Here is a 144,179-nt window from a genome sequence, read left to right on the forward strand (position 1 = left end):
CAAAAAAAAAATAAATAAAAACACTTTTTTAAAGTAGACATTTTATTCCTCAAATTCTGAAGCCCCAAATTCTCATTACATATGACTGCTGTAGGAGGGATCAAGGATAAGTCAGGAATACAAGTGATATAATTGTGCCAAGAATCAATTTATTCTGTCCTGGGGCAGAAAGGAAAGTCAAATGAGTATTTAAACTTCATGGTGCTGAACATAGTGCAGAAGCTGTGGCACCCTTTGCCTCAAAGGAACAAGGACAAGGCTTTTAAAGAAAGGGCACCAACTTGAATCATCTATAACCCAAGATAGCAGGACAACCAGCTCCTTCTCTGCTCCTTCAAAAGTAAGAGGAAATGGGGAGACTAAATTCACCCCAGCTCCTGTCTAGAGCTGACTGGAGGAGCTCAACTACAAAATTTTCCCTTCTGTGTTCTCCAGGATCTACCTTACTCTTGCTGGGTTATCCCATGTTCCAGGCACTGTCACCTCCTTGCAATGTATGTACTTGACCACTGATTGATAGGGTTTACTTCACATCAGTAGTTGGTGAGTTTAACTGGGCATGATGGCATAAGCCTTTAATCCCAGCACTTGGGCAGCAGAGGTAGGAGAATCACTGTGCATTTGAGGCCATCCTGAGACTAAATAGTCTATTCCAGGACTGGCTGGCTGGCATGAAACCGTAACTAAGTGGGGGGGGGGGGGATAATTGGTGAGTTTGGGGAAATCAATCAAGGAGGAAGTCTCACTACAGGGTAGAGAAACACGGAGGTGGGGAATATTCAGGAACAGTGGATATGTGGGCTGAGTGATTGTTGTTTTTCTAACCAGTCATAGTTGCTGATATAGTTTTACTAGAAACTACAAAAGATCCCTTTGATGTTTATAAATTCAATGCTATGCAAGTAAAGCCAATATTTATTTCTTCACAATTCTCTCTCTAAAATAAATAAATCATTTCTATCTGCTTTTAGTGAGGAAATTGGATTATAGAATCCAAAATTGCCTTGGAGGTTTTGTGATTCTAATTCCCCTCTTCACTCCCCATCACAAATATTCAAACATCTATTACTGCTCTTCTTGCCTTACCCTGTTCAGTTTCATTTAGCTTCTATTGGTACCCAGACACTTAGTTCTTATTTTGTAAAGGAGGATGGAGCTACCGGTAGGTATAAGGGGATGCCAACATGCCCTGTGTCTCCTTCCACTTCTAGATTGAACTATGCTATACTTACTTCAATCCTTGTTGTAATCCTGAACTTGGGAGGTGTGTGTGGAAGCAAAAAAGAATGTAGGGTTATGACCTATAGCAAAGAACATACCCACATTGTCCATGTCTGTTCCTTCTCCATCTGGTTAATACGAAGGGAACAAAAAACTTCTTCCCAACTTCCAAGCAACCACACATCCACCATCAACATAATCATATGCATCTACTCTTCTCTTAATTGATGTTCATGTTATTCATAGAATCAACTGAGTTTACTTAAAGGTCATTGGGTTGTGAATGAATTTCCTCTAACTGTAAGCAGTTGCTACATTTATCTACAAAATTGACCAATAAATCCCAGACTGAATATCCTATCCTGGTTACACACCCTCTAAGTCCTCTTTTTAATTTTTTTTTTTTTTTGCTTTTTCCTTCCCATTGGCCAACTACATGAGTGACATTGATCTTTCACCTTTCAAACTTCCTCACAAATCCTCATGCAATGAAAAGTGAATGTTTGAACACAAATGAAGAGGAAGGTCCACCACAATGGGGGTCAAACTCTACCTCTCATGTTCCAAGCCTCCTAGAGAAGAGATTGGCTGATAATCATTGGGTGATGGACAAAGATTTACATATTTCTTCACAATCAAAGCATCTTCAAATAGAAAAATAATTCCATTGAAGTCTAAGAAAAAAACAATGTAACCCAGAAATATGCATGTGAATATATTAGAATTGTGGAAATTTTTTTTCTGAAAGTAAAAGAGGCACTAAGGCTTCAGTGCCCCCTCACCTCCTTCCCCAGCATGGTGAACTTGCATTTATCAATTTGCATTCCACCCCACCATATGATACATGATCACACAGACTTCTATGGTAGAAGAAGCACTCTTTCTTAAATTCTGCCTCAGAAAATCAGAGCAATATCTCTTTATATCCATGTCGCTTGTCCTGGCCACTGACAATATCTCCAGTATGAGTGTTGGTAACTGAATACAACTCCGGTAGAGTTGTCCCCAAGTGTCCTTCTAGGTTCCTTTTGTGATTCATTTATGGATAAGACAATGAAATGACAAAAGAAATCCCTTAAAAACAAGTACTGCTAGAACCCTACATTCTGATCTCTATGACAGATAGAACATCACACTAAAGGAGAAAAGAAGTAAAAAGTGTGGGACGGGGGAAAGAAGAAGGGGAGGTGTAAATGGAAAAAGAGGAAACCCTCACAGCTACAGATACACAATAAGTACTGAGCTGGTGACATTCCACCCCTTCTTCCACTGCATTGAGTAAAATGTACTTCCCAACATCCTCTCCTCCTGCCCCATGGAAATTTGGAGAACATGCAGGTAATATTTCTCTTTAGGAAGAAAATATTTCCTCTAGATCAGTTGTTCCCAGAAGGAATATACTGTCTGACCAAAAAAAATCCTTTTAACTTTCTTTAAAGGGTACATAAGAAGTATCAAACTTAATGTGAAATTCATTTTATTAATGTGTATTTCATTTAGCTCAGTATATCCAAACTATTAGTAGCACATGTGATTTTTTATACATTTTCACATAAAATCTCTGAAATATGTTTTGTATTTTACACTTCCAAATTCCATGACTTGAATGTTATGCCGGTACAGTTCCTCTGTTGATGTCATTACCTACAGACTTCAGAAAGTGGGCGATGGAGAAGTGTGAGTAGTTAAGATGTAGCCATGCTGGAATGGAGTGGGATCCAACACCAGATGACTGTGGTCCTCTGAAAAAGTGAAATTTGGATGTAGAGATGTAGGTATAGGGAGAGACCATGTGAATACCTGAGTTATGCTGCCCATGTGAAGGAATGTCCAGACTCCAAATGGGGGTCCGGAACAGCTATTTAAAATCTCTAGGTTAGTGGATTAGGCACTTGCTTGCAAAGCCAAAGGACCCAGTTTTGGTTCCCCAGGATCTGCACAAGCCAGATACACAAAGTGGTACATGCATCTAGAGATCATTTTCAGTGGCTGATGGTCCTAGCATGCCTGTTCTACCTGCCCTTTACTTCTCTCTCCCCCTTCCTATCTCAAATTAATAAAATGAAATATTTATAAAGGTATTAATCATTCAACAAAGTTCAGACTTCCAGCCTCCAGAGCTAGAAAACACTGGTTTCTGTTTTTTACATAACTCTGCATATAGTTTTTATTACATCAGCTATAGGAAACTCATAAAGCACATCTCAATTGAGCTCAGAAACACATGTAGCTGATAAGTATTACAGGCAAGTATCCTGGATTTTGAGAATATAATATTCTAGCTTCATATGGAGATACCAGCTTTTCTTATGGTACTTTTGAAATGTATCTTAAGTTCTATGTGGGAGTGTTTGAGTATTCTGTCACTTTATTCCAGTTTAAAGGAAAATAATTTCTACTTCATGCTTGGTAAAGTAAGATGCTATGCTTGTTACCATTTTGGCAGGAGTGAACATGTGGTCTCATTGCAGCCATTCTGGAAGAAAGGAAAACATTCTACGGACAGAGACCTGTATCATTTCTCTTGGGTATCAGACTATTTTTTTTTTGCTTGTTTTTTTTTTATTTTTTATTTTTATTTAATTTTTTTAATTAGTTTTCTATTCAGCAAATACAGGCAGTTTGGTACCATTATTAGGCTCATCCATGACCTACCCCCTCCCCAATGGCCCCTCCTTGTTGAGGTATATGGGTCATGCCTTGTGGAGTTAGCTCACAGTTATTGGTATGATAAATGCTACATCTCTTTTGTTCTGTCACCTTCTCCACACAGCCAAACTCTATATTCTGGGGCTACTGGGGTATATATTATTTTTAGCAGTCTCATGAATGCCAGAAACTGAGGCTGCTAGCTCATTTTGAGACACATGTTTGAATGTTAAAATGTTCTCCAAGTTCTGAGCACCAGTGCATACTTGCTATCTCAGCACCAAGTTCTCAAACTAAAATCACAAGTGGGGACTAGTGATGGCTTAGTGAACAAAGCACTCTCTGCTCCAGCCTGAGAACCTGAGTTCAGATAACCACCATCCACATAAATCCTCAGTAGGCTTGGCAGAGCCTGCCTGTAATGTCAGCACTTGGGTAGCTAGCTAGCAGAAGCAGAGGATCCCAGGACAAACTGGCTACCAGTGACGTCTATTCTAGTGAGAAATCCCTCCATGGCTAACAAAGAAAAGAACAATCCAGGAAGACAGCCAATAACAATATCTGGTTTCCGCATGCACCTACACACAGTAGTGCCCAGACTTGTGAAGTGCATATACTCAATGCATGCACACACAACACACACACGTATGTATGCAAACACTGATAAAAGGAAATAAAGAAAGACTCTAAGATGTTGTTCTTCACTTTGGCCTAATACTCATCCTGACAACTTGATTATCAAAGTGATTAAAACATCCTACTGCTATGTGAATATCATAAACAAGATTCCAAGAGCTGTGACCTCAGGGTCAACTTCTAGCAAATACCAAAATAAATTCTTTGTAGATGAAATGGCTACATGAACAAATTGAAACAATAACAAGGCAGGACTCTCAGCTTCTATGTGATAAGTTAGTGATATATATATATATATATATATATATATATATATATATATGTATATTTGAATTCACACTTGTACAAAAAGCATTTTTATCACATGTGAATAGCTTTTATGATTTCTGACAATAAGCCATGTGAGCCACAGATACAGTGTTGGGTGAGGGGTATATATTAAAAACCGTACAAGGGAGTCCTCCTCCATCAGTTCGTTCCATGCAAAATGGAAGGAGTCTTTCCAGGGCCTCTCAAGCATACCCACTGCCATCGAAGCATGATGCTATTATTCATGGATCAGAGTTTCTACATTTAAGCATTCCCTTTGTGAATCTTGATAGTCTCAGGAAGATCCTGAGTAAAAAGTGTCTCATGCCTATATACTTTTAAAAGATATGACTTTCTTCAATCAGAGAAAAGAAATGTCATTTAGACAAAGTGAAGTAATCATGTAAATGCAATGATGACATCACACTATTTCTTTCTAATCTATTCCACAACTATACTTAAAATTTTCCCATTATGCCTTGCAATGGCTTTGGTATATTGACATTGACATTTTGTAAGTTGTAGTTCTCAGATACCTCATGCAAAAAAAGACATTCTATCTCATAATGTTAGGATTAGGCAGAGAAATCTATGGTGTGATATCCATTGTATAGTTTAATATCTAAAGAAATGGTGTGTTTTTTTTCTTTCTGGATTTCTACGAGGAGATAAGCCTCTGCTATCCAAGCTTTGAGCCATTCATGTCCCGCAAGCATCTCACAAGTGGAGATTTCTGTTCTCGTTAAGTGTGGTCTACAACCCTGCTCAGGCTGAGCAGCTAAGGACGTTGGATCTTGGACCATCGTCAGCTCTTTGGATTAAAAGAGCAAAGCCTCGGGAGGAAACAGGGCAAGTAGAATGGCAGAAAAAATATTAAGTGCACATGTGAAGGTTAAAAGTAACTTCTCCTTAGGATCTAGAGTGCAATCCCTGCTTGCAGAAATCCACAAACTTCGGCAAAACTGATAGTCAAAATTTCCATAGAGACAGTGCATCTTGTCCTAAAGCACCTAAAACAATGACTCCAAAAACAAAGAAACCATGCTAACTCATGGCCAGACTGCTTGTAACCTTGAGTTGAAATGTCTAATTCCTAATTCCAAATAATATAGCTAATAAAATCACCTTCCCAATCCACTTGCAAATAATTACTTTTTTAAAGAATTTGTATATATGTTGGCAAGAGGGTAAGAGAGAGCAAGAGAGTCACAGTGAGAATGAGAGAGAAAAATGTGCATGGGTGCACCAAGACCTCTTGCTGATGCAAACAATTTGCAGATGCATGCACCACTTTATGCATCCCTCTTTATGTGGGTACTGAGGAATGAAACCAAGTCCACTAAGCTTCACAAACAAGCAACTATAACCAATGAGTCATCTCCTTATCCCAAAAGGGAACTCCTTAAGATAAAAAACTAAGTAGATAAAGTAGTGAATCAAATATAATTTTAAACATTTCTTAATTCTTAAGCCTCATTATAAATTGCATCATTTGAATAATGATACAAAACTACAGATAAACACATAGCCAGTATAGAACTGTAGTTATGACTTTATTGAGAAGCCCTCACCAGTGTCCTGGATATATACAGTTTTTCCTTAATCCCTTTACCACTCTCCTTCTCTTTGTCTCTTTCTCTCTCTATTTCTCTCTTTCCAGTATTAATACCTGATGTGTGCATTACAATAACTAAGAATAAGTAAGCACCATTTTGGAGGTATTTATTTGAAGATAGGGGTCCAGGATCTCCATGGAGATCCCAAGGACCTAGGAGCTGAAGGGGGAGAAGAGCAAATTCCAAGTAACAGACATTTCAAGGGAAGTCTTTTAGCTCCTAGAAAATTTCCCCTGGTTCCATGACCCATGTGAAGGAGAAATGGGAGTAAGATTGCTTTTTGCAGTCAGTTAGTGAGAGACAGAAGCCCAAAGACTGAGCAAGATGACATTCTGCCTGCCCTGGCGATATTAGAACTTTCTTCAAGGTTTGTATTAGCTATAGGTTATATATTAACTGTAGTACCTTCAAGAATGCTTAAAAAGGAGGAGGAAACCTCATTCTGGAACACTTGTTTGAAGGCCTTGTCACCCTTTATCATGTGAAACTGTTTTCAAAAATCAAAAGATCTCCTATAACTGAATAAGAGCTCCAGACTGGGGAATCAAACATAGGTTATCAGTTTTGCAATTAAAAAAAAAAAAGAATCTTTAACCAATGTGCCATATCTCCAGCCTAAAATGTATTATTTAAGATAAAACAATAAGTAAACCAAAGAAGTAGTGATTTGAATTTTTAAACTTTCCTTAATGTTATTCCTCACTATATTTATTTTCTTTTTAACAATGTCTTATATAAAGCTACAGGCTAGCTATCACTTTTCATCTTGAGAATCCCACACCCATGTGTTAGATGTATACATTTTTTCCTTTCTCCAGATTAAAAAGAAAATGATAGCATGCATTGTGTAGATTGTTAGGGATTCAGGCTGAGAAAAAATACCACTAATACTCAGTGGAGAGAAGTCAGGAGATTGAATTAAATGAAGCTCTGAGTCATCATAACACAAGATGTCAGCTCACCACCAGACCTTGTGCCTTTTTTCAAGAGCACCTTTATGTATACAAAGTAGCCCATTTAATTCACCATGGCCTGATGCCTGATAAATATCCCTAAGGATATAAGGAGTATTGTTCCATGTTGCTAAGTGGGTTTCTGTTTTGTACTGTCCCAAGCTTCCAAGCTTAGGAGCTTTCTGCTTTATTTCTAAGGAATAAAGCCTTATTTAACTTGCCTTCTGTTTTGTCTACACACATGCACACATGTGCACGCGCGCGCGCACACACACACACACACACACACACACACACACACATTTGAGGCACGCTCTTATGGACTGCCTTTTTGTTATTTTTTTTTTTTTTATTTTACAGAGAGAGAGAGAGACAGAGAGAGAGGAAGAAAAATGGCATGCCAGGGCCTCAGCCACTGAAATAGAACTCCAGTCGCTTGTGCCACCTAGTGGGCATCATGTGACCTTGTTTTGCCTTACCTTTGTGCATCTGGCTTACATGGGATCTGGAAATTCGAACATGGGTCCTTAGGCGTTGTAGGCAAACATCTTAAGTGCTAACCCATCTCTCCAGCCCTAACTTTTTAAAAATACAAGAGTGTGTGTGTGTGTGTGTGTGTGAGAGAGAGAGAGAGAGAGAGAGAGAGAGGGAGGGAGGGAGGGAGGGAGGGAGGGAGGGAGGGTGAGAGAAAATTGGTGTGACAGGGACTCTAGCCACTGAAAACTCGAAATGCATGTGCCCCCCTGTGTGCATGTGTGACCTTGTGCATTTTTGTCACTATGTGTCTGGCTTACATGGGACGTGGACAGTTGAACATAAGTCCTTAGACTTAACAGGCAAGAGCCTTAGCAGCTAAGGCATGTCTCTAGCCCTATGCCTATCAATATTTTATGGGTGGTAGGACACTGGACTTGATACAGATACTGGCATGAGGAGTTCTATAGACACCTGAGGATCTGGCACTCTAACCTCTAAATTAAACCCAAGTACAGCCAAAGAAGGCTCTGCTGCTCCCCAGACCTGCAACCCTGCCCCGTCGCTCCCAAATTATGAGCTGGCTAACCTGGCTTCAGTCACTCAGCATCATGTGCTCTTTTCCAGCCTAGTGAAGTCAGGCACGGCTCCAGCCTCACCTGAGTGGAGGTCACTAAGGGAGAAGGAAATCCTCAGGCTGCTGGCAGCAGTACTCAGGTGCATCTTCCCACTGCCCCAGACAGAAACATGCAATAGCAGGAAGTTTAGGCATAAAGAGGAATAATGGGGGTCAACAAGGTTAGGTGGCCCTGTGCAGACCTTCCTTCCATTAAATCTGTCTTTAAGGAGGAAGTTTATTAGAGTTCACTAATATCCTGGAACATCAGAAGTAGCCAAACTGAGAGAAACAGCTACTGAGAAAGACTACCTAACAAGCTGCTCCATTGTCAGGGGAAAATGCAGAGCACAGAAACCAAATAAACACTCCATGTTTCCTCCACATGCCTAGAGAATGTGGGATGGAAGAAATGGAAGAGATTTCCTGAAAGATGAGCTGAGTATCAAGAATCTCCAAAATACTTGATTTAGTACTTGTTCTAAATAGATTGTATAGAAGGAATCAGGAAGAATTTATAGTGAGACATGTATTAGTAGAATAAACGTAATGGGAATTTTGTATAATACCTGTTTTTTGTTTATTTGTTTTTTGAGGTAGGGTCTCACTCTAGCTCAAGCTGACCTGGAATTCACTATGTAGTCTCAGGGTAGCCCCGAACTCTAACTCTAGGCAATCCTCTTACCTCTGTCTCCTGAATGCTGGGATGAAAGGCATGCGCCACCATGCCCAGCTATATAACACCTATTCTGATTATTTATTTATTTGAAAGTGACAGATGGAGAAAGAGGGAGAGAGAGAGAATGGGCACGCCAGGGCCTCCAGGCACTGCAAACGAACTCCAGACGAGTATGCCCCCTTGTGCATCTGACTAACACGGGTCCTGGGGAATCAAGCATTGAACCAGGGTCCTCAGGCTTCACAGGCTTAACCACAAAGCCATCTCTCCAGCCCTATAATACCTATTCTTAAAGGGCGAAGAAGAGTGCTGCTTATAAGTAGGAAGAAAGAATTCAAAACAGTTCTGAGTTATGTTCATTCAAGACCATCCAGTCTACTGTGTAGCCACAAAGCCACACGTTGTCTTATGTCATTAAGAAGATGACTTAGCGTCCTTTCTAACTGATATGGTCACCTTGTGAGTTCTAAGGTGGATAAATAAATTTGATAAACAGAATATGAAATATTCTTTTTGAAAATTTTAGAAAATACCAAAGGAATATAATGACTTTGTTACTATGTCCCACAGGGTTTTTCATGGAATTGTTTTGAGTACAGATTTTAAAACTAGTTTTTAAAAATGACAGTAAAAAGTGCTAATCTATTGGAAATGTTCTGTTTTGTTTGGCCACAATTTTCAATGTTTTTCTTTCTTTCCATCACACCAATAACATCCTCAGTATATGGCAGAATGACATAGTAATTTACCTCAATAATAAATTCAATACAGTTCTAACCAGGAAAGGAAGTGAGTCTTCAAATATACCAAGATAGCCAGGCATGGTGGTGCATGTCTCTAATCCCAGCACTCAGGACAGGCAGAGGTAGGAAGATCACTGTGAGTTTGAAGCTACCCTGAGACTACATTGTGAAGTCCAGGTAGGCCTGAACTAGAGTGAGACCCTACCTCAAAAAGCCAAAAAACAATATATATACATATATATGTATGTATGTATATATATCAAGATATTGGTCCTTTCATTTTTAAAGAAAAGCTCACATCATTATATATTAATGTACTACATATAGGGGTGTCTATCAACATTGGACAGCACATAGGCTAGATTCATATATGTTAACAGAGGTAAAAATTCCTTTGGCTATTAAATAAAACTCATTATAATGTTGTGAACCAAATATTAACCATGTGTTTGTTCTGATGCTGGTATAAACTAAAGTGTATCATTGGTAGCCTGATAAAACTATTGCACATAGAACTTTGCAGTGAGTAAAACTCCATGGTAATAAATGACTATGTTACTCATTTATGTATTTTCCATATGGTGTTTTTCAGCAATAACTTAGTGTGTATTCCTACACAAATATTTATGTGTGTACTGTGAAATATTACATCATGCACATAAGCAATAACTATCTATACTTCATGCTTAGTGTGACCTTGTTTGCATCATATTCTTTCCTAGAGAGAGATGAAGAGTCCTTCTCCACTCTCTAAATTTCATGTTTCCTGGGATTTTTCTTCTTCCTACTTCAGTTGGCTTCAGAAATACTCTACCTCTCTTTGGTATAGCAGAAAAACAGTGGTTGGACTTTGCTTAGGACTTGGCACTTGCATAGTCCTTCTTACCCAGCACGACTCAGACTTTGCCTTCCTTCTAGTTTGGTGATCTCCCTTGATCTGTGTGGGTTCTTGTGACAGTTTTCCTGATTTCCATTTGGTGGTGGCTTTGCCTACTTCAGTCTCTTGAAGTATTTGGATTAAGGCACCATTTGGGTGACAAGCCTTGTTTGTATAACCTAAACTCTATCAGTGGCAGCCTCATGAAAATATAGCACTGGGGGGTGGAGAGGGAGGGAATTACCATGGGATATTTTTTAATAATCATGGAAAATTTTAATAAAAATTAAATAATAACAATATATTTTTAAAAGAAAATATAGCACATAGAACTTTGCAGTAAGTAAAACCTCATGATAATAAATAACTATGTTATTCCTTTATGTATTTTCCATATGGTACAATAACTTTTCAGCAATAACTTCGTATGTATTCCTACACATATATTTATGTGTCTGCTGTGAAATATTATGTCATGCAACATACGCAATAGCTATATTTTATGCTTAGTGTGACCTTGTTTGTATCATAGTCTTTCCTACCACAACACCTGCATGAGTAGTGAGCTATAATATCATGCACACTTTTGATGGAACCCACTTTAGTGTTATAGGATGGTGATGGATAGCCATTAAAATTTTCCTCAGGGTCAGTCACAGCATCCAAACTGCTTGAAACTTTTAACATTTCATTTTCCACTAAAAAGTGTAGTATAGTCACCTCATTTCTCTGTCCTGGGTCTTCCCCTCAAGGTATTAGCCTGCTGAGTTCTCACCTGAACACAGAACCTCCTTCGATATCAAGGTTAATTGGTTAAACTGACAACATTATATTTCTACACAGCTCCTCCATTTTCAAGGAAGCAATAGTGTACCTGGACACTCTCATATCTCAAGTTTATCTAATTCTATTCCTGCTCTCTGCTACTTAGAGTTCCTGGGTACCTCCATCTTACCCCTGTTCTGTGATCATAGATGGTATAGGTACTCACATTTATGATTCACATATGGTATGCTACCTGGTAACCTAATCACATCTTTAAAGGGTCATTTTGCTAAGTAATGCACCATTTTCATGTCCTACTCAGCAACTACACTGGCCTCGAGGCCCTCTGCTCTAAATTTTGTGCTGTCAACCTACCCAGTTATGCTCCCTTGTCATTTCTTTGGCATTGCCCTGCCAGATGCTTCTCCCTGCTTGCCCACCACCTGCTGCCCAGTCTCTTCAGGTATCATACAGTCTACAGACCTCTGCACCATTTCAACATTAGCATTGACTCTAACATTCATGAAAATACTTCTCAGTATCATCACTCTCATTTTGTTTCATTTCTTTTCTTTTTTAAAATCTCTTTCAATACCCCGACAAAGAGATAGCAGGCCACTGGAGAGAGGGAATCCCAATGTCCATATATGTAAGAATGAGATGCAGACTGGTTCATGGCATCTATTGAGATTAATTTTGCTTCTTTGGTAGAATTGAACCACATTTGTGTGATGTATGCATACCAGAGGGTAATTAGGCAAGGTCAGGTGTCAGGACAGCAGACACCATGGAGGTCTAAGAAGTCTACTATGCTGGGATAGACTGAGGGAATACTCGGCACCCAGAGTAACCATATCTAAATTCTGACGCTCCCTTGAAATCTGTTTGTTTTGTATGAAGCATACGATTCCTCCTCCGTAAAATGTATACAATAGTATCTACATCTAAGAAATTTGCACTGTGAAGGGAGACAATTTGTATAAGGGCTTAACTTAATGTCTGGTATATAGATAGATTACATTAAATATCAGACTTTATTGTGACAACATCATAACCTGCCTCCACTATAACAGTGTCATAACTTTCCCTTGTGACACTCTAGTAAGCAAGAATTACAGAAAACTGAGTTCCTTTGTTGGCTGATGTTGTAGTTGTCAGCAGTGATTGGCATCTCCTAGCCATTATAAAAAACTGTGTTGTTTTAAATATAAAATATGCCACTTAAGTGTTTGTAATAAAGATCATTACTTAGTCCACATTTGCAGAGTCTCTGTAAGGTGGAGTATTGCCATAGATATGTTACTAGGGTTGCACCTTCATATTGATCAGTTCAGCCAACTCAGTGTTCAGGGCTAGCTCATTGTTTGTGTTCTCTCTCTCTAAGATATATGTAGATGTAATCTGGTCCCATGATTTTTCCAACAAACAGAAACTTTCCTGGCAATTATAACCTAGAAATATACTTTTTATTTCCAAAATCTCCTTCTGGTTTGCTGTTTGCCTTGGCAGTGATAAACTCAATGCTGCAGACATGAAACACAGACTGAGATGCTGACACAGTAGATGAAACCAGAAATTCAGACTGCTGGTATATAATCCACATGTGAGGCAGTCTTCAAAAATAACTGTACATTTTATAGAAAAAAATCTCTCTCTCCTATCCTTAGAACAATTAGCATGTAATTTAATAACTTTTTCTATGAATAATTTCAGGTATTTGGCTGAAAGTCAAAAGTGTGTGTAGTGAGAAATTGTTCCACATGGGTAGAAGTCCAACAAATAACTGTCAAGTTTATAGTAACTCTCATATTTATGTAGTCATGGATGGCTACTTGATGAATATGGGAGTGAATGATTGGGGTTGGTGGCAATATGTAAATCTGGAAGGTTCTCCCAGCTTTTGATTTGTAAAGTCTGGGTAGAAACAGGTATGGGGAGTCCACAGGCAATACATGCTCAGGTGTTACCTGTGTTGAAGGATCATTCATGCATAATACCTGAATGGGTTAGGTTCTTGGATCTGGAAAGTTTATCATACAATTCATGAGAACATTCCATGTCTATGGGTCTTTATAGATGGAGGACAGTTGCTTTACATAATTTAGTTTCTCATTACTTGGAACAATATACAACCAGAAGCATCTTAAGGAAAGAAAGAACTTATAGTTAAGGGGGTAGAGTTCATTATGTCAGAGAAAGCATGGCAGAGGGAGGGAGGAATTGGGCATTACATCATCACATCTGTGGGAGGAAGTTGGTAAAGAGAATAGAGTAAGCCTACATTTTAAAACTGCAAGGACCATCTTTGTGTCATTGGAGATGAGTATAGGCACCTAATATTTTGATTAGTCAAAAAACTTCTATTATTTTACCATTCCTTTATTTTATATCTCATCTCAATCTGTTGGTTATTTGTATTGTTTATCTTGCAGTTTGTTTCTTTTTGAAAGCATTTTAATTAGCTAACAAAGCAGTAGACTTGGGTGCATGTAGAATATGGGTGTGTGTGTGTGTGTGTGTGTGTGTGTGTGTGTGTGTGTGGTGTATATATCCTAGGGATACCACAAGCAATGATCCACAGTGGTATCCTCTTGCCTTTCTTGCCTTTGGTGACAATAGCAGAACATGGACTATCCACTTACTCCTCTGGTGTCGGTCCTTATTTTTAGCTGGAGTCTCTCACTGATCATAATGATGATTATACTTTTGCAAGCTCCAGCAATTTCTGTTCTATACTCTCTGTGAGACTTGGTTATTTACTGGCCCACGTGGCTATGCCCTCATATTTGTGTGAACTCTGGAGCCCCAACCTTCAGTAGTCTCAGACCCTGTGGTAGTTTGATTCAGGAATCCCTCATAAGATTATGTACTCTGAATGCTGGGTCCCTACCTGATGGCAATTTGGAAACTAAAGCCTCCTGGAGGCAGTGTATTGTTGAGTGTTGGCTGATGGGTGTTATGCCAGCTTCCTCTTGCCTGTGTTTGGCCACACTCTCCTCTTGTCCATCTAACAGTGGTCGGAAGGTGATGTTCACCCTCCACTCATGCCATCATTTTCCCTTGCCATCATGGAGCTCCCCTTCAAGTTTGTAAGCCACAATAAACTCCTTTTTTTCCCCATAAGCTGCTCTTAGTCTGTTGTTTTTACCAGCAATGTGAACCTGACTCCAACAAGCCCTTTCAGACCTCACAGGAAATACACTTAAGTGCTGAGCCACTCTCTTCATTCTAGTATGTCTCTCTTTCTGTCTCTCTCTCTCTAATTTTTTTCTCATTGTATGCATGGGGGGGTGGATTCCATGGTATGCATATGGAGGTCAGAAGACAATCTTCAATGTCACTTAACATATTAACCCTATATTGGATCAAATATAGAAGAAAATTTGTGATAGGGAATGTTAATACTACACTTTGTGATTATTAGCTATCCAGATATATCCAAAAGGTCACAGATGATAAAATGTTGGAAGGACAAAAGTTTGGGTAAATTACTAAAGGTAATATAAAGTGTTCATGTAAGGAAGGGTGAAGAAGCATGCAAACAAAAAGGAAACAAGTATCCTAGCTACCATTAACCAAGACTGAAAAACCTAGGCCATCACATAAGATAATAGTTGTTGGACCAAAACCAAAAGGAAAACAGACTAAGTGACTGATAAAAGTATGAGGAAGAGGGACTCTTACATAGGGAGTGAATCTTATTGAAACAGGAGAAAACAGCAACTTGCTTGACCTTTGAAGAAGGAGGAGGTCAGGACCTCTGTCATGAACATGAGCCCCACAAAGAGCCCTTACAAAACTTAGAATTGGGGCCACCAACAAAAGAAATAATCTTTTTATACACTTTGAGGCAAGCTGTTCCTTCCTTCCTATTCGCACTGCTCCTTCAATCCTATTCTCCCTTTCCTTGCTGTTCTTTCCAGACCATAGTTACAAGTTTCAGAAGTTAAAGTAGAGGATTTAAGGTCCTCCTTTTGAAGAATATCATATTAAATGTGAAAATATAGAAGCCAAGGTCTATCTGTTTCTTGCCTTAGAAGAAGGGATAAACATTGCTGAAGGCCCTAATCTGTCTGGCCAAAACTTGGAGGGCATGCTTGAAAATGTACAGTCCTCCCCACCCAAATCTTCCTGGATCAAAAATTTTCAGTTTGTAGATGACTTATTACCATTTGTGAAGAGAAGATGAGATACATACTACCTCCCCAATATTTTTGCTATTTCTTTTGAGGTCAGAATTCACAAAATACAAAAAAAATGGCAAATTTAAGTTAACTATATAGGTCAAGTAGTCAGGTATCTAGGTTCAGAATGATTGCCCAAAAAAATTACTTTCTCTCTCCCTAAGACCAAAATGGAACTTAGAAAAATTTGTGATCTAATAAGATAGTGTGGACTTTGGAAAGATTCCTGTGCTACTAAAATGAAGGGACTTCAGAGTAAATTTCTGGGTGAGGAACTTAATCCTCTTTTCCAGCATGTACAGGAAATCAGGGCTGTGGCTCTTTCTGATACTGCTTACTACTAAACAGTAAATCTATTAGCTGAAAGAGGATGGACCCATCAAAGCAAAACAAAGAAGTTGCTAAGAGTACCCAGGAAGAATAGACAACAACACTGCCTCCAAAAGTCCTCTATTTTGAGGCTCAAAAAATTGTTCTTGATGTGAAAGTTACAGTGAGGGACAATACTAATTAATGTGAATAAGGTAGGCTCTCTCCTAAGTATCCAATATGATGCATGCTCAGTTATTGCATGGGAGATTTAAATAGCTTAAGATATCTCCTCGGGTCAGAGAAATATCTTTGCCACTTAGAACATAGCAGACAAAATATAAATATGATGCCTTAATAGGACCATGTATTGATTGCCTATAGCAATTGAAGAAATGTTTTGTGGACCACCCAATATCATGGGTATACTTATAAGTCAACTATCTCAGAATTTTTAAGAATATATTTTATTTGTTGATTTGAGAGGGGTTGGGAAGCACACACATGCCAGGGTTTCCAGCTTCTGCAAACAAACTCCAGATGCATGTGTCACCTTGTGCATCTGGCTTATGTGGATCCTGGGGTATTGAACCTCAGCCTTTGGTTTTGCAGGCAAATGTCTTAACCACTAAGCCATCTTTCCAGCCCAAGTATCTCAGAATTTAAAAGACCATATAAAGGGGAAAATGCAATTTATAAAGGGATATATTCCTTCACATCTTCAAGAATTACAATGCAATTCATTACTATGAAACAGATGTGGTGATTTGAATTAGTAAACTTTTTTTAAACTTCTCCCTCACTATAAATTTTATCTTTTGAACAATGTTATATATAAGGTTACAAACAGTTGCCACTTTATGGATTAAGGCAGAGAGAAAAGCTCTTATTTCAAACATAATATTAACATTTTGACCAGCCATGTCAAGAGTTACATGAGGCTCTTTGGTAGCTCTCTATATGAACTCGAGTTGGACACCCTTAGAAAATCATGGACAGCTTTAGACTTCACCTGTGGTCATCACTAGACCTGAAACTTGTTTTCCCTCTGGATAAGAGTACCTTCTCTTTATGTTGGCATTCTACTTAGTAGAAATAGAATTCTCTACCTTTTTGTTATTGTTGTTTTGTTTGTCCTTAGATCCCCACTGCATTCAGGTCTTATAGTCTGCTGGGTTTCCAGAGCAGGGGCAAGCACTGTCACCTTTAGAGTAATATTGCTTTCACCAAGGTTTAATCTGAGTGGACATGGACAGTGTCGTGCAAAAGGCCCAAGGAAAGTGATCAAAGAAATAAGAACAAACAAAACTGATAGCATTAATCATCCAAATAATATGTTTATGCAGGAATATCAACTTTCCCCTCCACTCAGATGTGTCATTAGTCTTATTGCTTGATTTCTCACTTGTTCCTCAAGTTTGTGGCCGATTAACTCAAGCAATAAATGGCTATAAAAAGTTGTCTAATTTTTAAATAAATTTTTAATTTTATTTTATTATCTTTGAGTGAGAAGGAGAGAGAAAGAAGCATCGCCTTTGTAATTTATTTTGTATAAATCAACATACAAGTATTTATTTAAATTTTATTTCATACAGAAGATAAGAGGGTTTTTTTAATTTTTTGCTTATTTTTATTTATTTATTTGAGAGCGACAGACAGAGAGAGAGAAAGAGGCAGAGAGAGAGGGAGAGAAAGAGAGAGAGAGAGAGAGAGAGAGAGAGAGAGAATGGATGCACCAGGACCTCCAGCCACTGCAAACAAACTCCAGACATGTGCGCCCTTGTGCATCAGGCTAAGATGGGTCCTGGGGAATCAAGCCTTGGACCAGGGTCCTTAGGCTTCACAGGCAAGTGCTTAACTACTAAGCCATCTCTCCAGCCCGAGAAGATAAGAGGTTTAAGGGCAATTTAAAATTTTATCATAAACTGGTTTTGCCATTTTTCTCAGCTAAACTTAATTCACATGAATGAGTTCAAAATTATCAATACTTCCTTTACCTTTTCTTTTACAAAAAATAATAAAAAGAAATTTATTAACACACTGGACACTACCTTTCCATGGTGACCTCTGAATCTGTAGGGATTTTGTTATTGTTGTTGTTATTTTTATTTATTTATTTAAATTATTTTTTATTAACAACAATGATTGTAAACAATATCCATGGTAATGCCCTTCCTCCACCTCCCCCCACACACACTTTCCCCTTGGAAACTCCATTCTCAATATCCCCTCCTCCACTCAATCAGTCTCTCTTTTATTTTGATGTCATGATCTTTTTCTCCTGTTATGGTGGTCTTGTGTATGTACTGTTGAGCACTGTGAGGTCATGGATATCCAGGCCATTTTGTGTCTGGAGGAGCATGTTGTAAGGAATCCTACCCTTCCTTTGGCTCTTACATTCTTTCCGCCACCTCTTTTTAATCTTATTCATTTATTTAATTTGTAAGCAGACAGAGAGACAGAGAGAGAGAGAGACAGAGAGAACATGGGCACACCAGGGTCTCTAGATGCTAAAAACTTCAGATACATATGACACCTTGTACATCTGTCTTTACATGGGTAGTGGGGAAGTGAACCCATGTCATTGGATTTTACAGACAAGTGCCTTACCTACTAAGCCACATCTCCAGCCTTGTAGGAATGTTTTTAATTTTCAATCTTCCATCACACTTTTTCTTCTAATAAATATCACTGGTGAAATAATCCTAGTGAATACTATGCAAATCAAAAACTGACTCATCATACCCTTCTCATATATTAGCTTTCTTGATAAGATGTCAATAATAGGGATGCATTTCTAACACAAAACACTGACTTACATCAGTTTCTCATCAACCCATCAACGACATGTAATTATGGCTATATCGGCCATGTCCACTGGTTTGCAGGAGGCTCTTCCACCAGCAGCTCCCATAGTTTCAAATTGCAACATTTTTCTTGCCAGACTTAGTTCTTTCTCAGCCTGAAGAGTCACTTCTATATGGCCACCATGAAGGTGGCCTCCTAGTTTTTTAACATCTGATTCCACTCTAAACATACCAAGCCTCTCTTTTGTAAACTGTTTTGCATATTTCCTGTATGCTGCATTTGGGGGTGGGGGATTTGATCAAGAACATCGAGGATCTCTGTGTGCAATATTCTGAGTCTTTCATGTGGAGTGTTGCTTACTGCCCATCCCACCAGCCCAGTGGTCTTCTTCAGTGCTCCCACAATGGCAGTGCCACGCAGCCGGCCTCACCTTTGTGATTTCTATTTTATATACCTTAATTATCTTCTCACCACTGAAATGTTTTTTGTAAGAACTATGGACATACTTACTATAGATACATCATGTATTGGTACCATACTTTCCGTTGTCCCTGCCCCATTCAGCTGGGGGCCCTCCTCAGTGGGGTTGCTGGTATTCCCCATGGAGAATAATTAAATAAAACAAATCTTTAAGTATATGAAAGTATAGGAAGGTATATAACTTCTAAACAGCTAATAGAAAATATGGACAGCTAATAGAGCCAATTAAGACAAAATAAGGCACTATATCTTATGCCTAACATCCATAAAGATAAGAAGGTAAAATGTATATTTAAAAGACAGTTTGAGAAAACCATTTATAGGAAGTATGTCATGTATATACCTCATATGACATACATTCAAAGGAAGCATACAGAAATATATATTTGAGGCGGGATAGTGAGACAGGGACAATTATAGGGACCTGAGAAGGGAAAGGAGCCTCTCACCCAGCATTCTGCCTGAAACCTCTTGTCAGCTAAGAATCAAGAAGCACAGCACAATTAACCTTTGCTATGAAGGTCGATGACATAGAAATAATATTTCTTTCAGATATAAATATGCTCTGTTCAAATAGCAAGGAGCCAGGCTTAAGGACCTAGGACAGATCCTATTTCTGTTCTTCAAACATTTTCTGGGCATCTCAAAAAAGCACGTTAACTTTCTGATCTTATCACTTGTAATCCTGTCCTTAAACTTTTCACTGATGTACATTGGTGTTATTTCATCTGAACCAAGACTGGAATGTCTTCATGGACACATGAAAGAAAAACTTTAATCAAATATTGGTGACAACCAAATGTAGCATAAATGGCTGGCACTGAGTGGGTCTTGAATGCCTGATCAAAGAAGGGAATTCAACAGAAGTATCCTAGGTCAATTCAACACTTCTTGAATTTCACTTTTTTTCTTCTTTATGTTTTATGTATACAAATGAAACTTGGAACACTGCAAAACTATGGGATATCAAATCATTATTCCTGAAATTCACATTTAGGCTATATGTTATGTATGTGAGACTGTGTGGGTGTGTGCGTGTGTGTGTGTGTGTGTGTGTGTGTGTGTGTGTGTGTGTGTGTGTGTGTATGAATTTGATCTCTTCTAGTAGTGATATTTAGACAAAATATAATCAAGGAAACTGGGATATGCTGCCTAAAAATGAAATTTTCAGCTATAATACCATGTTACAATTAGATTTGTTTTATGAAAATGGAATACATGGTCTGAAATTCTCTATATTCAGGTATTTACATCACTATACCATATCTCAAAACTCTGAGGGGCTCATAAGATCTGCTATACCCACATGTACCAAGAACAAAAAGGTGATTAATTACAAAATGTGCTATCACATGCCTTCAGTAGGCCAGTAAAATTCCAAGATCAGGCAGAACCAGATTACCTCTATGCAACAAAAATAGAGACACTTTTCCATAGACCTGACGAATTTGTGGATGAATGTCATTCTTTATAAATTCTACTTGTTGTAGTTCAGGGACATGTACAAGCAATTCTGCATTGCTGCATTTTTAAATAAAAGGTGCAGTTTGTGGCAGCTTCACAAGTCATTAGTATGAAATTCATATTGCAGACTAGAAACAGCCCACTGACACTACTTGCTGTTGTAAGTCAGGAGCCAGAATGTAATAAGGGATTGTGCATAATATAACAATCTTATTACTTGCTTGATTGAGAGAATGTACGGATCAATAAGTAGAACTGTTCACTGTGATGATATTAGGAAAAGCACCCTCAAAGTAGATGAGAATCCAGCCCTCTTCTTAGGACACCTTACTGAGAATCTAAGAAAATCTACTAATACTAATCCTAGTTTTTCTGAAGGAAAGATTTTATTGGGCACTGATTTTGAATCTGTCCTAGACATTTGAGAAAGAAAAAAATGAAAATTTAATATTCAGCTGGGGGTTTTCAATAGTAGGAATAAAACTTAAACTGTACAAATGTCTATGGGAGAAAGTCACAAGCATCAAAGTAATAAAGTAATTCCAATTGACTGTGTCCAAAGCATTCTGAACACAAGAGATACACAACATCAGCTTCATATCACCACATAATAATATAGGAAGTTGTGGTGTCTTTCTGAGCATTGGGTTTTTTTTTTTCAGCTCTTTGGTGGGCAATAATTCAGCAGATAGAGTGCCAGACATTCACAGTCAGGGAAAGCTTCCACTGAATTAGTGGCCTCCTGATTCTTATGAATTTTGATGAGTTAAACATGCAGACAAAAGAATAAAGTTAAGAAAATTTTTATTATAGAGTATATAGAGACAGAGCTTATAGATCTCAAGAGAAGGGAGAATACTGCATTCCTGAAGAACAGGAGCAGGTTGGCTAGAAATGGGAACACCATCTAATGACCAGACCAGGGAATCTATCGGGGACTAATCTGAGTCGGCTCAACTGGTCAGTTCAGTCCCAACACCAAGTGTCTGGGTGCTTCCTGGCTCTTAAGAAAGGTGATAATCCCTTAAATTCCTTTCTCTTCTGGGAAGGAAGAAATAAAACCACAGGAGCCTATTCCCATTTTTTGGTGAGCTTTCCAGGGGAAAAGAGATAAAGAAAAAGTTTCTCTCATAGAGACCTAAGGACATTCCTTGATTTTATTTTCAGGTACCTGTCAGCACTAAACCATTGAAAGAATGAATAAAATTTCATTTTCTTCTATCTAGAATATTTTGGAGGAATAAGATCTTTATCAATATCCATGTAGCCAATAGTAACTTTTATAATTTCACAAAAATGTGATACTAGCACTCAATGAACGTGGTTTACATTAATACATTGTACTTTAGCAGTAATTAAGATGCTTATTATTTCTATAAAATATGGTACCTTCAAATCACTAAGTGTTTTATGGTACTTTTTTAAATTTTTTATTTATTTACTTATTTTATTATTAGTTTTCTATTCTGCAAGTACAGGCAGTTTGGTACCATTATTAGGCTCATCCATGACCTACCCCCTCCCCATTGGCCCCTCCTTGTTGAGGTATATGGGTCGTGCATTGTGGGCTTAGCCCACAGTTATTGGTACAGTAAATGTCTCTGTATATCATGACCCAATATGTGGCTCTGACATCTTTCCGCCCCCTCTTCCACAAATTTTCCCTGAGCCATGTTGGGTTCATTTTTGGTCTGCTTCAGTGCTGAGGTGTTGGGGGCCTCTGCGGCTCTGGCTCTCTGATTTGGTAGGCATTGATTTTTCTCTGTGTTGGTCTCCTTGCCCCTTGTGCTGGTATCCAGTTCATCAGGAAAACAGCACCCTTGCTTGTTTTGCCAATTTTCCTTAGTTCAGCCAGGGGCCCTTTTGAGGTATGATGGGGTGGCTCTCTCCTTAGGATCTGCATCTATCAGAAAAAGAGAAACAGATTCTCCAATGGAGAGTAAGTTAGCACCAGGTCAAATGAGATAACCCTTACTTTTTTTTATATAGAGAGTTTAATAAGTGTAGGCCCTCTTGTACCCCATGATTGATGGTAACTTGATTTTGGAGAGTGGGTTTATGTTTGGATATGGTTCTGACTTGTTTCCCAGTTCCAGCTATGGGTCTCGTACCACTGAGGGGATCAGTTAGCCAGATCAAGAGCAGTTGGTTCCTCACCATGGCTGTGTGCCACTATTGCATTTGTGTGGGCATCACACCAGGTTATTTGCTGCTAAGTAGGTTGGACCATGAGTTGCTTGGACAGATATTGGTCGTTTCCCCCAGTCGCCCATGTAGCACCTTCTGGCACTAGACATGCTGTCTGGGGACTGTCTCTCTCCTGGCTTCCAGCCATGCTGTTCCATTTTATGTGTCAGCTGCATATGGTGTCTTCAGCAATAGAGTCTTACCACTAATCTTTGTTGGGTCATCAAGTACTCTGACAGAAATCTGTCATTCTATTAGGACACCTTGTAGGTTTCTCTGATCAAAAGCTCATTGTGGGTGATAGCCCCATGCTGGTAGTGGGGGTTACAGGTCAGTGCCCCCTAAGAAAATGAGGGGAAAAGGTAACTAATATACAGGAATTAGAGAGGTGAGAGAGAGAGGGAAGGAGGGAGGGAAGATGTAGAGGATTTAGGTTAGACTTGATCCTACCCTCTCCAGTGTCTTGTGGTTCAGGTGTTTCCTGTAAGGGCCTGGTGAAGGTTCAGCCATTTGGTCTACCTTGTAAGAAGTAGAATTTTATGGTACCTTTGCTGTTTGGGTCTAGATTAGTGTACATTGCAAAGTACATTGGACTTTAACAGTAATTAAGATACTTATTATTTCTATAAAATATGGTACCTTCAAATCACTAAGTGTTTTATGGTACATTTTTAGTAGATCCTAAGTATACTATGTTCATAGGCTTAAAGAAGCTCAAAATGCCTAGGTTATATGGCTATATTTGTTACTTTTCTCATTGCTAGGACAAAAATACCTTAAAAATCAGCTGTGGAAGAACAGATAATTTTGGCTTAGAGTTTGAGGTAACAGTCCATGATGGCAAGGAAGGCATGATGCCAGGAGTGTGAGGTAATGGCTTCATGCAGTTCATAATGAAGCACAGTGATGAGGGCTTGTGCCTAGCTTACTCGTTTTACAGTCTAGGCTCCCCAGCACATAGCACGGTGTCACCTGCTGTTAAGCTAGATCTTCAGATGCCGAATAACCCACCCTAGGTGTGTCCTCACTCACATGCCAGGAGATTTGATTCCATGGTGACTGTACCTCGATCAAGTTGAAAGCTTTCCTTCCAAAAAGTCTGTAAAGAATTATCAGGTCATTATAGAGATTAGGTAAATCCAAAGTATATTTACAACAAATTAAGATCATCTGCTTTATTTAAGTTTTTGAACAAAATTATTTTGCTAACATTCTTTTAGTTCTCCCACAAGAACTTTCATCTTATTTACAAATAACATTGTAATAGACTGTTCACTTTGAGTCGTTTATATTAAAAAAGAGAAAACTCAAGAGTTCCCTGTATCATAAGCTAAAGGATATGGTGTATTTTTCCACAAAAGTCTACCTTGGTAACAAATACTATGGAAGTCAAAGTTTCACCATATTGAAAAAAAAAAAAAGAATAAAAGAAAGAAAGAAAACAAGCAAGCAAGCAAGCACTGGGGACCTGGGACTACAGATCAGTAGGTAAAATGCTTCCTGTGTAAGCACGAGGAAATGATCCAATGGCCAGTAAACACTCATCTATAAAATGTCATATATTAGGGTAAGACTTTGTAGCCCATTTTACTACATAAAAATAAGATTACCCAGCTTAAAAATGTTACTCTTTTAGGGATTATATCATCTATCAGGTTTATTTTTAGAAGGAAATTTAACATAACGACGTTTTGCAAGCATACAAAAGAAAACCCTTATGTTTGATACTAGTATAATAATCTTAAAAATGGAAATACAGGGCTGGAGAGATGGCTTAGTGGTTAAGCGCTTGCCTGTGAAGCCTAAGGACCCCGGTTCAAGGCTCGGTTCCCCAGGTCCCACGTTAGCCAGATGCACAAGGGGGTGCACGCATCTGGAGTTCGTTTGCAGAGCCTGGAAGCCCTGGCATGCCCATTCTTTCTCTCTCCCTCTATCTGTCTTTCTCTCTGCGTCTGTCACTCTCAAATAAATAAATAAATAAAAATTTTAAAAAAATAGAAATACATAGAAATGTGTTTCATGAGCCAGGGACATTCACAAGCCATCTACATCACAGTTACAGTCTTGCATGCCTGTTACCAGGACACGTAGATTCATAAACATGCCAAGTCATAAGAGACGTCAGGAAACACACCAATAACAGAAAATGAATTTATTTCAAGTTTGTCCTGAATAGGGAGAGAAAGATTCATAGTTTCTCAACACCTTTTCTGCAGCAGTGCAACAACCTTACCAAAGCACAGAAAAGCAAGCCAGAAATATGCAGATGTTAGTGTAGTAGAACTGAGGGAAATCTCTTCCTACAAGTAAAAGAGGCACCTCTGAAGACTTCAGTCCCCTTCCTTCCCCACATGTGATCACTGACCTCTGACGCTACTCTTTCTTCAAACCCGTTCTCCTCCATGCAGTGCATCATCTCACAGGCATCTCTTGGTGAACTAACTCTCTTAACTTCTCACTCAGAAAACGTAACAGTCTCCCTTTCTCTTATTAATGTCTCTTCTCCCAGATACTGACACCGTTTCCAGAATGACTGCCTAGTAACTGTATCCAACTCCAGAGTAATTGTCCCCAAATTTCCTTATAAGTTCATTTTTTAATGAGTTTTATGTATAAGGCAAAGAAACCACAAAAGGAATCCCTTGGAAGTGAGAAACGCTGGAGCTCTACATTCTGATCTCTGTGACAGAGCTGATGTTGCACGAAAGGAGGGAAAAGGTAGGAGAGCACAGAAAGTTGGGCGAGCAGGAGGGGAGGTGTGAAAGGAAAAAGAGGAGCCCCTCACAGCCACTGCTACCAACTGAATAGTGAGTTGGTAAAATACCTACCACCCTTCAACTACCTTGAGTAAAATGTACTTCCCATCATCCTTTCCTCCTGCCACATGGAAACTTAAGGACCATGCAGGTAAAATGTCTCCTGAGATAGAAAATATTTCCTCTAGCTCACCGCATCCAACAGAAATATAATGTCTAACAACAAAACACTTTTAACTTTATTTAAAAGGTGCATAGAAAGTAACAAACTTAATATGAAATTCGTTTTATTAATGTGTATTTCATTTAGTTCACTATATCAAGCTATTAGCAGCACATGCTAAGTTCTCAACTGATGGAGACTTATGAATTAACATCTCCTGGAGGAAGTGTATTGTTGGGGGCAGACTTATGGGTATTATAGCCAGTTTCCTCTTGCCAGTGTTTGGCACACTCTCCTGTTTCTGTTGTCCACCTTATGTGGGCCAGGGGGTGATGTCTACCCAACTCATGCCATGGTTTTTCCCTGCCATCATGGAGCCTCCCCTCGAGACTGTAAGCCAAAATAAACCTCTTTTCCACACAAGCTGCTCTTGGTTGGGTGATTTCTAGCAGCAATATGAACCTGGCTGCAACAGTAAAGTGGTACTGAGGAGTGGCATTGCTGATAGATACCTGACTATGTGATTTTGGCCTTTTGAATCTGATTTTCAAGAATGTTGAGGATTTGAAACCTTGACCAAAGAGACACCTTGTAGGGCTGTAAGTATAGCTTGATGGACTATTCTAGTCAGAGTTGAAAGACCTAGATGCAGTAAGAACTATGGACTATGATGTTTGGTTTATGAGGATGAGAAAGAGCTTTGCTTGAACTGTGCTAGAAGTAGTTTGTGTGAGAAGTTTGCAGTTATGCCCATGTCCTGAGAAATTATGCAGGGTTACTTTGTGTAGAAATGAACTAGTGTGAGCAGAGGGATATAGCACAGAAAAAAAAAAATCTTTGGGTGAACTGCTACCCATTCAACTGCAATTGAGAGATTACATTCTTTGAGATTGGACCAGCTGACTTGCACTGGGACCACAGGAAAAAAGTAGACTCTTTTAAAGGGTCTGAGTGCTCAAGGAGTGTCCTGGTCTTCGGAGTCTGCTTGATTCTCCCCTGGATTAACAAACTGGCACCCTACCTGGTATTTTGGAGACCCAGTGGAGATACTGGAATCATGAGATGGATGCTGGGGAAAGCTGTCAGCTCTGGATGAAGTTTTCCAAGACTGTAAATAGCCTAGCTAGAGGGGTGGAATTGGAACTCCAGAGACTTGTTAGGTGTTCTGAATGCTAAGTTCTCAGCTGATGGAGATTTGGGAATGAATGCCTCCTGAAGACATTATGTTGTTGGGGGTGGGCTTATAGGTTGCTGCAGCAAGGTTCGCAGCTTGTGGGAAAAAGAGGTTTATTTTGGTTTACAGGCTCTAGGGGAAGCTCCACAATGGCAGGGGAAAATGATGGCATGAGCAGAGGGTGGACATCACCCCCTGGCCAACATAAGGTGGACAATAGCAACAGGAGAATGTACCAAACACTGGCATGAGGAAACTGGCTATAACACCCATAAGCCCACCCCCTACAATACATTCCCTCCAGGAGGCATTAATTCCCAAATCTTCATCAGCCAGAAAGCCAAAATGAACCTCTTTTTTCCACAAGCTGCAATGTGAACCTGACTGCAAAACAGTATCATATATAAGGTGCTGATTTAGAGCATATAAAGCCAGTTGGAGGACACTGCACCAGCCCTCCAGGCTGTTGCCACCAAACTGCTGTTTATTTTTTCTTTCTTTCTTTCTCTCTTTCTTTTTTTTTTTTTTTTTCTTGAGGTAGATTCTCACTCCAGTCCAGGCTGACCTGGAATTCATTATGTAGCCTCAGGGTGACCTCAAACTCATGGTGATCCTTCTACCTCTGCTTCCTGAGTGCTGGGATTAAAGACATGTGCCACCATGCCCAGTCCGAACTGTTTCTTTAAAAGATCATTCCACGGTTCTCTCAAGCTATCTGCTTCAGGGTGGTGTTGCACATGATAAGACCAGTGAATTCCATGACCATGAGCCCACTGCTATGCATTCTTGGCTGTGAAGTGAGTTCCTTATTCAGAAGCAATGCTGTGTGGAACACCATGACAATGGATAAGACATTCTATAAGCCCATGGATGGTAGGTTTGGAATAAGCACTATGTGCAGAAAAAGCAAATGCATCCCCAGAAAAAGTGTCCATTCTAATTAGAACAAACCATTCTCCTTTCCATGATGGAAGTGTACAATGTAGCCAAATTGCCACCAAGTTGCTGGCTTGTCACCCCCAGGAAAGCTACCATATCAGGTGCTCAGAGTTGGTCTCTGCTGCCAGCAGATTTGGTACTCAGCCGCAGTTTGTAGCCAGTCAGCCTTACTTAGGGGAAGTCCATGTTGTTGGGCCCATGCAGAAGCTGCATCCCTACCACTATGGCCACTTTGTTCATGGGCCCATTGGGCATTGACAGGATTGGCTAAGGAAAGATGTTGACCACTATTCACTGATGGGATCAGCTTTTCTACTTGATGATTAAAGTCATGCACTGATGAGATCACCTTCTGATGAACATTAACATGGGACACAAGTATATTCACATCCTTTGCCCTTTTAGAAAAGTCTATCCATGTATACATTTCCCCAAATATCTTTCTCACCAATTTCCAGTTGTGCTCCTGCCAAGTCCTGGACCATCCAGCCAAATAATTGGCCACAGCCCATGAATTACTGTATCACTGCACGTCTGTCCATTTTTCCTTCCAAGCAAAATGCACAATCATGTGCACTACCCAAAGTTCTACCCATTGTGAACAATTCCCTGCACTACAGTCCTTCACAGCTGTCCCAGAAAGGAGCTGTAAAGCTGCAGCTGTCCACTTCTGAGAAGTGTGTGCATACATGCTGAACCATCTATAAGCCAGGATCTAGTCCTCTCTTCCTCAGTCATTTGATCATAGGGCACACCCCATGATACCATAGGTGCATGCTTGTAGATAGAAGGCACTATAATAGGAGTCAAAATGATAGGCATTTGGGCAATGAGGTGGTTTGATTCAGGTGCCCCCATAAAATTAGGTGTACTGGACATTAGGTTCCTCAGCTGATGGCAATTGGAAATTAATGCTTCCTATGATCCAGTGCACGTCAGCTGGCCCAGTCTCAAAGGTTGTAGTCTCTCAATTGCAGCTGAATGGGTAGCAGTTCACCCAAAGATTTTTTTTTTTTTCTGTGCCATATCCCTCTGCTCACACCAGTTTATTTCTATGCAAAGTAGCCCTGCATTTTGGAAAGATTTAGATGCCTTCTCCTCAAAGTATCATTCAAGTAGTTAAACATTCGTAGGATGAGAGTCATAAAGTCTAAGTTAAGGGAAAACTTTAGTGTAGGGTCAGGACAAAATGGAGAATACATCCCTGATACTGAAAACTTAAAACAAGGGTAGTCATGAGCCCTAGGGGTGTAACATCTGCTGCTGTCTAGCTAAATGTTTACGCTATGCTTATCAAACTGCCCAGTAAGCAATTCTCTTGATGTTCATACCCTTCTATTAATTATAATATTATTATATTATATTATATTATATATAAATATGATATTATTATAATATATAATAAAATAATTAATAATATATAAAAATAAATAATAAGATATAATTATAATTATGATATTATTATATTAATATTAATGCTACTGTCACTTTTGGTAGAGAATCTTCTCTTTTCAGATGGCAGTGACCTTGCGATGACTCAGAAGGCATCATGGTGCTGGAAAGAAGTCACTGGAGCGCTCAGTACTGTAATATCTCTATCACAACTTCCAAGGCTCAGGGTCTAATGCGGAAGAGGTAGCAGAAAGAATGTCAGAGTCAAAGGAAGTGTAGGACTCCTTATAACGTGCTCCCCCCAGACACAAAATGGCCTGGATATCCATGACCTCACAGTGCTCAACAGTACATACACAAGCCCATCATAATAGGAGGAAAAGATGATGACACCAAAATAAAAGAGAGAGACTGATTGATATGGGGAGGGGATATGATGGAGAATGGAGTTTCAAAGGGGAAAGTGGGGAGGGAGGGTATTACCATTGGATACTTTTTATAATTATGGAAGTTGTTAATAAAAATTTGAAAAAAAGAATGATTAAAAAATGTGCTTATTGCCAAGCGTGGTGGCATACACCTTTAATCCCAGTACTCAGGAGGCAGCGGTAGGAGGATTGCCATGAGTTTGAGGCCACCCTGAGACTCCATAGAGAATTTCAGGTCAGCCTGGGCTAGAGTGAGACCCTACCATGAAAAACCAAAAAAAAAAAAAAAAAAAATGTGCTTATAAGGTAGTTTGGTGGGCATAAAATATGCAATTAGCCAGACTTCAGGCATTACTCCCCTGTGGCTAATGAACACGCCACCATAGTCTTCTCATGAGGTTTTCTATACTATGCATGTATTCCCTCCAGTGTATTGGGCTCCAGTCCAATTTGAGAGTGAATGATTTTCCCTGTAATAGACATGCCCCTATGGCATCAATTAGCACATTTGACCTGCCTGGCCAATCTTAAGCAGGGTCCACTGATGTTTAAAACTGTTAATAAATTCTCTCTCCCACAACACTGCACACAGCATACATAGATCTTTCCAACTCTGACAGCTAGTCAACATGAAGGAGGCTTCCAGTTCAGCTCCAGCTTGCTTTCTCCATCTACTGTAGTCCAAGCATGTGGAGTCTTCAGGAATAGCATCTTACCATCTAGTTCTGGTTAACAACTAAGAGCACTGGCAATGCCCTGTAATCTTTAGGGAATATCAGAGAACTCCACAGCTAACAACTCACTGGAAGTATCCCACTACTGGCACTGAATGTTTTACTACTAACAATTTATGTCTTCTGGGTGCACTATTATCAATGAAGTAGGTTTCTATATGGCTTCTTCAGAACTTACAAATTTTTCTAAGCTTCCTCTCACCCTTCCACTTAGACCATCTCACCTCCAGTAATCTGTGCCTCTACTTATATTTCTACAATAAGTTCCCCTTAAGCCTTCTTTTCCCTCCCTTATAGCCCCTTTCTACCTTCCTGACCTATACTACTGATTTTTACTCCAACTCACATACAAATATAAACACTTGGGCTAGGATCCACGTATGAGAGAGAACATAGAACATTTGATTTTCTGGCCTTGGGTTACCTTACCGAGTACATATATTTTTCCACATCTATCCATGTCCATATCTACCCATCCACAAAATGTTTTAGAGAATATATTTAATAGATCTCAGACATGCCATTGTAGCATTTTTAAAGAAGTTCAGAATACCTATAAAGCTATATTAATTATCTTTAAATTTGCTAGGACAAAATACCCAGAAAACTTCAGTTAAGGGAGAATGGTTTATTTTGGCTTAGAGTTTGAAGTTACAGACCAGCATGGCAAGGAAAGCATGGCACCGGGAACTTGAGCCGACTTGTCACACACAGTCCACACTGAAGAATCAGAATCAATGAATGTCTGTGCCTAGCTCCCACATTTCCATGCAGTCTGGGATGCTCAGCCCACGGAATTGTCTCTCACACTCTGGTAAGGCCTTTCCACCTCAAATAACCTTCCCTACTCACTAATAGACATGTCCACAGACTTGTTTCCAGGGTGATCGTTAACCACAAGTTAACAATCAAGTTGCAAAAGTATAGATATCAGGGCTGGAGAGATGGCTTAGCAGTTAAGCGCTTGCCTGTGAAGCCTAAGAACCCCGGTTCAAGGCTCAGTTCCCCAGGTTCCACGTTAGCCAGATGCACAAGGGGGTGCACGCGTCTGGAGTTCGTTTGCAGTGGCTGGAAGCCCTGGCGCGCCCATTCTCTCTCTGTCCCTCTGTCTTTCTCTCTGTGTCTGTCACTCTCAAATAAATAAATAAAAATTTTTTTAAAAAAAGTATAGATATCAGGTTTGTGAACATATATTTAAATTCAACCTATATTTATGACAAATTAATATCATCAGTTTTATTTTTAAAATTTATAACAAATAGTTTACTATCGCTGTACAAATTCTTCAGAATTTTCCAGAGGTAATATTTAAAAGCACGAAATCATGAACAGTGAAGATCATAAAACTCAAATATACCATTGCAGGATCTTTATTTCAGTTAAGACAAACTGAGGTAAGACTTTGAGTAATGAGGTTTCCAAGGGCCATAGAGAGAGAAGGAAGAAAAGAAGGAAGAAAGGAAGGAAGGAAGGAAGGAAGGAAGGAAGGAAGGAAGGAAGGAAGGAAGGAAGGAAACAAGGGAGGGAGGGAAGGAGGGAGGAAAGAAAAAGAAAGGGGAAAAGAATGAAGAAAGGAGGAAAGAAGGAAGGTAGAAAAAAAGAAAGAAAAGTAAGAAAAAGACAGAGGGAAGAATAATGGTGATTAAAAAAATATGAAAACATGGGCTGGAGAGATGGCTTAATGATTAAGTGCTTGACTGTGAAGCCTAAGGACCCCGGTTCGAGGCTCAATTCCCCAGGACCCACGTTAGCCAGATGCACAAGGGGGCGCATGCATCTGGAGTTCGTTTGCAGTGGCTGGAAGCCCTGGTACACCAATTCTCTCTCTCTCTCCCCCCACCTCTCTCTCTCTCTCTCTGCCGCTCTCAAATAAATAAATAAAAATAAACAAAAAAATTTTAAAAAATATATGAAAACATAAGTGGATATTCAAGTATCAATGTACCCTGCAAGGTTAAAAAACAAGTATTTTAAATTGGACTGTACATGAATGATGATTTTAGAGAAGATTAACCTTAAAAGTTAAAAACATCTAGCAGAGGCAGGCAATACAGTAATTTTGGGGTTCCTCTGCCAGTGACAACATTCCAATCACTTGAGGGTTTTCACTCGAACTTTTCTTAATGAATTTGAAGAACAAAATCCACAGACCAGAGAGTAAGGTTCAGAAATATTTTTTCTGTAGCTTAAAATTGTAAGGAAAGAGAGAGCTTTGAGATGAGAGCTTTAAGGAAAGGAGGGAAGATAAAGCACTTGCCCAAAAAAGCAAGAGGACTGAGAAACCTACCTTGAGATTCGGTTTCAGGGTTTTTTTTTTGTTGTTTTGTTTTGTTTTTTATGAGCCCCATGGAAGGTTGATTTAGTCAGTCTAGTCCTGACATCAGATGTCTGGGTTCAGGACTTCTGGGGGCAATCTCAGAATCTTAGTTCTCAGAAGGAAAGGGAAGGACTCCCTCAAGGGGAGAGATAAGAAAAGGCCAAGTATCTTTCTGACATTTCTGACCTATACTAAAGCATAACGACCTAGATTTTCACTTATGGACCCAAGGAAAATTCCTGCATGTAGCCAAGAGAAAGCTTTCTACTTTGGAGTCCTGTTACCTAAGGTGCCTAGCAAGATTCTATGTCCTACACAGGTATGTTATCCTACTAGTTAAGGAAATTGTAGTGGCAGAGTAAGTTTGGTTAGATAGAGGCTTATCTTAATTACCTGGATGTGGCAAGGCTAGGAGAGAGTTTTCAATCACAATGTGTTATATGGAGATACCTTCCGGGATTGTCACCCATGTGCCATATAGCTGCGTAAGCTTCAAGAAGCTTGGATAATTTGTCCTGTACTTACTAGAAGTACAAAGTGATCAAGTTGGCCCCAAATAGCTTTCTAAACTCAGTTATAGATAATGATTAAACTGAAGTCTAACAATTGCAAAATCTGACTGTACGATAAATAGTGAGCTCTGTGCCAAAGAAAATCTGAACTTCCCTGTCACATAACCAAACAACCAAGTGACTTATTCATGTATTCAAAATGACAGGTGGCTCAAATGTTTCTCCTTTACAAATTAGTATCACAAGATGAAAACAAAACAAAATCTGGGCTTGTAGGGTTGACAGGAAACTCCCATATCATACAGCTGAACAAAGAAGGTATGTTTCACAAAGAAGACCAGAAAACAAAAAGTCCTTTTCTTTTCTTCACTAATTCATATATGTGCATTCTTATGTAATTGATACCTAGGAGTCAGGGAGCCAGGGAAAATTTTTCAGCAGCCAAGATTTCCCCTGGAATCTGTGTTACTGAGAACACGCTCTTCCAACCCCACAGTTCCTTGTGAGGTCTGTAAAATGAATTCACATAAGAACCACAGTAGAGAAGAAGACAGCAAGAGTATGATATTGAGTTAAGTGAAGTCCTCTCAAGAGGGAGCATGGGCAATGGCCAAAGTGACCAGTGTAGAGGCAACATACTCCATGGGTGGGAGTGGTCAGCAGTCATTGTGACCCTTGTGATAACCTATGTGTTTAGGTCAGGAGTATACTTTTTCTAGTTTCTAAATCAGACAGATTTGGGGCTGGAGAGATTGTTCGGTGGTTAAGGCACTTGCCTGCGAAGTGAGCAAAAACTAAGTTTGAGTCAATATACTGACATGGATGTAAATGAAAGATAAGTAGCTTACTAAGAATTTGTATTTGGGTTTTCTCCGTGGGTTTCTGAAGCACTGGATCTTTTCTTTCTTTCTCTCTATTACCATGTTCTTCTCCTGACTCTGCACCCTCTCAAGATCCCTGCTGCCCCATCTTCTTCTTTCGACTCTTGCCCTTCCCTGCTCACTGCTTTTTTCAGCTTCTACTTCTACCCGTCTTCTATGGAAAATTGTATTGTAGTAGGTGGGGGAGGATGCCAACAATCCCTGTATCCCCTTTTGATTCTAAGTTGTACCAGGCCACCATTGCTTCCTTTGTCCTAAACCTGAAGTTACAAGGGATATGTGGGAGGAAAGAAAAAAAAACTATACATGAGATTTTCACATCCTCTATTTGTATTTCTTCTTCATGTGGTCAATTTGAATGGAGAAAAATTCTATGCCCAAGCTCTAAGCTAACACACATGCATGGTCAACTTAATCATAGGTACCTACTCTTCTCTTTATTGATCTGGGTCTTGTTCAGAGAATCAAGTGTGTTTAATAAAAGGTCCCTTAGCTGTGAACAAAAATATCTGTTCCTATTTGCAAATTGTATAAATATCTCCAAAATCTGTGAGTAAATTCCAGGCTTAACCCCTGCATTAATCACAAACCCTCTGCAATGGTCTGAATTCTTTACTCACTCCTTACCTCCCATCCCTTGGCCAACTGTATGAGTGACATTAGTCCTTCATATATCAAAACTCCTCTCATCAAATAAGAAACAAAAGTTTGGATCCAGATGAAAGTCAGATTGTTGCAGTCCGGTTCGCCTTGCTGGTAGAAATCACCCAACCAAGAGCAGTTTCTGGGAAAAAGAGATTTATTTTGGCTTACAGGCTCAAGGGGAAGCTCCACGATGGCAGGGGGAAACGATGGCATGAGCAGAGGATGGACATCATCCCCTGGCCAACATATAGTGGACCACAGCAACAGGAGGGTGTGCCAAACACTGGCAAGGGGAAACTGGCTCTAATACCCATAAGCCTGCCCCCAACAATACACTCCCTCCAGGAGGCGTTAATTCCCAAATCTCCATCAGCTGGGAACCTAGCATTCACAACACCTAAGTTTATGGGGGACACCTGAATCAAACCACCACACAGATCTTCAACACCTGTGTTCAAACTCCACCTGACATCCCCTGAGCCTCCTATAAAAGTGTTTGGCTAATAATCATTGGGTGATGGATAAAGATTTATCTATTCCTTTTCAACCAAGACCTACACAAATACAGAAATCATTCTATGTGAGTCAGTCTTTGGAGTAAAGATAATAATAAAAATATTTTATATGAATTTTTATAATAGCCAGGTGTGGTGGTGCACGACTTTAATCACAGCACTTGGGAGGCAGAGGTAGGAGGATTGCCTTATGTTCGAGGCCACCATGAGATTACATAGTGAATTCCAGGTCAGCCTGGGCTAGAGTGAAACCCTACCTCGAAAAACAAAAACAACAAAAAAAGAATTTTTATAAGGAAAAAAAATCAAAGTGTGGGGCTTGGAAGATAACTTAGCAGTTAAGGCACTTGCCTGTGAAGCCTAAGGACGCAGGTTCAATTCCCAAGTGACCATGTAAGGCCAGTTGCACAGGGTGGCACATATGTCTGGAGTTCATCTGCAGTGACTTGAGGCCCTGGTGTGCCCAATTTCTCTCTCTCTCTTTCAAATAAATAAATAAGTAAAATATCTTAAAGAACAAGGTGTGAATATATTATGGGGATTAAACTGGAAAATAAATTTTTTGTTGGAGAGAGAAGGATGAGAAAGGAAAAACATGATGTATAAATATATACATGTATACAAATGTTAAAATAGGGTTATAAGATTACAAAATAATATGGCTGAGACATAAATACACAAAATGTACACGTGAAAGAAAACATTCATAATTCATATTTGTGAAAACTGTTTTACTGTGTTTTGTGATTTATTTGGTACAATAATGTTGGGCCTTGAGAGGCCGGGAGGTGAGGCCTAGTGGAACTTCCTGAGCCTAACTGCCTCCGCCCAGCTATGACTCAGCAGGGGGCCAAATGGCCCTGGCCTGTCACTTCCGCACAGGAAGTTAGAGTCCCCGCTTGTGGGCGCTTAGAAACAATCATCTCAGAGGTCTGCTATTGGCCCTTACATCTCACCCCACCCTAAAGTCTCCACCTTCGTTCTCAACATTATATAAACACCCGCCTGTAACAATAAAGTGAGTTCCCGACTCAGTGTGGTTTTTCTCTGGTGGCCAGGAGAGGTTTCTGGGTTGGCCAATGCTCATCATCCCCTCAACCCCTAGGGAGGAACCAGTTCCCTCAGCACTACCTGTGCGGGAAGGAGCCCAACACAATAATAGTCAAGTATTCTAAAGACTATCCATCCTTCAATTTGAATTTATATGATTTGTTTTACTGATTACACTAACTAGGTTTTGGGGGAGGAGTGAAAATGACCACCATTCTCATGATATCCAAAATACAAAACAGTGACATAATATTGCAGTGAAATTAACATTGGCCATTTGGTTAAGATGGGTTTTACTCTATTTCTTCATGAGAAAATCATAATTTTCGCATTGCATATTGTGTTACTTATGATTTACTTTTTGAAGTTAGAAAGCTGAATTAAGAGTGTTGTTTATAGCTTTTGGAATATTCATTGCTGTTTGGTTGACTCTGGTTGCAGCAGTTTTTGTTAGGAAAAAATTTAAGAGAAATTAATTATATTAATCTTTTTATATGTACTTAATTGCATATTTCTACATCTTAGCTTCTCTATGTAATCAATCATTATCTCATACTGATGTTTCCAATTATAATTGTTTGACTTAGTCTTCATGCTAGGCTGCCTCAACTGTTGATTATTTGTACCTTTGTGGCAATTAAAAATCCCACTCCTGGGCTGGAGAGATGGGTTAGTGGTTAAGCGCTTGCCTGTGAAGCCTAAGGACCCTGGTTCGAGGCTCGATTCCCCAGGACCCACGTTAGCCAGATGCACTAGGGGGCGCATGCGTCTGGAGTTCGTTTGCAGTGGCTGGAAGCCCTGGCGCGCCCATTCTCTCCCTCTCTCTCTCCCCGCCCCCTCTGTCACTCTCAAATAAATAAACAAAAAAGAATTTTAAAAAACTCCCACTCCTATTTATATATCTCTAATCACATATTTGTTCTATGCCACCACATATGTAGTTTGAGAACTATCAACACATGTCTCAGTGTAAACAAAAATTTAAAATCCAAAATGGCAGTATCACACTCAGTTTTTCATTTAAACTAGTGAGCTCACTTAAAAGCATTTGCCATGTTGTGCATCTGGCTTGCATGGGTCCTGGGGAGTCAAACCTAGGTCTTTTGGCTTTGCATGCAAATGCCTTAACCACTAAACCATCTCTCCAGCCTTTTTTCACATTAAAAAATAAATAAATAAACAAAGTTTGGGTGTGGAGAGTTGACCTGAAACTCTCATATCATAAAGGTAAATAACAAAGGTATTTTCACAAAGAGAACAGGGGAAATATTCTCAAAAGATTTTTTCCTTTGCTAATTTGTAATTATCCATTCATATATAACTGATACCCAAGGGTCAGAGAACCAAGGAAAAATTTCCAGCAGCTGAGAATTCCTCTGGAATATGTTATTGAAGACTTGCTCTTCTCTCCCCTTGGATCCCAGTTCCTTGTGATGTCTGTAGAATGAATCATATGAGAGCCTCAGAATAGTAGAAGACAGCAAGAGTGTAATATTCAATGATGTGAAGTACTTTCAAGAGTAGGTATGAACAATGGCCAAAGTGACCAGTGTGGAGAAAACATACTCTAGGGGTGAGAGTGGACAATAATCAAAGTGAATCTTGTACTAATCTATGTGGTTAGGTCAGTTGAATACTATCTTTTAGTTTCTGAATCAGATTTTCTATAAGATATTTATTTTCTTGTCCAAATGATCAACAGGTCCATTTGTATTCACTTTTCTTTTCAATATGTATTCATGCTTTAAAATTGGTACCATCCTTTCCCTCCTCCCTGCCCTTTTCAGAAGCGTCTCTCTTCGGTGGGGGTGCAAGTTATCCAGATGGCTATTGTGGGCGTGTATTGTGGGAGCAGCAATCAGTTACTGGGGAGAAGCAATGTCCCAACTTGTTGCTCTAACAATCTTGCCACCCCTTCTTCCACAAAATTCCATACCATTAGTTTTATTTGATTCTCATCTTCCCTATTTAAAGGGACAAAAGAAAGATAGCTTCTTTTAAATGGTTCCTTAGGTGCTGAAGACCAAAGAGGGAAAGAGGAATTGTCATTCTGTCCATTTTAGCAAAACTGAAGCTTGGACATGATGCTGTCTCTGCAAGATGGCTGCCAGTGATCTGCACAGCAGGAATCTTCTGCCCTTTCTGCTTCAGGTTAAAGATACAAAATGAAAATACGAAGTAAATTTTTCACAATTCATATTTGTAAAATCTGTTTCACTTTGATTTTTTTGTTACTTATCTTCATCTATAAACCAGGCCCTAGTCTTCTGTTCTCTGTCAGTCTGTCATAGGGCACACCCCATGATGCTACTGGTGGATGCTTAGGGTGAGAACTAACAGAAGAGGGACTATTATGCATTTGACAAACATTTTCATAGAATGTCTTTGCACCTTCCAAAACTGCTCCACATCCAAGTGTTGATGGAATGTTGTTAGGAGTGTTTAATTGCATGGCCTGGTGAATCAGCCAACAGCTCATAATGGGCACATGGAATATTCATTCAGCTTCCATTCAATTGAGATTTTTCAATGGCACTCAATAGCAGGCCAGGAGCTTTCTCTCAAAGAGAGAAGAGTTGTTTGAAGATGATAACAAGGTCTTGCTCCCAAATCCCAAGGGCCTCCTCTGTGACTCACCTGTGGACACTGTCAAAGGCTCAAACAGCATTCCTATCTGACACTGATAGGTCAAGTGCCATTTTACCGCTGATCACATGGCCCAAGGGGATGATCAGTCTGCACAGCAGCATGTACCTGTTGCACAGTCTTCTCTTCTGGGCCCATCTCAAATTAGTAGCTTTCTCAGTCACTTGGTTTATGGGCTGAAGTAACACACCTATGTGAGGAATGTGTTTGAAGATCCTCTTTTGCACACACCACTTGTTGAATACTGTTTTCTTTTAAAAAACTGAATAATTTTCACTTGTTTGCCAAAGATTATATAACCAAAGCAGTGTGGATTATTAATGGGCTCTCTATTCTGTTCCATTGGTCTGTATGTATGTTTTGATGTCAATAGGGAACAAATAGACAAGAAGTTTCTGAATAGTAATCCAATAGCACAGAAAAATCACAATGAAAAATAAGTGGAACTACATATAATTTTAAAGTTGCTGTACAACAGGAGAAGCCATCATCATTGGCCAAGTCCTACTTCTCATCTGTGTGTTCTCTGCATAGGGATGGTGCTTGGTGTCTCCTTGTGTGGCTTTGCCTTTTCTCTGCTTTGTGAACCTTGGAGTTCAGTCTTTTTTTTTAATTAAATACAATTATTTATTTCATTATGTATATTATTATGCCAAATAACTTGGACAGTTGAACTGCTTTTATTTTTTGTTATTATTTTTATTTATTTATTTGAGAGGGAGAGAAAGAGGCAGATATACAGACAGAGAGAATGGGCTCACCAGGGCCTCCAACCACTGAAGACATACTCCAGATGCATGCACCACCATGTGCATCTGGCTTGCATGGGTAGTGGGGAATCAAAACTGGTTTCTCAGGCTTCATGGGCAAGTACCTTAACTGCTAAGCCATTTCCCCAGCCCCTGACCTGCTCTTTTAGAGTTCAAACTACATACATTGAGTTTTAAACCTAAATTTATATATATATATATATATATATATATATATATATATATATATATATATATAGGTTTATTTGTGATACTTTTAATTGACATTTGTATTTTTTTATTCAATATGGAAATATTTTCTTATAAACAACACATGTTGGTACCATCCATTCCCTACTCCCTGCCTCTTTCCTGAAGAGGCCTTCTTCATTGGGGATGCAGGTCAACCCCATGGGGATATGTTCTAACTAGTTTCCAAGTTCCAGACATGGTTTCCTTTCCACTGAGCATATCTGTTAGCCAATCCAGGAGCAGCTGGTTATCCCATGGCTGTGTGCCACTATTGGACTTATGTAAGCATCACATCAGGTTGTTTGCTTCTGAGTTGCTTAGACTTTGAGTTGCTTGGACAGATGTTGACCACTTTCCCCTGGTAGCTCATGTAGTGCCTTCCAGCACTAGATGGGCTAGTTGTCTGGGGACTGGCTCTCCAGATTCCAACCAGGTCTCTCCACGGTCCATACCAACAGCATTTGGTGTCTTCAGCAGTAGGATGTTAACAGTGACCTCTGGTGAGTAATCAAGTCCTCTGACAGGAGTCTGTCTTGCTTGTTTTGAGAGATCTAGTAGGTCTCTCTGACAAACAGCTCATTTTGGATATACACCACATCCTGGTACAGAGAAATGCAGGCCAGAGCCAAGGGAAAAGAAAAAGGGAAAAGCCAGAGAAGAAAGAGATGTGGAAGAAATTTGAGGTTAGGTTTTGTCTCACTTTCTCCAGGGCCCTTTGGTACAGGTGCTCCCTCTGAGGTCCTCTTGAAGGCTCTACCTTTTAGTCTGACTTCCAGGATATAGGATTGTATGGTACCAATTCAACTTGAGTTTAGTTCCCCCCCAACACACACACACACCCTTCCCCTTTCCCCAAGACCTACCCTCCTTATGTCCAAGCCTCAAGATGGCATTCTGTTATATCAGCAACTTGAGGTGATCGAGGTTAGGAACTGCAGGTGAGTGATATCATGTGACAGTTGTCTTTCTGTGATTGCATGAGTTCACTTAGAATGATCTGCTCCAAGTTCAACCATTTTTCTAAAATTTCAATCTGTCACTTTTTTCATACTGCTGAGTAGAATTCAACAGGCACTTGGGTTGATCCCAGTTTTTAGGTATTATGAATTGAGCAGCTATAAATATGGTTGAAAAAATATCTCTGAACTGAAATGTGGAGTTTTTAAATGCCCAGTAAGGAAATAACAGGGTCTGTTGGTAACTGTATTCATCCATTTCAGGACTCTCCATATTGATATCCACAGTGGTTGTACCAGCTTACACTCCCACCAACAGTGAATGAGTGATCCTATTTCTCCACAGCCTCACCAACATTTGTTTTCATTTTATTTTTTAATGTTTGCTACCCCTACTGGGATAAGGTGGACTCTCACAGCTGTTTTATTTTGCATTTCCCTAATGGTTAGGGATGTTGAACATTTTCTTAGGTGTGTGTGAGCCATTTGTAATTTTTCCTCTGAAAACTCCCTAGTTAGTCTACTCCAGTTTTGGACTGGGTTTTTTATTATTATTATTATTGTTTAGCTGATCTAGGGATTGAAGGAATAAGACATATGTTCACCTTCACTGATGAGGTTTTAGGGGAAAAGAGATAAAGAAAATAAATTTTCTCCCTTACAGAGTCAAGGACATTCCTTGATTTTATTTTCAGGGCCCTGTCACGACTCAACAATTGCAAGAATGAACAAAAATTCATTTTTTTCTAAAATATCTTACATAATAAATTCCTTATCAAAATCTGTGCAGCCAATACTACATTTTGCAACTTCAAAAAAGCATTGTCCTAGCACTCAATGAATGCCATTTACCTAAATAAGCTGTACTTTCACAGGTTTGTTCCTGAAATCCGTAATTAAGCTGCTTGTTATTCCTGCAAAAGATGGTGTATTTAGGGCTTCCGGTCAAGACGGCGACCGCCTAGCTGCACTACAAACAACGAGGGAAAAAAAGGCAAGTATTCAAGGGAAATTAGGAACTTTCTGAAGAGGGAGGGCACAGATTGGGATAAAAGAGGGAAGCACACACCCCCGCGACCCACGCCCCGCCACCCCGCCCGCCACGAATAACTGCATCCGGCGCGGCCCCGTGCCCAGCGGCCCGGCGCCCCGTGCACACCAAGCCCCACGCGCCCCGGCGGCCCAGCGCACCCCACAACCCCCGTGCCCCACACCCGCCGCACCCCCCGCACCCCCCCAGCACGCCCCTCCCCCCCAGCGCGCCCCACGCTCCCTATCCACACACAGCAGACGCGGCCCAAGCCAACCAAGGCTTCCCGCGCCCCGGGCACCCAGGCCTGCCCCGCGCCCCTGTGCGCCCAAGACCCCTGCGCCCCACCCCCGCGTGCCTCGAGACCACCCCACGCCCGCCCCACCCTCCCGCGCACCCCACCGCCCTTGCCTTCCGTGCTCTCTATCCACACTCAGCAGGCACGCCCCAAGCGCCCCGCGCCCCGGGCGCCCAGGCGTGCCCCGCACCCCCGCACCCCCCGCGCGCCCTGAGACCCCCACGCCCCACCCCCACGCGCCTCGAGACCCCCCCGCGCGCCCCGCCCTCGCCTCCCCCCCCAACGCGCCCAACGCTCCCTACCCACACGCGACAGGGGCGCTCAAAGCCCCGCAGCGTCCAGCGCCCGGGCGCCCAGGCGCCCAGGTGTCCCCCATCCCCCCGCGTGCCCCGAGACACCCCGCGCCCCACCCCCACGCTCCTCGAGCCCCCCCCCCCGTGCACCCCACCCCCGCCGCGCGCCCAGACTGCCCCGCAGCGTCCCACAGCATCCAGCACTCCATCTTACCTCAGCGTGCTCCACGGCCCCTGCACTACCCGCGACCCCCTGGACCCCCTCAGCCCCCTCCCCCGCGCGGTCCGCCCCCTCCCCCCCTGCGAGTCCAGAGCACCCCACGGTATCCCACAGCGCCCCACGCTCCTAGCTGCCCCCCCTCCCCTCACGCCCTGCTGTTTTCACATCACTTGCCGCCGGTCAGTTTCTGCTGTGTCCTGATTCCGTACCCACATCATCTGCCTCTGCACTACAATTGCACGTGCAGTGGGCCCAGTCCCACAGCAAGAGCCACATAAGTCCACACTGAGTCACTAGCGCCAGCGCAGGTGCCATCCCCTACCTGTACATCGTCACCCATCCCCCACTCCCCTGAGGTGGAAGAGCACAGACTGTTTACAGACCCCAGTGTACCCAGCCAGAATCTAGGCACCTTCAAGTCTTGCTACCTCAGTCCCTTTCCAAGCTCAAAGGCAGGCAGCTTAGGTGCATTACTGGGTGAGAATTCAGGCAACTTTGGTGCCCCTGTCAGGCTATAGGTAGGCGGCTTTGGCAAGAGTGAGCAAAAACCTAGGCTGCTTACAACTGCCCCAGGCTGCCTTGGATTTGCATTAAGCTAGATCCCAGGCTGCTCCACCCACCTACCTGCCCATACACTGACATGGGTAGACCACAGCGCAAAAGAAATAACACGAAAAATAAAATGGAAGAAAATCCAGACAGATCACCCAGTCCAACAAGGATCACAACAAACCAAAACATAGAAGAGTGTTTAGGATCAGAACATCAAGTGGAAGCAATGAACAATGCAACCCTGACCAAACTACTGCTAGATCTGACAGGAAAGCTACAAAGGATAGATAATCGTATGGATGCTACCATCACTAAGCTAGAGCAATATGATAAGACACTGGAAGGAATTCAAAGAGAGCTAAGAGAGTTGAGGGAGAATGAAAAAAAAGAGGACCTTAAAAATCAGCTGGCCACACTAAATGAAAACATAAAGAAATGCAAGGATGATTTCCAAGAATCAGCAAGAAAATCAGAAAATGAGACAAAAAGGGAGCTGGACAAAGCGATGGAAGTGATACATAGGAAAGTAGTAGAAAATGCAAACTTAATTGAACAAGTCCAAAACTCACTAGAGGCTCTCAAGAATAGAGTCAGCGAAGTGGAAGATAGAAATTCTGATCTGGAAGACAGGATGGAAGAAACAGTTCGAGAGTCCAAAAATTTCAGTAAGTTCAAAAGTTCCTGTGAACAGAACATGAGAGAATTGTGGGATACACTTAAACGTCCTAATATCAGAATCATTGGAATACCAGAAGGAGAAGAATTTCAGACCAAAGGCATGGAGAACTTATTTAACACAATAATTGAAGAAAACTTCCCCAGTCTCTTAAAAGAAAGGCCCATCAAGATTCAAGAAGCAAACAGAACTCCTAACCGACTAGACCAAAGGAGAAACTCCCCAAGGCATATTATCATTAAGACTCTAAACATTGACACCAAGGAAAAAATCCTAAAAGCAGCTAGGGAAAAACAGCACACCACTTTCAAAGGAAACCCCATCAGAATTACTTCAGACTTCTCAATGGAAACCCTGAAAGCTAGAAGGGCCTGGAATGATACTCTCCAAATGCTAAGAAACTATGGCTTTCAACCTAAACTACTCTACCCAGCAAAAGTCTCCCTTATAATAGATGGTGAAAGGAAAACTTTCCATGATAAAACTCAGCTTTACAATTATATGAACACAAAACCAAAACTACAGAAAGTACTCCAGGAAATTCTCCACAGAGAGGAAACAAATAACCAAACACAAATGCCTACAAGAAGAAGATCACAGCAATCAAACCCAGAGTAGATACAAAAAAAAAAAAAAAAAAAAAAAAAATTCCATGGAAATGCCAACACACCTCTACCACCACAAAATGACAGGGATCAAATCAAATCTCACAGTCATCACCCTAAACATTAATGGCCTTAATTCACCCATCAAGAGACACAGGCTAACAGGGTGGATCAAAAAATTAGACCCCTCAATCTGCTGCCTTCAAGAAACCCACCTTACCACTAAAGACAGAAACCTCCTCAGGGTGAAAGGGTGGAAAACAATATTCCAAGCAAATGGGAATAAGAAACAAGCAGGTGTAGCTATATTAATATCAGATAAAGTTGACTTCAAACCAAAAACAATCAAAAAAGACAAAGAAGGCTACTTCCTACTTGTAAAGGGAACAATCCATCAAGAGGATATTACAATCATAAATCTGTATGCACCAAACACAGGGGCACCGCAGTTCATAAAACAAAACCTACTTGACAATAAAACAGAAATAACCACCAACACCATCATAGCTGGGGACTTTAACACACCATTATCAGTAATAGACAGATCATCCAAACAGAAGCTCAACAGGGAAGTAAGAGAGCTCAACAAAACCATAGAGCACTTAGACCTAACAGACATCTACAGAACTTTCCACCCCAAATCCACAGACTACACATTCTTCTCAGCAGCCCATGGAACATTCTCTAAAATAGACCATATACTGGGTCACAAAGATAGCCTCCACATATTTAGGAAAATCGACATAATTCCCTGCATGATATCAGATCATAATGCTATATTCCTAGAAATCAACAACAAAAAAACCAACAAGAGCCCCAACGGCAACTGGAAACTGAATAGCACACTCTTAAACAATAAATGGATAGTGGATGAAATAAAAAATGAAATTGCAAAATTCCTGGAATTGAATGACAATGAGAACACATCATACCAAAACTTGTGGGACACAATGAAGGCAGTCCTCAGGGGAAAATTCATAGCACTCAATGCCTTCATAAAAAAGACAGAAAAATCCCAAATCAATAGCTTAACCATCCACCTAAAGGCATTGGAAAAACAAGAAAAATCCAACCCAAAGAGCTCCAGAAGGAAGGAAATAATTAAAATCAGAGCAGAAATTAATGAATTGGAAACCAAGGAAACAATTAAGGCAATTGACAAAACAAAGAGCTGGTTCTTTGAAAAAATAAACAAGATTGACAAACCTCTGGCCAATTTGATCAAGCAAAAAAAGGAGAGACTCCAAATTAACAAAATTCAAAATGAAAAAGGAGAGATTACAACAGACATCAGTGAAATCGGCAGAATCATCAGGACTTATTTCAAAAACCTCTACTCCACAAAACTGGAAAATGTGGAGGAGATGGATAAATTCCTGGATGCATATCATCTACCAAAGCTAAACTCAGAGCAGATCAACCACCTCAATGAACCCATCACGCTCATGGAGATTGAAAAAGTAATAAAAAACCTCCCAAAAAAGAAGAGTCCAGGACCAGATGGATTCCCAGCCGAATTTTATCAAACCTTCATGGAAGAACTCAAACCAATATTCCTAAAACTGTGCCACACAATTGAAGAACAGGGAAAACTACCCAACTCCTTCTATGAAGCTAGTATCACCCTAATCCCAAAACCAGGCAGAGACGCCACAAGAAAAGAAAACTATCGGCCTATTTCCCTAATGAACATAGACGCAAAGATCCTCAACAAAATTCTCGCAAACCGAATCCAACAACACATCAAAAGCATTATCCACCTTGACCAAGTGGGATTTATCCCAGGAACACAAGGGTGGTTCAACATACGAAAATCTGTCAATGTAATACACCACATAAACAAGCTTAAACATAAAAATCACATGATCATTTCGATAGATGCAGAGAAGGCCTTTGACAAGATACAACATCACTTCATGATCAAAACATTGGAGAGAATCGGCATGGCTGGTTCACATCTTAATATAATAAAGGCAATATACAAAGCTCCAAAGGCCCAAATAATTCTTAATGGAGAGAGACTGGAGGAATTCCCATTGAGATCAGGAACAAGACAGGGATGTCCTCTCTCACCTCTGCTTTTCAATATAGTTCTGGAAGTCCTAGCTCAAGCAATAAGACAGGAGAAGGAAATAAAAGGGATACAATTTGGAAAGGAAGAAGTTAAGTTAGCTCTATTCGCTGATGACATGATTGTATATGTAAGAGACCCGAGAGACTCCATCCCAAAACTCCTGAAAGTGATTAACTCCTATAGCAAAGTAGCAGGATACAAAATCAACGCACAAAAATCGGAAGCATTTCTGTATGCAAATGACAAAGACACAGAAAAAGAAATAAAGGACATAGTCCCATTTTCAATAGCAAAAGATAAAATAAAATACCTTGGAATAACGTTAACCAAGGAAGTAAAAGATCTTTACAACGAAAATATAAAAACTCTCAAAAAAGAAATTGAGGAGGACTTGAAACGATGGAAAGACCTCCCATGCTCCTGGATAGGCAGAATTAACATTGTGAAGATGACAATCCTACCAAAGGCAATATATAGATTTAACGCAATTCCAATTAAAATCCCTACAATGTTCTTCACAGACATAGAAAAAATGATCTCAAATTTCATATGGAAAGGCAGAAGGCCTCGCATATCCAAACATATCCTCAGCAAAAGAAATACCTCTGGTGGCATCACCATACCCGATATAAAGTTATACTACAAAACCATAGTAATAAAAACAGCATGGTACTGGCATAAAAACAGGAGTATAGACCAATGGAATAGACTTGAGGACCCGGATTTTGGGCCAAGCAACTATAGCTACTTGATATTCGACAAAGGCCCAAACAATATAGACTGGAAAAAAGATAGCATCTTCAACAAATGGTGCTGGACAAACTGGATAACCACATGCAGGAAACTAAAACTTGATCCACACATTTCACCATGCACAACACTCAAATCCAAATGGATCAAAGACCTCAACATAAGACCAGAAACTCGAAAACTACTGGAAGAAAATTTAGGAAGTACTTTCCATGATATAGGAATGGGAAAAGACTTCCTGAATAAAACCCCAGTGGCTCAAGTTCTTAAACAGTCACTCAACCATTGGGATCATATGAAGCTGAAGAGTTTCTTTACAGATAAGCATATAATAAACAAAGCCAATAGAATACCCACAGAGTGGGAGAAAATATTTGCAGGTTATCCAACTGATAGAGGCCTTATCTCTAGAATTTACAAAGAACTCAAAAGTCTAAACAATAAGAAGACAAATACCCCACTCACAAAATGGGGCACAGAGTTAAACAGGCAATTCACAGAGGAAGAGATACAAATGGCAAACACACACCTAAGAAAATGTTCATCATCCCTAATCATCAGAGAAATGCAAATTAAAACAACTATGAGATTCCACCTTACCCCAATAAGGATAGCCAACATCAAAAGGTCAAATGAAAATAAATGCTGGCGAGGATGTGGAGAAGCAGGGACACTCATTCACTGTTGGTGGGAATGCAGGATGGTACAACCACTTTGGAAAGCAATATGGAGACTCCTGAAAAAGCTGACTATAGAAATACCAACAGACCCAGTTATACCATTACTGGGCATGTACCCTAAAACCTTCAAACCAAAAGCCAGAGAGATTTGCTCAACCATGTTTGTAGCAGCTCAATTCGTAATAGCTAAAAGCTGGAATCAACCCAGATGTCCATCATTAGAAGAATGGATAACAAAGATGTGGTATATCTACACAATGGAATTCTATACAGCAGTAAGAAAAAAACGACATAAAGAAATTTGAGGAAAAATGGTTGAACCTGGAACAGATCATTCTCAGCGAACTTACCCAATCACAGAAAAAAAATCGACACATAGTCTCACTCATCTGCAACACCTAACCTGAATTTGCCCAGGATGCCTTACATACCCAGCAAGTACCTCATGGACTAGACAATAAGATGGATGAGAGGGCGGGGAGGGAATCAAAGGGTGGAAAACAGTAATCCGGACCCAAACGGCAATGGTACCATAAAATTCTACTTCCTAAAAGACAGACCAAATGCCTGAACCTTCACTAGTCCCTTACAGGAAACACCTGAACCACAAGACACTGGAGAGGGTAGGATCAAGACTGACCTAAATCTCCTACATCTTCCCTCCCTCCCTCTCCCCCTCTCCCCTCTATCTCTCTTCTCTCTAACTCTTGTATATTAGTTATCTTTTTCCTCAATTTCTTAGTGCACACTGACCTGTAACCCCCACTTCCAGCTTGGGCCTACAATCCACAACGAGCTTTTGATCAAAGAAACCTACAAGGTTTCCCAAAACAATGACAGACTTCTGTCAGAGTAATTGATGACCCACCAAAGGCCAGTGGTAAGACCCTATTGCTGAAGACTCCATACGCAGCTGACACGTATAATGGAATGACATGGCTGGAAGCCAGGAGAGAGTCAGTCCCCAGACAGTCAGCGTGTCTAGTGCCAGAAGGTGCTACATAGGCGACTGGGGGAAGTGACCAAAATCTGTCCAAGCAACACATTGTTTAACCTAAGTAGCAACAATTAACCGGATGTGATACCCATACAAGTGCAATAGTGGTACACAGCCATGGTGAGGAATCAATTGCTCTTGATTTGGCTAACTGATCCACTCAGTGGTACTAGACCCTTAGCTGGAGCTGGGAAACAAGTCAGAACCATACCCAAACACAAGCCCACTCTACAATATCAAGCTACCATCAATCACGGGGTATAAGAGGGCCTACACCTATCAAACTGTCTATCAAAAAAGTAAGTGTTATCTCAATTTTCTGGGTGCTAACTCACTCTCCGTTGGAGAATCTGCTTCTCTTTTCCAGATAGATGCAGATCCTAAGAAGAGAGCTGCCCCAACATACCTCAGAAGGGGCCCAACTGAAACTAAGGACAACTGGCGAAATAAGCAAGGGTGATGTTTTCCTGTGAACTGGATACCAGCACAAAGGGGAAGGAGATCAATTCAGAGAAAAATCAACTCCTACCAAATCAGAGAGCCAGAGCCTCAGAGGCCCCCAACACCTCAGCACTGAAGCAGACCAAAAATGAACCCAACATGGCTCAGGGAAATCTTGCGGAAGAGGGGGCGGAAAGAATGTCAGAGTTACATGTTGGGTCATGATTTTCAGAGACATTTATCATACTAATAACTGGGGGCTAACTCCACAATGCACGACCCATTTTCAATAATAAGGAGGGTCTAATGGGAGGGGGTAGATCACAGATGAGCCTAAATAATGGTACCAAACTGCCTGTATTTACTGAAAAGAAAACTAATAAATTAAATTAAAAAAAAAAAAAAAGATGGTGTATTTAAATTACATAAATGTTTTATGGCACATATCCAATAGAGCCCAAATATGCCACACTGATAGGCTTAATGAAGCTCGAAATACCTAAGCTTATAAGGATATATTAGTTGACTTTCTCATTGCTAGAACAAAATAATTAAAAAGTATCCGTTATGGGAGATGAGAGAAGGGATAGCTTTGGCTCAGAGTTGGAGGTTACAGTCCTTGATGGCAAGGAGTCATGGCAGCAGCTGGTCACATTCAGCCCATAATGAGGAAGCTGAGAGTGGCGCGCCTCTGTGCCTAGCACTGTCGCACATTTTACACACAACGCTGCCCAGCCCATGGAGTGATGTCACTGCAGTGAGGGTAGGTCTTACCATGCCAGATAATCTAACCTGGGTATATCCTCACAACCATGCCAAGAGTTTGATTCCCATGGTGATTCTACATCCCATCAAGTTGAAAATTCACCTTCAAAAATTCACCTTCAAAAAAAAAAAAGTTATCTGGTTTTAGAGAGTTAAGCCCAAAGTATGTTTATGGAAACTTAAGATCATCTCTTTGCACCCAATCATTTTCTAATTTTCATGTTAAGTCTTCTATCAAGAACTCCTTTTTTCACAACTCATACCAGAATGCTCAGAATTATGACCAATAACCACCAGGATACTCATAAGATAACATTTCAATGTCTTTATTTCAATTATGCCTGTCTGAAGTAAAGATTTTAATAACCAAGTTCCAAAGGGACAGCTAAAGGAAAAAAAAGATGAAAACAATAAAGATAGAAAGAAAAGAGGGGAAAGAGGGATAGAGGGGGGGGGAAAGCAGATAAAAGAAGGAAAAAAAATGATGGGGCTAGAGAGATGGCTTAGTGGTTAAGCGCTTGCCTGTGAAGCCTAAAGACCCAGATTCAAGGCTCAATTCCCCAGGACCCACATTAGCCAGATGCACAAGGGGACACATGCATCTGGAGTTCATCTGCAGGGGCTGGAGGTCCTGGCATGCCCATTCTCTCTCTCTCTCTTTGTTTCTCTCTCCCTCTCTCTCTGTCTGTCTCTATCTGCCTCTTTCTCTCTTTCTGTCACTCTCAAACAAATAAATAAAAATAAATAAGCAAAAATAATTTAAAAGGGCTGGAGAGATGGCTTAGCGGTTAAGCACTTGCCTGTGAAGCCTAAGGACCCCGGTTCGAGGCTCGGTTCCCCAGGTCCCACGTTAGCCAGATGCACAAGGGGGCGCACGCGTCTGGAGTTCGTTTGCAGAGGCTGGAAGCCCTGGCGGGCCCATTCTCTCTCTCCTTCTATCTGTCCTCTCTCTGTGTCTGTCGCTCTCAAATAAATAAATAAATTTAAAAATAATAATAATAATAATAATTTTAAAAGGGCTGGAGAGATGGCTTAGCAGTTAAGCGCTTGCCTGTGAAGCCTAAGGACCCCGGTTCCAGGCTCGGTTCCCCAGGTCCCACGTTAGCCAGATGCACAAGGGGGCGCACGCATCTGGAGTTCGTCTACAGAGGCTGGAAGCCCTGGCGCGCCCATTCTCTCTCTCCCTCTATCTGTCTTTCTCTCTGTGTCTGTCACTCTCAAATAAATAAAAAAATAAATAATAATAATAATAATAATAATTTAAAAACAGAACAAAACATGATGGATGGACAGTCACTGTCAATGACCACAACTAGTTTTAAAAAAAAGTTTTTAACTGGGGTTAGCCAGAAATGGCAAATTTAGTGTGTAATGAGATTAAAATACAAAACAGTGAAACAATTACAGGTGTATTTATCTGTAATGAGTGGAAATTGTAGGGGCAGATTAAATTCTAGGGTTGAAATCTCATGTTGGTGACTTGCATTAGTTAATGCTAAGACAGTGTTTTCAGTCATAAAAAAAAAAAAAAGTGTTTTGTTTGATGCATTGCCCTTACTTGAGAGTTACCAATGTGCCATGTAAGGACCTCAGAAAGTGAAAGGGAGAAATGTCTTTGAGCTTGAAAGAGAAAATCTCATTTTGTCCTTATGTCTTTTCCCCTAAAATATCACTAGAATATGTGAATAAGTGTTTAAACATCTGGCATGAGGGATGCTCATTCTTTATGTCTTTCTTTCTGAAAAGACAGAATTAATCCCTTTCAAGAAGGATGGGAAAGGAAGTACTCTGTTTCCATGATATCTGATGACAAAACTAGACTAAACCCCATCTGGAAAACTTCCATGAAACATTGCAATCGGGATCTCCAAGTGGGCTTTCCCATTTGCCTGGAACCCTCTCCTGCCTGAGAACAGGAATCTGTATTCCTTCCTTCTCTTAACCTCTATAATTTCTACAACAAAAATATTTCTAAACTGTGTAATCTGATCTGGGAGTCATTCAATGAATTTTATAAGACAAGAACCTGGGGCTACTGACCCAGTGGAAGTTTTGTGTTCAGGTGAGCTTCAGACACTCTGACTCCCGAGTTACAGCCTCAACAAGAATTGAGAAAAATGTCTGTCCCTCCCCACTCCTGATTCCCTGTCCTGTCTACATAAGTCAGTTTTACTTTCTTCCAGCACAGCAGTGGGATATGTTCTCATGTGAATTTTTCTGAGATTATTACCAGAATTTCTGGGTCAAAGCCTGAGTCCTGGCAGCCTTAAATGCTAGACTTGACCACATGTCCTCAAGAGAATGGAGATTTAAGCATGTGGTCACATAGATAAGAACAAATAAATGGTTGCAGTGATATCTTTCTTTTCTGGTTCTGTCATGAGGTTTACATACAATCAAGGGCAAGAACTATTCATAATGAATTAGCCTGTAAAAATTGTGATCCCACCAGCAAGGACCCCCATTATTCTCTCTGTTAGCTCTAGTGTGTTCTGGAAGTTGGTCTGTCTGTTAAGTAGTCAAAACTTTGTGAATCTCTTCTATGGAAATATGTTTCTTAACATGCTGGTACCAGGGCTTCAGTCTTTCTCTTCTTCCAACATGTGACTCTCAACTAAATTCAGTTTCATGGGGATCATTGTCCTGATAGGGTCACAAAGGTAGGGTCACAAGTGTTTCAACCATATATTTTCCAGTTTGACACCTTAATCATCACATATTAATTTGGACAGAATTCTTAGACAATAAAACAACTAGTCAGTAAGAATTTTCCATGAGGGTTACTGGTAGCACAAACTTCCTATTCTTCATGCCTGTATTATTACAGTAGAGAATTCTCAAATCTGTTTTCAAATTCAAAAGAAACCAACTTTTCTAACAAATTTAATTTGCACCTAGCATAAAGATAGCATAACAACTTTAAAAGGCTACCAAGTAGTGATTTAAGCTTTAGAAAGTAGAGATAATTTCATGCGTAGGCTAGGACTACAAAGGGACCAAGTTGACTCCACATAGTTTTTAGACCTCAATTGTAGAGACAAAGAGTAAACCAAATAATAAAAACAAATGCCAAATTACATGGCACATAAAGAAAAGGGGGCACTCTGCCAAGCAAAATCTGAACTTCCCAGTCACATAACTAAACAGCCAAATGAACTAATCCAGTGTCACAATAACAGGCAGTACAAGTATGCCTTATTTACAGACTGACATCACCAAGAAAAAGATAAAAATAAATAAATAAATAAATAAAACAGGGACTGGACTAGCATTTGTTCCTTGAAACCCCCTAAATTATAAAGCTGTACAATTAACGTATTCTTCACAAATAGGACCAGGAAAGAAAATCTTACATGTGCTTTCTTTCACCAACTCATAAATATGCATTTAAAGGAAGCTGAAGCCCAAGTGATACATTGTTTTAGGGTCTGGATAGTTGCAGATTGATCCATGCTAAAACATATGTCTGTGCTCATTAATTGTGAAAGAAAACACTGTTTTATTGAGGCTGCATTTTAACTAGTCAATTATGTCATAGGCCACATAATGCCCACACCAAGTACCAGGTCTTCATCTTGGCAATCATTTTTTTTAATTTTTATTAGCTATGGACATACTCAGTGTGTAAACAGCATATGTTGGTACCATCCTTACCCTCATCCCTGCCCCCCACCCTTTGCAGGTATATTTAAGAGTATTAGGGGGAAGGAATTTTGCTGAGTCATCCAGGCAGGCACTAAATGCCTTCAAAGGTGTCATTATGAAGTTCAAGGCAGAGACAAATCTAACCCCACACTACATTGGGAAGAATCCCAGGGACCATGCTGAGTGGAGAAAGACAGAAAAAGAGGAGGAGGTGGCATGAACTCAGAGGAAGAGAGTAGTGATATGGGTGTAGATTAAGGAAAGTCCAAGTGTGAGAGTCACAGAAGGTAGAAACGATGAATATCGAGACCCACCTGGAGAGGGAGAACATCACTGTGGACATGTGGATTTCAGACTTTGTCCTCCTGAACCAGGGAGCACAAGCTTCTACTACTGTAAGCCACAAATTATGGTAGTTTGTTATACTAGCCATAGAAGATGACTGCAGTTCTTTAATTGAACATTTGAGTGGTCCTAGGCACTATCTAGCACCACAGCCATTAATCATTTATTTGTACATACACTGTAATGGAGTCATGTAGCAAATTTATGTGTAACAGTGAAGGGTTAATCATTATTCAAAGGTGACTATGGGGTACACATTCCCAATAGCAATATTTTAATGTTTTTTATTATCAACATTACTACCAACAGTTGGTAATTCATTTATGATTCATTAAACATACTTAATAACCTTTATCCAAAATGATTGTTCAAAATGTATTTCTGGACACAAAACTTAGATTTTGTAAAATTTGCATTCATTTTACTGGTCTATCATTACCAATCTGTAATTCTGCCATCTCTATTACTGAAAAACATAAAATATTTCAGCATCAAGTCAAAGTTCAGAAATATTTAGATTTTGAATCTCTTAAATTTTGAACTGTTGAATTCAGGCTGTTCAACCTCCAGTCACTTTCATGAGTATGAAGTGGCATCTCACTGTGCTTTTTCCTAATGACTGATGTGGTGAACACCTTTGTATGGGTACACTCATCATTAAATTATGGGGTTTGTTTTTATAATGTACATTATAAATTTTACCCACTTTAACATGGCCACTTATCTTACAATTGACTGATAATGTTTTATGTTTAAGTAACCTTGTTTTATATACACACAGGTTACTGTGCTGCACATGCACATGTGTACACATGTGGGCACACCTATGTGTATGCCTGTGCAAGCCAGAGGTTGACATATAGATTATCTTCCTCAAATGATCTCCACTTTACTTTACTGATGCAGTCTCTCTTAGAAGGCAGTGCTCAGTACTGCAACTTGTGTGGGGATTCTCTGACTTTGCCTCCAATGTGCTGGTAATGGAAGTAGCCAAATAAACACTCAACACTTATTAAGGTGTTGGGGACACAAACACTGGTCCTCATGATTTTGGTAAGCACTTTACTCAGTGAGCCAATTTCAAGCCCCAAAGTAGACTGTATTTTTCAGAGACAAATTGAGCTCACATCAAAACTGAGCAGAGCTTACAGATATTTCTCATATGCCCCTACCCCATGTATAATGGACATCCTACAATATTATTAACAACTGCCATCAGAGTAATCATTTGCTTATCATTTAGCTACCTATAAACCGGGTTAAACTACTTAGCATTCTTCACCTGTAGGAGACCAGACAGGCTGTAGGTAATGGATCATGTCTTCTAGAAAATAGGGGGAAGGAACTCCCTCAATATTTAAATAGCTATTAATTTATGCTTTTAGTTTTGCTTTTCATATTTTTAAGGTGATATGTTATAGACACAATTGTAAGAATTTGTACATCGTTCCTGCACTTTCATAACAAAATTTCCCTATATTTGGGCTGGAGAGATGCCTTAACAGTTAAGGCATTTGCCTGCACAGCCAAAGGACCTTGGTTCAATTCCCTAGAAACCACATAAGCCAGATGCACAAGGTGACACGTGCATCTGGAGTTCATTTGCAGTGGCTGGAGGCCCTGATGTGCCCATTCCCTCTTTCTCTCTTTCTCGCTCTCTCCCCTCTCTCTCTCTCTCAAATTAGTACAATAAAATAAATAAATATTTTTTTAATTCTCTATATTCAGTGATTGTTTTTCAGTGAGTCAAAGCTAGATTGCATGATTACATGATTCCCACTACATAAAAGTGATCAATAATGTGAAATTTAGGTGCCCCTGTTGGAGAGTTGTGCTTACATTAGTAAATATATATATGGGGAGAGCCAGGTATGGTGGTGCATGCCTTTAATCCCAGCACTCAGGAGGCAGAGGTAGGAGGATCACTGTGAGTTCAAGGCCATCCTGAGACTATATAGTGAGTTCCAGGTCAGCCTGGGCTAATGTGAAACCTCAAAAAAAAAAAAGGTGTGTGTGGGAGATTGATAGGTGATTTATTAGCTCAAGGATGGGCAGCCTTTGGAGTGAGTTATGGGGCATTTATACCAGATACAGGGTTCAGGTTGCATGGTTCATCCTTGTACTGTCAGTAGTAAATGTGTACTGAAGCACCAGAGGAAGTAAACAGTTCAGTGGGGAGGGTCTGAGGAGGGAGGACAGTGGTGTTAGAAGTGAGGTTTCTCTAGTAAGTCCCTGTGTTCTCTAAGGGTTGTGTCCAGAAATGGCACAGAAGTACCACCAGCTCAGTGACTCAGAGTCTACAGGCTCCATCATGAAGACTCATATGTCTTTGATGGGAGTCTGCTTGGTGGTGATGGGAATCTAGGACCTTAGTATAGTGGTAATGCTGGTTTTGAGCTTGTGTATTGCCACCTGACCAGTATTAAATGAAAACTTCATGGAGGGAGCAGGGAGAAGTTTAGTGATGTGAATCCCATAATATGGGAGCAAAGCTCTGAATGTGACTCTGCCTCAAGATGTCCACAGCAGGAGATTAACAATCTTCCATGCCTAAAAGGGAATGCAGAAAGAAAGCTACATCTCATATTGTAAATTAAAATGATCAATGTGATTATAAGACTCAAATGCCCATGGTACCATAAAACTGTACTTCCTAAAAGGCAGACCAAATGGCTGAACCTTCACCAGACCCTTACAGGAAACACCTGAACCACAAGATACTGGAGAAGGTAGGATTAAGTCTAACCTAAATCTTCTACAGCTTCCCTCCCCCCCTTCTACCTCCCTCTCTTTCTCTCTCTCTCTCTCTCTCTCTCTCTCTCTCTCTCTCTCTCTCTCTTTCCTCTCTAACTCTTGTATATTAGTTATCTTTTCCTCATTTTCTTAGTGGGTACTGACATGTAACTCCCAGTACCAGCATGGGGCTACCATCCACAATGAGCTTTTGATCAGAGAAACCTACAAGGTTTCCTAAAAGAATGACAGATTTCTGTCAGAGTACTTGATGACCCACCCACCAAAGGTTAGTGGTAAGGCCCTAATGCTGAAGACACCATATGCAGCTGACACGCAAAATGGAATGGCATGGCTGGAATCCAGGAGAGTCAGTCCCCAGACAGCCAGTGTATCTAGTACCAGAAGGTGCTACATGGGCAACTGGGTGAAATAACCAATATCTTTCCAAGCAACTCATGGTCTAACCTACTTAGCAACAAATAACCTGTTGTGATGCCCACACAAGTGCAATAGTGGCACACAGCCATGGTGGGGAACCAACTGCTCTTGATCTGGCTAACTGATCCCCTCAGTGGTATGGGACCCATAGTTGGAGCTGGGAAACAAGTCAGAACCATATCTAAACATAAACCCACTCTCCAATATCAAGTTACCATCAATCATGGGGTACAAGCGGGCCTACACCTATTAAACTCTCTATAAAAAAAAAGTAAGTGTTATCACATTTGTCCAGGTGCAAACTTACTCTCCGTTGGAGAATCTTCTTCTCTATTTCAGGTAGATGCAGATCCTAAGGAGAGAGCCACCCCATCATACCTCAAAAGGGTCCCAGCTGAAACTAAGGAAAATTGGCAAAACAAGCAAAGTTGCTGTATTCCTGATGAAACAGATACCAGCACAAGGGGGAAGGAGACCAACACAGAGAAAAATCAACTCCTAACAAATCAGAGAGCCAGAGCCTCAGAGGCCCCCAACACCTCATCACTGAAGCAGACCAAAAATTAACCCAACATGGCTCAGGGAAATTTTGTGGAAGAGGGGGCAGAAAGAATGCCAGAGCCACATGTTGGGTCATGATATGCAGAGATATTTATCGTACCAATAACTGTGGGCTAACTCCACAATGCACGACCCATATACCTCAAAAAGGAGGGGCCAATGGGGAGGGGGTAGGTCACGGATGAGCCTAATAATGGTACCAAACTGCCTGTATTTGCTGAATAGAAAACTAATTTAAATATTATAAGTAAAAAAAATGTACAAATCACAAGAGAGAATTGAAAAATCACTTTGAGTCCACATTATTTAATAACATAACATCTTGTTGAATTAAACTACAAAACTCCATATGTTAATGCAAGTATACGAAGCATGGCAAGTGAAGGTACCATTTAAAATTCCTAAGGAAATAAGCAGATGGAAATGACTAAGCATGAAAGGATTGAGCATGAACCAACAACAGGACACAAGTGCACTTCATCAGTTATTTGGTGTTAGAAGTGAATAATGGGAATTCGATCAGGCAAACTGAAAATGAAGGAACATTGTGTAACCAAACTAGCCAGAACTATTTTTAAAGTGACAGTCATAAAATAAAAAGCATAACTGAGGAATTGATTCTTGGTAAGAATCCTCAGGGGGCGTGTAACCTAAGCATAATGAGTGAATCCTGATTGGATCCTTCAGCACAAATTAAAACAAACCAAACTCCAGCCACCCAGCCATTATGGGGACAGAAAGAACTGCAAACTAATATCTCTTTCAATAAACTTACGAAAATGTTTCTTTTTCATGAAGAACTTTCATTATTAGGTGATACCTGCATTTAGAAGTAAACATCTTGCTGACTGAAGGCCGGGAAGTTGAAACATGGCACAAAATATTTGCCACAGAAGTATGAGGTCCTGAGTGCATATTCCTAGCACCCATGTATACTGGCAGGTGTGCTGGTCAATATTTATAATTCCACAATCAGTGAACGGAGACAGAAGGGATCCATCGTGTTTGCTGGCTAGCTATTCTAGTCAAACCTGTGAGCTCCAGGTCAGAGGTTTAGTCAAATAATCTGCCTCAAAATATAAGATGGTGACTGATCTTCTGGCTCCCAAATACATCCGCACACATGTGTAGCACACAAATATCAACATTGTATGCACATAAACAATTAAAATTTTTTTCTGTTTCTATTTGTGTTTGAACGTTTTTGTCCAATACTTATGCAATGTGTTTGCACATGTAACTTTAAAGAATTAAAGCATTTTATCAGTCAAATTAAAATTCCAAAACACGTAGTGAAAACCTTGAAGAGTTCAAAACATAAAATGAGCTAAAAGAATGAGAATGCATACTAGAGCTACAACTCTTCACATCAAAGTCTTGAGGTGCACATCCAGATTGGTATTATTTACAATGATATCTCTAGATGCAGCACTACAGAAACCAGAATACAGAGGACAAAGGAAGAAACCAGGCCAGTGGGCAATCTTGAACCAAAATACCATTGGTATTTGTCTTGAGCCTTAATCTCAAGGCTGCAGTGGCGTACATGTTTTTTTAGGGCTTCCTTCACCTGAAGCACTTGTGATTAAATATTCACAAGATAGAAACCAATTTATTGCTCTTCTAACTTGCCACAAAGGGCAGATAGAACATAATAAGATTAGCCCATTTACATGGAAATAGAATTTCAATAGCAATATTCTTTACCAAGAGTATGAGGAATGGAATATCTGGATGGCCACTGATTTTCTATGTTCTTGGACAGAAAGAATATATATATTTCCTGTTCTTATTGAAAAGAATATCTTGAGGGCCATTCTACTTAATGAGCATTGTAATGAAGCTCCTAACAAAAGGTCATTTGCTTATCCTTGAACCTGTGAAAGTATTCTAGAATGATGAGGCAGAATTGCTTTTACACATAGACTTAAATTTACTTGTGTCAGCTTGTGATGGATAAATTTGGGATTCTGGACTGCTTCCTGGAACCCCAAGTACTGACTTCATATCTCCAAATTAACCAAAGAATTGGCAATTCCAGACTCAACAAAATGATTTTTCCAACACTATATTTTATTCAGATATCACAGGGAAAAGAGCTGAGGAAGAGACGGTGGAGTGAGGAGAAAGGAATTATACCACATGGTCCAGAAGCCCATGTAAATGAACATGGAGCTTAGATAAAGAAATGTGAGAGCTGAGCATGGTGGTGCATGCCTTTAATCCCAGCATTTGGGATGCAGAGGCAGGAGGACCACCATGAGTTCAAGGCCACCCTGAGACTACATAGTGAACTCCAGGTCAGCCTGGGCTAGAGTGATACCCTGCCTCAACAAAAACCAAAAAAAAAAAAAAAAAAAAAAGAAAGAAAGAAATATGAGAGCTGAAGAGATAGCTTAGCTATTAAGGCACTTGCCTAAAAAGCCAAAGGACCTAGGTTTGAATCTGCAGGACCCACATGAGCCAGATGCACAACATGGTAAATGTGTCTGGAGTTCATTTGCAGTGGCTGGAGGCTGCAAATTCAATTAAGAAACAAGCAGAAGTTGCTGTTCTAAGATGATGGCTTAGATCTCAAACTAAAACTAACTAGTCAGAAGAGGTAAAGAAGGCCACTTGATACTGACCAAAAGAACAATCCATCACCTGGACATTATAACTCAAAACTTATCGTTATCAAATATGGGTGCACCAAAATTCATAAAATAAATATTACTATTATAAAGTCATAGATTAAACCCAGCACAATAATAGTTGGTGACTACATTACCACACTCCCATTAACTGACAGGTCATCCTAACACAAAGAAAGTAGTGAAACATCTCAATAAAATGCTATGACGTAACAAGTAGACTAAACTAGCATCTATACAACATTTCATTAAAATATTGCACAATTAATACTCTTCTCAGAACCATTTGGCACTTTCTCTAAAATAAATCAAGTACTAGCAAATGTAGAAAATTTTAAATATTTATTTGTGTTCTATATAACCACAATGGAATACTCTATAATTCATTGTTAGGTATATATCTGATCTTAATAGTGAAAATGATTTCTGTACAAGCACAAGGTCCTGAGTTCAGATTTCCAGTACCCATGTAAAATGCTGCCTGTGGTTTGTATGGCTAAAATTCTAGAACAGAGGTAAAAACACAGAACACATGGGGATGATTGACTGTGAATCTAGACAAATCAATGACTTCTTGGTCCAGCTAGAAAACCTACTGTAATAAATAAGGGGGGAGTGAATGAGGATGATAACCAGCATCATTAACCTCAAGTCTCAACATACATGTGCACACATGTGCATGAGCACCAATACCCTTGTACCCACCAGTCATATGAAAATAAAATAAATCTAGAATTATTATCAAGAGAAAGTAGGTAGCAAGCATTCATACCCAGAAAAATTATAACCCACCTATAAGAATACTTGTACATCCATGAATATGGCTGCATGAGTCACAGTAGCAAGGTAATGGAATCAGTTCAGATGTCCATCAATTAAAGAAAGTAAAATCAAACTTTGGTCTATGTTCATAACAAAAAATTATTCAGCCATAAATAAAAATTATGACATTTTCAGGAAAATGAACCGGAAAACTGCATGAAGTGAGTTAACTCAAACTCAGGAAGGTAAGTAAATACCACATATGCTGTCTCACAAGTGAAGCCTAGCTTCTATTTTTATGATGCAGTCTTACAAGGGTGTATGTGGGAAGGCCAGAAAACAAAAACAGATCCCATGAAAGAGGGAAGAAGATGTTTTAAGGGAGGGTGGAGGGGAATAAAACACCTATGAAATGAAAGTAGGGGGTTAGACAGAGCATGGGAAACAGAGGACAGGAGGATAACCAAAGCTAAGTATTATGACAAAGCCATAAGGTGGCGAGGGGATAGCTCAGCGGTTAAAAGCACTTCTGTCCAAGCATGATCACTGGAAGTCAGATCTTCCCAGAACCCACATTAAACTGGACACCCTTAGCAAAGGAGTCTGTAATCCCAAAACATGACCATAGCAACAAGTGCTATAAGAGTACCAGTGTTCGCAAACCAGCCAGATTAGAGATTGCAGAGGCAGATTACAAAGAAGACCTTATCTCAAACAAGGTGGAATATGAAAAGTTACATCCTAAGGCTGCTCTCTGACCCCCACGTGCATACCGTGGTCCACATAAACACACATTCACAAAGAAAGAGAGAGAGAGAGGAGAAAGAGAGAAGAGAGGGAGAGAGAGAGAGAGCAAAACAACAGGTTGGAGAGATGACTTAGCAGAAAAGTGTACTTCCTGTGCCAGCATGAGTGTTTGAGGGGGCCTGAGAACACTGGAGTCAAAGCTCCAAAATCCACATAAAAAATAGGCATAACCAAAGCCGGGCATGGTGGCACACGCCTTTAATCCCAGCACTTGGGAGGCAGAGGTAGGAGGATCACTGTGAGTTCGAGGCCACTCTGAGACTCCACAGTGAATTCCAGGTCAGCCTGGGCTAGAGTGAGACCCTACCTCGAAAAATAAATAAAAATAAATAGGCATAACCACATGGGTTTGTCAATCTAGTCCCAAAGAAGATCAAGTACTAGAAATTCCTGGAGCTTATAAAATGCACCAATCTCCATGATCAGTAAAAGACCCAGGTTCAAAACAAAAACAGACACCAAAATAATGTAGACAGATACCTATTGTTACCACTGAAGCCACCAGGGCCAAGAAAACCCCACTAATGGTGACTGCATGTGCTGCCACAAGGGTACCTATTAGGCCTCACACACACACACACACACACACACACACACACACACACACACACACCCCACATTGCACATGCACCCCACCAAAAAAAAAAACCTGAAGGAAACCTGAAACTTTGTAAGCTAATTAAAGAACAGTTTGTCTTAAAAAAATATTCACAGAGAAATTATAAAATTATAAATTAAATAAATTAAAATTATAAAACAAACAATACCAAATAACTACAAGATAGAATAGTGGAATAGGAAAAGAATAAAAGTAGATTGACTGACAAATAATGTAATCCCTAACAGACATGTCAAGACATTTGTTTCCATGGGAATTATAAATCCAGTCAAGTGGACAAGTAGCAATTAACCAATACCTATTTGTTGTGAATGGTGATTTTTTTCCCCTCAAAATACTAATGCAAACATAAATTTGTTGTCTTTCTATAATCTAACAGAACTGTGGATATGATATGGAAATGGTCTGTTTCGTGGCAAAATGATCTTTAAAGATGTGATTAACACAGCACAGTTAACACTTTCTGTGAAGGTTGCTGACTTAGAGTTAATTGTTCTTTCACATGCAGATGTATTTTGTTAAAATAGCAAGGAGTCAGGTTTAAGGCACTGGGGCAGATCCTCTCTCTGTTTTTCAAAGGTCAGACAGAGCCCCAACTCATTACCTCTACATCACCTCCTACAACTAAGACTTGAACCTTCCATCAGTAAACCATGAATGGGGCACATCAGCATGGTGTAGGTTATCAGAAATAGAAATTCCTATCTCTCCAATGGTGCTAAACTCATAAAAATGTGTCACCTCTCAAAAATATCTATTAGGGAAAGGACCCTAAAAGTACAGCTTCTCTTATTAAGAATTTTTTAGCTCAATTCACAGAAAAACAGATAAGCTTCTCCAAAGATCCTGACAAATTTACTGATCAATTTCATTCTTCATACATTTCTTTTGAACTTACTTGATATATATGTGTAATTTTGCCTACCTCCTACACTATTGAATAAAAGGTACAGTTTGGGACATCTTCATAGGTCTATGTGACCAGAGCCAGCCCTCTGAGACTGTTCCAAGTCAGGAGCCAGAATGTCAGTAACAAGTTGAAAGAAATGATGAGATTCTGCTTGACATGATATCTGATTACTTGCTTGATTGAGAGAATGAACAGATCAACAAATAGAACTGTTCATTGTGATAATATTAGGGAAAGAACTCACCAAAGAGATGAGAGTCCAGCCCTATTGATAGGCCATCTTACTGAGAGTTTAAAAAAACAAAATGCTAATATTAATCTTAGTTCTGCTGTGAAAAGTGTCTTAGGCACTAATTTGGCTAGTCATTCTTCCTAGACATTTAAGAAGCAACCAAAATAGTCAGATTCCAGATGCCCTTAAGTAAAAGTTTATATTTGGCTTTTGGGTTCTCAACAGTAGGAATAAAAGTTAGACTGCCCAAAACATCCAGGAGAGCAGCAAAAGCATGTTGCCTGGAAATAAGTAAACCCCATCTAGAGACCAGACTGAGGAATCTCTTTCAAGGAATTTTCTGAATGGGGCTCAACTGGTCAGTTAAATTCTAACACCAGGTGTCTGTGAGCCAGCAACTTCTCAAGAAAGGGAATAATCACTTGCATTCCATTCTCTTCTAAGGAAAGAAGCAAGAAGACCACAGATACCTACTCACCTTCTTTGGTGAGGTTTTAGGGGAAAATGTGATGCAGGTATGATCTTCTGTAGTTAGAGGAAACTATATGCAGGTTAAGACTTAGGGTTATAGGCTTATTTGATGAGCTTCATGACTCAATGCTAGGAGAGTGTTTGCAGTTGGAAATTGTGGGTTTTTTTTTTTTTTTTTTTTTTTTTTTGATGGCTAGTACTTCCTGAAGAGTTACTAAAGTGCTATATAAGGGCCTCAGAAGGTAAAATGGAGAAACATATTTTGAAAAATATTTACTTATTTATTAGAGAGAGAAAATGAGTGTGCCAGGGCATCTAGCCGCTGCAAACGAACTCCAGATGCATGGGCCACCATGTGTACCTGGCCTACACGGGTGCTGGGTAATCAAACTAGAGTTTTTGGGATTTGCAGGCAAACACTTTAACTGCTAAGCCATCTCTCCAGCCTGAGAATTTGAGTTTTTCCTTACATCTTTTCCCCTATAATGTCACTAGAAGATGTTAGTAAGTGGCTAAACATCTGGCATGAGGAATGGTCATTTCTTATCTCTTTCTTTCTTGAAAGACAGAATTAACCCCTCCCAAAAAGCGATGGAAAGGAAGTATTTCTATTTCCAGGACACCTGGTGACACCTAGACACCTTGTATCAATGCTCAACTAAACCCCCATCCAGAAAATTTCCAGGAAAGATTGCAGTCAGGATCTCCAAGTGGGCTTTCCTATTTTCCTAAAACCCTCTCCTGCCAGACAGCAGGAACCGGCACTCCTGCATTCTCTTGGCCTCTATAATTTCTCTAACAAAATCATTCTAAACTTTATTGTCTGGTTGGTGGAGTTCATTCAATGAATTCAAATTCATAAGACAAGAACCCAGATGCCACTGACTCAGTGGGAGTTTTGTGTTCTCATGAGCTTTGGGCACTCTGACTCCCAAGGTACAGCTGGAACAACAGATGAGAAAATTTCTGTCCCTCTCAACTCTGAATTCCCCATATCCTCTGCATGTCTCAGATGAATGGTAGGAGTTTCTTCCAACACAGTATTGGGATATTTTCCCATGTGATTTTTTTTTTTTTCTGGGAATTTTCACAGGATTTGTTTTTTTAGGATCAACGCCTCAGCTCTGGCAGCCCTAAAGGCTGGTCTTGACCACCTGTCCTCAGCATGCCAATTAAGGAGATAATAGAAAATATCAGAGGAAGAAGATTGATTCATGTGACCATCTTAAAAAGAACAAATAAGTGATTCCAGGGATGTCTTCCCATCCTCCCCAGAATATTCTCTATTACTATCCTGAGATATATACAATATGAGGGCAAGAGGTATGCATGGCCCTGGAGGTATGAATGAGTCCTGGCCAAACTGTGTTCTCACCATTGCTGCCACACTATTGCCTCTGTTAGTCTAGTGTGTCCTGTAAGGTGGTCACGTAAGTTGTCAAAATTTTGTGACTCTCTTCCATGGAGAGAAATTTCTTGACAGGCTGACAGAGGGCTTCAGCTTTTCCCATTTTCCCACATGTGACTCCCAGGTAAATTCATTTCCCTGGGGATCAATAAATTGAAAGCCAAAGATAGGGTCTCAAGTGTCTAAACCTCATATTTGCTACCATCTGGAAGGTGACAAGAGCACTGATGCTCATAGGGCCAGTCACCCTCAACATAGCCATGAAGTGACTCTTCACCTGGAATCACAGAGTGGACAAGAAAGAACATTTGTTTTTCTCTTCAGAGTCCAGGAGACCCAATGTATGAAACTTTCTTATGAGACCATTGATCCAGCTGTAAATTTTTCAGCATCCAGCATGCCAATTTTCACTGACACAAACTCATAAACAAAATGACATATAGAAGCAATTACATTAATTTGAACAGCATTCTTAGATTATAAAACGTCTAGTCTGCAAGAATTTTCCATGGGAGCTATCAGATAACATGAACTTACTATTCTTCATGCCTACACAGTTACAACAAAGATTTTTCAAAAATATATTTAAATCCAAGTGTAAGCAAGCAAGTTTTCTAGAAATTTAATTTTCACCTAACATAAATATAGCATAACAACTAAAAAGAAAAACCCAAGTAGCTATTTAAGTTTCAGGAAATGGAAATAATTTATCCCATATTAGCTAGAACTGCAAAGTGATCAAGTTGACTCTAAATAGTTTACTGATCTCAATCTTAGAAATAAAGAGTAAAGCAAAATCTAAAGACAAATGCCAAATTACATAAAGCAAACAAAGTGAACACTCTGGCAAAAAAAATCTGAACTTTCCCGTCACACAACCAATGAACCAAATGATTCAATCCAGCCGTAAAAATGACAGGCACTGCAAATGTGCCTTCTTTACAAATAATAATCACAAAAGAAAAGAAAAAGGATCTGGACTTGGAAAGTTTTCCTTAAACTCCCTAAATAATAAAGCTAAACAATTGAAGTATTTTTCACAAATAAGAACAAGAAAAATATCTAAAAATTGTTTTTCTTTACTAATTCCTAAATATGAATTTATAAGGAAGTGACACACAATAGATGCAGAACTTTGGCATGGGGGGGGGGTCCTCCTGGCCCGTGAACACCTACCATTTTAGCAAAGTATTGTAAAACTCTACTTCTGAGAAAGGTAAATTATGAGTTATTGAGTATATTTAGGAAGTAATAATAAATTATGAGATTTATATTTGGGGGCATTAAGATCCAGAGGAGAAACTAGCTGAAAGACTCAAGCCAGAGGAGAATCTCCTTCTTGTCCCACTTAAAGGGGAAGGGAGACTGATTGAATCTCCTTCCCAGATAGACTAATCTTTGGTGGTAAAAGGAATCTAAAGGAGGCATATACATCCACACATGGAAGACAAAGCATATGAACAAAAAGGTACCATTCACATGAAAGACCAGAGAGGATTAAGAAATTGTGAAGGATTAAGATTATTAAAAAATTGTTCATGTAATTAAAAGTGAGAAAGACACATGTAGAAGGCAAGCAGAAAAATACTCAGGTAGAAAGAAGTGCTCTAGGCTGGAGAGGTGGCTTAGCAGTTAAGCTGTTTGCCTGCAAAGTCAAAGAATCCCAGTTTGACTCTCCAGAATCCATGTAAGCCAGATGCACAAGGGGGCACATGCATTTGGAGTTCATTTGCAGTGGCTGGAGGCCCTGATGCACTCATGCTGTGCCCCCGCCATTCTCTCAAATAAATAAATAAAACATGTATTTAAAAAAGAGAAGTGTGGGGCTGGAGAGATGGCTTAGTGGTTAAGGTGCTTGCCTACAAAGCCAAAGGACCCAGGTTTGGTTCACCAGGTCCCATGAAAGCCAGATGCACATGGTGGCACATGCATCTGGAGTACGTTTGCAGTGGCTGGAGGCCCTGGCATGCCCATCCTCACACACACTCTCTCCCTCTTTCTCTGTCTCAAATAAATAAAAATAAAATCTTGAAAGAAAAAAAGGGAAGTGTTCCACCCTTCCCATCTAGACTGAAAAGGGAAGAGACAGACTTACATACCTGTTCCAATGAGCTCACAAGAAGGAATAAGACTGCTTACCCACATGGCTTACCTCGTTTATAGGAACCAGATATCTAATTAGGGTGAGTCTTTTTTTCAGACTTAATTCTATAATGAGAGACCTGATGGGTTTATATTGCTGTGGTGGTTTGATTCAGGTGACCTCCATAAACTTATGTGCTCTGAATGCATATGTCACCAGGTGATGGCAATTTGGGAATGTTAGCTTTCTTGAGGTGATATAGTGCTCAGGGAAGGCTTGTGGGTATTATAGTCAGCTTCACCTTGCCAGTGTTTGGTGCATACTGGAGTCAAACATCCAGAATCCACACAGAAACAGCCAGGCATGAAATCCAGTCTCAGTGAAGAGCAGAAAACAGGAATTTCTGAGCTTGCAAATTAATATCATCTACATGATCAGGAACAAACCCAGCTCAGAACAAGAACAAGCACCAGAACAGTGGAGGTGGATATGCCTAATGTTTCCTCTGCAGCTACCAGGGGCAATGCCATACACACACACACACACACACACACACACACACACACACACACACCAAAATAAACCCTTTCTTTCTAAAAGAAGCTACCAGGGAAAGTAGCTGCTATCTGACTGAGCTCCTCAAGGTCTAAGCTACTCAAAAGCAAACGACCTAATGTGATGCTCACACAAATGCAATAGTGGTGCACAGCCATGGTGGGTAACCAACTGCTCTTCGACTGGCTAACAGATCCACTCATTTCTGGAACTAGAAAACAAGCCAGAATCATATCCAGATAATGATCTTGCTTTCTAATAACAAGTTCCCACTAATCTTGGACTATAAGAGGGTTGATACCTATTAAATTCTCTCTAATTTAAAAAAAGATATATATATGATACTAGGAGACAATAAATGAGTGGAACAATAATGTGTCCACAAACTTTGTTATGTATTTTGGGGACTGTGGTGGTTTGATTCAGGTGTCCCCCATAAGCTTAGGTATTCTGAATGCTAGGTTCCCAACTGATGGTTATTTGGGAATTAATGCCTCCTGGAGGCAGTGTATTGTTGGGGGCGGGCTTATGGGTGTTATAGCCAGTTTCTCCTTGTCAGTGTTTGGCACACACTCCTGTTCCTGTTGTCCACCTTATGATGGCCAGGGAATGATGTCCACCCTCTGCTCATGCCATCATTTTCCCTTGTCATCATGGAGCTTCCCCTCAAGTCTGTAAGTCAAAATAAAGTTGGTGCCAAAGATGTAGGATTGCTGCCAGATACCTGACTGTGTGGCTTGTAAGCCAAAATAAAGTTGGTACCAGAGGAGTAGAATTGTTGCTAGATACCTGACTGTGGCTTTGGCCTTCTAGAGCTGATTTTCAAGAGGAATGTGGAAGGATTTGAAACATTGGCCTAAGAAATGCCTTGAAGTGCTATAAGTACAGCTTGGTAGACTATTATGGTCAGAGTTGAAAGACCTGGATGCAGTAAGAACTGTGGATTGTGAGGTTTGGCTTATGAGGGTGAAAAGGAGCTTTGCTTTGGGCTAGATGCAGTTGTGTGAGAAGCTTGCTGTTATGCCTGTGTCCTGAGAATTTGTGTAGGATTGCATTATATAGAAATGGTAGTAATGGACTGGTGTGAGCAAAGGGATATGGCATAGAAAAAAAATGAAATATTTGGGCCAAAACTGCTACCTGTTCAGCTGCAATTGTATGGAAAGATTATAATCATTGAGATTGGGGCAGCTGACCAGCATTGGGACAATAGAAAAAAATGCAGTCTTTGAATGGGTCTGAGTACTCAAGGAGAGTCCTGTTCTTCAAAGTCTGCTTTATCCCCCCCCCCCACCCGATTAACAAATTGGCACCCTACCTAGTATTGTGGAGTATAAGAAATGCAGGAGAGGGTCATTGAGTTTGCATCATGGTCTTGTGTTTTGGAAATGGCCATGGGCAATGTGAAGCAGGTTTGCTGGATGCCTGCATGGAGACCCAATGGAGCCTTGAAGATGAACTGTGGGTTGCAGTGGAGATTCTGGGACCACAAGATGGCTGCCAAGGAGAGCTGCCAGCCCCAGATGAAGTTTCCCAGGACTGTGAGTAGCCTAGCTGGATGGGCAGAGTTGGAACTCCAGAGATTTGTTGCTGGTTAGAATTATCAGACTTGGAGTTTTGATACTGACTAGAGTTGTTGAACTTAGAGTTACAGAGTGTTATGTTTGCCATGTTTAAACATGTATTGGTTGAGTATTTCTTTGCTATTTCTAATGCCATCTTTTGTAGTATGAGTGTTTATTCTCTGCCATTATGGGCTTTTAGGGGCTTTTTTGATATTACAGCTCAGTCAAAAGACCTCAGATTATGGGGATGTTTGAACATCATTAAGATTGATAAAAATATATGGATTTATTTTAAAAAATGGACTGAATGTTTTGCATTTTATATCATGATGGTAATCAGTTTATGTGGGCCAGGGGGTTATGTGGTGGTTTGATTCAGGTGTCCCCCATAAACTTGCATGATCTGAATGCCAAATTCCCAGCTGATGATTTGGGAATTAACACCTCCTGGTGGCGGTGTATTGTTGGGGACTGGCTTATGAGTATTATAGTCAGTTTTCCCTTCCTGGCTGTTGTCCACCTGTTGGCCAGGAGGTGATGCCCAACTTCTGCTCATGTCATCATTTTGCCTGCCATCATGGAGCTTCCTCTCAAGTCTGTAAGTCAAAATAAACCCTTTTTTTCCCTAAAAGCTCTCTTGGTCAGATGATTTCTTCCAACAATGCAAACCTAACTGCAACAGGGATTTTAAGGGATAGACTAAGATTTGGTTTTGTTGTATGTAATATGCTATAACACAAAGACATATATTAACACATATGACTCAATCAAATTAACATGGAAAAAAGTCACTATGCTTCTTTACCTTTGGAAGAAACAAGCTTAACCTTGAAAAATTGGCTATAATGTCTTTTGCTCTAATTTCATTGTTCAGTCTATCTTATTTACCTTCAGTCTTAAAGGGCAGTCTTATCTTTTCTTTGCACCCAATAGGTGAGTTTGGGAGACTTGAATTTCCTTCATTATGGAGAAATATTGTATTTAAACAGTTATTTTGGATTAGTAAGTTTGTGGAATAAACTTACAATTAAATGCCCACCCAGAAGCAGTAATAAGGTGAGAAAGCACCCCAAAGCAAGACACAAGTAGAAAGCAAGCAGGAAAATACTGAGGCTGAGGGCTGGAGAGATTGCTTAGTGGTTAAGGTACTTGCCTACAAAGCCAAAGGACCCAGGTTTGATTCTCCAGGACCCACATAAACCAGATGCACAAGGTGGCACACACATAGGGAGTCTATTTGCAACAGGCAGAGGCCATGTTGTGCCCATTCTCATTCTCTCTCTCTCTCTCTCTCTCTCTCTCTCTCTCTCTCTCTCTCTCTCTCTCAAATAAATAAATGAACAAATAATTTTTAAAAATATTCAGGCTGAAAGATGTGCTTCCCCTCCCCCTCCCTATAGGCTGAGAAGGGGATAAACAGACTTGCACACATGTTCAGGGGAGATCACAAGTAGGAAAAAGAAAGCTGCCCAAATGGCTAACCTCTTTTAGTGAATAAGAAATCCAATTAGGGTGAGCCTCATTATCAGACCCAAGTGTGTAAGGAGAGCCCTGATTGTTTTATGGTCTCAAGGGGCTGGAGTAAGAGGAACTCAGAGGGCTGACCCAGCAAGCCTAAGCTGAGAAAGAGAAAAGAAGCTCCTGCTGGACAGTGTACTCACTGGTAGCCCTCTTGCATGAAAAAGAATCAGAGAGTTCCAAATTTTTCCCTGGTGGGCAGAACAGAATCTCATTATTCCCTCTTTTGTCTTCTACCCCTGACTAACTGACTGTAAAGAGATATCTTTCTCCTTCAAAGAGTTCAGGGAACCAGGAAAAAAAACTCTAGGAGCTGAGAGTTCTCCTGAAATGTCTGTTCCTTGGAATTTGCTCTTCGCTCCCCTCACCTCCTGGAACATTGAGCTCTCCATGGAAAGGCTGTCTTTATGGGACTTACTTACAGTGGAAAAACTATGGTGTGTTTTTGTACAACCAAAATTTCTGCCAAATTTCTGCTCATTTGAAAGTAGGTTCCTGGGTCCATCTAAAACAACAGTATGCAATCATTCACTGCTTCTCTTTCACTTTTGTCTGGGGATAATCTCACCAGCCCTGGAACTGCAGTGGTGAGTCCACATCTACTTTGAATATGAGTCTCAGACACTCTCATACAACCGCTGGGATGTCAGGACCTCCAATGAAGTGCTTAAGACCCAACCTTTCCTCCCTTGGTCTGAGCAGTTACCTTTTTGCTGCCTGCTTCCTTGGGGTTTTTACCCCTGTGTTGTCAAATTATTTCTGAGCTAGGGTCTGAAGTGTTGAGGGACCAGTGGTTCTTTTCCTCTGAGGGATGCAGCAATGTAGCAGCAGACTCCACCTCCCAGGGCAGGATCCATAGTCTCAGGATGCCTTTGACAACAGAAAGAGGGAGTGCCACCTACAGGTCCCCTCCTTTCCCTTTTAGATTTAGATACTGGGAATACAACACAACCCACAGTATTTTGCAAGAGCTTTGTTGTTTTAAATTCCTCAGAAGTGTGCATAGCCACCATATGCATATGCAGCAAATAGGTTGGCTATGATTTTATTGTTAATGCAGGAGGGGTCCTATGCTCCACTATGATGGGTTACTTTGTCCCCACAATTTGTCCTGATTGACTAGTCTGTCTGTACACCACACAGAAATGGAGACATAAGCATTTTTGTTCTGATGGGCCATTCCATACAGAAAGCAAAACTTGGCAGCTAAGCTGGGATTTCAAAGCAGACCAAGTGGTAGCAAATATTGACAGTACAAAATGGCATTACTTTACTTCTCCACTAACAGAAAAGATTATTTTTCTTTCCTTTTAACATCATTGACTCCTGTGGAGATTTCACATAAAGGGAATTGTGCAATACACCGTCTCCTGGGCCTAGCTTCTTTCACATACCATACTCTTTGAGAATTGATTCATGCTGAAACATATGTCTGTGCCATCAATTGTGAAAGAAAATAACATTTTTAGAACCTGCATTTTATCTATACATTTATGTTATAGGCTACATGTTGCCCACACAAAATACCAGGTCTTCATCTTGGCAATCATTTTATTTGGATGTCTTTGCAGGTATAGTTAAGGGTATTAGGGGGAAAATTTTTTGTTGAATCATCTAGGCAGGCACTAAATGCCTTTATAATGACAGGTGTCATTATAAAGTTCAAGGCAGAGACAGATCTGACCCCATATTAGGAAGAATCCCAGGGACCATGCTGAGTGGAAAAAGACAGAAAAAGAGGAAGAGGTGGCATGAATTCAGAAGTGAGTAGTGATATGGGTGTAGATAAAGGAAAGTCCAAGTGTGGGAGTCACAGAAGCTAGAAAGGGTGAAGACCAAGACCCACCTGGAGAGGGAGAACAACACTGTGGACAAGTGAATTTCAGACTTTGTCCTCCTGAACCTGGGAGCATGAGCTTCTACTGTTGTAAGCCACAAAGTATGGGTAGTTTGTTATACTAGCCATAGAAGATGACTGCAGTTCTTTAGTTGAACATTTGAGTGGTCCCAGGCATTAGCTAGCACCAAAAACATTGGCCATTTGTATTTGTATGTGTACATCTGAATGGAATCATGTAGCAATTTGTGTCTAACACTGAAGAAAAACCTAATCATTATTCAAATGTGGCTATGTAATAACACATTCCCAATGGTAATATTTTAATATTAATTATTTTTAACATTACCACTAACAATTGGTATCTTATTGCTGATTCATTATACATGTTGAATATAGCCTTTATCTAAAATGATTGTGAAATAAATATTTCTGAACTCAAAACTTGGATTTTGTAGAATTTGCATTCATTTTAGTGGTTCAACATTTATCTTTTAAATATCCTTGTTAATTTATTTGTAAGCAGAGAGAGATAGAAGAGAGAAAGATAGAGAGAATAGACATGACAGACCTCCTCCAGCTGCTGCAAATGAACTCCAGATACCTGCATACCTTGTGCACCTGACTCTACATGGGTACTGGGGATTCAAACTCGGGTCACCAGGCTCTCTAGGCAAGCACTTTAACTGCTGAGACATCTCTCCAGGCCTGACTCAATATTTACTAGCTGAGATTCTGCTACGTCCACGGCGACCTCGCCTGTGTAGCAAGCAGAAATGCTTCTGCACTGGAAGAGAGCTAAGGACAGAGGGCCAGCACTCCTCGGAGGGATGCCCCCGGTGACCCCTTGGCAGTCAGTTACTGTAAAGGTTCCTGCTGCCCATGAAGTCACGACGACCTAATTGCTGGCGCCAATGCTGTTTCTTTCCTGCTTTCTTCTAGCTGTTTGTCTAAGAACAGCTAATTCAACACTTATTAGTAATCATGCACGCAATCAGAGTACAAGAAACAATCTAAGTATTGAATGTGCCCCTCCTATGATTAGGGCAATGGAGAGAATGTATAACTCTACTAGGAATAAAAAATTAACTCTAGAACAGTTTTTTAGATGGTGTAAAGTAAAAACAGCTTATGATGTTTGAGAACGATACTGAGCCTGAGAATATGAAAGTAGAAATGTTGATCGGTAGTGTTCATAAGAAACATGACAGTTCTGCAGATAAGGAGTTACAAAACTTAGGCATTCCCACCAGGAAACTTCCTGGGGGATATGTTCAGTACTTGATCAAGGGCAGATGGTGGACTCCTAGAGCTGGAATCTACTTAGTTCCACTCCCCTATGAGGGAGGATATGATGAATTCGGTAATAGATGGGTGAATTATGAAGTAAAAAGGAGGCTATGGCATTCTCTTCCATTTACGGGAACGCTTAACAAGGAAACGTAAGCCTTGGTGTTTATACAGTCCTTGGGGTATAAGAAATAAGTAACCTGTTATTCACCTTACACCTAGTTTCTGTTTGTATAATGTTGTGGTCAATGATACAAGACGCCCTTCTTAAAAAATGGGTACAGTTCCTGCCTGATCAACATTACATGTATGCTTACAATAGAACAATACTCAAGATTGTTTAGATTAATGATTTCTGAGATCACTTGTTGGCTTGCTAAGTTTCTCTGTTCAATCTGTATAAAATCTTCATGAAACCTTCAGTAAATTGCAGCAGCATATTCAACTTGAGTGTGTCTGTCATTTCCTCGCCGAATCCCGAGTTCTCCCTGAGCCTTCGCCCTTGTTCTCCCTCGGTCCTGATCTCCCCGAGAGTCAGTCCGCGGCAAGATTCTGTCACCTGAATTGCTGAAAAACACAAAACCTCCACCAGAGTAAACAATTGCTTATCATTTAGCTACCTATAAACCTGGTGAAAATGATTAGAATTCTTTACCTATAGGGAACCAGAGAGGCTGTAGGTAATGCATCATGACTTCTTGAAAACATAGGGATGCAACTACCTCAATATTTACATAGCTATTAATTTATACTTTTCATTTTGCATTTCATATTTTCCAGGATAAGCATTGTAGAAAGAATTGTAAGAATTTGCATATGGTCCCTATACATTCAGAAACAGACCTTCCAAAATCAGTGATTCTTGTTCAGTGAGTCAAGGCTGCTTTGTATGATTACATTATTTCAGTACATAAGAGATCAGTTATGTGAAACTTAGATGTCTTTCCTGGATGGTTATGTTTAGATAAGGGAGACAGTGTGGAGATTGATACATGTATTATTTGATCAAAAATGTGTAATCTAGCCAGGCGTGGTGGTGCACGCCTTTAATCCCAGCACTCGGGAGGCAGGGGTAGGAGGATTGCCATGAGTTCAAGGCCACCCTGAGATGATTCCAGGTCAGCCTGGACCAGAGTGAGACCCTACCTCAAAAAACCAAAAAAAAAAAAAAAAAATGTGTAATCTAAGGGGCTGGACAGATGACTCAGTGCTTAAGACTATTGCCTGCAATGCTTAATGACCTGGGCTTAATTCCCCAATATCCACAGAAAGCCAGATGCACAAAGTAGCACATGCATCTGCAGTTTGTTCATAGTGGCTAAAGGCCCTGGCACAACCATTCATATTCTCTCTCTCTTTCTCCCTCTCTCTCTCTCTCTCTCTCTCTTTCTCTCTCTCTCTCTCTCTCCCCCTCTCCCTCTCCTTGCAAATAAATAAATAAAATATTTTTAAAAGCATGAGTAATCTTTAAAAATAATTATGGGGGTTATGCAACAAGATAGAGGGGTTGTGCAAGGTTAATCCTTCTAGTGTTATTAATGAATGTGTACTGGTGCACTGGAGGGAGTCAACAGTTCACTGAGGAGGAGCTAAGGAAAGAGGATGGTGGTATTAAAAGTGAATGTTCTCTGGAGTGAGTTCCCATGTTCTGTGGGTGATTTGTCCAGGAGTGGCACTGAAGTTCCTGCAGCATGGAACCAGCTCAGACTTAGCATTTACAGGCTCTGAAGTGGAGATGCATAAGACACTGACAGGTGTCTGTTTGGTGGTGATGGGAGTCTAAGACCTTAGTATTAGCTGTGATGCTACTATTGAACTTGTTCACCACCTCCTGAACACTGTTAAATGAAAACTTCACTAAGGGACTAAGGAGCAGTTTCTGATGTGAATGACGTAGTTCAGGAGGAAAGCTCTGAACATGATTCAGCCTTAAGTCGTCCATAGCAGGAGGCCCGCAATCTTCCAACCTTAAAAGGGAATGCAGAAAAAGGGTTTCATCTCATAATGTAAATGAAAACAATGTGGTTATTAATGTAGAAATCTCAAAAGATAATTGATAATCACTACATGAGGCTATATTATTTAATAATATCACAATTTTTGAATGTAACTACAAAAGTCATATATAAATATAAGTATAAAAGAGTGTACTATGTATTTCCAGAGAATTTACCATTGAAAATCATTAAATAAATAAGAATATGAAATATTTACACATAAAAGTACCAAGAAGGAACCAACAACAGGACATAATTGTATTTTACAGTTACTTGGTAAAACTGGATGATGTGAATTCAATCAGGGGAAATAGCAGGCAACTGAAAATGAAGAAATATTGTATAACCCAATTTTTAAACTACTTTAAAAATTGACAATAATAAAATTAAAAGCATAACTGAGGAATTGTTTCTTTTGTATTTTAATTTTGTATTTAAAATAGCATGTCACAAAACTTAATCTGCCCTTAGATTTCTTGGAAACAAATGAATATCAGAGCCCAACAGTTTAATTTTTGATTTTTTAATCTACTGTGCACTAAATTTACTATTCCTGACATGCCTCATGGACTATGTGCATGTGTGTGTGTTTGTGTGTGAGAGAAGGGAGCTGTTAATGTGTATGAATGTGAATAATTTGAATATAATTTTGTATTAAATTAATATATTCTTACATTGCTTCTACTTTTTACTCTACTCCTTTGAAAATATGCTTAGGTAAAATGAAGGAATTTAACAACTTCAGAATGTGGGATTGAAGGAAAATTATTTCTATTGGGACTTTACCTCTGTCAGACCTGTGCAATATGTGAACTTATTGAAGTATTAATTCTGAGCTTGCCAGTGGAATGGTTTTGGTGTGCCCCCAGGTGTTCAATCTAGAAAGTGAGGCTAAGAAAAACATTGGGATAAATTTACAATAAAGATAACTAATACTTTACACTTAAAGAGCTGATTAAATTGCTAAAATGTGCTTTTTTCTTTTTGGTATTTCACCTTTCCTGCACTTCCAGGTCCTCAGCTGGGCTGAGGTAGGGTCCCCTCCTCCCACATGGGCTCTCTACCCACTCCTGCCAGGCACATAGCAAGAGCTCTTACTTATTCTTCTTGACTTCTTGTAATCTAATAAAGTCTCTTAAGTCTTAAAAAAAATAAAGAAGAAATGGTCTCTTAAAATAACTGGGGCTGGAGAGATGGCTTAGCAGTTAAGCACTTGCCTGTGAAGACTAAGGACTTGGGTTCAAGGCTCAATTCCCCAGGACCCACGTTAGCCAGATGCACAATAGGCCGTACACATCTGGAGTTTGTTTGCAGTGGCTGGAGGCCCTGGAGTGCCCATTCTCTCGCTCTCTCTCTCTCTCTCTCTCTCTCTCTCTCTTTCTGCCTCTTTCTCTCTGTCGCTCTCAAATAAATAAATAAAAATAAACAAAAAAGTTTAAATTAAAAAAAAAATTCTATAACTGGGGGCTGGAGAGATGCTTAGCAGTTAAGGCATCTGCCTGCAAAGCCAAAGGATCAAGGTTCGACTCCCCAGAACCCATGTAAGCTAGATGCACAAGGGGGCGCATGCATCTGGAGTTCCTTTGCAATGACTGAAGGCCCTAGCATGTCCATTTTCTTTCTCTCTCTTTCTCCCTCTACCTGCCTATTTCTGTATCTCTCTCTCAAATAAATAAAATTAAAAACAAATTTACAAACAAAAACAAACAGAGCCTGTTGGGTAGGGGGTGAGGTTCTTGTTGGTTCTATGCCAAACTTGACTGTGACATCATTAGGAAACCTTGGGCTGCTTTAGCCTTCACCTGGGGCCATCACTGGACCTCAAGCTTGTTTTTCCTCTGGAGAAGAGGAACTTTTCTTTTAGAGTGGCATTTTGTTTTGTAGAAGTGGCTTACTGGCTCGAGGGGAAGCTCCAAGATGGCACGGGAAAATGATGGCATGAGCAGAGAGTGGACATAACCCCCTGGTCAACATAAGGCCAACATAATAGCAACAGGAGAGTGTGCCAAATACTGGCATGGAGAAACTGGCTATAACACCCATAAGCCTGCCCCCAACACTACACTCCCTCCAGGAGGCATTAATTCCCAAATCTCCATCAGCTGGGAACCTAGCATTCAGAACACCTAAGTTTATGGGGGACACCTGAATCAAACCACCACATTACCTGAGATAGAGAACTCTGTATCAACCCTCCAGAAAGGCTCTCTGCCTAGGCAGCCATTCCTCTATCTAGACTATACCTCCAGATAATACAGCTCTCCTGGCTTCTTGTAAGAGTTGCTAACTGCCTGAAAAGGATTATTCTGAAACATTAGAAAGCCCTTTTGAGGGCTGGGGATGTGGCTCAATGGGTAGAGTACCTGCATAGCATACATCCAGCACCAACTAACAGAAAACCAGGAGTTGTATAAGCCTGTAATAGCAGAACTCTCTAGATGGAGGATCAAAAGTTCAAGATCATCCTCAGATACATAGTGAGTTCCAGGCCATCCTAGGATACACAATACCCTATCTCAAAACAGAACAGAACGGGACAGGAAGCCCATTTGAATCCTGCTGAACTGGCAGCAGGTGACTTGGAAGTGAGGCTGCTTCCCATCCTCTTCTCAAACCCTTTGAGGAGGGATGGTGTTGACTGGCTTTGTCACTTCCTCAGAGACCTGCTGATCTGTTAAGTCAGAGGCACTCGCCCATGAGTCATTAAGCAATTTATACCTTCTGAATTCTTGGTGACCAGATTTGATTATCATGGAGAGTGATGAAGTAATGCTGGTCTTGAATCCTGGAAAATCACCCATGTCTTTGCACTTTAATGCAACCCGAACAGGAACTTCCTACTTCTCCCTCATCCTCTTGATCAGCCCTTATGGGTTAGCCTCTTGAGTTTGAACCAGTCAGGTCTCTGCTTACACACCCAAGCCTGATGCCAACACTCACTCTGATGTCAGATTAATATAAAGGAGTTTACCCATATAGCCCAGCCTCTCTCTTCCCAGACTCTCCGGCTGAGGCTCTGGCTTTCTGATTCTCTCTCTCTCTCTCTCTCTCTCTCTCTCTCTCTCTCTCTCTCAAAATAAAATAAAAAATAGGATAAGGATCCAAAATTGGGGTTCACAAGTTGGGGAGACCCATTGTGAGCCCCCAAATCTTACATCAATAATGTGTTATCAGGTGATATTTTTTGCAGATGCAATAAAAAGTTGAAGGAATTTTGCTAAGTCACCTAGGCAGGCCCTAAATGTCAGCACAGTCAGAAGCCAAGGCTGAGTAACATGGACTCCACATAACTCTGGGAAGAATCTCAGGGACTGTGCTGACCAGAGAAAGCCAGAGACAGAGTGTGGCAAGCAATCAGGAGCCTCTGTCTGTTATAATGCTAAAACCATGTAATCACATTTCTAGCACTCAACAGCTCAACATTTGCATAGCTTAAACCCTTAGTTTAATCTCTTCCTACTCCTGGCCTAACCCCTGGACCACTCACCTGCCTCTGCTCTTGGCAATTGTCTCTGGGGTCCTCCCATGCTTCTCAGGATTCCTCTGGCTGGTATTAACAACTTGACAGCTGGCATCTGAAGCTGCTGACATTTTGTGTGGTTATGATCCCATGATACTGTGCTGCCACCCTGGGGTGGGAAAAACCACCTTGGGGTTGACTGCTTTGCATATCCTCTCCACCTGGGTGCTTATAGCAACACCTTGGGGCTGGCTGCCTCGGCTTCACTTTCACTAGTCAACTTCCCACACTATGCTCCTACATAGTGTAGAAACAGTGGAAGAGAGTACTGGCAGCAGTGCGGATCAGGGAAGGTCTGAGTGAGGGAGTTAACAGAAGCTGGAAAGGGCGAAGACCAAGATCTCCCTGCAGAAGGAGAAGAGCACTGCGGCCAGGTGGGTTTCAGACTTTGTCCTCCTGAACCAGGGAGCATGAGCTTCTACTGCTGTAAGCCACAAAGTCTATGGCAACTGGTTATACCAGCCATAGCAAAATGATTCAGTTCTTCTGCTGATGAACATTTGGGATGTTTCCAGACTGGAAACACTGGAGCTCTGTACATTCACACACACTGGTTCATTGCTTTTGCATGCTTACATATGGGTGGAGTTACCAAGTCACATAGTAAATGTATATTAATATTTTAAGAAACTGCCTATCTGTTTTCTAAATTAACTATGTTATATACTTTCCCACTAGCAAAATATGAATCCTCACTTCTCCATAACATCATCAACCACTGGTATTACCTTTTTATTTCAGGATAGAGGTTTTACATCCTGTGTCCAAAATAGTACATAAAAAAGATCAGTCAAGTGAAACTTAGGTAGGTGTGTTCGAGATTTGTATTTAGATAAGGGAGTCTGTGTGGAGATTGATAGGAGGTCTATTGAGTCAAGAGTGGTGTGACAGTTAGTCACTAATTGTGAATTTCACAGGACTTAGAACCACTGTGAAAACATTTTTTTTTTCTCATGTCTGTTAGAGATTATGGATTAGAGTGATTGAGGTGGAAAGTCCTACCCTAACTGTGAACAGTGCCACTCCATGGACTGGGAGTACAGGACTATATGAAAGAAGAGCTGGCTGAGCACCACCATTCATTGGTATGCTAAATGTGACCAGTTCCTGCTGCTGAGTCTTATGTAATGATCTACTGTAACCTGAAAGTGGAGCCTGACATAGACCATTTCTCCCTTAACCTTGTTTCTGTTAGGCATTTTGTCCCACCAATGAGTTGACTGATGCAGATGAATACTCTTGGGAGTGAATACTGAGGGCTTATGCAGCAAGCTACAGGTCTTTTGTGTTAATTCAGGATGTTGCAGTTACCTTTTCATTGCTGAGTCAACATCCATCTAGAAGCAGCTTATAAAAAAAAGGAAAGGGTTTATTTCAAGCTTACAGATTGCAGGGGAAGCATTATGGTGGAGGAAGCTGACTCCTTCCTAAATCTGCAGCAGAAAAAGAGCAGCCAGCAAGCATGAGCTGGCTCTAAACATACACCTTAGAGCCAGACTCATGATCCGCCCCCAGTGATACACCTCCTCCAGCAGGGCTCCATCTGCTGTAGACTAAGTAGAAAGGTTAATTTTTAATCAAAAATACCTAAGGCTAAGGGGACATTACATTCAAACCCCCACACAAGGCATGTATGATTAATCATTGTCCACGGATTCAGTGTCTATGGATTTGGTGATGGAAGTCACTGCATCATAGGGGCGACAGAGAAATGAATGAGAAAGGACTATGGTATTAGAAATGTTTATTGAGCTGGAGAGATTGCTCAGTGGTTAAAGGCACTTACTTACAAAGCCTGATGGTCTGAACTCGAGTTCCCAGTTCCTACGCAAGGCCAAATGTACAAAGCGGCATATGTATCAGGAGCATGTTTATAGTGGCAGAAGGTCCTAGCATACTACTTTTCTCTCTCTTCTCTGTCTCTCTCTAAAATAAACAAGTATTATATAAAAAAGAAATGATGTTTCTCTGGTGTTAGTTCATGTGCTCTGTAGATGTGGTGCTGGAAATGGAATTTAAAGTACCTGAATCCAGATCTGTGATGCGGAGTTTCCAAGCTCTGTGCATGAGGACGCACATGCCACTAAGGGGAGTCTGTGTGGTGGTGATGGAATTCTAGGCCTATCATGTCAGAGGTGGTGCTGGTTTTAAACTCATACATCACAATCTCTTTTTTTAAATTTTTTTTCTGTTTATTTTTATTTATTTATTTGAGAGTGACAGAGAGAAAGAGAGAGTAAGAGGGAAAGAGAGAGATAGAAATAGGCATGCCAGGGCTTCCAGCCACTGCAAACAAATTCCAAATTCATGAGCCCCCTTGTGCATCTGGCTAATGTGGGTCCTGGGGAATCGAGCCTCGAACCAGGGTCCTTAGGCTTCACAGGCAAGCGCTTAACCACTAAGCCATCTCTCCAGCCCATACATCACAATCTTTATATGCCACCTACATTCAGGAACAAGCAGAAGTTTAATGGTGTGAATTGCCAAAAATGGGAGCAATGCTCTGAGCATGACTCTGCCTCAAAATAGCCATAGTAGCATGTGTAGAATGTCTTGGTCATAAGTAAGTCTGCACCCCACACACTAAATTAAAACCTGCAATGTGGTTATAAATATGGAATTACCTAAAGACTAATTGAAAACTTGGGCTGCAGGGATGGCTTAGCAGTTAAGGCATTTGCCTGCAAAGCCAAAGGACCTGGGGTAAATTCCCCAGGACCCACATTAGCCAGATGCACAAGGTGGCACATGTGTCTGGAATTCATTTGCAGTGGCTGGAGGCCCTGGTATGCCCACTCTCTCTCTCTCTCTCTCTCTCTGTCAAATAAATAAATAAAAATTAAAATATTTTTTAAAAGAATAATTGAAAACTTCTTGCAAGTATCTGTAATATTTAAAAATATAGCAATTTATAGGGTTAATATACAAAAATTAATAAAGTATAAATCTGATAGCAAAAGAGAATTTTTTCATATGTAATTATTAAATAAACAAGTAAACAATTGAAAATGCTTACACATAAATGGACCAAGAAGGGCCAAGCATGGTGGCGCATGCCTTTAATACCAGTGCTTAAGAGACAGAGGCAGGAAGATTACTATGAGTTCAAGGCCAGCCTGGGACTAGAATGAGTCCGAGGTCACCCTGGGCTAGAGTGAGGGCCTACTTCAAAAAACCAAAATATAAATAAGTAAAATAAATAGGACCAAGAATTTAAAAATAGATCATTATGGGGCTGGAGAGATGGCTGGGCAGTTAAGGCACTTGCCTACAGTGCCTAATGACCCAAGTTTGATTCCCCAGTACTCACATGGAGCCAGAGGCACAAAGTGGCACATGCATCTGGAGTCTGTTTTCAGTGGCTAGAGGCCCTAATGTGCCCATACTCTCTCTTTCTATCTTTCTCTCTGCTTGGAAATAAATGAATAAAAATTTTTAAATACACTGCTATTAATGTACAAATTGAGCTAGTTCAATCACAGTGATCTTTTAGATACAGAGTGTTGTAATTAATTTCCCTTTGCTGGGACAAAGCATGTGATCCAAAGCAGTTGAGGTCAAGAGGAAAGGGTTTATTTTGGTTCTCTTGAGGGGAAGCTTCCTGAGGGCAGGGAAAGGATGTCAGAGCAGAGGTGGGACACCTTCTCCTACCACAGCAGGTATAAAACAGCAGTAAGAGAGCGACCTCAACCCGCCCTCAGCAACACACCTCCTCCAACAAAGTGCCACCTTCCAAACTGCCAGCAGCTGGAGACCAAGCACTCAAAGCTTATGGGGAACATTTGGTTCAAACCATCACATGGAGGAAGAAAACAAGGTTGACGACACATGATATCATGAGAGAAAGACTTAAGTAGCCATTGGTGGCAGTGAAGGCATAAATTAATTATGAGCCAAAGAATGCCTTCAGCCAATAGATCAGGGGTATCCAACCTGTGGCCTGCCAGATGTATGTAGCCCAGGATAGCTGAAAGTGCAGTGCAACGCAACATCATAAACTTACTTAAAGCATTATGAAATATTTCTGTTACTTTTTTGTTTGCATGTATGGCTTCAATATTAGGGTTGGGAGGGCTGGAGAGAGGGCTCAGCAGTTAAGGTGCTTGCATGAAAGACCTAATGTTGCAGGTTAGATTCCCAGTGCCAACATAAAGCTGGAATTACAAAGTGGAACATGCATCTGGAGTTCATTTGCAGCAATTGGAAGCCCTGGAGTGCTCATTCTCAATCTCTCTCTCTTTTCTTCTTTCTCATTGCAAATATATATATAAAATAGGAAAAGAGAAATCATATATATGTTTTATATATATATATATATAATATGTAATATATATATATATATATATATATATATATATATATATATATATATATATATATATATATATATGCAGGAAGTCAAACTGACTTGGCACCATCAAATCAAGCCCATCAGGCATTGCATGTGCTCATGGTGACAGGAAAAGTGAAATGCAATAATTAGTAATCATGTCTTACCATTGCAGACAGTAGGGACTTAATGTTCTTAGAAGACAGACAAGTATTCTATTTGATTATTAAGGATACATCTGCACCTCAACCCCTGCTTGCACATCTCCCACCAAGCTTTACATTCAGCCCTCTCTTTCACTTTGCATCAGCTGCTGATATGTGGAAAGATGTGCTCTCTGTTTTCCTGTCAATTAGTTTTCATAATCCAAGTAAACACAGCCCCTTATCTGTTATGGCTTCAATCCCAGCATGGTTTCTACAACATCTCACAAGAAAAAAGAACCTAAAAGCAATGAATGAATGAGAAGTTGACAGATGATTGCTTTTTTATCAAGGTAAATAATAAGGTGCTTCACTTAATTTGTAGAGAATTTTTCAACTTTTCAAAGACTGTAATTTGAAAAGACATATGTTAGGACACACTGCCAAGTTTGGTTGGTATCAAGAACTGTGTTGGAAGGACAAAATAGCAAAGAAAGAAAGAAAATGGTTGACTTCTCAAGCATAATTTTCTTTTAACTTACAATTCAGATGGATTCTACTTAAAAAGCTATTATCTGGTAGCATGTTTAATAGCAAAAAAAAAAAAAAAATTACTGAGGATTTTATTGACCAGTGAATGGAGATTGTGGCAGATATTATGTGCTCTAAGAACAGAGGGATATTGCAAAAATCAGTTTGTCTTATCAGACTATAGATAGGTAAATCGAAGAAATGGGAAAAATCTATCAAAAAATATCTAGAGATTATAATTGGTAATTTTAAATATGATTATTATTATCTGGTGGTGGATCACAAAACAGATACTACAAACAGAGCTCAATTTGCCATTCTTAAGAAAATCTTTATTTAGTTGAGAGACAGAAAGAGTGAGAGTGAAGAAGAGAAAGACAATATGGGTACATAGGGGCCTGCTGCTGCTGTAAATGAACTCTAAGTGCTTGTGCCACTCTGTGCATCTGGCATTTGTACATTGTGGGTACTGGAGAATATAACCATGGCTGTCAGGCTTTGCAAGCAACTGCCATTAACCACTGAACCATCTCTTCAGCCCCTCACCCCCAGTTTGTCATTTTTTATTAGAGATATTGGTAATAAAAGCACTGGAGAAATTGCTTCTTCTGTGCCATTTAAAAACACATTTCTGGGCTTGATGGTGCACATCTTTAATCTTTAATCCCAGTACTCAAAAGGCAGAGGTAAGAGGATTACTGGGAGTTCAAAGCCAGCCTGAGACTACATAGTGAATTCCAGGTCAGCCTAGGCTATAGCAAGACTTTACCTCAAAAAACAAAGAAAGAAAGAAACTAACAAACAAAAAAGGCACAACTAAGGGCTGAAAAGATTGCTAGTAGTTAAGATACATGCCTGAAAACTAAGGACCCAGATTTGATTCTTCAGTAACCCACATAAAGCCAAACACACAAAGTGATGCATGCATCTGGAGCTTGTTTGCAGTGGCTGGAGGACCTGGTGTGCCCATTCTCTCTCTCTTCCTCTTCATCTCACAATCTCTTAAATAAATAAATAAATAAATAAATAAACAAACAGAAGTTTTTTCTAAAGATACAAAGAGATTTACACAAAGCAATAAAAACTATCTTAAAGTGATAGAATTTGTCTGTTGTAAACATCTTTGATACAGTTATAGATTCAGTTATTGATGGTGGCCTAGTAATGATAGATAAAAGTGAATTTCTAAATTAATGAAAGATGATGCATGTGCCACCGTAAACTTGCATTTCATGAAATATTGTTACCTAGAACATTAAGAAAATTTATGTGTAAAATATTAACACTGGATAATATCATACAAGTTCTAAGACTGAATTTCATAAAGGCAATGGGATTAAATCATCACCAAGTCCTTAAAGGTGTCAATGTTGATTTGGTGACATTGACTACTTTCATGAGAGAGTTAAAGGCCAAATGCTGAAAACATAATTTGTGACATTATAAAGTCATTGATGGTACCAAAAACAAACTTTGTGCAAGAACTTGAGAATAAAACCTGGCTTACAGATTTAGGAATTTTAGTAGATTTAACTACTCAAGTAAATGATTTAAGCATGTATTTTCAAGATGAAACCAACATATCAATATAGTACTTCAAATCATAACAATGTTCCAAATAGAACTGACATTATGACAAGCTCCACCCAAGGCAAGTAAATGTATGCATTTCCATACATTGGCAAAATAGTTCTGTGAACAATCTATTTGATTCAAGAATGTGAGAAGAGATTTTAAAACTTCTGGGGAAAATAGTCAATATTTTGGTATACTTGCAACTATTTTCAGTGAACATAAATATACTGCTTGCCAATTTTAAAGTAGAATGCACAGAGCAGCAATCTGACATTCAATTTAAAGAAAAATGTGATGGTTTCTTTGCCTGACTTTTATAAGTCAAATCTTTCCAGAGGTAAATGTCCCTCCCTTCCCAACCATACCTTATTCATGTTATTGCTTTTTGACAGCACCTACATTAGCAAGAAAATGTTTTCCTGAATGAAGCACATTGAGAGTAAATTAGAACTGAAATATCTGATGAGCACTCTGATAACTCCCTCAGAGCTATAACTACTTCCATCAAACCACATGCCGATGCATTTATTTCATAAATACAGTGTCAAATATGCCACTGGTTTTATGTTGCCCTATTTCCTTTTACTTTTATAATCAAAATATATTTTAAAAAATAGCACTGGGCTGGAGAGATGGCCCAGTAGATAAACCACTTGCTGTGTGAGTGTGAGTATGTAAGCTTGGATTCCCAGAACCCACATAAAAAGCCAGCTGTTGTGGCAGGATCTGCAACTCTTTCATGCTTCAGAGAGAAGAGTGGTGGAGATGAACAAACCTCCCAGAAACTCACCACTAGGCTGCTAAATTCAGCAATAAGCAACCCTGCTTCAAACAAGGTGGAAGATAAGGAGCAACACCAAAAGCTGCTTCCTGACCTCTTCACACGCACTGTACAATGGATGCATCTGTGTTGACACATGTGAACATGTGTATACACAAAAATCAGTGATGTTTTATTACTTACATAAGTTCATTTTCTTTCTTAGTGATCACAAACTTGGGACCTGCTCAGATTTTAAAACACTTTTTGAATGTGATGCCACATAAATGGGATTATTACTGAGTACATTTTTACTTTTCAGTGTGGCAGATATAAAAATTATGTGTAGACCTTTTTTTTTTTTTTTTTTTTGCTCATTGGCTTTTATTAGCATTTGTGTATTTAATTTGTGGCATAAGGCAATTCTTCATCAGATGTGACTCAAAGAAGCCAAATGTTTGGCCAGTCTTGCTCTATATGATGGAACTTAAAGGATGATTTAATTCATACCATATTTCTTTTTTTTTTGGTAAACATATACTTTCACCGTTTATTAAAGATAAAGAAAATTTGCATGTCAATGTATGTGCTTATTTTAACAGAAAGAATTTAAACAATCGAATATTTGGTAATGCAGGATGGAAAAAAAAAAACCAGGTTTTTCAGGGCTGATCAATAGTTAAATTCTATAATCAATCAAATATCTACTTTTACTGTTACCAAACATTTCAATCTATACATAGTAATGAAATTAATAAAAATGAATATATCACCAAGTATATCCATAGTCAAGGGACATGGCTCTACATGTAGACTTTCACCTCAATGTTTCCCTGCAAAAGACATTGAAACTAATAGTCTAGAAATCTTTTCATTTTTTCCTTTAATGGTAGTACTGTGGGTTGACCTGGGGATGAATGGCAGGCCAGAGCTTACCAATGAGTTATACTTAAGCCTCCTCTACTTTTATTTCACTAAGCTTCCAAGGCATTCACTGAGCTCAAGATGCTTTTGCTTCAACCACCCAAATAGTTGGAATTATAAACTGACACCATTAGGCCCTGCCAGGGCCTTTGAAATATACCAAGCTGTAAACATATAACTTATAACCAGTAATCACATAAATCTTGTGCAACATTTCATTCATGATATGATATTCTGAACATTATTCAATTAATTTGCATGAGAATTTCAACATATTTAAATTAAAGGATTTCCTTACATTGGAATTTCTCACAAAAATTTAGTATAGTTTTTAAACTCCAAACTGCTAGGGTTTCAAGTGTTCATTCATATATGTTTTGCATTACCATGTGTCTTTACATGGATGGGTTAGAAATGAGGATATCCCCACATCCCACTCATTCACAGGGTTTCCTGACAGAATGAGTTGTGTCATGTCATCAAATGAGTCTTAACACATCTCTTCCATTTTTGAATTTCTCATGATTAAAAAGATACCTGATACTTGTCTTATCAGATTTTCCTCAGAGGAGTATGCCCTACATTTGAAAGAAAACAAAGTTTTTTTTTTTTTGTTTTGTTTTTTTTTTTTTTTTTTTGCGGAACACTCAGCTGTATTCACTTATTTATACATTTAACAACTCTAAAGTATTCACTTCTTGCTTTGACAAAAAAAATGAAAAATCTAGGAGCACTGACTGACTCCTCTTTAGGAGAAAAGGGTTATATGTACAGCTACGGAGAGTTACACTTCCTCCTTTACATACAAAGAAAATATTAAAAAAGTGCTTCATTGATCAAAAAAGGCTAAGAGCTGCAAGCATTTATTCACACTGTACAACAGACCCAAGAAACCCGTATCATAACCTCTTGGCACCTGTCATCAGGAACTGACAATCTTCAATTACACCAGCTTCTCCCTACCTGCACCTCCAGACCACAGTGAGTGTGGAGGTAAGTCACACCCTGTTTCACTACACCTGGACTGAGTGACCTGCTGTCGCAGGAGTGAGAGGCTCTGGGCTTTGCCTCAGCTGACAACGCCACAGAAGGCTTCTGGACCTAGTGTGCCCACTCTCAGGCACACAAGGAAGCCACCTTGCTGACGCAGCTTGCCCCTGACAGGGAACAGCTTCCAAAGGGGAAAAGGAGTGGGCACAGGCCAGCCTGGAACTGAGGCACCCCCTGACCTCACCCTGCCTCCATTCACGATCAGCCCTGTCCCTAGTCTACAGCTTTCAGCAGAGTCAAACATGGCCTTCCCTATGAGAGAGGGCAGGCACAAACCATGGGCGCCAACATTCAAAGCACAAATCAAAACTCCATCCTTTCCCACATCCACCTCCACTACAAATATTTCTTGGTTTAAGGCTCTTTTTGGACCATATCAAAGCTCACGGAGGAAGGGTACCCCAGATTTCCTCCAGTCCTTGTCTCTAAGAAACCCTGCAGCTACTAAGTAGTCCTTCACTCTGACAGCAGCAGACATGGCCCACCCAGGCCTCCGGGAGAAGGGCAGGGAGACTGCGAGGCCTTTCCTGTTGCCCCAGAAGAGGAAGAAGGGGAAGGTTGATTGTGTGGGGACCTTTGTACCTCTAAAGGTGATTCCATCCCTCAGGGGGAGATCCATGATTGGTTTGGTTTGGGAGTGAGGAACTTTTGGAACCCTGAGTCTGGATTTCCCTGTGTTGGCCAAGGAAGAGACTGTTTGTAGGACCAGGCCCCAGAAGAGAGAGAAAACAAAGTTTAAATATTCCTATACATTGTTTACATTCATGGGATTTTCCCTTGAACATGAGATTTTTCATGCATTTGAAGGGAACTGTTAAGTCTGAAAACTTTTCATACCATATTTCTTAATCTTTGCAAGTAGAGTTAGTGGGTGCTTGTGTGATCAGGCAAAGAAGAAACTGCATGTGCTAATCAGATCGCATCAGCCTGCTGAGCCATCCCATGAGTAAAAAAATAAACTGCAAATGTCAGAATGGGTAATGCACACAGCCATAAAGTGACCTGTTCCACACTGATGGACATGATTACGGGGGTGAGGGGCAGTGAGTATTGAACTCCATGGCATTGGGTATACGGCAGAAGCTTTGAGGTGCCTGGGCTCAGACAAACAGAGGTCAGGCTTTTTTAAATATAGGGTAACAACTTGGTCTATCAGTTGAGCAAGATCGTGGGAGACTGTCCTCCCCATCCTTCTTAGGACTCTTCACATTAAGGAGGCATAAGTATCCATCTGGATTTGGGTGGTACAGATAGGCTTTAAAATGTTGCTGTCTTGATTTATATCGAGTCCTTCAGCTCTTGACACAGATGCCTCACCACTGCTGACTTTGTTGGTGCTCCTGGCTTCATAGCGTAGCACGGCGTGTGTTAACCAGGACCTGGGAGAGAACATCAATACGTCCTAGGTGCCCCTTCACTGGAGATTCAAACTCATCTAGTGTGCTGGGGCGCCTTTCCTCAACCTGACGTTACAGACTGTGTGGGGATAAGCAAATGTAATTATGACTTATGGGAAGGAAGCCAGTCCATACTCTCCATGTGTGCTCCCCTCCCATTTGGCAACTGTAAATGGGATACAATTCCACTCCTCATCCTCAGAGCAGAAATCATACACTCAGTACTTAATTTGTGTGACAATAAAAACCTTATTTCTATTTTATATAATTTATTTACTTAATTTTCCAGTACTATTCTGCATATAGTTTCAGAATTGTCAAAATATGCCACAATAGAAAAAGAAGTTTGTCAACAAAAGTTCTTCAAAATGCTGGCAGAAAACACCCAACCAAGAGCAGCTTGTGGGAAAAAAAGGCTTCCAGACTGGAGAGGAAGCTCCATGATGGCAGGGGAAAATGGTAGCATGAACAGAAGGTAGACATCACCTCCTGGCCAACATCAGGTGGACAACAGCAACAGGTGAGTATGCCAAATACTGGCAAGAGGAAGCTGGCTATAAAACCCATAAGCCCGCCCCCAACAATATACTGCATCAAGGAGGCTTTAATTCCCAAATTGCCATCAGCTGGGGACCTAGCATTCAGAACACCTAAGTTTATGGGAGACAACTGAATCAAACCACCACATAATGTTTTTACACAAACCATGAGGCTCTCTCACTCTCAAAACATACATGCTCTCCATCATTCACAGGAACTCCAGGTCCCATTCTGGGAGGGAAAACGTACAGAGGAAAGGCTATTTCAGTCTATCACTCAGAAACATATAGAAGATTAAATGTGGTGGCTTACTGCTATAATCCCAGGAACAAGAAATTGGAAGCAGGGGTATTACTACAAGTTTCAGGTGAGCCTGGGGTATAGTGTGACCTTGCCTCAGGAAGAAAAAAAAAAAAGAGGACTGGAGAAATGGCTTAGCAGTTAAGGCACTAGCCTGCAAAGCTAATGGACCCATGTTCAATTACCCAGGACCCACATAAGCCAGATGCACAAGATGGTGCATGCTTCTGGAGTTTGTTTGCAGTGGCTGCAGGCCCTGGTATACCCATTCTCTCCCCTCTCTCTCTCTCTCTCTCTCTCTCTCTCTCTCTCTCTCTCTCTCTCCCTCTTTCTCAAAAATAAGTAAAAATAAAATATAAAATTTTAAAAAAGAAGGGAGGGAGGAAAAAAGGCATAAAATTAGAGAGGGAGAGGAAGAGAGATGATGGAGAGATAGTAAGAACAGAAGGCAGGGAGAAAGGAAAAAAGAAAAAAGGGAGGAAAGGGAAGAAGGAAAACCCAATGCACAAGGTGGAGTTCATTTCCAGTGGCAGGAGGCCCTGGCATGACCATACTCAAACTGTGTCTCTGTCTCTTTTACTCTCTTCTCCCCTTTCTCAAATAAATAAATGAATACATTTTTTTTAAAGAACAGAAAATCTGATGGGGCATGGTTGTGGCTCTTAGGCTTCCAAGAGGCTGTACACTCCCTGTGCCAATTGTCCATGATCTCCCCCTCCTGGAAATTCAACCTGCCACCTTAGAAGCAGAAGAGGATTCTGGAAAGACAACATGTGTGGTGCAGATGACATACCTGTCACAATCAGGATTCCTGGGTCTGCCATCTGGAGTCTAAGATTCTCTCATATTCAAAGATATGAAAAATGCAAAAGACTTATTATGAAAAAATATCATAAATGTTGCTTTTGTGGTTTATTAATAAATCCTCTAGTGCATTTGAAATACTAATAGCAGCAGCAAATAGGATTTACCTCTACACAGTAGAAAGTTAATTCCAGAGCTCTAACTACTGAAATTATTTTCAATAATAACATCATAGTAGAAGCTTTGAAGAAAATAAGAATCTCGAAAAATTTACTGCAATTTGAACTATTTACATTGAAAAGGAAAACAGGAAATTCAATCAGCCATTTTCTTCAGAAGAACATTATCAAATTTCTCTTCAAAGTCTTCCTTGAGGGGCTAGTGATGCAGTTTAGTTCATAGAATGCCTACCTAGCATGTACAAAGCCCTGGTTTCAATCCCTAGTATGTGTAAATTGGGTATGTGATACACCTGTGTAATCTACGCACTCCAGCAGCAAAAATAGGAGGGTCAGAAGATTAAGGTCAGCTTCGAGTACATTGTAAATTTGAGGCCAGCCTGGGATTACATGAGACCTTGTTTCTCCCAATCTCTCTCTCTCTCTCTTTCTGTCTCCTTTTATTTTTATTTTTTTATTGACAACTTCCATAATTGTAAACAATATACCATGGTAATTCCCTCCCCCCCCACCACTTTCCCCTTTGAAACTCCACTCTCCATCATATCCCCTCCCCCTCTCAATCAGTCTCTCTTTTATTTTGATGTCATGATCTTTTCCTCCTATTATGGTGGTCTTGTATAAGTTGTATCAGGCACTGTGAGGTCATGGATACCCAGGCCATTGTGTGCCTGGAGGAGCACGTTATAAGGAGTCCTACCCTTCCTTTGGCTCTTTCCTTCTTTCAGCCACCAATTCCGCATTAGACCCTGAGCCATGGAAGGTGTGATTGAGATATTTCAGTGCTGAGCACTCTTCTGTCACTTCTTTGCAGCACCATGGTGCCTTCTGAGTAATCCCAAGGTCACTGCCATCTGAAAAGAGGTTCTCTAGCTAAAAGTGAGAGTAGCGTCAATATATGGGTATGCACATTAAGAGAAGTGCTTACTGGGCAGTTTGGTGAGCATAGTATACTTTTAGCCAGACAGCATCAGACATTACACTTCTAGGTCTCATGACTACCCCTGTTGTAGGTTTTTAGTATCAGGAATGTATTTGCTCCCACAGAGAGGGCCTCCAGTCAAATTACAGGGCGATTGGCTTCCCCCAGAACAGACCTGCCACTATTGAAATTTTTGGCTCATTTGGCCTGGCTGGCCAAATATAAGGCTTTCACTGTCCATTGTTGAGTATCTTCACTTGTGATTTCTCTCTCTTCTGTTGAACTGCATGCAGCATGGCTTTTTCCAGCTTCTGTCAGCTGGTTTACATGGAGGAGGTTTTCAGCTTAGCTCCAGCATGATTTCTCAGTGACCTTGCAGCCCAAGTATGTGGAGTCTTCAGCAATAGAGTCTTACCATCTATTCCTGATGGGACCTCCCTGGCCAACAACTCACCAGAAGGTATCCCTTTCCTGGCACTGAAAATTTTCTAGTAACAATCTATGGCTCCTGTATGTTCCATTGTTTAAAAAAGTAGATTTCCATATGACTTATTTATATACTCTTAGATTTTGATTAGCCCTCCCTCCACCTTTCCTTTACGCAATCTCTTCCTCTCACCTCACTTAGGCCTTTTCACCCCAATTAATCTGTTCCTCTACTTACATATGTACAATGCTATCCTATTAAGTTCCCCCTCCCTCCCTTTCTATTCCCTTTATATCTTCCTGAAATGACAAATATTAGCCACCAAAAATATGTAACCCATCTTGATAAGAAGGATCATTGGATGCTGCATGGCATATTTTATAGACTGTCAACAAAACATGTTCTGTGAAATATCAGAAATACAAACAAACATTCAGCATTTAGACATTATAGGTTTCCTTTCCTAATTATACAATCGATATTTTATGACTACTATAAAAGAAGGCAAAAATATCCCATCCTACTTCCTTTGGGATTTTAAAAAGTAATCACTATTTGTTGACATTTTTATAGACAATGACATGCATTATCCTAATACTCTCTTCATGTCCTGATGGCTTATATGGCCTCTGTAATCTCTGTCATCTCAGAATGAACTTCTGCTTTTGATATAAGGGACTCTTGACTATGCTGTCTTCTTTTTGATGTAAACAACCAGAACTAAAGTAGCATTTGCTGGAAATTAAAATTGTCCCCAAATATTCTGTAATAATACTGAGAAAAAGTTTGGAAATCATTTAAGTAGAGTTTATAGCTTCGTTTCCCCACTTTGTAGATGGGAATCCTGCTTGCTATCATAAGTACATGTGGTTCAACAATCAGCACAGCATGTATCAATCATTAAAGACATTTTGTGACCATGTATCTTCTCAAGATTTCAGCACTTTTTCCATTTGGAAATAATTGACAGCTATAAGATCCAGACTGTACACAGAGGAATCCTCCTTGTGCCAGGTATGCCATCTAGCCAAGGGTTGTTCTCTCCCCACAATCCTTCTCTGCTTCTGTGGTATTTCATGATACACTTATTTTTATCTCTTGTGTCACAGCTTCCCGGGGGTAGGTAGATTTGGTTTTCTGTCATTCTTCTGAACATGACTTACTTCACATAAATCATTTCTTTCTGGCTAAGGGTCATGTCCCCAATTCTCCACTGAGGGAAATTGAAGGCCAAGGCTCACACAATCTGTTGGGCTCACCATGGCTCTGGGACAGAACTGGCGAAGGGGAAGTTGAGGCCTATAGGACTTACCACCTACTCTCCTTCTCTACCTCCTTCTCTGAGGAGCCACAAGACCAAATATTCTACTACATTAGTTTTTCAGAATGCAGAAAACCCAAGTTGTGCCTGATAGATCTTTCCAAATGTATCTAGATGTGCATCTAAGGTCACTTATGCATTTATAAAAAGCATATTATCACTCTGCAACCATAAAGGGGCAGGTTGGCATGACAGTTCTTAATGTATCTGGACATGGTCTAAGCTCATCTCTATGCATTTATAAGAAGTGTGGCCGGGCGTGGTGGTGTACACCTTTAATCCCAGCACCTGGGAAGCAGAGATAGGAGGATTGCTGAGAGTTTGAGGTCACCCTGAGACTACATAGTGAATTCCAGGTCAGCCTGAGCCAGAGTGAGACCCTACCTAGAGAAACAAAACACACACACAAAAAAAAAAAAAAAAAAAAAAAAAGTGTTACTGCTCTACAACCCCAAAGGAGAGGTTTGGAAAGAAATAATGAATTCAGCAGATGACAAGGGATGTGTGGTCTTAGTACCAAGTTCAGTGTTCAGATTGTGGTTACTTACTTACAATATAGAACATGCCATCTATTTAGTCTGTGCTTGGTCCCCGTCATTCCACAAGCTAAAGAAAAAGAGGGACCCCACTGTCTAATGGGATGAAATATACTTATCAAACCTAAAATGGGAACTAATAATTCTATTAAAGCATCAATAGAAAATCAACATGTAAGACTGAAAAAATAACCAAAATGTCAGCAATAAGTGGAAGACTTGGGCTAGAGAGATGGCTTTGCAGTTAGGGTGCTTGCCTGTGAAGCTTAAAGATCCAAGTTCTGTTCCCCAGTACATGCATGAACCAGATGCACAAGGTGTCACATGCATTTGGAGTCCATTTGTAGAGGCTAGAGGCCTTGGCATGCCCATTCTTCTAATTCTCATTCTCTCTCTCTCTCTCTCTCTCTCTCTCTCTCTCTCTCTCTCCCTTCCTCCCTCCCTCCCTCCCTCTCTCCCCCACTCTCCCCCTCCCTCCCTCTCTCTCTCTCTCTCTCTCTCTGCTTCTTTTTTGCTCTCAAGTAAATAAAATATATGATATATAAAATAAATATAGTGGGCTGGAGGGATGGATTAGAAGTTAAGGAGCTTGCCTGCAAAGCCCAAGGACACAGGTTTGATTCCCCAGGACCCACATAAGCCAGATGCACAAGATGGTACATACACATGGAGTTTGTTTGCAATGGCTGAAGGCCCTGGCATTCTGATACTCTCTCTCCCTCTCTCTGTTTCTCTCTCTCTCTCTCTCTCTGTCTTACACTCTTTCTCTCAGTCAAATAAATAAAATGAATAAAAATAAAATATTAAAATAAACATAGTAAAAATTGGCAGATTTATATCACTATTATATCACAGAACTTCCAGTTCCTTCTTGTCAGTGTGCTACCTTTACAACAATACTATAGCTTAAGAAAGAAATCTCAAAATTGTATAAACATGTTAAAGTATGCTTTTGAATTTTCAGTTACACTACTTAATATTCTTTCCTTGTGTATATATGTATATATAGTATTCTATAATAAATCTGGCAGATACACAGACAAAAATCCTTATCAGTGAATTTTCTAGATCAAACTGCAGAAAATAATGCCTGGTATATGTGCATAGCTTTTTAAAAGATTTATTCTAATTTAGAATATGATAGTACTTTTTACATTATTGTGCTAAATTACTCAGTTCCTAATAGTTCAAGGTTTGTATTTATAAATAAAGGTAAGTTGTTCAGAGATATGGCTTAGAAATTTTGAAACTACATTATATGAATCCTGGGTTTGAACACTGAACAAATAAATAAGTGAATAATTTATATAATATGAAAGTACAGTTTTCAAAGTGAAAAGTCAAAAATGATAGTTAAAAAGACCAAGGTAAAATCCCTCAATTTTTTTTATTGTCTTCATATGCAAAATGAATTTGCAATGCCCACATGACATTGTTCTGAGTATTAAAGATGAACATGGAGATTCAATAGCAGAAACCACTACTGATGCCAGTATTCCTGGGATGAAGTTATTCTTTTGTACAACACTGAAGGCCAATAAATTCTGAGTGCTTTTTCCAGCTAGGCACTTTCTCATGCAAACATCATCACATTTACAATCTCACACTTGCATTGCCATCCTGTGAGGTAAACACCATCACTCTTTTTGAGGAAGGGGGTAGGATCTTCCTGGAGCTACATGGTGTATTAACAGTGGAACATGTGTTCTAGGTGAACTTGGCTGTTCTTTGACTCTGGGAAGAACACTCAGTACAGCTGCTAAGAGCATTCAGACGCAAAGCACAAAGTTTCTGAGAAACAGAAATTGGCAAATCTTTCCATTAATGATCAGAAGGTGATTGACAGAAAAAAAGGTCTAGAGAAAGCATGTTTTCTTCTCTTCTTTGAAACAGTTGATTTCCCTACACAAATGGAAAACTGAATCCTTAGAATTATCTATTCATGCACTCCTTTTGCCTTCTATATTTGTAGAATATATTAGTTCTTTAAGGAAAGGGACAGAAATGCCATTGTTTATACTTTAGCAGGCTGAAAGCTCTCTCTCCTCTCTGAGCAGCTATCAGCTGAACATGGTATCATGGATTTCTAGGGTAGGTGAACAAATATATCAAGCAAAAAAAAAATGTCAGGGGAATGTGCTTTGTTTCTTGTTAGTGTGAAAATACAATGAATTACTTCATCATACTTGGAAGAAGGGAACTCAAGGTCTTGGGTCGTTCTCTCTCTCTCTCTCTCTCTCTCTCTCTCTCTCTCTCTCTCTCTCAGAAAAGAAGCTGATGCAGTAAACATATCTGGTGAGCAGGTAGGCCGGCCAGCATCACCCACTCACACATTACACCCAGACAACCCATCTAGCCTCCATGTCTTCAAGGATAAGAAATCTACAAGGCAACTGTGCAGTCAGAAACTGGCCTTGATACCCATGACCTTGCAGTGCTTAGCAATACTTTCACAAGACCCTCATAATTATTTTATTTTATTTTATTTATAGGAAAAAAAGATGATGACATCAAAATAAAAGAGACTAACTAACGTTGAGAGGGAGGGGATATGATGGAGAGTGAAGTTGTGAAGGGGAATGTGGGGGAGGGGAAGGAAATATCATGGTTTATAGTCTGTAAATAGAGAAGTTATAAATAAAATATTAAACAAGAAAAAGAAACCTACGAATCCCATGTATTTTGATATGACTTGCTTGGGACCATGGAAATGAGTGTGTGCTGGGGTTTTCATCCATGAAAAAAAGGTGAAAAGGCATCAAGTAGCACAACTACTATGTCCTATTTCACCTCATATCTTTTTTGTTGTTGTTGTTGTGGTTGTTGTTTTTTAGCCAAACCTCATGAAATAGGTGACCATGGTGTTACTACGTCACATAGTTGAACAGGCCAACGGATGGCCTTTTTTCTCTGTGACACCGTCTTGAGCCGCAGTCAGCTGTAGATTGAAGCGGAACACTCATCCTCCTCTGGAGTTCATACAGCTTCGTCCTACAAGCTGCTGTTTCCATCTAAATAACGTGCGCAGAGGGCATTCCTGGGGGGCTTGCACTGAACTTCTCACCTCTCTCCTGCTACAGCCATCCAATGCCATCTTATTTAAATGTACACAGCAAATCTATGTGTGTCACTTCTGCACTTCTTTCTTACCACCAAATATACAAAAGTTGTAAGTGGAGGTGAAGCTTTGTGACAATGATGGGGATTCCAGGGTACTGGATTATGTGGTTTTCTTCTTACCCTAAGTGTCTTCATGCTTAGTCTTGACAACAACACTTCTATTGTTTTTTTTTTTTGTTTTGTTTTGTTTTTTTTTTTTTTTTCTGAAGTGGCTTTAACTTTTAACTTGGAGTTTTTAACCAAACTCAGGTGTGGAAACAAACAAAGGGCCTGGATGTGTCTTCACCATGGCTTATTCATTTCCTGTGGAATGTGTTTTTAAAAATTCTTACTGGAGAACAAAATGGAAACATATTGAGGGCTACAAGCCGTTCTTCTTTTAGGCCATCAATCCCTGTCATTAGCTCTAATTGTATTGTTTCACTCTCTTTGTTGAGCAGGTCAGTGTCAGTAGTTTTCATCTCATCTTACTCCTTAAGATGGGCCTTATACCAGAGGTGTGTAGGCAGGTAAGAACGGGGACTCAACTGTCACTTTTTACCCAAAATTCACTTTGAGGGATCAAGGCAAGAGGCTCAGGCTGTGCTATAAACCTAAGAAACACAGTATGGCTTGTTGCAGAGCTAGAACTCCAACCACTATTTATGCCTTTTACCTTATCGACTTTCCTCCCTCTATGGGATCCCCTCCATTTACCTTTGATGTGACCCCCAAACTATGGCTCAGTGAAGATCCTTACAATTATTCTACATGGTAAGTGGCTGCTTCTAAATCTCTACAAGAAATCACAAGGAACCTGAGCTTAGGGGAGGGTGAGACTCTGATACTCTTTTTTAAAAATATATTTTATTTGCTTGTTTGAAAGAGGCAGAGAGAGAGAGAGAGAGAGAGAGAGAGATCGTGCTAGGGCCCCCAGCCACTGCAGACAAACTCCAGATGCATGTGCCACCTTGTGCTTTTGTGGCTTACATGGGTCTTGGAGAGTCAAACTGGGATCCTTTGACTTTGTAGGCAAATGCCTTAACCACAAATAATAACTGACTCAACTATTGAATCCAAATTATTCTGAAAGCCCAAAAGGCACCACTTAGAAAACAGGTCTTCATGTTTCATGAACCTAAAGTTTGTGTGCTTCAGCCCCTCAGCTAAAACTAAACCAAAGAGCCATCATATGTCACTGGAGGGCTTCTCCTCAGACCAAAGTGTTCTCACATAATTTATGCAAAAATTTCCAAGATGTTTATAGATGAGTCATTCTGATACAATCAGAACTCCAGAATCAGCTTTGTTTAACTTTTACCCTACAAACTTCTGTTTCTAATTTTTTTTATTATTTTTTTTATTTTTCAAGGTAGGGTCTCGCTCTAGTTCAGGCTGACCTGGAAGTCACTATGAAGTATCAAGGTGGCCTCGAACTCATGGCAGTCCTCCTACCTCTGCCTCCTGAGTGTTGGGATTTCTAAAATATTTTTTTTCTCAAGTATTTAATGAGTTATACAATGAGAAGATTCTTTTTTCAAAATATTTTATGTTTCTTTATTTATTTGAGAGATGGAAAGAGTTAGAGTGAGACACACACACACACACACAGAGAGAGAGAGAGAGAGAGAGAGAGAGAATGAGTGCACCAGGGCATCCAACCACTCTGCAAACTCCAGGCATATGCGCCACCTTGTGCATCTGGCTTATGTGGGTCCTAGGGAATCAAACCAAGGTCCTTTGGCTTTGCAGGCAAGCACCTTAACCACTAAGCCATCTCTCCAGCCTGAGAAGATTCTTTATTTAAAAATGCAAGTGTAAAATTTCCTGTACAGTACAGAAAGGTGGGGGAAGCAGAGACTAGCTGGAAACATGGGCCACGTATAAGCCCAGCGAAGAGGACTTGGGAAGAGACATTTCTAGGCCTCTATCTTTTCAGATATAACATTAAAATTTTGACCAAATGTGTATAACTAGTATCATTCCTTAATTATCATGAAAAAATATACAGGTAACTAAATGGAGTTTAGACTCAAGGTGCTTGGGTTACAATCCAATTTTTTTTTTTTTTAACTCATGCCTGAAGTGCTCAAGGAAGGTCACTCACCATCTCTTAGCCTCAGATTTCTCAACTGTGACATGTGAAACATTACAGAGCCTCTCAAATCTACAACCAAGATTAAGTATTTAACACATGAAAAGACACTTTAAATACTTGAAAGCTAGTAAGCACTTAATTAATTTTGTGTTTATGTTGTATTTATTATCATTATTCTATGGTTAGTATTTATTATAACTAACCCACTACAATAATTAACTTTGTTTTAGTAAATGAGGATCTATCTCTTTTAAACTGCACAATATCCATTAAAATGTGGATTTATCTTCCTGTTTACAAGTATCTCTTCATTCCTAATTATAATATTAATTTCAATTATGCTATTAATACAGTCATATCAATGATTCATTATCACTGTCCCAATTGTATATAGATTAAGACAAAACAACAGGAGCCACCAGAGTATTAATTATTGTTATAATATTATGTTAATACAAGTTAAAATTTAATGACTAAATCTCCCACTTCCCAAAGGGAATGAAATATTCACAAAGAAAATCAAAGGGGATACCAATATCCATATGGGTATTGCACTGGCCTTGAAAGGTCTTGGGAAAGAGCTCTACTTAATGTCATGAAGATCACACAACTATTATCCCTCATTGTTCTTCAAAGCTGGCTATGTTTTTACCTGGACACAGCTTCTGCTCTTGTAAACATGCTTTCCCTGCCATGATGAAATGTAACCGCTCACTACTATAAACCAAAATAAACCAGTGCATTTTTATCTCATGCATGTAGCTAGAACAGTGAGTAAGGTAAATAATGCATTCCCTATACTACCAGTCTGGTCGTTCTGACACACACTAGGTATTATTTCTTCAGCTAACATTCAACTGATCCATCCTCCTTAATTTGTGTTATTGATGTAGAAAGTATGCTTTAGAAATATACTCACCATTTTGTCTTTCCAAAGCAAATTTCCCTTAAGTGTGTAATATAAAACAGTATCTTTAAGTTACAATTCCTTTGAAAGCCTCTGCTATAGCATTTCTAAAATTATGACAAAAATGATAACCATTAACTTATGCAGTTAAGTGACGATGATTACATATTTGCCATTTTTAACTGAATTTCCTTTTCTAGGGAACACTAACTCAATGCAGTCTTAATATGTATCCACTAGTCTTATAGGGGACTTGTCCTCAGATCTTTCAGGATATCTACTGAAAATGTGGTACAAATGATGTTTCTATGTTTGATAACCAAATCATAATGTTCATAACAGGAGAGTCACCTTGACCTTCATGATGGCTGGTAAATGAGTGCATGCTTTGTGTGTGTTTATTGAAAATAATACATCTTACTGGAAGTAATGGATTCTAGTCAAAATAATCATGTGACATACCATGTCTTCTCCATTGATTTTGTGTCCTCATGTCTGCTAAGGCTATGGGTAAACTGGGACTTCCATTGCTTATGTGCCTCCTCATCACGTAGGAGTAACCTGGAGACAATGGGCATGGCCTGAATTCCATCTTATCCTAGAGTAATGAGGTGATAAATGACATATCTTCCTACTCCCGACAAGGAACTCAAGTGCATTGTGATGGTTAACTTTCTGTGTTAATTTAGCTAGCCTGCAGTGACCAGCGTCTAGATATAGGTTGTCAAGATTTTTTGGATGTATTAAACATTGTATCAGTAAGCTCCTCTGGGGCCCACACACTTCAAAATTACGTGTAGCCACTGTATTTCAGCTATCTTTCTGCTGTTTCTCTCACATTCTCTGCTAGTTCCTTTGACAAGCACAGATCCTCTTAGGGCATGAAACCACCTACTTGTCTTTCTATAACCGCCTCATCCCTATGAGGGATGTGCTTTCTATAAGTCCCCAGTCTTTATAAGGCTCTTGGAGAATCTGAACTGTTGGAGACTAAATGTTAACCACTGTGTAAAAGGCAACAAAACACCTTACCCATATTTGCAATGAATGAAAGAGTAATGATCATTCAAACAGGGGAAAAATGTAGAGGCTTCTCTGGGAGTCTGGGTCAGCCCCTAGTTGTTTGGTTTTTGATCTTCTTCTCAGCTTTGTGATTCCAAAGCTATTGCATGCCAGGGGTAAATTGCCCTTTGTGTGGTGGGCATGGAGAGTGAAAGGGCAGTGCAGATAATGGAGCTGAGGTCCAAACACAGCATGCCCACCTGCCACCTTTAGCTGTGGCTCTACCTCTTGTCCTGCTGAAAGAAATGAGGAGGGTGAGCACCCTTCCAGAGTCGAGAGTCCCCAATTGAGACTCAGCGCACGTCTTGGAAAATAAATATAAAAATGGCATTGTCACAGCTAAGCAGCGGGAGACAGTGTTCATTAAATGCAACTAAAGCAGTCTGTGTGTTGTCAAAGAAATACGTGGTACCTGGAAGAATAGCATTCCATGTTTTCAGAAGGAAAAAAAAAATAGAAGAATAAAGCAAAGGAAAGGGAACATTTCTATCTCAAATAGCACAGATGTTTCCCAATTCTGAAGATGTGGATTGCAGCCAGCTTATAAAGTCCCTTGAAATTAGCAGGTTATATTGAAAGTGCTGATACAGCCTTATCTTAGCAAGCAGGAGCAGCCCCATTACATCAAGAAAAGCAAAACAACAACTTCCAAAGCCAAGGACAATGAAAATGACCTTAGTCTTTGCATTATATTGCAAGTCACTAACTGCTTTGATTTTGTTTTATTGTTTAAGTTCAAGAAGCCAGTGATGGAAACCTAATGTGGAATTTAAATTTAGAAAGAGTAATTAGAAAGAGCAAACTCTTGACTGTAAGCTAATATGATGTATGGTATGATGGGGGTCATTAGAACTAAATATATTTTATCTAATGCTGCAGAAATTGCTAATATGTTAGGAGTGAAAAATTTCCCCTTCAAGTTAGGCAATTAGCCTGATTAAAAAATACTTCATAATCTTTTCTCTAAATGTTTTACCTAAGAGGAAAAAAGATAATACCAAGATGATATTCCCAAACTTGTGGATCATTTCATGATGTAACAGCAAACGTTACTAATCATAATACCAGGTATGCAAGAAGCTACTTTGAAGACTGACAGAGAGTGATATTTTGAGGATTTGCTGCTGAGTAGATGATGTCCTTTACAAGTAAATCAGTCTATCATGAGTGAAGTGATTAAACAGAGCCTGTGGAAATGCTCATGGCCTATTATGGACTGAGGCATACAAGCTATCATGTTAGACAACAAGGACAGAAAACCAGCTGAAAATACCTTAAGCAAAAGAGATTTATAAACTCTGCATAAGTGGAGAATTCAGAACTCTGCATGGCTTCAGGGCTGGCTTCTACTCAAAGACTCAGTGTGTTCAGAACTAGTCTGTCTACCTCTCAGCTCCACTTTCCTCTGCTACATTCTTTTTTATTTTAAAATATTTTTATTTGTTACTTGAGAGAGAGAGAAAACAAGCATGGGCATGCCAGGGCCTCTTCCAACTGCAAATGAATTTCAGATTCATGCCCCATTTTGTATATCTGGCTTTACACAGGGAATCAAACCCAGGCTATCAGGCTTTACAAGCAAGTGCCATTAACTGCTGAGCCATTTCTCTAACACCTGATACAAGAACTGTGGGCTTCCCTTGCCACTGTACCAATATATGCCAATGCACCATTAATTTGGGGGTTATACCAATGCACCAATGTATGCCAATGCACTGATAATTTTAGGATGTCCTTGTATAGTTATCTTATTAATTCAAAGATACTAATGTTTAAGGCAACTTTATCAAATTAAGAGAAGGAAAGAGGAGAAAGCACAGAGACCTTCTGCCCATGAGAAGGCAGGAAAGGGGAAAGGCCCACCTGGATACCCAAATTGGGATAATTTACAGATTCAGAATGGGGGCTGAGCTAACCAGCCATGGCACCAAGTTTTGGGGCTGAGCTTAATCAACCACAATGTCATGTGCAGGTTTAATCCTTCCAGGAATCTTAATTCTAGGAAAGGAGAATTCCTGCCTAGGGAGAGACTCAGGCTGTTTATGAAAAAACAGATCTAAGAGATAATAAAGAGAAACCAGTTCTTTCTCTAACCTCTGGCAAAGTGGAGACTGCAGGACAGGCTCAGGGACATCCTTAGTTTTACTTTTGGGGGGCACCCTAAACTGCCTCACATTCTCTGCTACATTTTAGGCAAGTTGCCTCTCTCTCCATAGCCGTGACTGGCACCCTAGTGTCTTTTTAATCCTCACTATTATGGAAGTTGACTAAGCCCCACTTGGCCAGGTAAAGATATAAAGGCTTTACTAAAGTTACACTCTCCCTGCAGTCAGAAAGAAAGTTCATGTTGCCATCTCTGGCTCTGGATGGAGACATGACATTCCAAGCCGTACTTCCTTGGAAGAGTTTAGCATGTGCTCCCAATAATCTAATCACATAGGTTTGGGTCACAGGTGTCCAACTTTCCTTTATGCCCCACACATCCCATTCAAGGCCCCTCCCATGAAGTGCAAGATTCCTCTCCCTCCCCCAAGAAGCTTTATAATCACCACCTTCCGTTACTGGGCACTGTGAAGTTATTTTGTGTGTGTGTGTGTGTGTGTGTGTGTGTGTGTTTTGATTGTTTGCTTCCTTTTGCTCCGAATCCTGCCATTCTCTATTCTTCATGTTAAATAAGCCTTATAGCCTTCAGAAACAATTCACTTTAGTGTCCTCTTAAATCTCACCTTACAATGTCTTCTTATGTCATTCCTTTCTATGTAGCAGGTTAAATTACTGCATGACTCTTGATTTGCTCCCTACAGTCTCATGTTTTGAGCACTAGAAATGTCAAAGGAAAGAATCTTTTTTCTCAACTCCTAAAATCTCACCAAAAGAGGTTAAGTGCCACTATCTTTATCTCTGCCTTTTCTGGGAGAGAAAGGAATGTAAAGGGATTATCCCTTTTTTCCAGAAAACTTGAGCATAGGCACCTAATGATGTCCATCCAGAGACCTCACATAAAAGACTCTGACCTGAATCTCAAGGTAGGCTTCCTCATTTCTGAAAACCCTTTCAGCCTTCATTTCTCTTTATATTTTATATCTATAATCTAAATATAATCTTTCTGACCTTATCCTATGGTCTGTGGATTTCAATTCTTTGAATTTATAAGACAAGAGTTGTGTGATCTTTGAGGTTTCTGGGGTCTTAGCTCCTGAGTGATTGCCCACAAAAAAAGCCAAAATAAGTCTCCAATGTTCTCAAAGACACTCAAAATTCCCATATGGGTGGGAAGGCTGTGAAGCCTTGGGAGGTGAGGCCTGGTTGGCAGAATCTGGTCACCAGGGGCAAACCTTTGAAGGTTATTACCCATCACCTTGTCCCTACTGCTCTCTGCTTCCAGATCCACCAAGATGTGACCAACCTTCATGTTAAGCTCCTACCACTGATGCAGGAATTTGGGGTTGAGGAGGGGGTCCCCCAAAATTTATGAACTCCAAGTTTTAGGTTCTGTCTTACATTTAATAAATAATAACAAAGACAAATTCAAGAAGGATAAAATATGAATTGTTGAGTTTATTGAGGAGAAACTCACCAAGTATGTGGTCTATTTAAGGGGGATTGGGATTTAAGACAAACTGAGACCTTTAAAGAGAGATTAGGGTAAAGCTGCAAACAGGTGGATTTAAGAGAAACTGAGGCACTTAAAGAGAGATTAGGAAGTTAGATGTGGTGGTGTACGCCTTTAATCCCAGCACTAAGGAGTCAGGAGTAAGAGGATTACTGTGAGTTCAAGGCCACCCTGAGAATACATAATGAATTCCAGGTCAGCCTGGGCTAGAGTGAGACCTTACCTCAAAAAAAAAAAAAAAAAAAAAAAAAAAAAGATAAAGTATAAATAAGAAAAGTGTAGGGTAAAGCTGAAAGCATGTGGACTTTTTAGATCCGATTCTCCAGGACCCACATGAGCCAGATGCATAAGGGGGCATACACGTCCAGAGTTTGTTTGCAGTGGCTAGAGGCCCTGGCACGCCCATTCTCTCTCTCTCTCTCCCCTCCTTCACTTTCTCATTCTCTGTGTGTGTATGTGTGGGTGTGTGTCTGCCTCTTTCCCTCTGTTGCTCTCTCAAACAAATAAACAAATAAAAATAATTAAAGAGAAATTAGAGTAAAGCTACAAGCACATGGACCTAAGAGGAATTGAGCCTTTTGAAGAGAAATCAGAGTAAAACTGCTGGCATAGAATGCAGAATCTAGGAGCTTGAGGAGGGAAACTTAGGAGGAACCTGCATGACATCTGCAATGTGTATTTAGAGAAGTTAAGAGGGCAAATGATGAGGCTCAAGGAAAAAATGAGAGCAGATATGAAAGCAGAGACCAAAAGATTCAGAAGGAAAATGAGTAATGAAGAGAGTTACACTCATGGTTACTCCAAGTTTAAAGAAATTGCACAGGTCGCAGACCTGGTGTTAGTGAAAGTACCCACTGGTGAGAGAGTGAAAGCACCCACATGGCACCTGGCAGGCTAGGAAACCAGAAGAAAATCATGCATGTAATCAAAGTGAGGAGTTACCCCAAACTACCCAAACTATAAAGCAGAGGCAAGCAGAAGCCAAGAAAGTTTCATGCTCTTCCTCACCCCTTACCTAGTCAGATGCGGAAGCCAGATTCACATGCATCCTTGGGGCCAAGAGAAGAGAGGCAAAGCCAGCAGCCAGAGGGGAGCGAGCTGAATTGGGTAGTCAGCCAGAGGAAGAAGACAGGAGCCTTTATAGGCAAAGGGAAGACCACACTTGTTAGTAGATTTGGAGGGCAGATACTGGAGCCAGCCCACCTGGGCCATCTATCTAGGTAGTGTGATACTGTGGTCAGCAGGGGTGCTGTAGATCAGTCTTGATCAGAAACAAGTTCCATTTCTGCCATGATTTCCCTTCTTGTGTCAGGGCAAGATGGCATGTGGGTGGCATTTCCTGGCTCTCTCTGGGCCTCAATCTCTAACTGAAACTGCTTTTAAAAAGCTACTTTATCCTAACCTCCTTCATCACCACAGATGGAGCTACCTCATGTAGAGTAACTAGGGTAGAGTAACTAGGGCGACCCTGAGGATAGCACAGCTAACGCTATTTTTCACATGTAGTCTTCTAAGCAGCCCTTCCTTCCTTGTTCTAATGGAATCTAAACAACTGAAACCATGAGCCAAAATAATTTTTTTTCGTTTTATAAGTTGTTTCTGTCAGGTAATTTGGTCATAGTGACACAACAGTAATTAATACAACAAGTGATGGATGGATGGGGCTTTTAGAGTACAAAGAGAACATCTACTAAGCTCTCTGTTGAAAAGAGGTAGCCTTTTTGTTTCTCAGGTAACTAAATTCCCAGGGAAAACTCTCATTAGTCCAGGTGGTCCATGTTGGGTTACATGCCCTTCCCTAAATCATTACAATCTAGGCCAGGGTACTCTTATTGGACTGGGCTGGGTCAGATCTTTCATTCCTGAATCCATGGAGTGAGGCAGTTTAGAGGGACTGAGCCCCACAAAGTAAAAGCAGGGAATGTCCTTGAGCCTACACTTGCAGTCTATACTTTGTTAGAGTTGAAAGATCTGGCTACTCCTTTTCTCTTGTCTAATGGAGTCCCCTAGATCTGTTTTTCCATAAGCAATCTGGTTACCTCCCTAGGAAGGAGCTTCCCTTTCCTCGAATTAAGATTCTTGACAAGATTAAACTTGATACTGGCATTGTGGTTAGTTAAACTCAACCCCAAAACTGGTCTGGTTAGCCTAGGCCCCATTCACAAACTATACATGACCATAATTTGGGTCTCCAGGTGGACTTCACTCTTTCATGTCTTCTCATGGGCAGGAGGTATCTGTACTTTCTCCTCTCTTAATTTTTTTAACTATTATTTTTTTATTATTGACAATTTCCATAATTATATACAGTAAACCATGATAATTCTCTCAAACCAGAAGCCCAAATAAATTCTTCCTCATTAAGTTGCTTCTGGTCAGGTATTTAGTCAGCAACAAAAAAAGGAACTAATTCATGTATATATACCACACTTTGATCAACATATTGATTTCATTTTCCTTTGTTATACACCCAGTAGGCATGGGTTTATGCCTCTTCTTCTGTTATGGTGTCTTATGACCATGCAGCAAGATACCAGTCTTTCAATCATAGACTCCAGAATTGTGAGAAAATAATTTTTTTCTTTATTGTAAATATTGCATTTTATTATAGCAGCACAAAATGGGCTACAACAAATATGTTTACCAACACAAAAGACTTAGTACAGTGTCTACCACATTCAGTACAGTGCTGAACTGTAGTACTTTCTTCACTGAGGTAATTTTAGAGACAGATGAACTCTCCCTTGTGGAAAGTTATTTAATATTCTGCTTTAGCCATTTGGAACTCATCACTTGGTATTGTCAACCTCTGCTAAAATGCAAAAAAAAAAAAAAAAATCTAGTAATAAACATGCACTAGAACTTTCAAGACTTTGAAAAGGAGGGTTCAAAGTAGATTATTTCTTCCAAAAGGGTCTTAACGAAGAGAAGGATGAAGAAAAAAAGAGTCTCTAGGGACTGTCATATTTGTATTCCTGACATGTAGGTGAGGACTCTTGATAGCGTTTTTGCTGGCATCAGAATGATCACTTATACTCACAAATCACTGGAAATGTGATCTGATCAGACAATCTTCAGGTTGTCAAGTCTAAATCTTTGGGGCAGCTGTCACTATATCAAAACTACTATCCAAGGATTAGTAACATATTTTTTAAGAAAATTGTTATATCTTCTGAAGAGAACCAAGTAACTATATTTTATTTTTTTTAATTATTAACATTTTTCCCTATAAGATGAATGTGACATTAATTCACAGTGTTAGAGGGAAATGTGGCATGGTGAATTTTAATATTATTAATCATAAATCAATTATTTAATTAAAATATTTATCAAAAAAAAACTGCTATACAAGGAAAAAAAAACATGGGTTTTTCTGCCACCTACTGGTTAGTTTTGAAAAACCTACGCAAGCCGACTTTATACAACCCTTACTGGTCCTTCTCACCTTCAGCTTTCCAAGACATGCTGGTAAAGTCTCTGAGGTATGAAAAACAAGCATAACCATAGGTCTTTAAGAAAATACAGCCCTAGGACATGTTGCCAGAGATCCGATTCTCTTTTGGCCTCAGCCAAATCATAAGATCCTATACTATTTTATTTTTCATCTATGAGTCCCACACTGATTGGCTCCTCCTAACTCTAGTATTCTGGGATTTAAAATCCCTGAGACCTGGATAAACAAGCATATCTATCTATGCTTCAAAATAAGGAGCTTGAGAGATTGCTCAGTGGTTAAGGTTTTTTTTTTTTTTTCTTGCAAAGCCTAAGGGCCCGAGTTCAATTCCCCAGTACCCTCATAAGCCAGATGCACAGAGCGGCACATGCATGTGGAGTTCATTTGCAGTGATACGATGCCCTGTTACACCCCATCCTCTCTCCTTTTACATATACAAAATATTAAAAAGTCAACAATGATTTATAATATGTTAATATGTCTTTATCTAACTATGTTGCCTCTTTCAATGCTGCTATTGACAATTTCTCTCCTCTGCTTCATTAAGCACATATTTTGAATTCAACTCTTTATCCTTTCCTTGCTCATTGTAGGCTGGTTTCTTCATTTTCTATCTTCTTATGTATCTATCTTCATGTGTAGATCACTGATTTTGGGGACTTCTTCTTAACTGATGTAAGCTTGTACTTTATATGAACTACTTTGTACCCTTCAGATTTTATTTGTCGTGTTTCTGCTTTCATTCAGCTAAAGATATTCCTTAATATCCCAAGGGCACTTGACTCATGTTAATATGATGCATATTGACTTAATTTCCAACATTTAGAGAATTCTCAGATATTTGTAAACAATTTCTATTTCCTTGGGACATAATAAAAATGTTATATATAATTATATATAATTAGGTTTTTACCATTTATAACTAAGGGCTAAAGAGATGGCTTAATGGTTAAAGCACTTGCCTTCAAATCCAAAGCACTGAGGTTCAGTCCCCCAGTACCCATGTAAGGCCAGATGCACATGATGGCACATGTGTCTGGAGTTCATTTGCAGTGCCTAGAGGTCCTGGCATGCCCATTCCCATTCTATCTCCCTCTTTCTCTCTATCTCTCTCTTAAAGTAAATAAATAAATAAAAATATATAAAATTATTTATTATTGATAGAAATCAGAAGCATAGTAGACACTTTAGGTGCTAGGGACACAGGCCCAAAAGAACATAGATATCAACATGCCCAGTTGAAACTTCCTAAATGTGACTCATCAAATAGGGAACAGGACAGTCTTCTGTTTTACTTTCTGTTTCTTACTCACTTTCAAGTTTGAGGCAAATTATTTCCTGTCAGTGGGAATCCATTTCCTTTAGCTAACTCATCAGCTGATCAGGAGCCCCACATACATTCAAAGTCACTATCCCAATCCACCACAACTGGATATCTAACAAGAAATCCCTATCTGATCCAACATGCACATGCCTGCTTGGGACTTGTCCCAACATGGGAGATTTGTTTTACTTTCTTTTCTAACATAAACCGGTACTTACCTTGCCCTCCTCCCATGTCTGCAATAGACATTCTTCACAGGTTGCAAGTCAAGAACCCAAGGAAAACTGGTAACATGTTTTTATGGTTTAACAAACAGACAACCTTGTGATCAGTCCATGCACACTACTCTTGTTGCAATTAGGTAGGGGGGTTTTATAAATGCAAAAGCAATTGTGTAATAGTTCTTCACATCTGCTATAGGATGTCCTACACTTTGGCTTCTCTGGGCCACACTAGAAGAATTGTCTTGGACCACACATTAAATATCCTTACTTTCTTTTCTACCAATTACTGAGCAAGAAGTGTTGAGTCCTCCTACTATTATTATAAACTATTGTTCCTTTGAGTTTAGTAAACTTGAGGTTAATGTACTTTAAAGTTTAATATGAATGTATAAATATTTATGGATGTCTTTGGTTAAAAACATCTTGAATTTTACAACATCCTTATATATCTCATGTGTTGCAGCCAGGTTCCCATTGCTGGCAGAATACACCCAAGAGCAGCTTGGTGGAGTGGGGGGGGGCTTATTATGGCTAACAGACTCGAGGGGAAACTCCAAGATGGCAAGGGAAAACAATAGCATGAGCAGAGAGTAGACATCACCTCCTAGCAAACGTCAGATGGACAACAGCAACAGGAGAGTGTGCCAAACACTGGAAAGGAGAAGCTGGCTGTATCATCCATAAGCCCGCCCCCAACAATCTACTATCTCCAACAGGTGCTAATTCCAAAATTGCCACCTGCTGAGGACCTAGCATTCAGAACACATAAGTTGATGGGGGACATCTCAATCAAACCTTGTTGATAGTCCTTAAAGTTTATTTTATTTTCTAGTAATAGTCATATGGACTTCTACTTAATAATTAAAGCATGTTCCAAACACTTTTACTCATTTCAGATCAAGCAATCCTCAGACTGTAATGTGAAGTTATTGTTTCTTAGGTGCGGAAGCTAAGGCCCAGAGCTCTTGGAGCAAGACATCCTGGCAAGTCCATATTTCCCAAATTTATCATAGGAAGTGACTTTCTGTTGGCCTGGTCCAGCTTAATCTGGCTGGCAAGAGCAGCACCAATGAGCACCTGCTGTCCCCTCCTCCCAGGACTGCAACTCTGTCCTTGCCCAGGCCAGGCAGGATTGTTCTTCCTGCACCTCGAAGGCAAATGTTTCCTAGATGTGATAGGGCTCCACTGGGCCCATCCCTAGGGCTTTCTTTGCCTTATGGTGATGGCAGTGACGGGTAGGCCCACTGAAAGAAACTGACTCAGGTGGTCACAGGAAGAGAAGTACAGAAAGAGAAAAGAGACAGGGAGGCTGCTTTGCTGCAAGGGGAAGAGGATGACAGAGCAAGCCTGTAATCTGTTTTGGAGTGAGCAGACAGGGAAGGTTCCAGGTCAGCCTGGGCTCCATGGAGAGATTTCATCTCAAAACAACAAATCAAATTGTCAGCTTGGAGCACCATTTCTTGGGCAATTAATCCTTGAAACCTTCAGAAAGCGATTCCTGGTACTTCCTGGGAGCGTAAAACAGGTTACCCGGGCTCAGTACACTACCGTTGCATCTTCTTTCAAAGGAACCTGGACCGGTCCCAGCCCCGCGTCTATCCAGCCAATGGTGGCACGCAGAGGCCCTCGGCACAGCGCTCAGCCAACCAGGATTTAGAACCCGACCAAAGCCACGCCCACAATAAACCTCCGGGAAGGGCGCGGTTCCGCGCACCGACCCTCGGTCCTCCCCCGGCTCCGCGCGGACTGCCGCCGGTCTGGTTAAGCGCTTGTCAGCCCGCGCCTGGCGTCCGCAGCCCCGTGTCCAGGCTTCACGAGAACACCCGCGACGCCCTTCAACGCCAGCGGCTCTTCGGCTGGTTAGTTGATGCCCACGAGTAATTTCCCATTTCCGAGACGTCCGCCTCTTACTTGAGCATCCGGGGCCCATAGGCTCCGGAGACTGCGCGCGATGTTCCGATTGGACGCGGCTACTGTCCGTCACCACTTCCCCCGTCCCCGTGGAGTGAGGTGGCCTCCGTTCGAAGGGAGCACACTGGTTGGTCCTGCGCTGGTATCCATCAGGACTTGGACTGCAAAGCTCCTTCAGTGAAGTCAGGAATGGGAATGGACGTCCAGGGAGAAGTCAGAACGAGGGCTGGGCGGGTGCAAACCCTGGCGAGAGGGAAGGGACAAGCGCCTCTTGATTGGGCCATGAGGGAGGCGGTCCCGCCCTCCGCCTTCCGCCATTGGCTGCGGACGTGCCGCGCCCCATGCGAGCCGGCCGAGCTCCGCGGTACTGAGCCGTGCCGCCTCACCTCTCGGCGTGGTGTGCCGGCGCGTGGCGTGGTCGCCCGGCGCCCGACCAGATCCCAAGTAGAGAGCTCCGGCGGAGGCGCGCGGCTGCGCTGCGGTGAGGGAACCCAGTAGGCGGCGGGAACCGGGCGCCACGGGGAGCAATAGGGCCCATCAACCGGAAGTGGCTTCTGTCAGGCTTCGCTTCCGGAAGTGTGGCAAATCGCTCGGCAACACCCGGAAGTGTGGTGCTGCTCCGGCTCCTGGAAGTACTGGTTATCTGGCGGGTTGATGTACTGGGTTAAAGCAGGTGTTTGTAGCTTTGTTTCCTAAGACCAGTGGATTTTCCCTCATTGGGAAGTGTTGAAGGCTGTAAATAGTTTAATCATGATATTGAATGTCTCGTCCACTTGAAAGCCCTAGGGGAAGCAAGGACTAAGGAATCTGTCCAGCTGGTCTGGCTCTTGCTTTAAAGAACTTTCTTTTGCTGCTTGTCTCCCTTGATTCTCCTCCCCCACCCCCCCAGGGATGTGCAAATGGAGGCCAGAGGAGACGCTGCTGCCCCAGTCCCCGGGGGCGTGGAGGACTTGGAGGACTCGCACTTCCTCAGTGAGGGGAGAGGAGACAGCAGAAGGGTTCACACGAGCCCGCCGGACCCGGGAGACGAGGACCAAGAGGAAACAGGTACATCCTCCCTTCACAGGGGCCTTGGACGCAATCCCTGGGGGTTAAGAAGAAAAGGGAGAGGATCAACAGGAGACCAGTGAGGAGACTTTTGGGACTTGGGAAAGTAGCTTGACGCATAGCTGAGTCAGTAATGGATGATAGTATTTTCTGGTTTATTTTGGACCATTGAGAAATAAAAGAGTGTCAGTAGGTATCAGCTGAAGTTCACTAGGTCCAGTCTCATGGCCCTGGCTAGATGCATCCTGCTATGGGGATAAAGGGTAAAGTGATAGAATATTGTGGTTTGTCCAGGAGTAGCATCATTTTAGCATTGGAACTTATGCATCCTGAGAAATCTTTCTGTTCTCTGCAAATTTAAATGTACTTGGTATGAGTTTAGGTCCTTGAAAAATCAAAAAGGACCTAATTAGGGTCAAAGAGGATTTTTTGGAGATTTGGGGAGTTTGAGTCAATGAGTGAGTAAAAGAACATCAAGTAGGGTCATTGGAGGGACTATTTGGAAGATAGCATTTGGTGGAACTAGTGTTAATTTGGCCAGATGAGAAAGACAATCTAGGGTCTGGGCTGTAAGCATTCACATCACTGAAGAGTCAGTTTATAGACAGTTGCTGAGGGAAGGATTTAAGGAACCAAATATTAGTGGATATTAATGATGATGAGCACAGAAAGAGGTTAATGAGATTATTTGGAGGACAGGTATCAGTAGAGGAGTTATTTTTGAAGACCTAAATCTAAGTGGATATGAAAAGTTATTGGGGAATCAGTGAGATTCATTGGAGGAAATTTTGCTCATTGGTCATTTTGGAATTAGAAGATATCAATGGAATTATTAGAAAGAGTAAGCAAAAATCATTGGGAATAAATGGTAGTCTTCAAGACTTGAAAGTTATTAACCGGTAATGACATTTATAGAGAGGAAGGAGTTGGCATTCAGGAACATCAGGGTATCAATGACTTTCACTGAGAAAAATTGATGTCATTGGGATTTTGTGGGAACATTGTAGATATGAGATTGAAGGTTGATAATAATGATTGTCACTGGAGGTCAGGAGGTATCAGTCACAACAGGAATAAAATGGTGTCAGGAGGCAGTGCTTGCCATTAAAGTTGTAAGTTTTAGTGAATGTTCATGATGGTCATGAGGGTGAACAGTGGTGATCATGAAAGCCTTGTATGTTAGTGAAAGTTAATGATGGTCATTGGTAGAGCAGAAGGACTGGGATAAAATAAGATGTGGATCAGAGTCATGGGGGGGGGGCGGTGACATTAAAGACCAGGTTCATGATGTTAATGTGGATTTGTTGGGGTGGCCAATCAATCGTTGGTGGCCACTGAGTGATGAGCACATAGCAGGAGAATACATAAAGGGTCAGAGGAGTCAATGCAAAAACCATTGGAGACTGATGGTTATTTAGAGTCAATGGAATTCTTGAAGATTTGAGTATGGCAGTTGTTGAAAGGGAATAATAGACTATCCATGAATGACAGAACACGTTGAGTTATTTGAGCTTTAGGGGGATCATTGAAACTTCAGAATTAGTGGACATTTTTAGAAAGGATCCAATCATTGGTGTTGGGAGTCAGTGGTCATTGAGTAGCAAGGAAGTCATCTGGAGGTCTCTGTTGGCAAGAAGGAATCATTGGGGGCACTGGTAAGGAATTGATGGGTTGCAGGGAGCATGGGTTAGTGTGAGTCCACAGGAAGATGAGCCACTTGGGCTTCCCTTTCAGGACCCAAAGCCAAGAACCAGCCACCCAGTCTACCATCTCCACTGGTCCAGCCTGAAACTCCATCAAGCACCTGTGGTCCCTGGAATACTGCCTCAGACAGTAGTCCCACTCAAGGCCCAGAGATTAGCTCTGAGGGCCAGAGTGGAGACCCTAATGATGAGGACTGGCGCTGCCAACGGAAGCATGTATTTGTGTTGAGTGAGGCTGGTAAGCCCATCTACTCACGATATGGCAGTGTTGAGGCACTGTCAGCCACCATGGGTGTGATGACAGCTCTTGTGTCCTTTGTGCAGAGTTCAGGAGATGTCATCCGTGCCATCTATGCTGGTGAGTGAAGAGAAGGGAAGTTGAATGGGGAAAAGTAACTGGGAAAGTGCAGGGAAGGGGTTGGTGGTGGAGCTGGAGGCAGGGGTAGATCCGTTTTTCTGTCTATGTGAAACACTGTCCAGCAATCAGAAGTGAGTCAGTGGGGATAGATGACCAGCCAAGGTGTGTATATGGAAATCCATCTCTGCGTCATAGTAATTGTTGGGATGCTCCTTACTTGTCTTGAGAGCATTACTGTGGGGGCTGAAGGACTGAGCTATGTATCCTGGCTTTGAGTCAGACCTTGCTTCATTTTACTCACACTGCCACCCCTACTGTATGCTGGGTGTCATTCCTACCTGATCCCTGGACAACCCATTATATCTCTACAAACGTCCACATCCTTGCAGCTTGTCCTTGTATGTGGACCAGGACTTGTACATGTTTGGAGAGGGAGGTGTCAGAAATGCCATGTCTGACCCTTTGGGTCATTTCTTATTTATATCTACCACTGCTCACTCTTCCCTCTCCCAGAGGACCACAAACTGGTATTCCTACAGCAAGGCCCACTTCTGCTGGTGGCTGTGTCCCGGACTCCTCAGTCTGCAGCACAGCTGCGGGGTGAGCTGCTGGCTGTGCATGCACAGATTGTGAGCACATTGACACGCGCAAGTGTGGCCCGCATCTTCGCACACAAACAGAACTATGATCTCCGTCGTCTGCTGGCTGGTTCAGAGCGCACATTGGATCGGCTTCTGGACAGTGTGGAACAAGACCCAGGTGCCCTGCTCTTAGGTGCTGTGCGCTGTGTGCCCCTGGCCCGCCCACTGAGGGAAGCCTTGGGCACACTGCTGCGGCGGTGCACAGCTCCTGGCCTGGCCCTGTCTCTGCTAGCCGTCGGTGGTCGGTTGATAACAGCAGCTCAGGAGCGGAATGTGCTGGCTGAGTGCCGGCTGGACCCATCAGACCTCCAGTTGCTACTCGACTGGGTGGGCGCACCAGCCTTTGCTGCAGGTGAGGCATGGGCACCTGTTTGCCTGCCTCGCTTCAACCCAGATGGTTTCTTCTATGCCTATGTGGCCCGCCTGGATTCCATGCCTGTCTGCCTGCTGCTGCTTGGCACCCATCGTGAAGCCTTCCATGCCATGGCTGCCTGTCGGCGCCTGGTTGAGGAGGGGATGCGCACCCTTGGTGCCCTGCGTGCCCTTGAGGAGGCTGCCAGCTTCTCTAATGGTCCTGCAGTCAATGTCCCTTCCTACAGTGTGCATGCTGTGGGAGCACCTGGCCTACGACACTTCCTCTATAAGCCACTGGACATCCCTGACCACCACCGCCAGCTGCCACAGTTCACCAGGTGGGCCCAGATCTAACTATCAACTGGCCAGTGGGAAGATTTGTCCAGCAGGAGGGTCAGCGTCTTGTAGTGTTTCAGGAGTTACAGTACTCAGCCCTGCCCTAGATAGAGGGAACTGACAGTTCTCTGATGGCCAGTCTAAAAGAGTCCCTCTATTCTAGTGTCACAAAGGGCCCCAGTATTGAGGGACTTCACTGGTTTGATGATAGAAGCTTGTCCTCCAACCAGAGAGCTCTCAAGTCTACTGGAGGAAGTAGCTCCATAAGTTTATTAAAATTTCTAGACTGAAATAGGAGATGCTGGCCAGGAAGACCCTTAATTCACTTTGCCCTCTGCCTCCCTCCAATGTAGCCCTGAGCTCGAGGCCCCATACAGCAGAGAGGAGGAGCGGCAGCGGCTCTCAGACCTGTACCACCGCCTGCATGCTCGCCTCCACAGCACCTCCCGACCCCTGCGCCTCATTTACCACGTGGCTGAGAAGGAGACGCTGCTGGCCTGGGTAAGTTGGGTCTGGGCTGTGGTAAGCCAGTTCCCCAGATCAAGCCTCCTTTCTCTTCCAGGTGTAGCAGTCCTCATCAGGCCTCTTATCTGGTGTTGCAGTCAGCTCCACACTGCACGGATGAAGCTCCAAACCAGACACAGTTTATGGGGGGAAGGGATTTATTTGAAGCTTACAGACCCAGGGGAAGTTCATTTGATGACAAGAAGCTGGCTTCCTTTCACAGATCCAAGTAGAGAAACAGCCAGCATCACATAAGCACACAAACTGGCTGCAAAACTGCAGGAAACCTGAGCAGAGCTCAAGCACTCTGCATACCTTTAAGCTGGAAATCAAACCTGCCTCCAAATACAGCTAGCTTGACCCCAGGTTCCTCTCCCAGTGACACCTCCAGCTAGGCAGCTGGAAATCCAAGTTTTAAAACACCTCAGTTGGAGGACATACATTCGAGCCACTGCAGATGGGCTATGTCTGCAACATTGTCGCTACTATTATACTTGCCTCTTTTCCTCCCATTAGCAATCAGAGCAGAGTCTTTTCCTGCTGATTGCCCACTTTTCCGCAGGGCAGCTTTGATTCCATGAGTCTCCAGCACCCCTTGGCCACTAGCATTACAGGACTCCATGGGGTCTGCCACCTGGGGTGTCCTTCCTGGGCTCATGCTTTCCTTCCTTTGAGTTTGCTCAACATCAGCTATTGAGGGAAGCCAGTCTAAGTGACCCTATAGGAAATAGGACCTTCCCCACCAGACTGTTGTTTATTAAATAACATTGTATAGTTGTGGTGGATCAAGCATTGTTCTAAGCTGGGGAGTTTTTAAAATAATTTTTAATCATCATTTTCAAGTAATTCTAGACTTAAAAATTATAAAAGGAGTGTGAGAAATTCTTATAAATTAGCCCTTCTCCTCCTTTTTACACTTTACAGAACTGCTCACTTGCTCAACCAAGAAGTGAGCATTGCTTCAACAACATGTAAAACACAGACTTCGTTCAGATACCCCCAAATGTCTCATAGATGTCCTTTCCCTGTCCAGAATCTTGTCCACTATCACATGGTAGATTGATCTATTGTGTTTCTCTGTTTTCATATATTCTGGAATGGTTCTCTAGCCTTTTTTTATTATTATTATTGTCCTGTGGCCTTGGCCCTTTTAAACTCAGGTTAAGCCACTAAACCATGCTCAGTTGGCTACAGTCATCACAGAGAAGCCACCCCGCTAGCATTCTTACAGTATTTAAGGGACACCGTATCAAAACACATGGCAGTAATGCCAGGGCCCCAGGAGAGTGAGATCACCCTAAAAGATAATTAGATGACTCAATTGTCTTCCCATATTCGTAGGAAACTTCAAAAACTGGCAGCTGAACCACACAAGTCCTTGGACCAACTGGTCCAAGCCACTGCTGTGGTCTGTTGCAACTGGGACCTAGAGAGGGAAAGAACAAGATATGAAAATTGAGAAGAGAAAGGACTAGAGACATGGGGGAATCATAGCTGCTGTGCTGGCAACTCCCTAGGAACTGCTCCTGTCTTGGGGACTTGTTTTCACTGCAGGCAGGAATGCCATTATATGCAGGAATGTCACCACAAACACTTCCTGGGCCTTGTCCTATTTGGAAGGGAAACCACTGGAAGGCCTGGTGTCCCTGGAACCAAATGACTCTGGGGTTTCTTTGCTGTACAGTTCCAAATACCTACACTTTGATAACACAGATCCCCTGTAGCACCACCACCCAGTGTTAGACCTCAAGTATGCCTGTTTTTTCATTCCATTACATCCTGATTGTCAGCTGCCTGCGTTTGAAGACCTCACTCAGACAGCAGGACAGGTCATCTGGACTATCCTCCCTTAAGGGTTCCAAGATAGGCCCCATTTGTTTGGATACTCCTTTATATATGTTTCACATACAATTCCAAATGTCAGAAAAACAGAGAAACACCTCAATACCCAACAGCTGACTGCCAAGCCAGAATGTTCTACCATGAGCGCTTAGGTAGGCCTCCCTCCAAAGGCACTCTTAACTGCTGTGGTCTAACAGCTTTTATCAGCATGAAGAAATAAGAGTGGTACTTGACCCATTTCCATAACAGCAGTTAGGGTAGCTTCTGATGGTGGGGAATGAGACAGTATAGGAGCTATCCAGTTTCCTTGGCTAGGCAGACAGATAGTGAAAAAGGGCCCTTGCTGGGTACCTGTATCTAGAGTATCCCAAGGTGATGAAGAGGGTGGTTGACTTTCTACTTCTTCCATGTGAGTTTTCTCACGGGAGGACTCAATGGGCAGGCTGTCTAAGGGTTTGTGCTGTGCTGGCTGTATGACGGACAAACCAATGCTTTCATCTATGTGTAAGCTGACCAGTCATGGACTCCAGACAGGAGAGTTTTTCTCATTCAGTAAAAGCCTGGCTTTCACGGCAGTGGCAGATTCTCCAGCTCTGTAATCCCATCCTCGTGGTCTGTATTCTCTCTGCTTCCTTAACCTCTTCCATTCAAATAAACTTGGCTCTTCTGAAACTCTCTCCTGACTTTTAAAATCTTTAACTGGCAGATAAAATGGTTCCCAAGCACTAGATAGTAACAACTCTTGGTTACTGGTCTATCTTTATAGGTTTTATCCACAATTTGTTCCCTTTTAGATACATACTTAGAGATATTACAAGCTAGGATCTGCAGATAAGAGAGAAACTGTGACTTTGGTCTTTTTGACTTTTAGGCATTTCACTTAATGATTACTTCCAAATCCGTCTATTTGCCTGAAAATTTCATAATTTAATTTTTCCATACTGCTGAATAGAGTTTCATTGTGTACATGTGCCACATTTTCATTATCCATTGCTCTGTCAGTGAGCATGTAAACAGCTATTGTAAATAGAGCAGCAACAAACACTGAGGTACAACTATCTCTGCAGTAGAATGTGGAGTCCTTAGGATATATGCCCAGGAGGGGTATAGCTGAGTCATGTTAGATCTGTTTTGTATTTGTTTGAGATACCTTCATAATGGCTCCTAATGGTGTACTAGTCTACACTCCCACTAAGAATTCCTCTTTACCCACGCCCTCACCAGCATTTGTTGTCAGTTTTACTGATGATAGTCATTCTGACTGGGGTGGGATGGCATCTCAGAGTGGTTTTAATTTACATTTCCTTGGTGGCAAAGGGATATTAAACAATAAAAATACTTAATGGCCATTGTGTTCTTTTGTGAACTGTCTTGTCTGATCAGTTTCTTAACCCATTTGGTAATTGGAAGTTGTGTGTGTGTGGGGGGGTGCTTACTTAAAAAAATGATTTATTTGAGAGAGAGAATATGAATGAATATAGGTATGCCAGTACCTCCAGCCGCTGCAAATGACCTCCAGACCCAGGTATCACCTCTTGCATTTGTCTGACATGGGTCATGGGGAATTAAAGCTGGGTCCTTAGGCTTCACAGACAAGCATCTTAACTGTTAAGCTATCCCTCCAGCCCATGGTGCTTGCTTTTGGTAGCTTTTTATAAATTCTAGTTATTAACCCCTGTCCGAATTCTAGCTGGCAAAGATTTTCTTTCATTCAGTAGGCTGTCTGTTCACTTTGCTAAAGGTTTCTTTTGCTGAGCAGAAGCTTGTTGAATTTTTAATTTTACATAAGTATGGCCTCATGAAATTTTCTTTCAGTAATCTAAGCTGTTTTTCTAGCATTTATTTTGCTGCTGAAATTGCCTTTGATTTAACCATTGCGGCCTGTAGTTAGCCAGGCTGGTCCCCAATTCTCTTTGACACATCTCTGTCACTGTATGAGGACTGCCTACCTGAATTTGCACCAGTCCTAGACTCCATCATTTTGCCAAGGATCCCCTGTACCTTTAGTAAGACGTAGGTATAGCAGGTCCAGGATACTAAATCAGGTAGTCAGAAGATGCCTTGCTGAGGAGATGCGCTCTTCCATGGAGAGAGGAGATGGTTCAGCACATGAGCATTTGGATGAAGAGTGCCCTTGAAGAGGGAAAGAACTCTACAAAACTATGACATAGGGTGGAGGGTGGCTGTGTCTGAAGAGCAGTATGGAAAGGCTAAAGTGGCTGTGATAGGAGCAGCAACAATGGAGAGAACCATGGGAATTACCACAGACAAGGTACTGGTGACCTATGGGGTCTAGTCTCTCAAGTTGCTGCAAGGATTAAATTCAGTTCCTCTGTATATTATATTAGGCTGTGAATGATAAAAATACAGGGATAGTGGCTTAAGATTGGGCTTTACATATAGTAACTGCTCACTGGATATCAAGCATTGTTGTTAAGCACACACATACACACAGCCAATATCATCCAGTTGAAGCCATGGTCCAGCTAACTTCTAGACTCAACTGTGAATCTCTGGCCTGGCTTTGACACAATCACAGTTTGGCAGCACCAGGCTGCTGCCAAGTACATTTCCAAAGCTGTAAGAGCATTCAAGGCTGGGTTGGGTCACAAGATTTTCCATGGCCAGCTCTAGCCCTTCTTCTGACTGTCTCTTCCCAATTCCCCAGGTGACTTCCAAATTCGAGCTGTATACCTGCCTCAGCCCCCTGGTGACCAAGGCAGGTGCCATCTTGGTAGTGACAAAACTTCTGCGCTGGGTGAGGAAAGAGGAGGACCGGCTTTTCATTCGTTACCCACCTAAGTACTCTACACCCCCAGTCACCTCTGCGGACCAAGCTCCCCATAATGGCTTATTCACTGGACTTTGACTGCTTGAGTGATGATCACTTTTGGGTTTCACCTGTCTCCACCCTGGAAATGTGTGTGTGCTGTGGGGGAGGGGTCTGTGAAGGGCTGGTCCCTGTCTCCCTGGGCAATTGGGTTAGATCTGAGTGCCTGCCCACAAGTGGGAGATGGGTGGCAGCAGCTGGGGGGCACAGGCTGCTCTCCCAGCCCAGGCAAGAACCTCCACTTCTGGAGAAGTCCAAAGCCGCCTCTGCCTCATGTTGGAAGATGTTACAGCTTCTCCGCAACTGCCCACTCCAGACCTGCTGCAGAAATCTTACCAATACACGTCCTAAGACACAGGAGCATGCCTGAAGCTGAGGATGGGTTACGGTTAGGGTTTCTGGGAGAGGCCAGTGGGAGTTCTAGAATTGGAAAAACAGAGCCACTTTTGTACCTGGAACCAGCTTGGGGGTATTTTTAAGAAAGTGTACATAAAAGGACTAAAATGAATCCCCACACAGCATTCACGTACTTATTTTTACTCTGCCAAAATAAATGAACCCCAATTTTTGCTATTTCCCAAATTAATAAGAAGGTGGCCTCCAGTGTCTACCTGTGTAACAGCACATAGCACATTTCACGTAGTGGCAAAAATGCAACAGTTTTATGGAGACGCACTCATTTTTCTCTTCCCTGGAACAACTTTTTATCACAGGCTCTTTGGGGGATTTGTAAAGGTCTTGGAACTCTCATTACCATTACGTGGCACTTACCCAGATTTCAACAACCTAAAGACGACACTCCTCCCTACGGTTGGAGTGCACACCCCCCACATCCCAACTGCCCACTTCTCTAGTTGTCTTGGTCTAGCGTGAAGGTCTCTCGTACTGTATGTTCTACGCTTGCTCCATACGTTGCCCTGGAGTGTTGTAGTACGCATGCGAGTGTTGTAGTACGCATGCGTGCTGCTTCCTTGTCCTTTCTTTTTTTTTTGAACCAATCGTCGTCTAAGGCACATGCGCAGACCCTGTGTTGCAAATGGCGGGGAAGCTGCAATCTTTGGAGGAGGAGTGGCCAGAAGGAGAAGTCCAGGAGGAGGCTGAAGGTAGTGAGCACCAGGGTGTGGACCCATCCTACAAAGTGCCAAAGGGAGGGAGCATTTTACCCATTACAGTGATGATTGAAGTAACTTTCTGAAAAAGCAAAAATTTAAACCTTTAATTACGGAACCCGTCTAACCGTCCTACAAAGTGGAAATAAATAGTGTGCACATGCTCATCTAGATTAACTCTGCCAACTTCATTGTATGTTTTTAGTATGAAACAAAACAGTCCAGTACGCACGCACTACTATTTAAAAACAAAAATACCAGGGAGGGTGGTTCTCACAAAAATCACATTGCTGCCACCCTTAATTGAAGTAATTCCTTAATATTGTCATTTCACACCCAGCCTGGATCACATTTTGCATAGATCTTCAAGTCTCCTACTCTAAATGCATTTCCTACCCTGTTCAAATTCGCTTTGACGTTAATAGTGACAGGTCATTTCCCGAAATCTCGCCTAGAAACTTCTGGACATAGCAGTCTCACCAAAAGAAAAGAAAAAAAAAAGAAAATCTCCCAAGCTAATGGTGCCTGTAAGATTTTTGCTTTAATGATAGAAATTTTCAGTGTAACCCAAATAGACAAAAGCACCATAAATACCCCTCACTGTGCTTCAGTCTGTGGTCAGCTTTCTGCCCTCTTCATTTTCTCTTAACTCCCTTCACACTCTTTAAACCACTCCAGTAACAAACATGGGAGATTACCAGCCTACCGATGCAGACTTCAAAATAATAAATTATTTGCTTTTCGGCTGCCTGCCCTAGGAAATTATCTCTCACTGCTTTTTTTTCCCAGTACCAGCACCTGCATGGTACTTAGTCCTCAGTAAATATTTAGTGGTAAATAATGAAATGATTTTCACAGACTTTGTCTTAGATTAGAGCCACATGTTGAGTTCCAGCTTTCAACATTTATGTAGTTGCTACTGTGGTTAAAAAAAAAAAAAACAACTTTAATATCCTTTCAGATTCCTCAAAATTAAGTAATGGTTAACTAAATTAGCAATGGAGAAAATTGAATAGTATATTAATAAGTTGCAATTTTTTATCCATCAAATCGGTTTGGGGAAGGAAGGAAAAATAGCACTGATTAACTTGGGAATAGAGGCCCTGTCTTGCTTCATGAGGAGAACTGGTCCATAAAGGCTTTGCTAGGGGCAGGGTGGCAGGATATTTTCAGGAGGATGCTATTCCATCTGTATCACCCATGTTAGGTTAGGTACAAAGACTACACAAGTGCATGGGCCACAGTTGGATGTGAGAGTGTGTTAATGGAGTCCAAGAAGTGATCACAGAAAAGACCAAATGTTTGTGCATATTACCAGTGGAATTTTGAAGAGATAGAGCAAAATAATTTTAAATAGAGAGTATCATTAACACAAGAAACTCCAAAAGGGGTCATGTTTTTAGTCGTGGGGGTCAGTTGAAATTTAAACAGAAGAAAGGGAATTGCATTTTGTATGTTCCACAGAAAAGAGTCTCAATGGCGAAAACCTTTTCATAGCACTGTACAAGGGACCAGGGTGAGGATGGTAGCAGAACTGGAGGCATTTTTGTGATTCATTTATTTATCTTTTAGGAAAACAGTACTATGTAATTTTAAACTATAAGAGGAAAAAGGGAATATTTGATGTCTGAAAATTATATATTAACATTGGATTTTAATGGTTATTCTGCACTTACTTGATAGTGCCAGTATATAGGAAATATGCACTGGAATATTAAAAGAGTAATGGATCCTAATATCTGCAGCTCACAGTTCAGAAACACTTGAAAAATGGGGACTCTGATACAAGGGCCTATTTCTACAACTTTTGTGTACATCTGAAAATATTTCAAAATAAAATGTTACAAGGATTCATACTTTACAGGCTGTTTTTCTTTTGTAAACTGGAACATTAAAAAGTTGTTATAGATATATAAGTTTGTTCAAAAGATTGTCTTATCACACATTCTTACTTGGTCTCATGACCAGCACTGGAAACCACAGATAGGTTGTTGCAGAGAGAGTTGCAAAGGCCAGCTGACAAAAACATGGGGACAATCGGGGAAAATTGCATGCTGATTATTCATCTTATTCAGTGTGATTATAAAATTGAGGTCATCTCATAAAATCCTCAGAGACAAATAACAGGGGTTCTTCAGGGCCCCTGCTCTAGTAGGAAATCTGACCATCAACTCAGCCTTGCTCCCAACCCAGGGGTATTTGTAGAGCCGTCTTGGACTTCCTCTCAGCTTTTTCAGGTAGGCCTGAATATTTGTTGGGTCCACCTTCTTTGCAGGATCCCGTAGTCCTGGTTTTCATCTCCACAGGGGAAGCCATATCTTTGAAGAAGGCTGAAGACTTGCTGGCAATGGTGAAAAAGCTGCAGAAAGGTCAGATGTCCTGTGTTTGAACCTTGTGAGATTTTGAGTCAGACACATATGGCAGAAACCCAGACCCCTCAACTCAACCATGGGAGTTTTCCCCATTGTACTTACCAATTCTTAAGGAATTTTATTTTATTTATTTATTTTGATTTTTTTTTAGGTGGGTTTTGCTCTAACCCAGGCTGACCTGTAATTCATTATGTAGTCTCAGAGTGGACTTGAACCCATGATGATCTTACTACTGCTGTCTCCCAAGTGCTGGGATTAAAGGTGTGCACTATCACGCTTGGCCAGTTTTATTTTTTGAATCAAAAAATGTAGCTACTTGCTTCAAAATTCAAGATCTCGAAGACTGAAAAACCTCCACCTACACACATGTACCCACACACATGGGCGCACATGCACATTATCAGTTTTCCTGGGCAACTAGTGTTTGGTTGCTCATTTGTTTGGTTTGTAGTGCTGGGGTCTCAAAGTCAGGGCCTTTTGCATGCTAGAAAAACACTATGCCACTGATCGGCATCCCTAGCTCATAGTAGCAGCAGTTTTCAAATCTTCGTGTCTTTCAGATTTTTTTTTTTAAACTGCACTCATGAGTGCATATTCTTTGCCCCTTCTATGCATAAGTGACTTTTGCACTTTGCATTTTCCACTTTGCCTGTTCAGAAGGACAAAGTGTTTTGCATTTTGTTTGTTGAGAAGGACTTGAATCCATTACCTGCACCAGGGCTGAAGCAAAAGGCTGGTGAGGTTCAAGGTAAGACTTCTGCCTCTAGCCCTTTCTCAGTTTCAAGTACTATAATCCATTCATCTGTTACAAACCAAAGGGGGCCACCCCTTCCTCAACTCTGTGGCTATGGGTGCACTGGTGCTATTGCCTGTAGTAAAATTATGTAAAGAAATTGCAGGACTGGAAACACATAGTGACCTATCCTGACCTACTTTATTAAAGATCCCCTTCCCCTCCCTGCCATCCCCAAGAATTTTTGCCAGTTGTGATCAGCACCATGGGGAACACCCATATTTCTGGAAGTCCTTGAAGGGAGAGACCTTGGAAAACTCAGGGCATGAGCATACTTACTCCAGACTGTCTGGAGGGGGCATGACAGTGAGACCCAGCAAGGGTGGAGAAACTTTTTATCCCAGCTGTATGTGTGACTGACCTTGGATGCAGAGCATTGAAGTGGACTATGAGAAGATAGTAGTGACAGCAATCTCTTTATCACTGAAAAACTTATAAGGTGTCCAATGCCATATGAAAATAATTTCCTTCCCTTTCCCACATCCTCTTATTTGGCCCTCCCCACTTGTTTGGCCACGACTTTGGACACTGGCTTTGCCTAGTCCCACAGTAGGAGATTTGAACGGGTTTCTTCTGCCTGGAGCAAATGGAAATGACTCCCCTTCACACAGTCTACAGGGCTTGTTTCCTTTATTGACTTGTAGACCCCATATTTCCAAAGTACCTTTGATTTACCCTCTTGTTCTCCAACACCTCACCTTCATGTTACTTCCCTCTGCAACCAGTACTGCCATCAAATTGAGTCATATCTCTTTGCTCAATACCCATCATCCCTACCCAGAATAGAAGTCCTTGGAGGGCCACTTGCAGAACCCCAACACAAAGCAGGATTGACGGTATCACAGACCCAGTGCCAAATGACAGCCCCACTCCCTCTGCCTAGAACAACTAGCCATCTGCCTTTTCTAGTTCAACCTTCTTTCTTTCTTCAGAGGGACACCTAGAACCCCAGATCAAGGACCTGATTATTCGAATTAATGAGCTGCAGCAAGGTAAATTTGGAGACCTAGAGTGGCCAAATGATGCCAGCAGAAAGGGACCTGGGCTGTGAATACTTCTGTTTGCTCATCTATGAAACTCAAACCTCACATCTGAGGCTGTTTGAAAATAAACAAGCCATGCTACAGTCTACAGAACAACAAGGCTAGAAGAGCTGTGCACTTACAATGTCTCCTTCTCTTCTTTGACCCAGCAAAGAAGCCCACTGAGGAACTAGGAGATGTCCGAGCACTCCAGGAGACCCTGCATCGGGACCTAGATTCTTGTGAGTGAGGACAAAAAAGGGATCTAGGGATCCCTGACCTCTGCTGATGTTCCGGCATGTGACTTGGGGTCTGTACATAGGCTATGACCTCACCTGCAATGCTCTTAGTTCCTAATGCTCTTAGCCATCCAGATTACCTGTCATACCATGCCATCACCCCTCAGATCAAACTGTCTGATGAGCCTACCTGATGGTCTCATCTAAGACCATAATCCCACCCTCTCTCTCCATCTGATTTGTCTCTTCAGAGCCTCTTTCCCCCTTACATGCTATTCATTATTTTATAGCCATCTGTTCCTTTAGGAAACACTTGTACAGCCGTCAGTGTAGTCACTCCTTTGGCACTTATAGTAAATGTGGGCACTTGTGGTGGTGGGGGGGGGGAACTTGAGTAGGTAGGATGATCCCCATGGGAGACAGGAGCAGGGAGGAAGAAGATCCTTCCCTCTCTTGGAACTGTACATTGCCTTCTGTGTGATTCTGTCTCTTGCGTGAAATTGCAGTGGGGACATGGGATGTAACCTCAAGGGACTGAAAGTGTCACTGTGTTTTCCAGTGAATGAAGAGACAGTACACTTAGAGGAAGTCTTAAGCAAAAAGCAAGGTATTCACCAGACACTATCTTCCCTGTTCTTCCACCAGCCCACAAAATCCCACTTTCCAGAGTGGTCATAGTAGTTTCCCTAAAACCTGAGTCACGGGACTTCTGTGCACTTGGTTCTTTTCCCTGATTACCTTCTCATGTGGGGGATACATCCAAGTCCTCTGAATGCCCAAGATGACATGGGGCCCCTGGCCTCGGCCTAATCCTGTCTTCCCAAGACCACTTACTGGGCCATCTTGGTTCCTTTCTCCACAGAGACACTGACGACCCTCAAGCAGCACTGCGCGCAGAGGGAAAGTGAGGCTCAGAGGTAAGAGGCCCCAGAACTGCCCAGCTCATTGTCCAGCCTGAGGCACAGGAACAAGGCCTATGAAAACAAATCATGGATGCACCCTTCTCATTTCTCTTTTTATAAAATAGCACCCAGCAAGGACAATCCCCTTTATTGTAGGTAGTGGTGGAAAAATAAGTTCAACCATTTATCTACTGTTTGTTAATTTCTTTACCAGACAACTTCCACTTGCTGATTCTATTCTAAGTTTTTGTTTTTTTTGTTTTTTTGTTTTTTTTTTTTCCTTTTGGACATCTGGCTCCTCTGATATCCAGGCATTGGCTTAATTTAGGCCCCAGATATCCATTTACCTACCCCCCCCACCTACCCAACCACTCATTGAGATGCCCTTCAATGTATCCAACTAAATTGTCCAACTAGATATCGTATCTTCATCCTTTCATATACTCATTCTCCATTCATCTATCATACATTTATTCTTGCATCTTTCCAGATATCCAATCATATAGCTGTTCATTTCTTTTCCACACACCTACCCAAATATCTATCCATTGTCCCACAAATCTTTCCATTATCTCTCCACTGAGCCACCCTAACTTGAGCCATCAATCCTCTAAACAAATCCTCTAAACAGCCATGCTCTCTTCAGCCAGCCACTCATGTATCCATGCATTTAATCACCCGTCCCCACCACCCGTCTCTTCATCCTCTGAGCCTTTACTTAGCACAATTTCTGGTTTTGCAGTCTAATATCCTAGTGCACCGGTAATTGTGTGTGGGGACCTGATGATAAGTAGGTGTGTGTGTGCGTGTGTATGTGTGTGCACACGCGCATGCTTAGCTATACTACACAATTACCTAATGGATGTGTGTGTACCTTTTTTTTTGTACCTACTCCTCATAATAACAATTATACTTAGTGTCACCCTCCCACTGCTGCCAGCGTCTTGCATATGAGACCCAGAGAAGTTAAGTAACTTGTCTAGGGGAACAATGGAATATATGCAGGCTTTAGGTCAGGATTTAACAGTTCAGAATGCTAAATCACCACAGCTCTCCTAAGGAGATGGGTGAATGTTGTGAACATATGTAGCAACCCCAACTTCCATTACAGAGCATGAGGGTTCACTCAGAGAGTCTGAATGGACCTCCCCTCCTGTGAAGCACATAGTGTGTAACTGCACGGCGCAAGCTCTATCTACAACTCTCAGATGGCAGAGAGTTAGGGAAGCTGTGTGGGGTGGGAGTGGGGCCTGCAGCAGGAAGAGATTATGGAGGGAGGCGCTGTAGAGACAGGAAGAGGAGCACTGGGAAGCACTTAGGATGAGCCCCACACCTGGCCGCCCAGGTGTGGCTCCTAACCTGTGACTTCTCATTCCTGGTGTTGGCCCCCAGGTTTGATATTGAAGGTTGTCTGGAGGAGCTGACAAGCCAGCACAAGGACCTCTGGGAGTTCCATGTGAGCCATGACTATTGTCCCCAACCTCCACTGCTCCCCGGTGTCATTGTCCCTGTGGATCACCAAGTCCACCCCTGCTCAGGCCCAGTGCTGCAGGGTAGACCTTGAGTCTTCTCTTCCTCTAATAGTTGTAACTTTGTCACAGTTGCAGCCTGCCACTTTTCACCACTCCACAACCTCCCGACTGCCACTTCCAGTATCACTTGATGGAAGGTTGCCATAGCCTTTGAGGATTCAGTAACACTACAGTTCACCAGTGTTCCCCTTACAGTGGCCACTGGGAACCTTGAGGCAGCCTTCATTCACCCTTTGATGGGATCAGACAGCATTCCACCAGGAAGAGGCAGCTGTTTACCAAAGGGCCAAGTGTTTGTTTGCTACTACAAGTTGCTTAGAGATAGGGGGAGGCACACCCAGAGGCTAACCAAGAAAGTAAGTTAGATAGATTATGTAACCCTTGGAGGGATGGCCTCTAGTAGGTGGCATCTGAACACATATATAGGAGAAGGACATGAGAACCAAGAAATTGCCTAGGAATGTGGGCTCAGGTATTCCAGAAGGAAGAAAGGCAGGGAGACAGGAAGGGAGAGAGAGAGGGAGAGAGGGAGGGAGGGAGGGAGGAAGAAAGGAAGGAAAAGGCTGAACTCTACAATGTTTGAGGAACTCAGGTAGTGGAGGTTGAAGAGAGTAGGGAGGCATGGGTTCTGAGAAGTACCCAGGAACGTGGGGAGTGAAGGGTGTCTACAGCCACAGCAGAAACTGCACATTGAGTTAGGAAATAGGTGAATGAATGGATGACCTAACATAGGGAAGGACTTCGCCAAAATCACGGAGTAGGAGGGCTGGAGGTGCAGTCAGGATAAACCAGACGGACTGATAGCCTCCTCTGTCCCTGCAGATGCTGGCGCAGCGACTGGCCCAGGAGATCCAAGCGCTGGAGCTCAGCAGGGAGCAAGCGCTGGGGGAGAGTGAGGCTCCCTCCCGGGGGCGCGGGGGGGGGGGAGCGGGGGCGTGGCCAGGGGCTGGCCGCCCTGACGCCCCGCCCCCGCAGGGACTCGGGTGCTGGCGCGGCTGCAGGAGGTGGAGCGGCGGCTAAGCTCCGCGGAGGATGTCGACGGCGTCCCGGGGCGGAACCTCGGGTGAGAAGGAAGCCCTCTCCTCTCAGCCCCCGCCTCGCTGTCTGCTCCTGGGGACCTCAGGGCGGGTCTCCAGGCCGCTGGCTCGGCAACTTCTTTCCCTGTTCCCTGCACTCTCGCTCGCTTCTTCTCTCTTCTGCCCTTCTCGCAGGCTGAAGACTGAGCGTGAGACATTCGGGGGACAGACCCAGAGCGCCCCGGATGCCTGCATCGGTGAAGGAGAGGTAGGCACTCGGAGAACGGAAGCAGAAACCAGAGAGAGAAGCTGCGGGGTTTCTTGGGGCTGGCCCGAGAAGTGGGCTCGGATGGGAAGCCGGGCGTTCCTAGGACGAGGACACTCAGAGGGAGCCTCAGGGGAATGGACAGGTGCTGACCAGCGAGGAGGACCAGAGGGCGCCCAAGGTCCTAGTAGTCCCCGCCTGATGGCCTCTGCCCACAGCCTGACTGCGGAGCACGTGGAGCCGCAGGGAGAGCCGCCCTGGACGCCCCGCTAGGCCATTAGGACCAGCTGGAAACCGACCTTCGCTCAAGGCTTGCCAGGAAAATAAAGATGAATTTTGGGGTTGACAGAATCTGTGTTGCACTCACTGAGGGTGAGATCTGGATCTGGTGGGTGGGCCTCTTGACTCTCTGGGCCAACCTCAGCAGGACTCCACCCACCTGTGTCCCAGCAAACACACTAGGTGCTCACTAAATGTTAAGGAACAGCCCAGTGAATAAGTGAGTGTCATAGACTGCAGGAACGCCCTACTTCCATTGGTGTGCCCTAGTTCTAGAAGCATCTCTTCATCATTAAACTGTTCTAGAGCCAGGCAGACCTTCAGGTTAGTGCTATTCGGTGTATAGGAATGGAGCTTATAGAACAGGCAGAGAAAAGACAGCAGCTGTAAAAACAAGAGAAGGCAGACTGGGCGAGGGAGGGGGCCGCTAGGAAGTGCCAAGAGCACAGCCCCTGCAAGCTGCTGGGCAGGGCAAGGCAGGGATGGGGCCAGGGGAGCTTCTTGGAGGTGGAAGAACTGATAATTTATGTGGGCAGGCTTTGAGGCACTCTAGTGAGGAGAAATGTCTGGGCAGCAACCCCCGTACTGCTGCATGCTGACTGGCTGTGTCTCTTCTATCAAGTCACTTAACAGAGAGAATTCTGTGTTGTCAGTTTCCTCTCCTGTAAAGTATGGCTATTGTGAGAATGAAATAGACTGATGATATACGGAAAGTGCTTAAAACAGTACCCGACTTATCATAAATACTTCGTTGGCAGAGCTATCATCTTCACAAGGAGTTTCATATCTCAATTGGTCAGCATCCCTATGCCACAAATGGTACATGTATCACTTTAAAATTAAACTGAAACTAGGGAAAAACTGGTATTCATGGACAGGTCTTTTCCCATCACGGAACACTATAGCCTCTGTACATTCCACCCTCTTACCACCTCCTGATGAGGATTAAATCTCATATAATAGGTGAGTGAATCTTATTTATTTGATGAGCTAGGGGTTGAACTACAGCCCCAAGCATGCCAAGCAAGTATTCTACCACTGAGTGATATTCCCAACTGTGATGGGGATGAAGTTTCAACAAATGAAAACTTAGACAACTTGAACCATACCATAAAAAATCACTTAGTTCTTCTAACTCTAGAAATTCAATTGGTGTTTATTGTTTGCCACATCCCTGGCACTTTGTTAGCTATTGAGAAAGTAACAGAAAAGATACTGGTCATAGGCTCTCCCATCACAGTGCCTTAAAGACTCGCTGGAGGGAGAAAGCAGGTGTTTAGTAAGTAATAACAGACATACATGTGTGTCATTAGGAAATACCTGGCCAGAAACTAGGCCTGTTCTTTTTAGTGATTCACTTTTGGTTCCCTGTGTGACCTTGTTGGGGAAACATAACAAAATTCCTGGACAATCCAGGAAACTTCTGCACAGAAAAGTAGCAATGATGACACTTTTATTATTGAATAGGCTCTATTATATCAGTATGACTCATATCTTAGGTTCTCTGCTAAAGAAATCACAAAACAACAGAAATATTTCCCTTTCATTGCCAAACAGATATAAGCCTTCCAGTAATAAACATCAATTAGTCCTGTGATAATGTTTGCCACAGAATTCATCCTAAACTAGAGAGCTAATTTGCTTTATCCAAAGGAAAATTGCAATTGTCAGCTTTGGGGCAAGACACCTTCTGAAGTGACCCAGAGAATGAGTCCCAGGGAAGATGGTCCTCGGGTCCTGAGAAAGCTCTTCCTGACTCATAAAGGTGATAAGGGACCATTTGCTTTTTCTAATATACATATATATGCACATTCCAAAGAGCTGGAGAAAGAAGTTGTCTAAGGTAATTGTTGTATCATAGTGTGGAGGCTCACACTCCTAATTCCAGCACTAGAGAATCTGAGGCAGGTGGGGCGGGGGTGTAACCACTTAGAGAATAGCCCAAGTTACATATCTTTTTAAAAAAAAATTTTCTGTTTTATTTATTTATTTGAGAGGGACAGACAGAATGAGGCTGAGAGAGAGAGAGAGAGAGAGAGAGAATGGGCGCGCCAGGGCCTCCAGCCACTGCAAACGAACTCCAGACGCGTGCGCCCCCTTGTGCATCTGGCTAACGTGGGTCCTGGGGAATTGAGCCTTGAACTGAGGTCCTTAGGCTTCGCAGGCAAGCGCTTAACAGCTAAGTCATCTCTCCAGCCTCCAAGTTACATATCTCAAAAATAAAAGTAAATGCGTTTTGAAAAGACTAGGGGTGGGAGAAGCTCTTCCTTTATTTTCAACACAGAGAATTAAGCATTTTACTTCTAATCCTATTTGTCCTTACAACTGTGAGCAAGTCACTTCTGCTTCCTGGGCTCTTGTTTTCTCTCTAGAAAAAGACATAAAGGACATGTACGAGTGGACACCATTTTTAGGCATCTGTTTTGAGGCCTGATCTAAGTTGATGAAGCCCAGTAGAATCTCATCAACTTTGACCTAGCTAGCACCCCTCTCTCCTTGTGTGGTCACTTGCTGTAGATCCCACATGTTTCTCATCCTCCGGACTCAACACACCCACAATTGCTGACCATAGTAAAAACCAGTAATCAATTCCAGAGTCATGTGAGTAAGTTCCCCAGTTTGCATGTGTTTTCTTTGAAGGAGCCAGTGCACAACCTCCTGGGAACGCAGAAGGGACACAGCCTACACAGTCCTCCACAGGCCCTATCTCTCCTTGCTCCTCACCCACTGGTGGAGCTCCTTCCTGCCTTCAACTTCCTATCAGCATCATAACCTTGCTGGGACTTCTCAGTAACTCATATCTTCTTGTTTCATGCATCTTGGCTTTATGTCTTGGATTTGGTCACAACAAAACCAAATTCTTTCCAATCCTTCTCATAGAGAATGCCTGTCTTGGTAGTAATAAACTGGATAGTTGGACAGAGCCACACAGCATCTGCTGGCATAGATAGGCTACCTGTGAGAAGCACAACTGCTTACTGCTCAGCTACTCAAACATTAGGCTGCCATGTATCATAGTAAAGAAGTTTCTGACAAGCATGCCTTAAAGCATCTGTGACCATTTCCTCTGGTGGAGAAGGGGTGGATTTTATAAGCACTCTCCAGAGAGCACCAAACACCAAAGTAGAGGGGAAAAAAGAAATCATGCTGTCACCTGTAGAATGGCCAAATAAAGTACCATTGGAAACAGAGTTGTGTTTGTGACTGCAAGCCTTGAACACCAAGGTGTGTGCTACAATCCACTGATTCTTAAATCGGTCTGCAAGCTAGAGCCAACAGTAGCCCTACGAAAATACGGATGTCCAGAATCACTGTCACAGAATATGATTGAATCCCTGTGGGGTGGTGTTCAGGTATGAGTGTATTAACTTGAACATTTTTACAGTTGGCATTGCAAGCCACTGAACCACAAATAAGAAACAGTATTGCCTTATACTGTAATTCCTGGACCTCTCGTGTCAGTGTCCCCTGGGAACAGAGTAGACATGCAAATGGTTGCTTCCTCTCCCAGTCCTGTTGAACTGTGGAGGCCAGTGATGTGTGTTCAGTAAGGCCACCAGGTGGTTCCAATGCCCAGGTTTGAGAACTGAACTGTCACAAGGAAGGGCTTCTGAGTTGTTTTACTTTTTCAAGTCTATTCTTTTTTATTAATTTTCTTTTTGTTTATTTATTTATTTCAGAGCAACAGAGAAATAGGCAGATGGGGAGAAAGAGAGAGACAATGGGCGCGCCAGGCCTTCAGCCACTGCAAACAAACTTCAGATGCCTGTGTGCCCTTGTGCATCTGGCTCACATGGGTCCTGGGGAATCCAGCCTCAAACTAGGGTCTTAGGCTTCACAGGCAAGTGCTTAACCGCTAAGCCATCTTTCCAGCCCCTTAGGTCAATTCTTGTGGGGGAATTAAGGATTACCTTCGGAACCAGGAGCTTATGGTTCAAGCCTGGTATTCAAAGTGCATTTGAGCTGGGCATGATGGTTCACACCTTTAATCCCAGCACTTGGGAGGCAGAGGTAGGAGGATCACCATGTGTGGTGGTTTGAGTCAGGTCCCCCATAAACTTAGGTGTTCTGAATGCTAGGTTTCCCAGCTGATGGATATTTGGGAATTAATGCCTCCTGGAGGAAGTGTATTGTTGGGGGCGGGCTTATGGGCTTTATAGCCAGTTTCCCCATGCCAGTGTTTGGCACACCCTCCTGTTGCTGTGGTCCATCTTATGTTGGCCAGGGGGTGATGTTCACCTTCTGCTCATGCCATCGTTTTCCCTTGCCATCGTGGAGCTTCCCCCTCGAGCCTGTAAGCCAAAATAAATCTCTTTTTCCCAGAAGCTGCTCTTGGTTGGGTGATTTCTAACAGCAATGCGAACCCGACTGCAACACCATGCATAGTGAATTCCAGGTCAGTCTGGGCTACAGTGAGACCCTATGTCAAAAATCAAGTAAACAAACAAAAAACAAATAAAGTGCATTTGAAAACAAGATTGAATCACCTGTGGAGGGTGTTATGGTGTAATTCTCCTTTAAAAATATTCTTTTTTTATTTTTTATTTTTATTAACATTTTCCATGATTATAAAAAAATATCCCATGGTAATACCCTCCCTCCCCCCACACACTTTCCCCTTTGAAATTCCATTCTCCATCATATTACCTCCCCATCTCAATCATTGTACTTACATATATACAATACCAACCTATTAAGTACCCTCCTCCCTTCCTTTCTCTTCCCTTTAAAAATATTCTTAACTTGCAAATAAAACCTAGCTTGCTTTAAAATTCCAGAAACACATTTCTACATTTTAATAGCTCCCTTAAACCAAGCCTTAGACAACTCTCCCCCCCACCCCAGAATATACTTGATTTACTTTCCTTCTATTTGCTTTTTTTCATTTTTCTTCTTAGGACAATTCACATTAAGTAATCACATATTGTTGTAAAAAAAAAAATCTCCTTTTAATGAACTCAAGTTTTAGAATGAGTTTCATAAGAGAAATGTTTAAAATAAAATGAGTGGGTTCAATAGGGTTGTGGCCAGTGAGTGCATGCATTAAAATCAGTATTTCCTATATTTCGAAAACACTGAATATAGCCAGGTGTGGTGGCACATGCCTTAATCCCAGCACTCAGATGGCAGAGGTAGGAGGATCGCCATGAGTTCAAGGCCACCCTGAGACTACATAGTGAATTCCAGGTCAGCCTGTGCTAGAGTGAGACTCTACCTTGCAAAACCAAAAAAAAAAAAAAAAAAAAGACACTGAATAGAAAACACAGCCTTAGGTTGTTCCAGTCAGGGAGAAATGCCAACTATTCATGGGAACTCTGAAAACAGGACAGAACTGACACTGTCATGGGACATAAATGTGAATAATTTATATAATGCTGAAAGGCCAGAGCTGTATGCATAAAGCTTAGAAGTTCCTGTGAAAGATGCAATGTTTAGATGACAGTCTGCAGAATGTTTATTGCCTTTTAAAAGCACATATCAACATCTTTAAACACTAATAGAACCCCAGTGTTCGGAACAAAGATGCCATGTCCTGCTGGTACAGCCCTGTTTAGGATATTTTATCTATATTTGTGTTTAATATTAGCAAAATGCATCCCATTCAGATGGAGGGCATGTGATAGTATCATAAAAATTGAGAAGGCAAAGGTCTAAAAATACTTTGAGGAAGAAAGACTGGGTTACTGATATCATTCTCTGCATAGGCAAAGGAGAGCATGGTCACAATTACTGTGATTCCCTCAGTAGAATCTGCAGCTTTGTTAAGCAGTAGCAGTCTAGGGATCAGCTAACAAGTACAGTGGTTGGAATGTCAATGTGAAGATCTATTTGGTGACTGAATGAGTGTGAGTGTGCTGTGAAAGAGGTGTAGAAAGGACTTGATCCATGGAAACTATTTCCATCTTCTGGGCTATTTTACAGCACTGGAGACTATCCTTGTACCCATGAAAAAACTGAGACATTGTGAATGTGAGAAGGTTTGTAACTTGTTGAAGTTCTCATAGCTAAGAACCCACTGAAGCTCAGATCTGTTGTTCTTCATAGTCATTGTGCTTTCTTCTGAACCCTTTTCTCTTCCATCTCTGATTTATTATTGCTTCATGGGTTGTAATCCAGACATAAGATGCATAGATTCTTTCTGTGGCTCTGGCTGAAGGCACCAGTAGCCATCATGGATGAGAACTTGAGGGTTTTACTGCAGAAGATGGCACCAAATCAAAACCCTTTGGACAGTCAGGAGAGTCTCTCCGCAGAAATACAGACTTCTTCCACAAGTTAAACCACTGTGAGCATCAGGCTATATCACCTCATCTCATTTTGGGAATGGAGGACAGTCTCTCCAGCTTCTAATAAAGTACTCTGTGTTGTCAATTCCCTCAGTGAGTCAGCTTGCTTATGGTCCTGTACTTTTCCTGGGGCAGTCCATATTCAATAACCACTGGCTTGGAGGTATAAAAGAGCCTATGGGTTGTAGAGAAAAACAAGAGTAGTGGATGGAAGCAGCATGGTGGAAAAGAGGAAGAGACTAAAAGTGATGCTTGGATAGATATCATAGTGGCTTACAAGCTCAAGTTCAATGTTATAAATACGGCAGTAAGTTTTATTGTGAGAATCAGATTCTAATGTTTTCAATTTATCTTAAATCTACCAACAGCTATGCTTCATTTATACATTTTTATTTTTAAAATATTTTATTTTATTTATTTATGGAGAGAGAGCGAGAGAAAGCATGCAAAAGAGAGAATGGGCACATCAGGGCCTCCAGCTGCTATAAGCAAACTCCAGATGCAAGTGCCACCTTGTGCATCTGACTTACATGGGTCCTTGAGAATTGAACTTGAGTCCTTTGGATTTGCAGGCAGGTGTTTTAACTGTCAAGCCATCTCTCTAGCTCCATTTATACATTTTAATACATACAAAAACTGAATTCTAGAGAGATTTTATGCTATATCCAAAGTCAATAGCAGAATAGAGAAAACCAGTTACATCCACCTGCTTCCAAAAGCTATGTACCTTATACTCTTCCATGAGAGCCTACTGAATGTAGAAGAATGATCTTTGCCTCATCTTACTTATTTGTAAACCTTTATGCCTTTGAATCCTCCTATCTCTGGGTTTTGACCAGGGTGAATTTGAAAATTATTATCTGAAGTGGCTCGTGATCTCCACACTATAAAACTATTCAGGAGACAGAGTTGGCCAGGCATTCTCTTATCAAACATTACATCATCCAGTTTAGGTGTGCAGAGCAGATTGAGGGCCCTTTAGCTCTGTGATATAAATCCAAGGTCCCCTTTTTCAAAGAGTTCTACAAATTACCAACTTTCAACCAACCTTTGTGTTTCATTGTTCATTTTGCTTACACAGAGTTGCCATTTGAATGGTGCACTGCAACCCACTCATTTCAAACATTGCCCAGATCTCCTGATAAAGAAGTGGTATGTTTGTTTTGGTCTTTTTCTTTGTAACATAAGGATAAGAATTTGAAATTATAAATGAAATTCATGGCATGAGTGATTATCTACGCCTATCTGTTGAGTGTGTTTCTCACAATTATCTTCTTGTATGTTTTTCTCAGTGCCACTTTTCTAGCTCAGATGGTTATTCCACTTGCCTAGTTCCTGCAGTTCATTTCACTCTGCCTCATTCTTGCCCAAACCCATTCACCAACCACCATGTGTTCAGAACTTATAGCTCTTTATTACTTTGGCTATTTCCCATGACCTATAAGGTTAAGCCCAAAATCATTGCCCTGGAAAGCCAGACTCTCCATGCTAGTATTTTGCCAACCTACCTTTCTAGCCATGCATCACACTACCATCTCCCACTATGTGAGATCCCTACTTGTCTGTGAATCATGCAGGCAGGAATTCTTTTCTTCTTTTATTTATTTATTTATTTGCTTGCTTTCTTTGAATTCTGGTTGTCTGAAAATATTTTTTATTGTTTACTGTTTGAGACCAAGTCTTGCTGTGTATCCCGGTTTTGCCTTGAATTTGAAGCAACCCTCTTGCTTTAGCCAGAGATTACAGGTATGTACAATCATGAGAATTTGTATAGTCACATTTATGAGGATTTTGGCTTACAGCTAGATTGCTTTAATTCATTCTATCTTTTCTCTCTTTTTGGAATTAATATAGTACAGATTGGAAGGAATCTAATAAGTGGTTGACTGCATGGCTTGAAATGTCCTCTACTTTATAGTTTTAAGAAATTAAAAAGTAAATGATACAATGCCTGCCATTTCAGAATATATGCATATTTGGTTTATTTATTTATGCAAGTGAGACAGGAAGACAGGCTACAGTGAGTACAGGCACACCAGGGCTTGTTGCCACTGTAAAAAACTCCAGACACATGCACCACTTTATGCATCTGGTTTTATATGGATATGGGGAATGGAACCTGGGACATCAAGCTTTGTAAGCAAGTGCCTTTAACCACTGAGCCATCTTTCCAGATTTGTCTTAATGAGTGAATAACATTTAAAATTACTTTCACTTTATAATTTTATTTTTTTCTTTTTAAAAATAGTTATTAATTTACTAGAGAAAGAAAGAGAGAATTGGAGTGCCAGGTCCTCTTGACTGCTGCAAATGAACTCTAGACACATATACCACTTTGAATATGTTTCTGTGGGTACTGGGGAATTGAACTTAGGGTGCAAGCTTTGCAAGCAAGTGTCTTTAGTCACTTAGATATCTCTCCAGCCCTTAAAATTGCTTTAAAAATGAATTCCTAAGAGGCTGGAGTGAGATTCAGTGGAAAAAGTGCTTTCTGAGCAAACATGAAGACCTGAGTGTGGATCCCCAGTGTGCACATAAAAAACAAGGTACAGCTGTGTATGTGTCTGCAATCCTAGTTCTGGGAAGGTAGAGATAGGATAATTTTGGGGCTTATTGATCAGCTAGTCTAGCAAAATAGATAAGCTCCAGGTTCCGTGAGAGGCCCTGTCTCAAAGAAAAGTGGAGAGTAATTGAGGAAGATACTTCACATCAATCTCTAACTTACACACATATGTATACATACATGTACCTGAACCTACTACAAGTGCACATATTCATGCATGTACACACACAGTAACACACACATACATACACACACACATATATACACGCACACACACACACACAACTTTCTGGTAAGGTTGCCTACTTATCACCTCAACAATGAGAACATTGTATATAATACTGTTGCAGTCAAGTTTACATTGCTGCCAGAAAATACCCAACCAAGAGCAGCTTGTGGGAAAAAAGGTTTATTTTGGCTTACAGATTCGAGGGGAAGCTCCATGATGGAAGGGAAATTATAGCATGAGCAGAGGGTGGATCACTTCCTGGCCAACATTAGATGGACAACAGCAACAGGAGAGTGTGACAAACACTGGTAAGGGGTCACTGGCTATAACACCTACAAGCCCACTACCAACAATACACTGCCTCCAGAAGGTGTTAATTTCCAAATCCCCACCATCTTGGAACCTAGCATTCAGATTGCCTAAGTTTGTGGGGGACATCTGAATCCAACCACCACAAGCACTGATCCTTCAGAATCATTATGGATCACAAAGGAGCTTCAAAGACCAGAAGGAAAACTATGAGTCCAGTTTATTTGGTAATTGCAGTTTCAGTATTTCCCAGCTTTCCCTGAGGAGATGTGAACAAATCTTTATTCATTCTAAGTAGGGTATTGTCAGCAGACCAAAGAAAAGTGTTACCTAAGTCTAGTTTGATGAACCAGTGAGTTTATTGGGGATAATTACAGGAGCATGAACAACTCAAAGGCTAGATGCGACACTGAAATGCCCACCCCAGCATAGGTGATGGCTCACAAAAGCTGCATCCCTGGAGTTCTTGGAAAATTTTTCAGTAAGTGCCACTGGAGAGAGTCTAGTGCTTTTAACTTTGGCCTTGTGAATCTTGTAACTCTTGTTAGTGTTCACTTCAGAGGTGAGAGCTGCACAATGGTCAGCAGGGTGTGTAGCAGAGGATGCTGTGAGGTAAGTAGTTTGTGTAGCAGAGGATGTTGAGGTAAGTGGTTTGTGTAGCAGAGGATGCTGTGAGGTAAATAGTTTGTGTAGCAGAGGATGCTGTAAGGTAAGTGGTTTGTGTAGCAGAGGATGCTGTGAGGTAAATAGTTTGTGTAGCAGAGGATGCTGTAAGGTAAGTAGTTTGTGTAGCAGAGGATGCTGTGAGGTAAGTAGTTTGTGTAGCAGAGGATGCTGTGAGGTAAGTAGTTTGTGTAGCAGAGGATGCTGTGAGGTAAGTAGTTTGTGTAGCAGAGGATGCTGTGAGGTAAGTAGGTGCTCCGCTGACAGATAATCTTGCTTTTTCTTTGAGTGTTCACTCCTTCCCAAAGCCAAATTTAGAGATTCATGCAACATGGTCCCAGCCTTTGAGGATTCCAGCCTGCTACACTGAATATTCTGAAAGATTGATCATTGTGATGGAAACCAGTAGATGGCAGCATCTGCCTAGAGTTGCTCCCAGAAGACCTGAACAAGTCATGACACTATAGAATAAGCTTAAACACCAGAGGGCATGAAGGCTCACCTCTGTCCACAGAACAGAGCTGGTTTAGAGGATCTCTTGTGGCTTCCTACATCAGTGTGACTGATCCACAAAGGTGCATACCATCCCACACTACACTTCCAAGCTGATTTAAAGGTTCAGCGAGAGCTGTCATATTTTCTTTTTTCCCCCCAAAGTTGGTAATCTGCTTTATTTTTTATAAATATTGTCATTTTTTTTTTCCCAGAGGTTAAAGTCTTACCTTCACTCTCCCCTTTTCCACCTTCCTTGAGGGCGTCCCTCAGTGGAGTTATTGGTGTTCACTGTTGAATAGTTAAGGTCTTAGTCTCTGTGAGGGGGACTGTGTCTCAGGATATTTCACTATCTTATTGCCCCCTCTTCCTCAATGATCCCTGAGCCTTGGTGGGTCTGTCAGCAGTCTGGTTTAGTGTTGAGCTCTCTAGCCTCTGGGTTTCAAATTTGATGTGTTTTGATTGACCACAGTGTCAGTTGTCATTCCCCAAAGCTGTTAGGCTAGCAGTGGTAGTAGTGTTGCTGCTTCCTCTGCAGTTTCTCATGGTCCCTGGCAGATGTGGTAGAGGCGTGTCTATAGCTGGCAGTTGGCTATTTTTTTTGTTGTTGTTTTGATGGCTCTTGGATCTCCTCAAGTTTTTGTTTGTTTGTTTTGAGGTAGGGTCTCA

General features: G+C 41.1%; 1 protein-coding gene and 1 pseudogene across 3 annotated transcripts; one reads left to right on the forward strand and one right to left on the reverse strand.

Moving 5' to 3' along the window:
* Positions 1–18,890: 18,890 nt before the first annotated feature.
* Positions 18,891–80,463, reverse strand: LOC101614016 (annotated as a pseudogene).
* Positions 80,464–113,631: 33,168 nt separating this feature from the next.
* Positions 113,632–126,403, forward strand: Mon1b (MON1 homolog B, secretory trafficking associated). Of its 3 annotated transcripts, none has more exons than XM_045154970.1 (6): positions 113,632–113,771; positions 114,713–114,870; positions 116,605–116,931; positions 117,445–118,264; positions 118,616–118,763; positions 123,277–126,403. In XM_045154970.1, the coding sequence occupies exons 2-6, from the start codon at positions 114,723–114,725 to the stop codon at positions 123,475–123,477; spliced, it is 1,644 nt and encodes a 547-aa protein (XP_045010905.1). In that variant the 5' UTR covers positions 113,632–113,771; positions 114,713–114,722; the 3' UTR covers positions 123,478–126,403. The 3 variants fall into 3 exon arrangements, with proteins under 3 accessions (XP_045010905.1, XP_045010909.1, XP_004659656.2); XM_045154974.1 differs by lacking the exon at positions 113,632–113,771 and adding an exon at positions 114,197–114,304; XM_004659599.2 differs by lacking the exon at positions 113,632–113,771 and adding an exon at positions 114,408–114,496.
* The last annotated feature ends 17,776 nt before the right edge of the window (positions 126,404–144,179 follow it).

This window comes from Jaculus jaculus, chromosome 1 (assembly GCF_020740685.1).
Source record: "Jaculus jaculus isolate mJacJac1 chromosome 1, mJacJac1.mat.Y.cur, whole genome shotgun sequence".
Taxonomy (NCBI): Eukaryota; Metazoa; Chordata; class Mammalia; order Rodentia; family Dipodidae; genus Jaculus; species Jaculus jaculus.

Bases quoted from the DNA above. Each gene is read 5' to 3' on its own strand.
- Mon1b (XM_045154970.1), top strand. From the start codon at position 114,723: ATGGAGGCCAGAGGAGACGCTGCTGCCCCAGTCCCCGGGGGCGTGGAG. The intron at 118,265-118,615 runs GTGGGCCCAGAT...CCTCCAATGTAG, and splicing joins CAGCTGCCACAGTTCACCAG to CCCTGAGCTCGAGGCCCCAT. The intron at 118,764-123,276 runs GTAAGTTGGGTC...CCAATTCCCCAG, and splicing joins AGGAGACGCTGCTGGCCTGG to GTGACTTCCAAATTCGAGCT.